The sequence below is a fragment of the Gymnodraco acuticeps genome, unplaced genomic scaffold (genome assembly GCF_902827175.1).
Source record: "Gymnodraco acuticeps unplaced genomic scaffold, fGymAcu1.1, whole genome shotgun sequence".
Taxonomy (NCBI): domain Eukaryota; kingdom Metazoa; phylum Chordata; class Actinopteri; order Perciformes; family Bathydraconidae; genus Gymnodraco; species Gymnodraco acuticeps.
The window spans coordinates 8,333,892-8,478,070 of NW_022992351.1; the positions used below are offsets into that span (position 1 = coordinate 8,333,892).

Genomic DNA, 144,179 nt, shown 5'->3' on the forward strand with positions numbered 1-144,179 from the left:
CAACGACCTTTTTTTCCATGACGAAAACGAGACGATGACGAGACGGCACCGACGGCAGTAAATAATAACTGCAACAAAATCATCATGCAATATCGTTGACGAAAAGTGACGAGACGAAAATGTAGTTTACTAAATAAAAACTATGCCAAAATCTCTCTTTACTTTCGTTGACGAAAAATGAGGAGACGAAATATTATCAAAGATAACGTTACATCTCTGATAGGCAGTTTTTCTCCCAGCAGTTCCATTTCCGGTGCTGCGGCTGGGCAGCAGCTGTGTGTCTGTGCTGCGGCTGGGCAGCAGCTGTGTGTCTGTGCTGAGCGCGGCGGTAGATTTGAATTGCAGCGGCACACTGTGAACTGTCAGGAAGACTCGGGTCTAACTCACGGTCTAACTAACCTTATTCAACAGAAAATGAAATGGCAACAACAGGGCTTGGGATCAGTGGTCGCACTTGCGTTAACCGAATACCCCCCCGTCAGCGCGAGTGATTGATAAATTGTGCACTCGACGGATAATAATGGATTATGACGGAAATGTTACGATCCTGTCCGTCAAAATGACTGACAACGAACAAGTCTAAAGCCACCACTGCTTGGGAGAAAGAAACAATGTGATATTTGGGCCCATTTTCGCTACAATGAGGCGGAGAAAAAAAGCGAATGCATTGTTTCATCAGAAGGGAAGCAATGTGGCCATAGCTGGTAAAAACACCACAAACCAGATACACTCTGCGAAGCTGCATTCTTAATCATTCAACCTGTGTTTTTCATCAAATAAGGACAAGATATAATCGTATTTATTTATATATACTAAAATGACAAATTATTGGTTTTGGCTAGACTAGTTTGACTGAAATGTTCTATATAATCTGATGACTAAAAAAGACTCAACAGTTTTCATTGACAAAAAGTAGACTAAAATAATTAGTTTTCTTTGACTAAAATAAGACTAAAATGCTCAGACTTTTAGTCGACTAAAGCTTGACTAAATTAAAACAGGATGAAGGTGACTAAATATGACTAAAACTAAAAAGAAAATTTAACAGAGGACTAAGACTAAAACAAAATTAAAAAATAGCTGACGAAATTAATACTATGCTGCAGTCATGGACTTCATAGAGGAGAAACATATACACCATATAGGCCTACGTCCTGATAAAGCTGAATGAGTGGTGGAGTGATGTAGAAACAGTCAGGGAATACTCACAGGAGTTCACTTATGAATTATTATTATTTTTGTGCCAGATGTGTTTTGTGATGTTTACACAGAATGCTTTCTGTATTTAGAAACATTTCAGTTTATGGAAAAGAGACTTTAAGATGTAGTTATTCATTTATCTGTTCTTCACGTCCAATATACAGAAGAATATAATGTATATTATGTTTTGAGTGGGGGGCACTCAGTTCACAGTGAGTGATGAATTCTTATCTTATTGCTACTGGTATCTTTTACTATGATGATTATTAATGGGGATGGGGTACTTTTATTAATGATAGCTTATTGCTTCATTGAACCTATATGTTTCTTATTGAATGTTTGCCACAGTGTTCACAATTGTTATTTGTTATCTGTTCTTCACGTCCAATATACAGTTTAAAGAACAATATAATGTATTATTTTATGAGTAGGGGGCACTAGATGACAGTTTAAGATGATATCAGTAATGAATTGTACATTATTGCAACTGGTAATCACTTTATTTTTTAACTATGATGATTTGATATTTGATGATATGGGGGTGGGTTACTTTTATTAATGATATTGCTTAATTGTACCTTAAGTTCCTTAATTAAATGTTTATCACAGTTCTCACAATTGTTATTTGTTGTACCAAATTGTTAAATAAAGTTGTTAAGCAAGGCATTGACTTGAGTGGTATACATTTTGGAATTGTATGTTGTAATGAGGCCAGTGTCACCACCGTCAGATTAGTGTCACCACCGTCAGTTCCAAAGTCACCACCGTCAGAGGGAGTTTTATTTGTTTTAAATGAATATGCTTGTAATCTGTTTCTTCAGTGCTGTTGAGTTATTAAAGTAATAGTCTCTTTTAATACAAAAATGTGTTTTTTAAGTAAAAAAACATTACTTTTTTAAGCTAAAAGTAAACATTGTATGATGTAAGATCTTTTAAAGGAGCACATGTGAAACAGTATAAAAAATGAGCAAAAGTGAATATTCAACATTTTACAGCATATATGTGTACTTAGAATGCCAGATAATGATTTAAAAGCTCTAAATACATATTAGACTAAATACAAATAAAAGATAAATAACTTTTTATTGTGTCTGACGGTGTTTACAAAAACAAAGTAATGACTGGAAAAACCTATTTTATGAAAAAAATACAAAATGAGGAGGTTGCACCGGTACATTGCTGAACAGCCAAGACCTTGGTCTATAATGATATAACTTCAGCCTACTTAAGTACAATTTTGAGCGATTTGTAGCCTACTTTTACCCCACTACAATTCAGAGGTAAATCTTGTACTTTTACTCCACTACATGTATTTAATACCTTTAGTTACTTTGTATATTTTGTTTAATAATGTGTGATATAATCAATCAATCATGATATAATTAATACTTAAATAAGACTTTAGGAGTAACATTCACATCATCAGTCATTAAAACTAGCTTCACCTTTACCAGCTTTGATAACACTTAACGCATCAATAATTAAAATCAAAACATAGCCTAATCATATATTATTCTGAAATGGACCAATCTGCATAATGAGTATACTTTTACTTTCGGTACTTTAAGTATATTTTTGTACTTTTCCTTGAATAACAGTTTTGATTGCATGGCTTTAAATGTAACAGTGTATTCCTACACTCTGGTACTTCTATTTTTTCTAAAGTACAATATCTGAGTACTTCTCCCAAGTGTGTCTTCAGGTAGCTTCCTAAACGTATCTTTCATTTCAGTTTTAGGAACTTCTACTTCGCCTTATTCTTAAGTTGCATATCCAGTAGCAGTATATGGTTGGATTTTATTTATTTTGTAAGGTTTGTAAACACTTACACGATCTCCACTTCACATTGAAGTGTTTATTGTGGGCCTAATAGTTCGAGTAAAACAGATGTACAATATTAGGAAAAAAAGATAAATAATACAAGGACAAACTTGGTGAACAAAAATGGACCAGGTTTGCATATGTGGTCCAAAGCTAGTCCGAATCACATACGCCAATTCAGCACCAAATCATTAGACTAATAGGTCGCAACATATGGAAGTCCAAAGGACAGACAGAGGGAATGACAGACACATTGTAAATAGTAGCAATACAGAATTGCTAATTTGCTTATTCTCAATGACATTTGTCCATGTAAGTATTTGTGTGTGTGTTTATCCCAATGGACCCCATCATGCCCTCCACCTAGATCATTGAGTCATCCTTTGGCCTGAGGAACTATTAATAACCCCAAGCTCTGCTGCTATTTTGGGCCTTGAGGGGCTGCAGGGTTGGGTTTGTACATGAGCATTTATTTGGGAGGGGGTTGGCGCAGGACAGCTATGGTGGGCTAAATCAGAACATACAGACAAACAAATTTAGTAGGAGGTGGGGGGGGGGTAGTCGGCAGTTGCTCAGTGACACACACACACATATTTACAAGAAGGCAAGAGCCGGAGTTTCCCTGTTGCTTTCCAACATCGAGGATTTGACTGGAAATGAATGTTGGGATATAATTTGAGTTCGGTTGGATTACTTCACTGCTGTGTGGCTCCTGGATAACCTTGGATATTTAATGTTTCTGCTCCTGTGGGGGGGTGCAGACACATGTTTTGGTAATCGGGTGTCAGAGTGTGAGGAGACCGTGTGAAAGAGAACAGCGGCAGACTGACAAGAACAAACAAGCAGACGCATATAAAACCCAACACTGCTCCTGTTGTAATAGACGGTAAGTGGGGACAGAAGAACAGTTCTCTTGTTTTATGGTTTGCTACACAGTGTCTGTAGTACAGTCAGGTAATGAGTTAGTTAGTTAATCATCCATTCATTCATTGAGTTAGTCATTACTCATTAGATTAGACTCTGTCATGTCATTTGGTCCTGGACTCAAATTCCAGCAATTTTGTTTATGGTTTTGACAATCAGCTCTATAAATAACTTTTCAAACCATTGATTTGTCTTACACACAGATACAACAGAATTCTCTTTTCATTGTATCCTTAGAATATATTGACTTTTTTCCCTCCTTTCTCTTCAAATTTTAGAACCAACCCGTCATATCCTCATTTTTTGTATTTACCGACATAATATTGTATATTTACATTAAATGAAACCAGATCCAAACATTTAATCCATTCCATGTTTTGGTCAGTCAAGAGTAGACTAGGGCACCTGCAGTATCCGAGGCAGTGTCTTCAGAGCTTCCCTCACACACCATCTTATTGGATGTTTTTTTCTTTTTTTAAGAAGTTGTCTCTTATGGCTTTGAAAGACAATACTGTGGGGAGCTGCAAAGCACGCCTTTAAGAATATTACATAGCTTACATAGCAGATATTCGGTGGAAAGAAGTTGTGACGAGTGAAGCGCCATCTGTCCATCCCTGAAGAGGTGAGATGTCGAGGCCCCCATCCTCCCAGACCACCCCTCAGTTCTACAGGGTCAGCGAAAGAGATCTCACCGAGATCGAGCTTCATTCGGTGGACTCCATCAACGATCTCCACCGAACACACCATGAGAACAGCAACAAAGGTACACACACACACACACTTTGAAAACAGCCCAAAAGGTACACACACACACACACACACACACTTTGAAAACAGCCCAAAAGGTGCACACACACAATAATAAAAGGTACACACACTTCAAATACAGCCAAAAAGGCACACACACATAAACACACAGACAAAAAAAGGTACACACACACACACAATCACACATACCATGTATACATCACTTCAGGGGACATTACATTGACTTACATACATTTCCTGGAGACTTATCCTAACCTTAACCATAACCAACACATGCCTAACCCTAACCCTTACCCTTAACCTTACCCTAACCCTAAATCTAACCAAGTCTTCACCCTAAAATTAATGATTCCCCTCATGGGGACCTCCATTTTGTCCCCATAAGGGAGGCGAGTCCCCACACGTGACTGTGTAAACAGATTTAGGTCCCCACAAGTATAGTAATGCTAGGCCACACACACACACACACACACACACACACACACACACACACACACACACACACACACACACACACACACCACACACACACACACACACACACACACACACACACACACTTACAACACAGGCACATAGGTAAACAAACACTTTGAACACAGCCGAAAAGAAACACACACACTTTGACTCGCTGTGTCTCATGATTTCAGGGGTGAGACCTCCTCGTCCTGCAAACTCCCCCTCCTCCAATGGGAATCTCTACACATGTGACATGACAGCTGTCAATCAAAGAGGCCGTCCAAACAGCAGCAAATGGCAGCGTCGTCTGCAGGATATGTTGACCCCCAGTTCATCGCGGGCCTACGCCATGGGCTGTGCTATCATCACGCTGCTGCTGCTCACCGTGCTACTCATCTTCTACTTTTTGGGTATAATAATTTTTATTTGTTTTTATAACTTTCTCCTAATAATTTGTGGATATTTTACATTTTTACTTTGTTCTGTTAGGTCTGTGCAGTTTTCATTTGTTTTCCAATTTCACACTTACATTTGAAACGTAAGCTATGCTATTTATTTGAACATGTCTGTAAATGTACCTCAGTTAAAGGTCACCTATTATGTAAAATCCACTTTTTCCTGTCTTTTATACATTAACATGTGTCCCCTCTGTGTAAAGGCATTCTGAACGTTTCAGGAAAAAAGATTCTCTCACTTTTTGTCCTGATCCATTTATATAAAAACCCATAGCCGTGGGAACATGTTTCAAATGGGGGGGGTGCTGTGGGGATGACACCAGGGCCGGTTCTGACCAATTTGCTGCCCTAGGCAAGATTTTTGCTGACAATGAAAAACCTCTACAAAAGACCAATACATTACAAAAAGAGAAACGTATTGACATGGTGGACAGCTTATATAAAAAGGCTTCACATTTATTTAGTATTGTATGAACATGTTTTAATTGGGGGGTGGACGTCACATCCTCTAGGGGGGTCCGGGGGTATGCCCCCTCGGGAAGATTTGTTTTAACATTTTAAAGTAAAATGCTTCAATCTGGTGCACTTTGAGCGCCCAAATACTAGAGACTGATCTAGGGGGTACAACTATAAACACCCTTTACCTCACTGAGCCTCTCAGTCTGACAGGACAGAACTCTCCCTCCACATTATTGTAGAAACAGCTTCTTATATCCGTTAGCGCAGCAGAAGCTAACAACAATCCCCGCCGGTACCGGTGGTAGGGGTGCTGAGGGTGCTGCAGCACCCCCTGTCCTCCACCAGGGGGTGGTTTGATCAGAACCATTAGCCAATCACTAACCAAGGTAACCCCCCCCCCCACCTTATCACCTGAATCTCCTCCTAGAGCACCATTGTGTTCTTTTTAACCAAATATCTCTCAGAGTGGCTCCTTATTTTATCTACAGTAACAGACAGAGAATCAGCACTTTTGAAACAGGGCTGAAACAGAGGGGATTATGGGATGCTACAATGCACGATCTGTTTAGTATTTGGAGCCAAACACTTCAGAGACATGTTTTGTATATATCTGAGAACTATAACATATTGATGAAAAAGAGTAGGGGACCTTTAAGCCAAACTAACAGTGGCCTTTGTTTCTCGTCTGCTTCCAGTCCAGCAGGGTGGAGCCATCCAGATGCTGACTGAGGCTGTGAGGGAGAAAGAGGCTGCAGCCACAGAGCTGTCTCTGCTGATCCAACAGCTGCATGCGCTGAGACACAACCTGACAGCTTTAGGAGGAGGGACATGATATGCACAGAACACTAAACCTGGATACACCCACTGGACATGAGACGCTTGAACATGCAGTACAACTGGGTTTTAGTTGATTTTCCCTAAGTGTTGTCTGTGTTTAGGATTACATGTTACTGATGTAATTGAGGAATAGGAGGTTTCTGGATGCCCTGGTAAATGTAACTTTCCAATTATCTCTTTTATTCTGTCATTGTGCATCATTAAAGCAGTATAACTTGGTTATAGAATGAGTGAATGGATTAATGTTGAATGAGTGTTGCCATTGTGTAATGTATAAAAGACACACTATCTTAATATAACAGTGTCTTCTGTTTGTGCTGTCATTCAGACATTGTGCCTCATTAAACATGTTAAATACAAAGACTGACTTAGATGTGAAACACAAATCATTAAATGCAACAAAAAAACAATACTAGTTTGCTTTTTTTAATTAAAACAATGTAACATTTATTAAAGGTCAATGACCTCAACCACCCCTTATAACATATTTCTCAGGGCAGCCATTACTGTGTTAGGTTTCCTGCTGCAACAACACTGCAGTGTAGGTTAAAAGCTTGACTTGGAAGGTGCTTCCAGTAACAAAAAGTTAAGAGGAAAAAAGTGACAAATCCTGAAAAATGTAATGAAGTGTCATCAAGTTAAACTCAAAAATGATTTGCACTTGGAGGGAAATCTAATTCAAATCCGTTGTTCATGCATACTTCGGGATTTTTTGTGTGAAATAAACACAATTCACTTATTTCATTTTAAATGACTGATGTCTGTTTGATAGAAACATTTCTGTTACTTCTATTCTCTCTGTTTTCGTTCTTCTTCTCTTGACACTCCTGCCCGGTCCAGCCCGGGTAGCACTGACACAGGAAGTGGTTATGAAATGCTCTGCCATGGGAGGAGTCAGAGAGGAAATGGATTTCATTGGGGTTAAAGGTCAAAGCTAGACCTGAGGAGATCATGTAACCAGAGCCGGGGCGTCGCCTGGCACAGCGTCCGTTGCCATGGCAAAGTTGAAGGCCGCACCGCTTAGTGTCCGACCTCAAGGATTGGACGAAGGGACCCAAGACAGTGTGCACGTAGTCCCTGAGAAGGATGCACTGATTCTGGAGAAAGGGGAGGGGTTACACACACACACATGCAAATACACACATTTCTGCCAAACATTACATACCTTAGATTGGGCAAACTTCAGCTCCCCCCACAGCACCACTCCAGCAGCACCCAGCGCCGCACTCTCCCCCAGCGTGTGCACCAGGTCCATCTGCACACACACACACACACACACACACACACACACACACACACACACACACACACACACACACACACACACACACACACACACACACACACACACACACACACACACACACACACACACACACACACACACACACACACACACACACACACACACACACACACACACACACACACACACACACACACACACACACACACACACACACACACACACACACACACACACACACACAGTTGGTTTGTGTTTGCATGAGAGTGTGTGATTTGATGAGTTGCAAGTAATCCCACCTTATTAAGAAAAGTGAGAGTGTGTGTGAATGCCAGCCTGGCGTAGGGAAGGACCGGTGTGGCTTGGTTAGTATCGTTGCCATGGCGCCAAACTGACGCCACCCTCAAAGCCTCCAGCAGTCTGTGTCTGAGAGCAGAGGAACGTCCTTCAGTTACTCCTTTAAAGGGTTCACCCAAAGACCATATATATTTCTCATCTTACCATATAGATACAACTAGATTGGGTTTGGTGTGAGTTGAATAGAGACGTTCCCTCCTCTCCATCACAATGGAACTAGACGGCACTCGTTGTGCTCAAAGTGGAAACAATAGCATTGAAAAACTAAAGAGCAATGTGTCATGACCAGGTTAGTATGTAAGAACTATTTTCTCTCTACCAAACCGCATAAATCAATAAGTGAATGCAAGTAGATGCAAGCTTCCTTCTGCGAGGTGATTTGGTGAATAATAGTTCCATAGGAAACCAGGTTATGGTTTCTGGAAAAAGACATGGGTGTTTAGATTCTTCTAAAGTCTTTTTTTCCGCCTTGAGCACCACAAGCCGAGTGCCATCTAGTTCCATTATATTAAACAGAAAGCAGTCGATTATATATATATATCCAAATAGCACAACAGGTAAGAGGAAACATATGGATTTTTGATTTTGTGGTGAACTGTCCTTGAACATCCTGTGTACAAAGCTTTTTGTATGATTGCATGTGAATAACAGTTGTTCATAGGTTGTTATGGCTGAAGCGGTGTGAACACTTCCTCATGTCTCTCCGCTCTGTACCTGACCATCAGAGCTGCGTCCGTGGACCCTTCCAGCCATGGAGGCAGGTAGATGCTGGGATACAGAGCGGAGGACTGACTCCAGAGCCAGGACAGACGGTCGTTCTGCTCTTCGGTTCCTGCATGGCAGCGTCCTGTGTAGCTTTGATCTAAACCCAAGTAAAACATACAGGCTCAGTCTTTATCATCACCATCATGAACTGCAACAATGTATTACAGTGTTTCTCAAACCTGTCTTTTGCTTGTGATTATTAAAGCAGGCAGGGAAACCATAAAACCCCCAGAGTCCCTCAGGGCGATGTGTGACCCCCATTCGAAGCGTCTCCCCCATGAACCTCCGAGCGCTCTCCTCAAACGTCTTCGTTGCCAACAATGTTGTTTCCCTTTCTGACAAATCTGGTTTCTCCTGTCTCACCAGCAGCTTAGACTGCCTCCGATACTCCATCTTGGTTCCAAAGTTTCTCTCCCACAATGGCCGCCAGTCTTCCCAGTCGATAACAGCTAACCCGTTGAAGTTTGGCTGCAGAGAGGAGGACATCTGCGACAGCGCCAGGGAGAGGTGAGCCGAGAGGTCGCTGAGCTGAGGGATCCCTCCGTTTACCTTCCCCCCGCCTCGGGAGAGGTAGGGGTATTTCCCCAGGCGGTCGCGGTAGAAGATAGTCATTTTCTAGAAAAGTAAACATTTGAAACTATTGTTTTGGTTTTATGTCACATTTAGCTACTTAGCCTTAGCATCCTCACCAACCCTTTGTTTACAGCAGCGGGCACATTTATTCAGCATTAACTGCCCTGATAAATTGGTTTAACTGCAAAAATACAACATCCTAGCCATCCAGATCATTTCCCTTTAGCATTCAGCCATAGTGGAGCTGAAAGAGGCAAGTGAACGGCTCAAAGCAAAGGCTATATCTTTTAGAGGCCAAATGGTACTGAGGGATAATACCCAGCCAGGAACACCCTGCTGCCGTCTGGCAAGAATTGAAATGTGTGTTTGCTCATTTAAAAACATATTTGTATATCACATGCAACCAATTTGTAATATTTAGTTCATTTAAAGATCGAACCAATGGGTGAAAAATATATTGCAATAGTCATTTTCAAAAGTACAATGACTGCAAAAGCAGTTATTGTAATAATTACAACCAGAATGTAACAGCAGATCAGACTGTTCCCATTAACCTTATTTATAGCAATGGCAGACACATGGAAATACTAAACACTTCAAATTGAATCACGGACTGGAGTCAGTAAAGTGGGGTCACTCTACTTCACCCTCTGGGGTCACCTGTCCCAGGAAGCGCTGCTCTCGGTTCTCCACGATGTCGAAGGCGCTCAGGTCCAGGTGGATGTTGAAGCGTGAGTGACACTGAGCTGTGGGCAGGTTCCACACCACAACGAAGGGCCGCTGCTGCAGGATCGAAGCTGCTGCTGCACCAGGCAGGGGGGTGTGGGGGTCTCCATGGGGGGAGGCCGGGGACAGAGGGGTGAGAGAGAAGAGGAAGAGGAAGAGGAAGAGGAGGAGGAAGGGGAGAGGGAGGTGAAGCAGCACCATGGCTGCTCACCCACTGACGGGTCCTCCTGACAGGAGAGAGGTTTCATATGAGGAACGGCTCTGCCCTGGGATCAAGAAGTCATACACACATACTGTTGATATTGGGCAGCCCATAATAGTTTATTTTTTGTTTTGCTAATTCTAACTCCTTGTAAGATTATATTTGATTAATAATAAACATTAGATGTAATAATATAGGCGAAGAAAGACAAATGTATACGTTTATAAATCCTCTTTATTACCAGAATTGTGATGAATTACACTCATCAACATGAAAAAGTGATTTTAAGAACGTTTCAGTTCTCTGGCAGTTCAACAAGGCACAATAATCCTCATGTTCAAGATTACAGTTCCACATGAAAACATCAAAAACAGTGAGTGGTTGGTTGGGATAAACCAAAATATGTTCTAAAATATGTTTTACTAAGCGTTCACTCGACCTTTGTCACAATCCATATCTTCCAAAAGATTCCCTCAAGAGAAAACAGTTACATTCAGTAGATATTTAAACTCATTAACGCATCCAGAATGTTCATACAGTATGGAAATCTTAAAAGTGTAATTGCTGGAAACCAGATGTCTCCTACTTCCCAAAGAATTAACTCTCACTTTATGTGACCTCAAGTCTCTGTAAGGTCGCCGTTTGGACACTGACTGGCCGGTAAACTAGTGTGATGCCATAACAGATATCCTAAAGACCCAGTGACAACTCAAATCTGAATGGTTTGATGAAGATTTTCATATTTCACAGTCTGAGGGTTGGTAGGCAGGCACTCATTTCTCTCTGAATTGCTCTACACCCTGTCTTCTTCCATTACTTTTTGTGTGTCTGAGAGACCATTAATAGTGAGTGAGCTTTTTGAATTTGTATATGTTTCTATTGATGTGTGCACATATACACAAACACGTGTGAATGCAGCGTGTTCGTCAAATGTCTTTGAGCATCCAGTAGATAGGAACTCCTTTAGCGTCTCTGTAGGGAGTTTCAGTCAGAGTCTGAACTACAAGCTGCCCTGCAGACTGAGGGGGAGGAGGTGGAGGGGGAGGTATGGATGAAGGTGGTGGTGGACAAGGTGGAGGAGGTATGGAAGGAGGTGGTGGAGGACAAGGAGGTATGGAAGGACGTGGTGGAGGACAAGGAGGTATGGAAGGAGGTGGTGGAGGACAAGGAGGTATGGAAGGAGGTGGTGGAGGACAAGGAGGTATGGAAGGAGGTGGAGGAGGACAAGGAGGTATGAAAGGAGGTGGTGGAGGACAAGGAGGTATGAAAGGAGGTGGTGGAGGACAAGGAGGTATGAAAGGAGGTGGTGGAGGACAAGGAGGTATGGAAGGAGGTGGAGGAGGACAAGGAGGTATGGAAGGAGGTGGTGGAGGACAAGGAGGTATGGAAGGAGGTGGAGGAGGACAAGGAGGTATGAAAGGAGGTGGTGGAGGACAAGGAGGTATGGAAGGAGGTGGTGACCCCACAACACAAGCACTGTGTGGTACACGAGCCTCCATCTTTGTCCGTGTTTGCTCTTGTGTCTTCGTCTCTTGACCCGGCATTCTGGAGAACCTCAAGAGCGTCTCCATGGGAACAAAGGCAGTCATGGCGCCTGCGTTCTGCACGGGCGTAGTCAGCACGTACCCCAGGTGGGCGTAGAAGTGCTGCTTATCGTGGGTGGTCAGGTACAGGCGCTTGAACCCTCTGCTGTTGGCGTAGCGCTCCGTTTCCTCCATCAGAGTGCGACCGTAGCCCCGCCCCCGCTCCGCCCTGGACACCACCACTGACTCCAGGAACAGGCTGCTGCTCCGACCCACTACCCGGGACAGCCGGGCGTGGCCCAGCAGCCGCTCGGCCCCTCTGTGGCCCCGCAGGAGAACCAGGCACACGGGGAACTCTGCGCAGGACTTCTGGAGGGAGTGGACCCGGGCCGCCTGGCTCCTCTGCCACTCGGAGTTCACCAGGTCAGCGCAGGACCTCAGCAGGTCCGGGCGCCGGTGGATCGGAACCGCCTGGATCTTCTCAGAGAGCTGCGTCTCTTTATCTTCTCCGTCCAGGGGGGAGATCTCACAGACTTTCCCAACAGAGTGTGTCGGACAGTCCGGTTCAGACCTATCAGGGTTGAACTAAAGTCAGTCTGTGTTCAGTGTCAAATGTTAGAAAATACAGATGTTAGCAAATGGTTGCAACATGCAGTTCTTCCATGGTGTGGTTGGTCTGATTACATCACAGTATGTTTTACACAACGGGAAGTTGAGTTGAGATTGTTGTCTTGTAAAATGGAACAGATGAACGAGACGTTTTGTGCAGGATAATCATCCAGTGTTCTGAACGTGCTGCTGTAAGTGGAGACACATGACCCAGCAGGATAAAACTAGAGTGTTGATCTCCCGCAGATCTCACCCAACGCTCCCTGTTTCCACTGCAACCTGTACTGCCCTTCAGTTTCTGTAATAGACTGCTACAGTAAGCCTTGCTCATGGACACTGAGGACAGGGTGAGTGTTCAGGAGAGAGACGTTGACTATGAAGAGCAATGAGAGCGATGTTCAGTCACAAAACTACGCAAAACAGCTCTAGAGTAGGGCTGTAAAAAACGATTCATGTCATTGTAGAATAATCTGACAATGAATTACTCAATTCATGTTGGTAAGTACAATTTCAAAACATAGTAACAAAATGACCCATCATTTTTGAAAAAGGTCATTTTGAAATTGCTTGTGCTGTCCAACCAACCGTTCAAACCCCGAAAGACGTTCAGTCTAATAATATAGCGACTAAAAAACACAAATAAGTATGGTTTCATTTAAGAAATACTTCAATAATTAATCAATTCAATCAAGTTAGTGTTTCTGCTCTATGCCTTTCTGAGGACTTGATTGAATATTTAGGTACATTTAATCTACTTTAAAAAGCACTGGGTTCATGAGAAATACACTTCTTGCATCTTGGCAACATGTGTCCTGCACAGTGAGTATCAGAGTTCCCTATGAGCTCACAAACAGCTGACGAGTAAAGCAGAGCCTGGTGTTACAATAAGTTGTAATACAAAATGCCATTGCCCTTTGAATGTTTTGACATGTTACATTGTCAGAGTTCTGTTATATCTCATGCAGATATGTTGTGTGTGTTTATTGGTTTAATGGAGTCATCATCCTGTCTCATCAGTCTGAATGAGGAAGTGACTTATATCTTACACATCTCACCACCGTTTCTTGAGCAGGCTGAAGACATCCATAAAAACTAGTTCCTGATGCATTTACTTATCTGAAAATGATTCAATCAAATATTATTTCTATGCCTATTTTCTTGTTTTTTTTGTACATAAAAAACGGCTGTGATGGATTCAAACTGAGCCTTCCTATATTGAAGTTATTAGACCACGATGTTAAAAGTATGCTTGAAGCACAAAGTGACACAACACAATGTAGGAGATATAGCTGTGTGTCGCCATTGGTGTCACTTTGTTAGAAAAAGTGGTGGGAACACTTTTTCAGGTAAAAAACCACCTCTGCATTAAGAGCCGCCCCCCCCCGCCTGCCAACAATACATACGTTTACAATACTTCATTTGACAACTAGTGCAGTAACAATGCTACGCTGCTGCATAGCGGGAGCAACAATTGCTTTACTATTCTCTATTCAACTATTACTAATATTAAACATGTCACAGGTCCAAACGGCACCACTTGGGTTAACAGAAAGACACCCCAAAAGGGAAGTGAACAGTCCTCCAGGTTGTACATGCTCTCGGTGGAAATAAACTAAGTGTACAATTCTTTGTGCACGCTGTTCTCAGAACATTTTAAAAAGAGTTATCCTAATGCAAAGTGATGTGGACATGTCCCCAGGTATTCATTATGCCTATGGTGGCAACAGTTAATATCGCTAAGGCCTAAATAACTTGGTTGACTAGTACAATTAATCAGTCATTCAGTAAGTTAAGAGTCTCCAACTAGGCCTTCAAATCATCTTAAAGCAGCAGATCACAGAGCTGAGTTCATCATGTTAAAGAGGTGAAGAAACACTGAAGAGTTTCTATATTTTCACAAGTGTTTAAATAAGAAACAATACCAAATCAAAAAAGGTTCATCAAAATGGTTAAAATAGTCTGTGTAGAGTTTTGGAAACACAGAATGAAAACCCACCAACAATAAAAACAAACAAACTCACCGAGAGAGACAAGATGAAGCCGAACACCTGACAGACAGCTTTGAAGCTGGTACTCAACGAAATGTCACATTCTCACAAAAAAAGGGATGTTGGAAAGATTGAACAGGAAACTGGTCACTGTCTGATAATCACAGCAGGTGATCTCGAGGTTTAAAAAAGAAAAGCACAGCTGTCACTTCTAACAGCAATGATGACTGTGTCTGGAGGTGTTGCTGTGAGCAGCTCTACTTAATTCAGCCATCACAACACGCGGGAGAAAAGACCGTTTGAGTTATTATGGGCTCTTGAGCAAGTTCCTCACATTCTTATCTTGTAAAGCCAAAACAAATCTACAATGGCAAATTTGATATTACTAAAGGTGATTTTTATTGAATTATCTTAGCTAATAAATAAATAAATGTTCTTCAATATGTTGGTATTAAATGTGGTTTCTGCTTGTCTTTCTTCTCCCTGAGCTTTGTTTTTCCAACATGTAGCTCCAAAGCAACTGGTATGTTATGAACATATCACAGGGGTTAGAATTCCACTGACGACGGTAAGAACCTATCATTTATTGTTCACAGTATCAGGAAGCCCCACATACGCAGGGCATCAAAAAATTAGTTGAAACTCTTATTGTTCCTCTCCACGGAAATCTTTAGTAAAAGGCGAAAGATTTATGCGCTCTGAAGAGAAACAAGAGTGTACTGAAGGAAAAGAGAGCGAGCAAGGTTCCTTATTCCCCGCCACAGCTCCCTCTGTCACGGTGTGTGTACACGTTTCAGAATACATACCGGGTTGTAGGGAATAACCATGGAATAACCCAGCATTGAAATAAAACATGGTGTTCTGAGTTTTACGTTATTGATCCACGTGTCGTTAACTGTAGGCTATGCATCAGAAACGTTAGAGTGCGTAAACATTGGACAGTTTACAGGCTGGGTAGAGACCTTTATATATACAGTCTATGGTAGAGACACACGCACTGGAAGTAGAACAGAGACTGTCTCTTTACGGTTTATGATTTTTTTTGACAATTCAGGAAGCCCCACATACGCAGGGCATCAAAAAATTAGTTGAAACTCTTATTGTTCCTCTCCACGGAAATCTTTAGTAAAAGGCGAAAGATTTATGCGCTCTGAAGAGAAACAAGAGTGTACTGAATAACCAGGGAGTGAGCACTGTATCCTGTTCCCCGCCACGGCTCCCTCTGTCACGGTGTGTTCACCATTTCAAAATACTCTCCTAGATGGTAGTGAATAATTTAGAGTTGTATTGAAACTAAATGTAATTTAATGTAGTACACACATTGTAAAAAGAGTAGCAACTGGGTGTTTCTATTGCTCCATAAATTACGTGTTGTGTGAGAGCTCATCGAACACATCACAGGGAGAAGGAACTAGAAACACTTTCCACGTGGAAGGAGAAATAATTTCGTTTCAAGCGTTTTTATTTGACAGTATCAGGAAGCCCCACATACGCAGGGCATCAAAAAATTAGTTGAAACTCTTATTGTTCCTCTCCACGGAAATCTTTAGTAAAAGGCGAAAGATTTATGCGCTCTGAAGAGAAACAAGAGTGTACTGAAGAACCAGCGAGTGAGCAAGGCTGCCTATTCCCCGCCACAGCTCCCTCTGTCGCGGTGTGTTCACCATTTCAAAATACATACCTAGATGTTAGTGAATCTTTTAGAGTTGTATTGAAACAAATGTAATTTAATCGAATGTAGTACACACATTTAAAAAGGGCAACAATGGAGTTTGTCTGCTTCGGTGGGGCATTGGTCCATCAAGTACGTTTTTTGTGAGAGCTCATTGAACGCATCACAGGGAGAATGACATCCAAAGACTTTCCGCGTGCGACAAGAAAACGTATAGTTTCAAATGTTATTATTTGACAGTATCAGGAAGCCCCACATATGCAGAGCAACAAAAAATTGTTTGAAACTCTTAGTGTTCCTCTCCACGGAAATCTTTAGTAAAAGGCGAAAGATTTATGCGCTCTGAAGAGAAACAAGAGTGTACTGAAGAACCAGAGAGCGAGCAAGGCTGCCTATTCCCCGCCACAGCTCCCTCTGTCACGGTGTGTGTACACGTTTCAGAATACATACCGGGTTGTAGGGAATAACCCAGCATTGAAATAAAACATGGGCACTCAAAAAACGTGTTCTGAGTTTTACGTTATTGATCCACGTGTTTGTCGTTAACTGTAGGCTATGCATCAGAAACGTTAGAGTGCGTAAACATTGGACAGTTCACAGGCTGGGTAGAGACCTTTATATATACAGTCTATGGTAGAGACACACGCACTGGAAGTAAAACAGAGACTGTCTCTTACGGTTTATGATTTTTTTTTTGACAATTCAGGAAGCCCCACATACGCAGGGCATCAAAAAATTAGTTGAAACTCTTATTGTTCCTCTCCACGGAAATCTTTAGTAAAAGGCGAAAGATTTATGCGCTCTGAAGAGAAACAAGAGTGTACTGAATAACCAGGGAGTGAGCACCGTAGGCTGTTCCCCGCCACGGCTCCCTCTGTCACGGTGTGTCAATAAATATTTCGAAGAAAATACCAACCGCATTGTATCAGAAGGGAAAGTAAAGTTTGTTTCGTCTAACTACAGCATTGCAACGTTTTGAAGGAAATACAAGTGTTTGTATGATGAACGTTTAAGATAGCAAGTGCACGCTATGCATTATGGGAACATGGCGCCCACGGTTACGCCCCTACCTTTTCAACATGTTTTACTTAACAAATGCCATTGCTTACCAATACAAAACATTATGATTGGGCTTTGTTTGAATGAAGCCAATATTTTATAACGCAAGAATAGCTCTCTTTTTTACACGTTTTCGATAAGAAACTGCTCGCCTGCATCAAACAATCCAAAGATTAAACGCATCAAGATAGTTGTTGCCTGCCGTTCCGTTTAAGCTAGTATGTTCATTTGAAACATGACATTATATTCCTTCTGAACACCGTCTGCTTTTCTTTTGACGCAGTGTCTGCATACTATGAGTAGACGTCACCCCAGACCCACTTCTAAATATGGGATAAGTAACATGTATCAATATTGCGCTTGATCTATCAGAGCTTTGTAACTTCCACTCAGAGTTGTCATACTGTAATCATCTTCCTTCTGAAATGTTTTGCAGTAACCAAACCCACTGTAAACTTGTGACAGTAAACTTAAACATGCGATTTATAAAAGTGAGTAAGACACACACATCTCATACTTATATAGAATATAAAACTATGAAATACAAAAATATAGTCGCCTCAACTAAGATGAGAATGTCCTATCTTTGCATGCCCTAGACTAAAATGAATGAAACATAATGTTTGAGGGAAGCCTATAAACATCTTTCATTTGAGATATGAAACCATTTGACCAGTTGGCTGTCGTAGGGGAGAAAACAACCTATATTTTGGACACATTTTTCCTCTTCGAACCCACTACCATGTACGGTAAGACTACAGCTACACACTCACAGGTGGAACTCTGTGCTACATGCTAGCTAGCTCATGAGCTCACTTTCAGCTTTTCACATGAAGTGACATTTGTTTAAAATTTGGAGTGACCACAACTTTACTGTTTGTTAACGAACAATATGCTACATTTGTGTTTGTTTCTCACTACGTTACCTACATCTTTATTCTCGCGGCTCGTCGCCGGGGCTCTCCCTCCCGTGCTCGTTTCAGTGACAGCTGATCTGGGGTCGGCGTTGATTCCAGCAACGCGGGAACACAGCAGCTAACAACCATCGATGTGAACTGTTCCACGGTCAGTTTCTAACCGTTAATCCTGCCTCTACTGTAACAGGAGGAAATGTGGCTGCTGCGGAATTGTCTGCCACCTAGTGGATAGGAGTGTTACTATATAAGAAAAAGCTACTGGTACTTCAGAGTAGGTACAACAGCCCAGCAGTATTTTAAATGTGTATTACCTCTCCTCATCTCTATCTGAACGATTCAGTTTAACTTATTGTGGGTTTCTGTAGCCTTTCGATGGATGATGGAGGACATCAAAGGCTTAGATGCCATTTGTTTGGTGACAATTTAAAGCAGTTTGTGATTGGCCCTGGTGCAATTGTTTATTATTATTATTATTTTATTTTATTGAATGGGCCCCTGGCCGGCTCTGGGCCCCGGTGCGTTGCACCGTCAATAGTTACGTCACTGCCTTGAAGCTTGACATCCTCCTGGATCTAAACAAATTAACAAACTCGTCTATAATGTAATTGTACCGCTTGTCTATTCTGTACACACAACATCTATCTGTCTGTCCTTGTATAATAATCCTTCCTTTGTGAGTTTCTCTTTAAATGTTTCTTCCATACCTTTTTCCCTATCCAAAGTGTGGGTTGAAAAGGACAGAATGTGTCATAGGCTGTATACGAGTCCCCGGAGGGACATTTCTGACTTTTACATTACATTTCATTTGCTGACCCTTTTATCCAAAGCGACTTACAGTATGTGCAATCATTCCTGAGGATACAAATGCAAAATGGCTAGAATCCTGCAAGCTCATTAGCGTTGAATTAGCCAAACCCTTTTATGCTAAAGTACATACAGAAATAAAAAAGTTGTTTACAGAGGTTATTGCCGTATACAAATATGGGTCTGTCTGCAACCGTGTATGCAACCCTCAGCAACACTGAAACACACTAAACAGAATATTGTCTTCATGGCACCACATACTGTTGCACTAACATAACAATGGAGTTCAGGCAACAAACAGTGATTATGTGCTTAACATTTGCAGCAAGGCTGTTGTAATGCAAGGTAATGTTTATTGAATCCATCATATGCGAGTGTAAATATACTGTACCTGAATCCTTCAAAAACACATTCTGAAGTGATTAGCTGAGTTTGAGTAGAAATTCAACAAAGAGTCCAGATTTTTAACAAAATGTTTGCTTTATTTTTTCATTTTTTTATCCAGGACAACTCATTCAAGGATAATCAAGGAGAAATAAGCACTAATGTTTTTATTAGAATTTTTTTCAGTTTTTACATTTTTTCAGAGATGGATGGTGAATTTATCATAATTGGTCAAAGTAAAACAAAAAAAATAATAAATGAATATATAATAACAATACATTAATAATTAATTCAATACAATGAAGTGTTGTGTCGATGATAGAATAACAATGGCCCAGAAAACGTAGGGTTTTATTGTTCACTGCTTCTTCTGTGGTACTGCAATAATCACCAGCACTAACTCAACTCAATCAACAACAGTAGAGGAAGAAATGGAGTGCGTTCACAAAGTTCTGCACCCCGGCCTCCCAAAGAGGAAACACTTTTTTTATTTAAATAATATTTTATCAAAGCTTCTGTTTTTTTATCATCATAAAACGTTTCTAAAACTTATCTGTCTTCTTTAAACTTTCTTTCTCTTTTTTTTTGCATTTTTGATACATTTTCCTTTTCAGAGATTTTAAAAGTTTTTCGTCTCCATTTTACCACAATGTGTCCATTTTTGCAAGTGTGGTTGCCTATGTGTATCTGTACCCCTGTGTGTGTGTGTGTGTGTGTTTGATGTGGCCTTTTCTGAGGCTTATTGGAACAACCTTGAGTTGTTTAAGTGCTCACATGAATGCGACACCTGCACGTATGAAGCATGATGATGTGTTTTTAAACGTGTGTTTGGAGAGTGTGTGTTTGTGTGTTTTATGTCCTTCCGCTGCTTTACCTGTATTAAGGTCACTGCAGCAGAGACGTTCATACTGAGAGGTTGAAGCTGGCTCAAGCAACAAGGTGTGTGTGCATGTATGTGTGAGTGTAAGTGTTTGTACGCCCTGTGTAAAGCTTATTAGGAGTCTGTATAGCCACTACATGATGTGTGTGTGTGTGTGTGTGTGTGTGTGTGTGTGTGTGTGTGTGTGTGTGTGTGTGTAATAGAAGGCACGGAGGGTGGTGTGGGGGGCTCAGTCTCTCAGGTCCATGCTGGAGCCGAACAGGGCCACCAGCTGCTCCTCATAGTGGGAGATGTTCCTCTTCATGATCTCCTTACAGGAACCCAGGAGGCGCTCAAACGCCTGGATGTCTATTACTGCAGAGAGAGAGGAGGGGGAGAGGGGGAGAGAGAGATGTTAGCTGTGTCTTAAGCAGATTGTTTTCATTTGTGCGATTCAGGTAGAAATACCCCCTGGTCCCATCTTAAATGTCCTCACTGGGCCTCAGAGGATCCTTAAAGTCCTGCTGATTTCATGTGTTCTTTATTAAACAAGGACAATGTGAAACTAAACCTTATTCGCAAACAAAAAAAGAGATGATTTATGCCTGATTGAACTATAAGCTTATATTCATCTACAGTTCCTGTGCAGGTACACAGATAACAATAAACAGACCGTACAAACGTAACATAATCCCCATCACACTAACAATTATAGAGACAGATCGTGCATCAACATTTGAATACCAGCACATTTAACAGTTAAACGATACTACATATATCACCATTTATTTCAATAAATAACTTATTTTGACAAGACATACTTTCTTATTATGAAGCCATTTTCTTAGAGTGATGTTTAGGCCTCTTTTGAAGCAAACTGTTGTGCTCATTTGCTCAAAGTGTTCCCCTAACGGCAGATGAATTGTATACAGTCCAAACATACAGGGAGAATGATACAAGGACAGCAGACAGTGTGTTGCTGCGGGAGGTGCTTCAAAGCCGAGCAGCTGTTGGAGACTAGTGTACTTACAGTACAACAAAGATACACAGGTAAGTGTGACAGTGTGTGTTTAATATTGAAGGGGGTAAAAATAGGGGAGTGCTACATCTACTGTTCAAAAATCCTGTTTGAATAAAAAAATAAAAGCGGTGCAATTAGCATTTAGCAGACTTCACACCAGAGGACAAAGAGGTGACAGAGAAACACGACAAGCTTTTAAAACTCCTGCGTTCATTTTCAAATGTTAAGTGCTGCTCATCCACTGTAGAGCCTGAATTACAGCAACCACTTAAAAAAAGGCTTAATCACGGCTGAACTGCCTTTAATCAACACGAATACAAGGTGACGAGCCGGACACAAATTGCTTGTAAGAGTGTTATTAGTGGGATATTATCACCACAGGCAGTGTTGTAAGGTTGAGTGGCTTAAATAATGCTTTTCATTTCACTATCACTATATACCAAGGATTTATTGAATCTTTTAAAATGGTAGCTTTTTAAATAATGAATGAAAACTGATTAAAACACAACACATCAAAATCGTATGTCATATATTAATTTGACATAACAAGGTGCTTCAGATGCAGATATCACATTGTTGGACATCTAACTTTGAAACAAAGCTACATCACATTAGCGTTGATTAGCATCGATGCGGACAGACGTGGTAAACGAGTGTGTCGGAGTGTACTTCTTCTCACCCACTAACTTGACGGGGCCCTCTGCGTAGACGGAGGCGGCCCGGGGCTTGTTGGTGACCAGGGCCAGCTCCCCGAAGTAGTGACCCCTGCTGCAGCGCGTCAGCTCCACCTCCACGTTGTCCGCATGGTCGGCCTTCGTCTGCGGGGGAGAGAGGAGACCGTTAAATGTGAACAACCACTGGGCATCTCGTTTTTCTCTCACCCCGAGCCAGAAGAGCTCAGCAGCTATTGTGATCCACGCAGTTGCTAAGCAAAACCAGGAAACACTTTGACACTCTGGTGGTCTTCACTAGGGAGAGTGGGTTGTTATGGTCAGGATGTGCTGCAAGGATAATGACTGCTAGGAAATATATGATCAGCTTTTGTGTCGGTGCTTATTCCTGCACATAAAAAAACAAATGTAGAATATTGATCAGCCTCTGAGAACGTTGTGATCGGGCCTGTTTGAACCATTCATTACAGCTGAACAGAAGCTGCTGGGGAAATGGGGAACAATAAATGCATGTTTCAGAAAGGATAAGCTTTAGTTCTTATAGATTTGGTTTTTTAAGTTCTTTTTCATTAGGTATAATGTCTACATATAGTTTCAGAATAAATAAATGAAAAATGTAATGTATTGTTATTATATATTCATTTATTATTTGTGTTTGTTTTACTTTGACCAATTATGATAAAATTCAACATCCATCTTTGACAAAATGTAAAAAATGAAAATAAACTCTAATTCATGCAGACCCCAGTCGGCTAACATGAGCTTATAGATTGCTTAAATTACATTTTATATTTTACAATATTTAAAACTTTTAAAGCAATATCATCTCCTGTAATGTCAAGTCTGATCAATTTCTGTGTTTTAGTGAAACGAGAATTTACATGAATTCAGTGTGTGACTTGGTAGTGATCTATTAAGATTAAAAAAAGGAAGCTGAAATGAATATGGCTCATTCTTACGTACCAGTTTTCAGTTAAAGACAACCTTTATCCGGTTTGCTCCGAGTGGCTCCTCACATACATTTGGGGAAATATGTTAAGAGGATAAAGTTAACTTTTGCATCTTGGAGGGGTCCCAACACTGGACGGGTTGTCTCGGGGAGGAGGTGCTGCCGTACTGACATTTATTGTTTAGTATTGACATTTTTCTTTTAGCCGACTGGTTTTCTATTTATTTATTTGTGTATTTTTTGTTTGTCTGTTTGTGTATGTCTGTTTGTCTTCTGTCTGTGTGGGATTGTTACTCTACCTAGCTTTCTATAAAGGGAAGATTTGTTTACCTACTTTTGATACATGCTCTGATAGAATAACTGTATGCTGTTGGAAAAACCCAATAAACAAAGTTTATAAAAAAAAGAAAAAGACAACATTTATCACAGGCCATTTTTGTTTAAATGTCAGTTTTAGAGGAGTGTCTTACTTTACTCTTCATCATGATCTTGACCTCTCCAGATTCTACAATATAGAAGCAGTCGGCTTTGTCTCCCTGTGGATACAAGAAACAGACACCTTGTAGATACATTTCAAAGTATATGTACTTGTATGTTAAAATCCTATACAATTCATATGTGGATGAAACGGCGCCAGGTGTGTCCACGTCTCACCTGTGTGATGATGCGCTCGCCGTCGGGGAACTGCTTGGATCCTAATACATCCACGATCTTCATCCTCTCATTTGCCTGGGACAGGGAGGAGAGACAAACATTGTTTTATTGACATCAGACATTCCTCAATCCATCACTTCATCTCCCAAAGTGTTCTTGTTTCAGACCATTCACCCCATGTGTAGGTTAAGTACATCTTAGCCTAAGTGGTAGGAAAAAAGGGTCAAGTTTTTGGAAGTGTTGGAGAAATAGCATTACATTACACTATATTATATGTAGCATGTATAATTGTCGAAACTTTACTTTTAGCTATTATCTGAACTAAATATTCATTTTGTAAGTGAGTGTAGAACTTTTTCCATCATCAACAGGCTGGTGGTTAGCTGTTAGCTGGATGGTTAGCCGTGGGGTGGGATCCTGAAAAGAAGACCCTGTGAAGGAGAAATCCAAGAACAACTAAACTCACCTCCAGTGATTTGAGTAAGGGCACAGACTCGATGAAGGTCTCGTACATCTTCCTCTTCTTGGCATTGTTCTTCAGAATGAGTCTACGAAATGTGGCGCGGTCCTAGGGAAAAAGAAAAAACAGTTAACACACACACGCACTTCCTGAAATAGACCCTCTCAGCCTGTGAGACCGTGCTCGGCCACAGGGAGGCGCTGCAGCTGCGTGAAGCACAGCTCCATTCATAGAGAACAGGACTCCATTCTTAAGAAGTCTGAGCAGCTCTGCTCAATGCACTGCCTCTAGTTACTGTACAACATGCTCACAATACTATCCTAAGTACACAAGTACAGGCACAACTGAGCTTTCATATTTACATTTTTTCTTATTAACTTACGGAGCAATTAAAAAAAGATGTGGTACTAGTTGAAATGAAAATTAAAACATCTCATAAGCACATTTTATAATCTACAAATATTGAAAACTACTCAATTAGACAATTCTTTGCTTCTACAAAAATGTGTATTCCCTCTGGGGCTTACAGCAATTTATAATCATAATCAGTTAGCGTGTCAAACAAATCCCTTAAAAGTATGTGTGTGTGTGTGTGTGTGTCTATTAGTGCACTCTCACCAGTCCCCATAGTGCCCCTTCATTGGTGGCGACGATAGTGGCGGCACGTGGCGTGTTGTACATGAGTGCCAACTCCCCGAAGCTGCCCTTATTGTTGTACTGACCCACCGTTGTTCCCATTACCACAATGTCAAACAGCCCCCTGAAGAAAGAGAGAGAGAGCGAGAGAGAGTTAGGACAACTGATAGAAAAAGAGACATCGGAAAGGGAACCCAGAAAAATGAGTTTGATTTATTTAATTGAGCCAGATGAAGTGAACATTGTTTTGTTTATTAACCCACTGACAGGTTTAAACAGGCATCTAATTGCAGCTTATCTGTAGCCTCGGGGCAGCACCCTGTGTTTGATTGGACAAGCAAATCATTGACTGTTTGTGAGGGTGCAGTAGTGTGTATACATTGTTTGTATATTTCATGCATTTGGAAGTTTTTACTACAGCTTGTAAAGGTATTAGCATTTTTGTAAACATAGTGGTCTACATGTGCAGCGTCAACACAATGTTTTCATGTTGGCATATAACTGTGATTGACAGTAACACGTCAGCAGAGCAGCCCCCCCCTCTGTATGAGGATTAAATGTGGGGAGGGTAATTTGCAGCGCTGTAGCGCAGCAGGATTAAACAGTCACTTTGTAACCTCGTCTGTCGTCCCATTGGCTGAGGAGTGGGGTTAAAGCCCTCGTGCCTGCTGTATTAGTATTGACTTAGTTTGACTGGATTACCATGACGATGGGGACGATGAGCACTTGTTGTCGTCATTGTGCCTGAATACAGTTAATCGAGTCAATGTGGACGTTATGTAATACTTTAAATACTGCGGTTAGATTCTTATTAAAGTACTTTTTCTACATTATTCACAATACATCAGCTTGAGCATAGGAGACATTAAGAAGAAAGATTGTTTTAATAAACTTGTTTACTTCCTGTTTCAGACAACTCAGTCTGATCAATCCATAGCCTGAGGAAGTTCATTAAATATATTTTGAAATGTAGCACGGTGGCCGGAGGACTAATGGAGAGGAACTGGATGATACACACCTTGTGTTGTTAATTTACAGCAGATGAAAACATATATAAAAACACTTTTCTACAGATTTTTATCTTTCACTGTCAATATGTATATATTTTACTTTTTAGTTCTGTATATTTTTCTATTTTGAGATGTTTCTATTTTATGTTTGTTTATTTTCTACTCTTTTTCCTTTTCACATTATGTCCAATGCCTTGTTAACATTGTGCTGTGTTGAAAACATTTGATGGGATCCATAAAGTCAATCTTATTTTTTCTTAGACCACATTAGCCTGTTTTACTTAGTGGGTGTTTCTCAATGTCGAGGACGCTTCCTTGGTAGGATATGTCTTCCGAGTCACTTGCTTCACAAGCGAGGCAAGAATCCTTCCTAGCCTCGGAAAATGAAGAATTATGGAACAGACTAACAGGTGTGCGTCATATGCGAGGCCCCGCCTTAAATGGAGCGCGATTTCTGCCAAAGATTTTGGAAATTGGTCCGTGCGCAAAGCATTGTGGGTATTTTAAGACCGCGGAGTCTACACATGTGCAGCCTCGAAATTTCTCGCTACGAAGTACGCCGGCCTCGGTAGAATTCCAAGGATCCTGGACATTGGAACAGTCCTTCGGCGGGACTCGATGACGTAGCATCCTTGAAATAGTGGCTCTGGAGCAGCCTTCCTCGACATTGAGAAACACCCAGTCAGTCTAAGGGTTTCTGAGAGACTTCTAGTTACTTCCTGTCTTCAAGGCTTCAGTGGGGGTCTGTTTGGGTTTGTTAAGGTTGGTTCAGACAGACAGGACAGGTAGATGCTTGGTGGATATTGGAGGGATTTAGCCTCAGAAAAACATATTTGTGTGTTCAGCTGATGACTGACATTATGTAACATCAACGCAGATGAGATGAATGCATATGGGGGAATTCCCTTATATTAAAACAAAGGGAAACATTTAAACAACGTGTTACTGCGTCCTGTTTTCTTTCCTGCTCTTCTTTTTGTTTATCCTTCCATCTCTGTGTGAGTCCGTGCTCACACCCCACCCACCCTGCTGGTGACATTAGCTGCCACCTACGCCTTTTACAGGCCAAGGAAAATCCTGGGATAGTACGAGGGCAGGCTGGCGCGCTGCTTATGAAAGGTCATCGCACATCTCCTGTACACGGAGCACGCTGTCAGAGAGTGTGTGTGCAGATTGAAGGATAGCTGGAACTAAACTGCTGTGTTGAACTGATATAGGCCGTCCCAAGAATGAATAGAGGCCAGGCTGTTCTGCTTTGGTGGCAGAGGATCAAAACAGCCATCTTAAGGCTTTTTCTAGGCTAGCTGAATTACTAGTAATAAAAAGTCATTTAAAAAAGGATTGTAGCTGGTTAGCTGGTTCTGTGCAGTGAAGGATCTTCGTGGAAACTTTAATAAATATAAATGAAAACGGACAGTATTTGTATTTCTTCTTACACAACAAGCATGTTTTTAATTGTGTAAAACAAGTTCCATTTGAACGTTCCTGGTACTTTACATTGTATTCCAGCTGGGCAACTAAACCTGTCCTGTAAGTCTTGTGTACACAGTAAGCGTTACATTAGCAATATGGCAGGGAAATGACACACAGCCTTCATATGTACTGTATACACGGGCAGACATACACAACATCATAAAAAGTGTAGCGTTAACCATAACCAACGTGTAAACACCAGTGAAATGGCCACACTGTTGTACATTTTGAATACATGTTGAAACATTTATTGTGGTCCACTACATCATTATGCTACTGTCATTTTTATGCAAATAAATATAAAAGTCTGTCAGATTCAACTGTATGGTATTTTACCGACTGTGTTTGGTGGTGCTATATTTGCTTCACATGTCTGTAGTATTTTTACTTGTCTCCACTTTAAATGGCTTTACATTATACAAGTGGTTCTACTCGTCTGGTCATTCAGTGTAATAGATACGTATCCAACAGCTCTCCTTTGTCTGTTTTTTGTGTACCCTTTCTGTCATCCATGCTTTGTAAACAAACAATATCTGAGTAATCAAATTGCCCTTGCTTTCAGGACCTGACATGAGTGTGTGCATCCTACCTCTCTATGACGTAGAAGTTGTCTCCGTCGTCTCCCTGGTCGATGACGTGGTCCGTGGGCTGAACCCGATGCTCAAACATGGCGTCCAGCACCTCCGAGAACTGCTCCTGTAGCGGCAGAGAGGGAGGACGTCAGGCACGGAGGATGTGGAGAAACAGTGCATTTATGACAGTGCTTCTCAAAGTGTGGTCCGCGGACCACTGGTGGTCCGTGAGCGCCCCCTAGTGGTCCGTGAGTATATTGGTAATATTTCACACTTGAAATAAATAAATAAATTTAAGTTTTTCGCACTCTCGCGGGAATATATCCGCAATGGAGCGAGCTTAAGTTTCACTTTCAATTGCATGATATAGCCCAGCGCAACACCTTCATCACACATGTTGCCACTTGCTTGTACCAAACGTGTGATGTGATTTTGGATATTTGTGGAGTTAGGTGGTCCGCAAGTGTTTTTTTATTGGTTAAGTGGTCCTTGGTATGAAAAGGTTTGAGAAACACTGATTTATGTGGAAATCATATCGTCACAAGCTATATGAATTAGCTCATGTGAGTTGCTCCTAAACAAGTTCATTAACACATGGATAAATGAAACATAACAGATATATGGGGTATGGAACAGCTTTCTGGGGAAAACTGGTTAAAAAAATCGTCTTATGCCTAAAGATAGGAGGGTTCATCAACATAATAACATCATAACATAGGCTTCTATGAATGTAGGCTTTCATGCAATAAGACAAGTAGATGAAGCCGAGAAGAGAATGCTTGGTTCATCATACAATGTAAATGAGCATTAGTTATGTTGTTTTTTGAAGATGATTTTTTCACCTTTATAAGACACATTGAAGGATAGAGGCACACAGGGCCGTCCCTGGCCAACATGAGGCACCACGCAAAGTTATATGATGAGGCCCTCTGTTTCGCGAGCGTCGACGGGGGAGTGCGCCGCATGAGCGCATAGTTGCGCCGCATTTTCGGCTCAGTTGAGGCTCCCTAAGCAAGATGAGGCCCCCTCCGCAAAGTAAGGCCCTACGCAGTCTGCCTGTAGGGAGGGACGGCCCTGCAGGCACACTACAAGCTGTATTATCTGCCAACACTCTTACGTCATTCAAAAAATCCCTCAAAACTCACCTTTTCACTCTTGCCTTACAAAATTGGACGCATTGGGTTCTCGCTGATAAATAATTTAAAAACCAACTTACAGTATGCCTAGATAAGCCGATACTGTGAAGTCTTTCCGCCAGGATGATATGATCAACTGTGTCAAACACCTTTGACAAATCAATAAATAGAGCTGCACAATAGTTTTTACAGTCCAATGCCTCAATTATGTTGTTCGCCACTTTAATAGCAGCAGTTGTTGTGCCGTGTTGTTTTCTAAAACCGGATTGGTGCTCTGACAAAATGTCATTTGTGTCCAAGAATAATTTAAGTTGTTCACTGAGAAGCTTTTCAAGGACCTTCGCTACAACACATAATTTTGAAATTGACCTATAATTATTAACAGATGAGGGATCCCCTCCTTTCAGTAAAGGAAGAACATATGCAGATTTCCATATGTTAGGAATCTCATTGTTGCCTTCAACTCCTAATCCACTACCCCTTGCCCACCTAGCTTAGCACTTTTTACTTTTGTTGTTATTTTCTTTCTTTACTTGCTTGTAAAGCGCTTTGAGCACCAGGAAAAGCGCTATATAAATAACATGTATTATTATTATTATTATTATTATGTATTAGAGAGAGAGGGGTATGAAATGCAGCAGAAGTCCAGAGGTCGAGTCAGACCCAGGACGCTGCGGTTGTTTGGCGTGCGCTGTAACCATACGGCTACCAAGGCTCTCCATGTCCTCTTATGTTAACTTATTTTATATTATTTATATTAAGTACTTATTTGTCCCTTTTCTCTGCAGGCCATGTCGTGAACTCTATTTCTATCTTTTTCAGAAATGTTTTTGTACATATTTATCCTCTGATCTGCCCCAGGAGATGTGTGAAGTAAAGGGATGTTATACACCGAGCGACCAGGAGAGAAACCCCTGTACTTTGTGGGTGAATCCATAGCAACATTTATGCTGTCAATCCTTCTTATTGTTTGCTGCTGCAGCTGTACTGGATTACATTTGGAAATGTTGCTCCAACATATATACATGACTTGCCAAATACCCCTCAGACATGTGGTTTATTGTGGTGGAGGGTGGGGAAATGAACTGAAAGCAACATTTCTCTCTAGTGCAGTGGTTCCCAACCTGGGAACCAAAGATCGCAGGGGGGGCGCCAGGCCTCAGATGATTTGAGGCCAAATATCATATTTAGACTTTTTATTTTATTTATTTTTTTACATATAATTGTAACGCAATACATGATTGTCACTAAAAGCCTTGTCTCTTACAATAAAATATAAAAAATAATTGACTAATTTTAATAAAAATTCAAGTATTAAAGGCACACAAAGACAGAAATGTATAATTATTTCTTTAATAGAAATGTTTCTGCCCGTAAAGTGTCCAAACCAGGCTTGTCTGGATAAGCGCATTTTTAAAACATAGTCATTGTCCATGCCGGTTTCAGTTGTATTATTTGTCACAGTTTCTCTGATCAGATCGGTCTCCTCCATTTTGTAGATTATTTACGACTTTTGAATCCACATAAACACATCGGCAAAATCCGGTTTACTTTGAGCATGTGTTTAAAACAGTTTAATCCCTTTGTGAATTGTTTCCACTTGCGCCGTCCTTTAATTTCTTCATAGAGCGGGAATCCAAATAAATTAATCCTGAGTCCAATAACCATCAAAGACACTCCAATAGTGCTCCTTAATTACGCTTTCATCCTCCTTTAACAAAATACTTCACATTCATCCAGTTTGTGACAGTAGTTGTAGCATGTAGAGACTTTTAAACTTTAATTACCGCTGTTGCGCGTTCCTGTTGGAAGTTGCGCCCCCCCCCCCCCCACACACACACACACACAAGGGGGGGGGGCGCAACTTCCAACAGGAGTCATTTGGGGGGGCTCTTGGGAAAAAAGGTTGGGAACCACTGCTCTAGTGGACGAGAGCATTCCTTCATATGAGGTTGCAACCTCCCCCATAATGAACCTCAAAGTGCAAGCACAAAATCTAGATAAGAACAAAGTCAGCCATTGTATCGCTTTATTTCACATGTCAGGTCGAACTAGCTGTCAGATGAAGCTCATATTTTTACTCCATACCTTAAAATAATGCTTCAGTCATTATTTGTAAAGGTTGCAAGAGATGTACAATGTTTCACTCTTATTCTCCTAAATTAAGCAAATATATACCTAAAAAGTGTTTATTGTTACGTTGATAACTTAAAGTTATGATCTTTGGTTTAATGGTTGTGCACATTATTAATAATAAATCCAGCATGAGAATCTTTAATATGTTAATAAATGTTATCGCGTTAGATGTTGCTGATTTGAGGGACATTTAACCCAATTGTAGGGTTACTACTCCATTGTGCAACATTATGAAAGTCGTTCCATTTCTGTGGTCACTGAGTAAAAGGTTCATAAGTGTCGGTGTGACGTCTATACGTGTGGCTCTACATGCAGTGGCTAATTCAAAGCGGAGATCCTGAAGAAATGAGTGGAGAAACAGAACGAATGCAGAGTGTTTCTTATAGGGCGACTGAAGCAGTAAGCTAGTCACAAGTCCCCGTGTGTACGTGTCTCTTCCTGTGTGGCTCAGTTGTACCTGGTCTAGTGTTTTGAACAGCAGGATGTCCCGGCAGGACTCCTGCAGTCTGCAGCGCTGCTCGTCTGTTTTGGGGTGCACCACCCTGGGCTCCGTGTCCTCCTCTTCCTCGTCTGGGTTGAACGCCTCCGCACACACTGCAGGGAAGACGTGTAAACACACTTCACTCTCTGTAATAATATGTCCCGAGAGATTAAACAATCCATGTGAATACATTCTTCATGGCTTAGGTCAGAGTATCAACTAGATGAAATGAGTTTCCAACAAACAAAACTCAACATAGTATTGAGAACAACAAGCTAACGGGTTGCTGGCAGGTAGTGACCACTGTGTCAGAATACACTACCTCTACGCACGTGGAAAGGGAACAAGTAGCACAATCTGTTCAGTTTCTTACGGGACAGGCTGACATTTCTTCTGTGATATCATATCATAACATTTATGCAGTAACTGAGCTTTGGCAGGGTTGTCTCTGCAGACACAGCTGTGGGTTCCGAGCAGCGAGGACTCTGGACTCAACATTACGGACCTGTTTACAATAGATTTCTGTGATTATACTCACTTTTGTGTAAATCATCAAATAACTTTTAACATATTTAGACTTCCAACTGCAAATGCTGAGTGTGTTAGCACATGTGCATTGTAATGTATTCACATTACAGATGTTTATTCTAATTTAACAAAGTCTGCAGATTCTACACAACAGATATCCATCATGGTGACAAAATATCTTTTGTTTGGCATGCATGCAAAGTCATGATTTATTCCGATCATATTTCTTTAGTATATTCAATGAGCAAACACCAGGAAAGGACACTACACTAACATTTATTTACTTATGCAAGTTTACGTTCTCTTTCAGAAATAAGGAGATATTTCTATCTGACGATAAATGCTGTTGTTACGAGCAGAAAAACACATTTCATTTACTTACAAAGTGACCTTTTTTAATGACCTGTGGACATTTATTTCATTTGTATTATACCGTATGTATTTGGTATATTTCTTTAAATAAATGCATTGCAAATGGACAATGCAGACAATGTTAATCACTGCTTGATAAGCGTTAATTTAAGCGATTTCCTCTCAGTTTTTATCATTTAAATGATTGTATTTTATCAAATGCAACAAAACAAACAACGCCCTGCTCTCTAGATGTCTTTTCGAAAACCCAAATTGGTTGGCTAGTACTTTATAGGTCACAGTTTATCAAGTTCAATACATGTTGAGGGAAGAATGAGTTTCAGTGTTTTCAAATCACAAGCATACGAACAAAAAAACCCACAAAGTTTCCAACACAGACTTATTTCAGTTACTGGCCAAACCCATAGACACACACAGTACAGTAGAGGCAAAGGTTAGATGTTACACAAGCACACACACGAAGATATTGTATAACAGAAAATGAGGCCTGGCCTGCAGGAGAGGGGACGGGAGGACATCATTACTGCGGGACACAGGAGGGGCTCAGAAGTGAGGAAACCACACACACAGTGACATGTTTCCCCACACCGGGTGACAAACACTGACAAGGTCATTTCAAATTGTCACTGTGTCTGTGTTTTCTCCAAACTCTGTCGAGACACACTCTGCTCCTCACATGACATTTACCACAGAACACATGGCGGTCTGTGGGAGTGCGTGTGTGCAATCATGAGTGGAACATCTTATCTCTCGGCATTCATACCAGTCATGTTTGGAGCAGTGTGACCTCTGATGTTAACTCCTTTAGTTCAGCTAGATTGGCCAGGTAAATACAATGGACCAAATACAACAAAACACCTTCAAATGAGAGCCTCGGTGCTTCTCAAGACAGAATGTAGTGCAGTTCATTAGAACATGATCAGGACCCAAGACGAGATATGACCCCAGAACACAAGATGTTATGTACAAATAATTATGATTAAATAATTATCCAAATTGTCAAATTGCAATATCAGTCATAATAATTGCAAGTAGTTATTTTTCCTAAATTGTGAAGCCCTAATAAACACATAGATGTTAGTGTGAACATCCGTTTTGCATTTTCGTCACACATTGCCATTAGCAATAAGATTTGACGTCTACCATGCTAACTTCAAATGTGTTTTATTCCTCTATGCTGACAAAGCCTTGGACACTAACAGGAGTGATTTGTTATTCAATCAAATGCAAATATGTAATCATGTCATCATTGTTTTCAGGCCAAAGAAAATGAAATGTAGATGTGATTGTGGGCTGATATTTCTCATGTGTGAAAACCCTGATGGAGAAAATGTTGCTGCCGTCTCCTTCCTGAATGTAGCGTGGGTTGTTTCAGATGAGGATTGTATCAAATCACATTTTTCTTCTACAATGGTAAGGATGAATTAGTCCTGTGCTACCTTCTCTAGCTGCAGTTAGCTAAACACATTCAAATAACTCTTAAAAGATAGAAGACCTAGAAATATATAAACTACTACCCAGTGTAACTTTGACAACACTTCCAGACGCTGCGATTTCAAGAACGGTTCAGAATCTAAACTAGGCCACTGGGTCACAACACTTCAAAAAAGCAGCAATGCTCAGATCTTCTTTTTGGGATCAACCTCTTTCCTTTAACCTTGCTCATCTACCAATTCAGTAAATGCTTTTCCACATTTCTTAGAATGCTTAGAGCCGCACATATTTGTCCAGAGGGAAATTATTATGTGCTTAAAAATGCTCTTCTCTGACTGACTGGCAACGTAGCAGGTCTCCCTTGAAAAAGAGATCAACGGGATTTATCTGTCTAAATAAAGGTTTGAAATGAAATGAAATGAAGTAGACAAGAAAAGGCAAAATATTGAATACATTTGCTATAACTGTAAAATAAATAACTATTCCGTCTTGAATCTGCATTTCTGTACATTTATAGACCAGGAAAACAGAAACACCTGAACTATGTAATTCAATCCAAACCAATAGCCCTGCATTAACTAACACTCGCAATAAAAGAAAACTACCCTTTTACGCTCTGGTGGCTTCCTGTTAGGTAGGTGTGTGTGTGTGTGTGTGTGTGTGTGTGTGTGTGTGTGTGTGTGTGTGTGTGTGTGTGTGTATAATAACAGATGTATTGTCTGTAATTCATCTCTTTTATTATATAATAATACACCCTTGAGCTGTAAGCGTATAACACCTGTACCGTGGGTGTCTCCAGTATGTTCCCAAACAAATCAAGAGCCAAAAAAAAAAAACAGACAAATATTACGCAGCATTATTTTTAGGCCATTTATCTCAGTTTATTTAAGCCTTCTTGTCTCTTTTTTCTTCCCTTCAGTCAAAAATGCTAGCATAAAGCTCTACTGCTGAGCGTCAATGTAGCAATGCATTGACCAATCAGCTTCCAGCTTCTTATCACCAAGGTCTTTGGTTACAGGTGCAACAAAGCACAGTGGTGATAACAGCGGACCACACCCAGCGTGGAGCTGGCCACTCAGAGGGGAAACCGCTTTGATACTTTCAGAGAGGGCAGTGACACATTACTTCTCAGAGTCACTCCTCAAAAGCTCCATTTGTGTTCAGAATACTGCTTTAAATCTGTGATCCAATTATTTTTTGAAGCAACACTTTTAAAAAAGGTGTTTATCATATTTGACCACCTTATTTAAATGGATCGGCAAAATGTGTATTAACACCTGAGTATATATTGCCTTCCACTGAAGTTCCATGACAAAAGTATTGAATAAATATCTTTCTGACAGTGCGAGCAAAAATAAAAGTCCCGTAAAAAAGAATCCACATCTTGCATTGCATCATAATGTACGAGGGCCTGTATGTTTCTGTGTAAGGTGTGACATCTTGTCCTGGACATTATACAATTATTGGTGGAACACAAAAACACACCAACGACATTGGTTCAGGAAAGCGTGAGCACATAGCCTTTTTTTCGAATTTATTAAAAACATTAATAATTCTATTTGGCTTCTTCTTCCCTCGGGAGAAGTTCAAATGCGTCTCCCCGAGGAAACGCCAACTTAAAACACCTGCAACAAAACTATTTCGTAGAACTTGCTAACACCTCGGGAAACATGCAACACAGTTACGCTCCATTTCTGTTGTTGTGTTACCACAATTTATCTTCGGGGCTCAAAAAAGAATCAGAATGTTTTCACCATAACCACTACAGTACATGTCTACAGACAACTTTTTTATCAACAGAAAAACTTTGTTGACCACATGATAAAAAAAACAAGGAGCTCTGTACAACTGGATGTTCCGAGTTGCCAAGTTGCACAAATGAACAAGCCTTTATGATGCTGTGGTACAGACAGCAGGTCAACAGAGACAGGAGGACAGCAGTAAAGATAAACATCAGCTGCAGAGCATATTTAAAGTGCAGCGCTCCGTGACAGCTGACGACATTACTTATGTGTAAACACTAGACGGGTAGTCTAAGCGTGAGAAAACAGGAGCGTGGTACACAGAAGACCACAGAAACAGAGAGGACCCAAAACACACCCCAGGGATGTCTCTCAACACTGTGTTTTAAACCTGGGACACAAGCAGATACGCACATTATCAAAAACACCAACAACATACAAATCAGTACGTCTACAGCAGTGGTTCTCAAAGTGGGGGGCGCAGAGGCATGCCAGGGGGGGCTCGAGAGACCAGGAGGAAAAATTGTTATAAAAAAAAAAAAAAAGATAAAAAATAAATAAATAAATAAATCATAATTTTAAAAATTATTGATTCGAAAATAATATGACGCAGTACTATTACGTCTGGGTCTCTGTGTTTCATTAAAGCTCGGCTCTGTGTGTGTGTGTGGAACGAGCCATTTTGTGTGTGCGAGAGAGAGCGCACCGGTACCGGAGATCGTTGTTGTTAGCTTCTGGTGCTAGCGAGCTATGCTAACGGATATAAGGAGTCTTTTCAACAACAAAGTGGAGGAGAGTCCTCTCCTGTCAGACTGAGAGACTCAGTGAGCTAAAGGACTCTCTCAGTGGATCTCAAACGTTTTGGTCACCATTAATGTAAACAATTATTTCCGAGGCACACGTTTATATGATCATTATTGTTTAAAAAAAATAAGAGAATAAATGAAAAACAGGTATGAAATACTATATGACACTAAAACAACAATAAAGTTTCAAAGGGGAGTGATTTGTAAAATATCCATAAAGAAAAAGTAAATCTGTTCACAGTTCTGTTTCATCTGGGTGTTGAGAGATGTATCCATAGATCTCTTCATGTTGCTCTCAAAGTGCACCAGATTGATGCTTTTAACTTCAAGATTTAAAAAATATCTTCCCGGGGGAGCTTGCCCCCGGACCCCCCTATGTGAGGTCCACACACCACCTATAAAAATAGCACTTTACCCCTGCTTACACCTATATGCCGTGAGCTGATTATCGTGCCTTCATGGTAACAGTCGCGGGTACACTGTGTATATGCGTGGGGAGTGTTGCAGTAGAACATTCAACTGTAGCGCCCGGTACATTAATGGGAAACCCTAAATGTTTGAGCACCCTCTATGAAACGTCAAGCTCCCCCACAGAACCCCCAAAATAAATCTCTGGCGCAGCCACTGAGCCTGACTATTTGTGTTGGGGGGGCCCGACTTTTTTTTTTCTCCAAAGGGGGGGCCTGACAGAAAAAGTTTGAGAACCACTGGTCTACAGCATGGCCTCAACGTGCATGACACGCAGTATAACGCAGACTCTGAGACAGCCGGGCAGGGGTGTCTCCGGTGTGGATTACAGCTAAAGGACACACACACACGTCTTACCTGACACTCTCCTGTTGAATCTGCTGGGTGGTGGAGCTGTAGAGAGAAAGAGAAAAAGCGAGAGGTGAATTTAACATAATTGTTTTTACATAATGACATTTAATACGATTTTGAGATTGCTTTTAAAATCCTCATTATCTTCTCTGAACTGACGGTGTTCAACACAATAATTGAGGCGAAATACGAGGTGGAGGCGAGGAACAAAAAGGCAGACAGTGAGTCAGCGTGACGGGCAGCAGTCAGTCAAGGCAACAAGAGGTGAAGAGATTTTCAAAAGTGGGACAGGCTTCAAGATGTAGGCCGATGTGAAGGAAGACAGAGAGAAACAGAGCGTAACCAGGAAAGAAAGCCTGAGCTAAGAATTGAGAGTTTATATTTTCTCTACACATGGGTGCTGCTGTGTGCAGTGGCTACTTGCATTAACACATAAACACACACACTTTCCCACTAACAACTGTCAGCATTATTGTTCATGGCTGAACATTTAAAACCAATAAAACAAAACTTGATCAAACTCTGCAGCTGCCTGAAGCCAGACAGATATGAGAGGATTAACAAATGACTTAATAAGAGCCCTCATAGCTACGTGTTTAGCAGTTAAATATTCATAAGGAGTAATGTGAAAGGGTAATGGTAGTTATGTTGACGTCAAATCTGTTATATCACAGCTCCTAATACATATAATCAATTAATTCTTTCCCCAAATATTGAGCGGCCCTATCTTTAGCTTACAGTGTCAACAAATACGTAAGTCTGTGTTCATTAAAAATGGACGGAGATGTTAGCGGTTTGTTTACGCTTTTTGACTTGACAAACAGTCTCATCTGTGCGAGTGTAGCCAGCCTCAAGCTGTCGAGATGCAGCGTTTGGATGCACAGATGCTGCTGGGTTGTTGTTAACGTTCCTGAGCCACCAGAATGCACTTCAGATGTCTTTCTGCTTTAAAGATGCAGCGTTCAAGGACTCATAACAGCAGGCAACTACCCAACTAAACTGTTTCCTTCAGCAAAACATGAAACCAGGAGCACTATTGAGCAGCTGACCCCCATCTCCGACCCCCCCCCCACCCCACCCACTGCTAATATATTTGCCCTGCTGCATACAGTTGCAAATCTAGGTCAGCCCTTGCAATTGAAAATGAAATGTCTTTCCTGACAAAAGACCTTAGCTAATCTGGCTGTTTAGCTTGTTCAGAATGCAAACATTGTGTATGTTTATGCTCACAGTAGTACTGGGCTGTGTTAGCCCATGGGCCTTTTGCATTAGGCCAGAGTAATATCACTGATTATGTGATATTTAAGCATGACACAGGAAAGCATAGCATGTAGCCTAAAGCTATCATCCTGTTATGAGAGTCATGGCTGTAGAAATATGCAGAAAGCATTTCATGTCTAGTGGGATTAGGGTGATTAACATTCTCAGCCTAATCTACCCCTGACCATAACCGTAATCATCACAAGTGTTGAGGTAAACCAGCACCTAATGCAAACTCATTTTCTTTCTATTTGCATTTCTTTTAATTTAGTGGGTAACCAGTACTATTCTGTTAAAAGTCTTCCATCCATTTATTTTCAAGCTTTTCAAGGCTAATATCTTACAATTCACAAAAACTGCAACTACTAATTCACTTATTTGATAGATTCCCTATAGATATATTTCTTTCTACTCTGCATGTGTATTAGGGATGGGAATTTGAAAGCAAATGTATATTCGACCCCCAAACAAACGGTTAACCGATTAACCGAAATTACATTAACTATATAACAACATTTTTATTGCAAAAATAAATAAATACATGTTCAAATAAGTATAGAAACCAAGTCGAATTTGTCAAATGTATTGAACTGGTGATCACAGTTTGAACAGTTGACAGCTATAGGCCTACAGCTTTCATGCTTAAAACATAACTTGGTTTTTAAATGAAAGAGGGATCATACACGAACAACATAACGGGTTAGGGTAACGTAACCCAATTACAACAGAGATCAACAACCTATAACAGGGCCTATGCACAGAATGCAGCTATTCAATACTCATTCTTCTTTAAGAATATGAGCATGTCTACTCAGGGGAGAGCCGGGTGCGGAGGCGATTCACAATCAGGCTTTGAGTCTGTGTGATCGTAGGGAGGGGCAGCAGCCATATCATTAGCTAGAACTAGCTAGATCTGATGGATTTGGACATAAACGCGAGTGAAGTATAACCGGACGCGAGAGCGAGAGAGAGATCAGCTGCTGCAGCTCTGCCCGCTGTGAGGGACCGGTGAGCGGAGCAAAACACACCTTTAGACCTAACACATTTAGCTATAGCACTGTCGTATACATTGAATTATTCCATTTGATAATATGTAATCAACTTAGGCATCCCTCCCAAAAAATAAAAAATAAATATTACAATAAAAATATTCATAACTCATATTCTCATATTTGAATACCTGAATAATTTAGAATATTTGAATATTCGATTAATCGTTCCCATCCCTAATGTGTATATATTTATATGTTTGTATTCATGCGCAATGACTTAAAAACGTGTTGCTGGTGTAAAAAAAAAAATCAGTGTATTTAATGTGGACTCTTACTTTGTGCTTCATTTGGCCAGATGATGATGATACAGAACCAATGTTTGGAAAAAAACATCCTGCAGCAGAGGATGCTTCCTGGAAATGTCTAACCAGCAGCTGTAATGGAGTTTAATTACTGGTCATGATTTCGACCCAGTGCACTTGACACTAGGTAGTACTCATCAGAGAGGAGGCAGCCTTGAGGACCCTGCTGGATATGAATATGCATCAGGAATAATAAAGTGGAAAGAGGAGAGCTGTGTGCAAGAGGGAGAACCAAAGGAGTGTGTGTGTGTGTACAGTATATGTGTGTCTGCATTAGTATTCTGGCCATGGGTGTCTGTAGACCCTAAACCTTGTGAATGTGTGTAACAGCGTGTTAATGTAAAGAGGTCAGGGTCTTAAACACCTGTTTTATAACGCTGGGCTGTTACTAGTCAGCATGGATCTAGCCCGCTGCTGCTACACACACACACTGCGAGTCCATTGCTACCTTATTACCATCCTGTCAGAGCCCATTAGATCTAGACTGTGAAGACTGGAGCCTCAGGGAAAATCCCACATACACACCACTTTCCCCCCGGTCACCTGGGGAGATGGACAGAGTTTAACACTCCACTCTCCACAGAGACGCCTATTTAGTATCACTCAACACACATCAAGTAACAAGATCGGATCTGATACTGACAATTGCAACGTCTACCAAAAGGTTTCACTCTGGTTTTAAGGAATTATCCAAAACATAGTAGTAAGTAGATGTGCGTTACTAGTACCTCCATAGATAAAATGACTATGTATGCATGTGTTAACTATCACATACCTACCATACATTCAGACTTGTTAGGCGTCTGCTCTATCTGAACTCTCCTTTTGCCTGCCCACACATAAGCCTTGTTCAAACACAGGAAATATGCTAAACGGCAGCTAAACCTGTCTTTGGCAGATAATGATTTCCCTACAGGCCACAGTATGTTCTGACCATAAACCAATCAAAATGAAGCAAACCAACCATCTGTGGCTCTGTTAAACAAGCTCCTTAAAGGCAGCCTGTTAGACTGGCTCCACAAAGCAGTGGCATGTGATCTGTCTGTTTATCAGAAGACAGCATGGTTATTGTTGGTAATGCAATCAGTTGAAACAGAAAGAGGGTCAGTGTGTGTTGTAAGCAATGAATTATACTTGGTTTGGGATTGATACATTACTAATAGGATAAAGAAAAGTGAAGACAGTAAAGACACTTTTGCTTGATGTTTGTATCTGTAGCTGCCATTTAACAGTGCTGGAGGGCACCAAAAACTTGATAGTCTATTGAGGAAATAAAGCTGTTTTCCCTCTAATGTGTAACTTGGAGCATTTCCACTACAGGGCCTCGCTCGGTATGGCTAGGTCTCGTTAAGCCTTGTTAGGACTGGCTCACTTTATGCTGCGTTTCCATTACAGTTTAGTAGCTGGGGCAGTAACTATAGTGACGCAGTGTAGGCGGAGCCGTGACGTCATCTTCAATGAGAACCACAGAAAAACAACATCAGCCGTTAGCTGTTAGCACTCAGAGCTCACAGCTCCTCATATCTGTTCAGAAACTAGACAACAGTTAAACAAGTACAAACCACAGACTGTCTGTGTCATGGCGAAAACACTGGCTGGTTTATTTATGTCTGTATAGGCCGTTATTGTGAGTGTGGATGATCGGAGCAGATACTGCGTTAGCTTAGCCGATCTCCATTTAGAAAACACGCATTTTAAAAGGTTTTTCGCCTGCCGTCTGTCTGCAGACCGGTATCAGTATGTTGTTACTTCGGCATCATTTTTGAAACGTGTATTACAATTAAATCACGGTCAAATATGTTCATCTTGTTGTAGTTGTAACTTGTAGCCCCCTTGCCTTCTCCCTCTAGTTTAGCATACTCAGCCCGACTCAGCCTGGTTGTTGGCCCGGAAAGAACCTCGATTTTATGGGGCCATAAAAACTGTGAAATAGTACCCGCTAGCCGGTACTACGCTAAGTGGAAACGCAACCAAAAACGGGCCGGGCACGGCACGCTTAAAGCGAGCTCCGCGCTGTAGTGGAAATGCGCCATAAGCGATTGAGCAAATGTAAAACCTCCACGCATCAAAACTTGAGGCACCAAATCGACACAGGTTAAATAGTTTCTCTAGTCTCCACTGAGAAAAGTTCTTCCTTCTTATTTCTTATACTCTCCCTTTTAACAACTCAATTGACTTTAAAGAATAGAAAGGACTCTCCTAACCTTTTTGGTTGCCTGCCAACACGACTCGCAGACAAACCTACCAGCCACAGCCAAAATAGAGACAACAATTTGAAGCAACTGATTCAATTATTTGACCTATGAGTCTGGTCTCTCTTTATCTCTTGCTTTTTAGTTCTGAATACGTGCAGGTTATAGCCCACATTGTGACAGTGCAACCAGATATCCCTCTGGCTATTACGATCCCAATCCAGCTGTTCTAAAAAAAAAAAAGAATACTGTGAAGCAAAGACATTCAAACATATAGCTCCATCTTCTTCTGCTTATAGAGGACTTCCCCCTCTTTATACCAAGGATTCCAGTTAAACTATTAGTAATACACTCCAGAGTACAACACTATTCTTAGTTTCTCTAGCATCTCCCCTCCCTCTGTCATTTATTGTATACCTCGCCCCCTCATCAGTCTCAAAGGAACAGACCTTCCTCCCCCGTGAGGCTCCCAAAGCTTCAGAACTCCTCTCCCTCCGTCTTCTGCATCCGAGTCTGGTTTCTTACTTCATCTCTTTAACCTGAGGAGGACGGAGATTAGTGTTTTTGAAGGACGTTTTTAAGAATTCTAAGAAGACAAAACGGTTACGCAATTGATTTTCTATGTTGTAACAGACATTAGCCTCAGGTGATCCACTTGTGCACACAATGCCAAAAACACTTGAGGATAACTAGCATTACGTTTACACAGCAAGCGTCATGTTGGATTAACTCGTATGACTGCTTTTGATTTAGTTACATAAGGATATGAGCAAAAGGTAAGACTAGAGCAATAATTACACAGAAGCAAGCAAATCAGCTCTACTTTGACAGCTTTCCTCCCATGTGTCATCTTGTAAGCTGCGCTCATGCCAAGAAATCCAAACTGTGTGGTTCCAACAATGTTAAATACCACACTATTGTGTCTGGTAAATGACAATATATTTACATGCTCTCATAGCAAGACAACATGAGAATCAGCCACAGCGTCTTCTGCCAGATTACAGCTCTCAACCTCACCCTGACCTGTGTAGCGTACGCACAGAGAAAAAGAATAGAAGAAAAAAGGGGCAGGCTAGCTTTAACCACACTCACATACAACCGTGTTCTCAGTTTGATTTCATTAGACTTCAGATACAAAAATAAAACGGCAGAGAAATATGGGTATGGCTAAAACTTCCATGGGAAAATGAATCAGTCATATGTAAGATAAAAGACTACAGGCTTTAACATCACTAAACCCATTAATCATTAGTTATCTATTTCCCATGACTCCTATTCAAACCTAAACCTCTCTTTCACTGCTGAAACATACATTCTTTCACATGAACAAACCATACCATCAATTGTAAAACTGACTGGGGAAGCCATAAGCATAGCTGGATCCACTTTTTAAAGACTTTAGTTAGGTTAAGGTGCCAACCAACTTTAATGTCCGCAGTTTGCATCTGGACAGGGACCTTTGTTGTGTGTCATTACCTATCTTGCTATTCCCTCGTGAATTGTCGTCTCTCAAAAGAAAATGGGGTTGTGAAGATTAGCAGAAAATAGATTTTTCACACATCAATGATATTAGCGATGGCTGCTTCATAGAATACACACAATGTGTAATTAGGGGTCATTATCAACCTTTCCATAGGTGTTGTTAGCATTACAACTGCGAATCATTTCAGCGACCTCATTTTTACCATTTCCCGATTGAACTTTTTTCGTTTTCTACAATGCAATCCCCTTGCCCTTCCAAACTCGAACTAACCACCTACCAGGAGGACGCATTCCAAACAGCTTAAAATGATTTGTTTTGATCCAAGTCAGACGCATGAACCGGGTCAAATCGCTGCAGGTACCGCAGCACAAAGACCAACACAAATGTTACACGCACAATTGAAGGTCTGCCCATGGAAGCAAACCAAGCACTGAATTGTTTTGGTGTGGGGAGAGGTGGAAAATGAACTGTCCGACCAATTGCTGCTAAACTTGGTTCAAGTCAGTATTTCTATCTTCATATACTGTGTTAAGTGGTTGTTTCGCTCTTGTTTCATACTCTTCTCCATTACAGTGAAGTATCCAGTGGTTTGGGGTTACTCTTGCTGTTAAAACTCTACCAAAGCACATACAATACAACTATTGAATCATCTTGTTTGTTAGGTAATGAATACAAGCAAAAGAATAACAGGATTTATAATAACGCATTAACAAAATGGCGTGAGTTCAGTCCCGGTCAATTAAAAATGCATCATGTATTGTCACCATGGGTCCCATCAAATGCAGTTTTATCAGTCAAGAGTAGGTGGACTTAATACAAATGTGTGTGTGTCTATGTGTGTATGTGCACATGCTTTTTGTGTGTTCCAATGTGTGGGTGTATAAGTCTGAGTGTGCAATGTGTGAAGAGCCCTCCCTACAGTCATGTGGCTAGGGTGGGGGTGGGGGGGGGATGCTGGTTATGGTGCATGCTGTATCAAGTGTACGCCTGAAGTTGCCTTGGAAACCTAATACAAAGAAGATCTCATCACTATAACAACGCTTCCCCTCCCTTCCTCCCCCTACTCGGCCACCATCCAGCCCCTTCTCCTCTACCCAGCTTGTAACAAGTGGCAGATCATCCCCCCCCCCCCGCCCCCATCCTCACGTTCTCTTCCTATCTGCACACCCACTCGCTGCCATTAAAGTATTAACAGATGGAGTAAAAAGGAGAGAGATAGAGGGGGAGAGGAAAGGAAAGAGAGGAGGATTGAGGGAGAAAAAGGGGGGAGAAACAAAAAGACGGACAGAAGGGGTAGGATCAATAGTGACGTCAAAAAAGAACCGGAGATAGAGAGGAGGGAGTACAAATAAATATATAGCAAATGCCAATATGATGGAGAAGGATTAAAAAAAGAGAAAGGGAGACAGACAGATGGAGAGAAAGAAACAAGAGATGTGTTATGTGTATATATACAAAAAAAGGCAGATGAACACAGGATATATGAGGATGACTACAGCATGTGATGAGGGGCGATTCAGAGAAAACAAACATGAACCGGAGAAAGAGAGAAAATCATTGAGGCAGGGAGAAGAAGAGAGACCCCTGAGTGAATAAGTGAATTAGGGGGGAAAGGGAACAATTCATCCGCCCCTGCCTGGTGTTTCCCATTGATTTCTCTTGCAGCCAATTGTGTGAGTGTCTGCCAATAAATCAGCCTGTTAGCTGGAGGGGAGACCAAATCATGAATCTCACCATCTACCCTCGGACCCCTCCGATTTCAATACCTTACATATCACCTCTTCGGATCCTGCGACACAGTCAGTGGCTGTTCAGGGAACCTAACCTAAACTGCAGAAGTAACGTCTAGCTCTCAAGTGGGCGAGTTCAAGACAAACAGACTACATTTGGACAGCTCTGTCACTTGTCCGCCCACCTGTAGCGCTCACACCTCCTGGTTCCCCTCCGACCACTCTACATGTGGCTAGGGTGGGGGGGGGGATGCTGCTCTGCTTCCTTGAATAGAAACGGTACAACTCAGGAAATATTTGGCTGCTCATTACATGAGCCACTTTGGCAAGGAGTCAACCAACATTTGAAGGATTTCATCGATTCAAAGGAATGAAATTGGCAGAATGAAATAGTGACGGGGGCTGGATCATGCTTGGGGATGGGTCCATGAATGAAAGTAGTCATGTAGACTATGAATGTGTCACGACTATTCATTTGTTGATTTGATTGTAGATGATAAATCCTCACAACTCATGGATTCTCTGTGTGAGAATTAATTCATTTGAGAGCGTACATATGATAAAGAGGCCAGTGAGGAGGCAGCCGCTGACCCAGAGACACCTCTTTCACCTAAACGGCCAATGTGTGTCCATTTCATGAATCAGACGACAGATGACCACTTCGGATTTATTGTTCTTTCATTAATAATAGATCAAATAAATATACAATTCATATTTTAAAAATACTTTTAGTTTGTCTGAGTTGAATGAATTTATGTTTTGTTGAATAAAAAAAAGGCATTGCCCTTTGTATCGGATTGATCAACAATCTATTCAAATTAATTATTTTTATGATTTATTATCAAACAAATCATGTAAAATAAAGGTTTCTCGTTACAGTTTTACTGGCTTTTTCCCCCCATTAAAAATTCCTACACTCAACTTGTATTTAGTGTGTCAAAATACTTGTTTGTGTGTTATTGTAACTTTAACTTAATACAATCTCATCCAATCACACTTATTGCTATCCCTTCCTTCATCTTTTCCACTGTCTCTCCCCATTCCTCTTCCTAAAAAAACAGCCCCTGCCATCTGTTCCTCCTCTTCTATCCTCCCACTCTGTCGCTCCATCTCTTATCCTCTCTCCTTTTCTCCCTCCTCCCCCATCTCCTCTCAAGGCCTGATTGATAACAGCAGGGTCAGATGTGGAGCAAGGAGCTCCCCTCACGTGTTGCCTCTCCTCTAGAGCAGGCAGCCTCAGACGTCACTGACAGCCTCTGCTGGCACGCACTCAAACATAAGCACACAAACACGCTCGCAGCGGCTTAAACTTGCACTTTGGCACATAGTAAAGCAAGCGGACGAGAACACACACAGAACAAGATATACATGCGCAACATCATAAAACCACGCAGGCAGACACGGGCGTTGGAAGGCACACAACAATGGGAGAGTTTAACAGCAGACTCAGAGCAGCTCCTGTCTCTGCTGCACACCCACATGCAGTCTAACTGCCGGCTTATAGAGCCCTATCTGATATACATAGAAAGCCCTCCCTTATCATGCCATAAAAGCATTATGTAGGGCTGCAGGATTTAAAAAATATGTATTTGTGATAATATGGACTAATATTGCAATTGCGATATAATTCTCAATATTAGAGGGAATTAAAAAGTATTCATATTATCATTAAATGATAGTGGTTTCTTTGGAGGATGTGCACCAAAAGAGGTAGGCTTATTCTGAATTATATTTTCACATTGTGCAGCCCTAAGCACATGTGCAACTCGTTCATACAGAGGGGAGAGGATTTTGGAAAAGTGTTTGATCTACTATATTAAAAAGTGTCTGACAAGGAAATGAAAACGATAAAACTAAAACATGGACAATTCAGCCAGCAATGGATCCACTGTTTATCATCATAATCTGTTATCAATACATCTTTCCAAGTCTGTCTCCTCATGTTGTCCTTCTGACCCGTTCCATCTCTTGTGGAGAGCCATGCAGGCAGGAGCGAGCAGAAATCCAGCCCTGTGTGTCCTCCTCCCCGGAGAAGATCTATGTAATCTGGCTCTATATGTCAGTGTGTGCTGAAATGCTGACCTCAGCAGCACTAACTCTGGGCTCCACAGCTTTCACTGAATATCAGGATAATGTGGAAATCTAATCACATGATGTCCGCACAACACAAGTTCATACATTTGCACACAATCGCTTTCATCACGCGGCCCTCAACTTGCAGTATATGTAAAGAGAAGCGTCATAAAAGCAGAATGACAGACCGCCGGAGGTACACAGACACACAACAACACACAATACCACCATTATCTATTATTGCTTTCTTTGCTTGTCCTAAAACTGATTTTACATGAACTTCTGTATTGGCGTGGGCAATATATATTTAATTTTCAATGCATTATAGCACATTTTAATTGATAGTGACAAACACATCTTTTCATAATTCATATTATATAGTGGAATCGCACCATAGATGAATGAAATGAGCAGAATCTTTAAGAGGACCTCTAAAAGCAGTGGTTCACCATTTTCCACTCAGATTTGATTTACCTATAGGAAATAATAAGCTCTGGTATCTTACAGATGTTTTTCCATTATGCAAAACCTATCCAATACCTTGAAAATAAATAAGGATTCATTGTCTAAGCTCACAATAAATTAGGGATGCACGATATTGGTTTTTTGAAACCGATACCTTCCTGCTTCTCAAGACCGATACCGATAATAATAATATATATTAAATGTACCTGTAGTTTTTGCACACCTGGTGGTAAAAAAAAGACTAGTAGTGAGCAAATGACATGAGCATTACTACTATGAACAAAACTAACCCTGAGGTCGTCTCTGGCAAACTTCTTGCCTTTTTCAAAAGCCTCGTCGATAGGTAAAAGCCCTGGTGCCTTTGCAGCTGGCTTTGGATTTGCCGCTAGTTTAGCAGCGCAGGCGTCTTCGTAAATTGTCCCATACCACCGACGACATGTTTGTTTACTGTCCTAGCTTCACGGCCGCACACCATTTACATCACAGCCAGGCATGAGTTAGGGAGCGCTGGATTTGTGAAAAACTCCCCTCTTCCTAAACCACAATACCACAGTACTGGCAAAACGGGAGGAGCCGAGAGAAAAACAAGCGCCCCTCATCCCAATCCACCCACACCGCAGTATTTTTTTCTTTTTTTTACCCAAAAAATATATTGTATATTATCGGGGCTATTCATACTTTTATCGGGTTTATCGGGATGACGTCATAATTCCTAATATTATCGGTCCGATAATTATCGTGCACCACTACAATAAATGCATCACATTGCAAAGAAAGACACCCTGACCACTTTCTGCAGCAGACAGTAGATAATGAGCCTTGTTGTGAATCCTTTTGTGTCATTCTAGGTCAAATATGCAGGTACAGATACGCTGACGTATCATGACGGGTACTTTGTAGGTTTATATGTACGTAATCTGCGCGACTTGTGCGTCCACATCTCCATGTGCAGTGCTGCATTAACATGGCTGAGTCAGTGATAACTTTCGAGGGGTGGAGGTATGCCCATTACTTTGAGTTCGTCCGAAGAATAGACAGGAATGTGACGGTGAGGTGCAAACTGTGTCCAGGCCAGAAGCTGTTATCCACTGCTTTAAACACCACGTCAAACCTCAACACACACCTGCAAAGAACACATGCTAAGGTGAAGCTACCGCACATGCTATTTGTTGTTTGTTTATATCACGTAGTCTGTTCTTCTTCTCTGTCTTCCAGTTGTTGCCTGTTTTGAATGACAAATACACACTACCGCCGCCTGCTGGTAAGGAAAGTTATTGCCACTCACGCATGTGCAGTTCGTACGTGCTCGGCGAGTAAAGTAATGAGTAAAATAACGAGTTACTTTATGTAGATAGTAACGAAGTAGTGTAATATATTACTTTTTTTAAAGTAATATTACATTTTTTTAGTAACGACCCCATCTCTGGAGTTGGCGTTCTCTACTCTGATTTACATGAAGAACAACAGGAGGTCACGGCTCTCTGTTGAACAGGACTTGCGAGTGGCCCTCTCCTCAGTGCCACCAAGGATTAAAAAAATCTGCGCGCCCCGACAGGCACATGTATCTCACTAATTTGTAAGTCGGCAAAATATTTACAATAGCACATGTTTCAATGCTGATTGCTGAAATGTTACATTTATAATTTGTAGTTCAGGACCATGGACAATGCAGCTTCCTTGCATTGACAGTTCTCTGTGCTGAATTTCTGCTGAGTTTCCTTTGCCTCATTTTTTATTTTGTGACCTATCTGGTTTAAATGAGTGTGTTGCTGCTTTGATGAAGCCTAATTTGATAACGTTTCAAATTAATTTCTGAAATATTTCGTTAATAAATATTTCACGAGTAATATAGTTGTCTTTGTCACATTTTATTGGCATTAGTAAATAATTATGCACATTTACAGATATTTTACATGATATGAGTGATAACACGTGTTATAAGGGCTATTTTGCACAATAGGTGTGCCTTGAGATTTTTACTTGTCCTTTGGTGTGCCTTGGGCACAAAAAGTTTGGGAACCACTGCCTTAGTCCACCGAACTGCAGACCCCCTCCCCCATGACTACGCCTCGAAATCCGATCCATGTATATTACAAACAGGATTGGTGACAAAGTGCAGCCCTGGCGGAGGCCAACCCTCACCGGAAATGGGTCCGACTTACTGCCGAGGACCCGGACACAGCTCTCGCTTTGGGAGTACAGAGATTGGATGGCCCTGAGTAGAGACCCCCTCACCCCATACTCCCGCAGCACCTCCCACAGTAACTCCCTGGGAACTCGGTCATACGCCTTCTCCAAGTCTACAAAACACATGTAGACCGGATAAGCGTACTCCCAGGCCCCCTCCAGGATCCTTGCGAGAGTAAAAAGCTGATCCGTCGTTCCACAACCAGGACGGAATCCGCATTGTTCCTCCTCAATCTGAGGTTCGACAATCGGCCTGACCCTCCTTTCGAGTACCTTAGAGTAAACTTTCCCGGGGAGGCTGAGTAGTGTGATGCCTCTGTAATTGGCACACACCCTCTGATCCCCCTTTTTAAAAAGGGGAACCACCACCCCGGTCTGCCACTCCTTCGGTACTGTTTCCGACTTCCACGCAACGTTGATGAGACGTGTCAACCATGACAGTCCCTCAACACCCAGAGCCTTCAGCATTTCCGGGCGGATCTCATCCACCCCCGGGGGCTTTGCCACTGTGGAGTTGTTTGACGACCTCAGTGACCTCCCCCCGGGAGATTGGTGTTGATCCCCCGTCATACTCCAGCTCTGCCTCTAACATAGAGGGCGGAGTTGTCGGGTTCAGGAGTTCCTCAAAGTGTTCCTTCCAACGCCCTAACACTCCATCAGTTGAGGTCAACAACGTCCCATCCTTACTGTACACAGCTTGGATGGTTCCCTGCTTCCCCCTCCTGAGGTGTCGGACAGTTTTCCAGAACAACTTTGGTGCCGCCCGAAAGTCCTTTTCCATGTCTTCTCCGAACTTCTCCCACACGCGCTGCTTTGCCTCGGCCACGGATGAGGCTGCTGCCCTTCGGGCCTGTCGGTACCTTGCAACTGCCTCGGGAGTCCCCCCGGATAACAAATCCCTGAAGGCTTCCTTCTTCAGTCGGACGGCTTCCCTGACCACCGGTGTCCACCAGGAGGTTCGAGGGTTACCGCCCCTTGAGGCACCAAGGACCTTGAGACCACAGCTCTCCGCCGCGACTTCGGCAATAGAGGCTTTGAACACCGACCACTCTGGTTCAATGTCCCCAACCTCCACAGGAATGCCCGAAAAGCTCCGCCAGAGGTGTGAGTTGAAGGCCTCCTGAACTTGAGCCTCCTCCAGACGTTCCCAGTTCACCCGAACTACACGTTTGGGCTTACCAGGTCTATCCAGAGGCTTCCCCCGCCACTCGACCCAACTCACCACCAGATGGTGATCAGTTGACAACTCCGCCCCTCTCTTTACCAGAGTGTCCAAAACATACGGCCTCGGGTCCGATGATACGATAACGAAATCGATCATGGACCTTCTGCCTAGGGTGCTCTGGTACCACGTACACTTATGAGCATCCTTATGTTCGAACATGGTGTTTGTTATGGCCAATCCATGACTAGCACAGAAGTCCAGTAACAAACCATCACTCCGGTTCAGGTCAGGGGGGCCGTTCCTCCCAATCACGCCCCTCCAAGTGTCTCCATCATTGCCCACAAGTACGTTGAAGTCTCCCAGCAAGATTAAAGAGTCCCCTTCAGGAGCCCCATACAGGACTCTTTCCAGGGTCTCCAAGAAGGCCGTATACTCTGAACTGCTGTTGGGTGCATAAGCACACACAACAGTCAGAGTTTTCCCCCCCATAACCCGCAGGCGTAGGGAGGCGACCCTCTCGTCCACTTGGGTAAACTCCAACAACGAAGCACCTAACCGCCCGACGCCTCACACCTTGAGCAACTCCGGAGAAGAATAGAGTCCAACCCCTATCCAGAAGTAAGGTTCCAGAGCCGACGCTGTGCGTAGAGGTGAGCCCAACCAGATCCAACTGGTAACGCTCCACCTCCCGCACAAGCTCCGGCTCCTTCCCCCCCAGAGAGGTGACGTTCCACGTCCCCAAAGCCAGCTTCTGTTGCCCGGGTCTGGTCCGTCGAGACCCTCCGCTTTCACTGCCACCCTTCTGGCAGCGCACCCGACCCCATCGCTGTTTCCCGTAGGTGGTGGGCCCGCGAGACGGAGAAGCGGAGGTGTTGCCCACGTTGCCTTTTCGGGCTGGGCCCGGCCGGGCTCCGTGGCAAGCCCGGCCACCAGACGCTCGCCGACGAGTCCTCCTTCTGGGCCTGGCTCCAGAAGGGGACCCCGGGCTTCCTCCGGGCCGGGTATCCTCACTTCTTGTGTCGTCTTTCATGAGGTCTTTTGAACCAATCTTAGTCTGGCCCCTTGCTTGAGACCAATTTACCATGGGAGACCCTACCAGGAACACAAGGTTCCAGACAACACAGCCCCCAGGTTCATCAGGGCACACAAACCTCTCTACCACGGTAAGGTGCTGGTTCTTCACCATATTGTTTTTTTAATTTTTTATTATTTTATTGAACAATCATTTGTTTCATTGAAGAACAAAAACATGAATGTTGAGTTAAATATTACTTCTAGAAATCATCTGTGCATGTGATGAAGGAATGCACAGTGCCTGTAGGGGGTGTGGTCTCAATAGCCATGCAGTAAGCAGTGTGCTATGTGCATGTGATTGAGGAATGGCATGGATATTGAAGTGTACTTGAATGGCATCTGTTTGTTTTAGTCAAGATTATGCTAAAATATACTTTCCCCAACTATATTTAAGTTCCCTATGAAGAGCCAGCCTTCAATTTAGAAAATTCCCAGTTTATTCCCGTTTATTCCCATAAATTCCCCGTTTATTCCCGTTTATTCCATAAATTCCCAGTTTATTCCCATAAATTCCCGTTTATTCCATACATTCCCGTTTATTCCCATAAATTCCCGTTTATTCCCATAAATTCCCGTTTATTCCATAAATTCCCGTTTATTCCATAAATTCCTGTTTATTCCCTTCAATTCCCGTTTATTCCCATGGAAAGTTTCCATCTTTGAAAATTCCCGGAAATTTGCAACCCATGTCATACCAGAGTCAAACTTAACACTAACGGCCCGTCCACACAGCGGCGTGCGTTGAAGCTTGCCGGCGGGCGTGTCTGAAACTCGACCAACAACCAATCACATGAATCTTCCGCCCTTGACACACAAGCAGCGGTTTCATTGGCTAGAGCTTGTACTGGCATATGATTCGATTGGCTGACGCTTCTGCCGAGGCTTCAAAAGTTGAACATTGCTCAACTTTTGCAGCGAGCCACGCCAGCAAGGCTCCGCGTCGCTTCCCGCAATGCAGTTCGGTGAAAAGTGACGTCACCCCATTCAAAGTGAATGGTGAAGCTTTCAACGCACGCCGCTGTGTGGACGGGCCGTAAGTGTCAAACATGTAAATTATTGCCTCCAGCTAATTGGAGCCTTACCAAATGGGTTGAGCGTGCACTCCAAATACTGAATAATAAAACTGTACTTTTGTTTAACACCAGTAGGATCATGTTTTGTGGTGGAATTCAAGGATTTAATGTGTGACATTAGTATTGGCCAGGGGCAGTTTGTGTCATATGATAGTCAGCTGGGAAAATGCATTGATAAGAAAGTACATGGATAAAGGGAAAAGAGGAACAGATGATATTTATTTGATTCAGTGTTTTTTGTCTACTGGAGTTCTGCATGAGAAGAAGACCTGGATAAATCAATAATTAGGGCTACTCTAAAATGTTGAGAAGGTTTTGGGAGCAGAGAGGCAAAGATAAGGAACAATAACAGTTCAAAACATGTATCAATGACCGGTGTAGTACTGAAAGGTAAAGGTAGGGAAGGAATGTACTATGCATACTTTATTTATGAATTAACTACGTTTTTAATAAGCGTCTCTGCAACTACAAACTTGTATCTGCTTATACACCTTTGACAGTAAGTACAGTATGTCTCCCAAAGTGAGAGCCAGTTCTGTTTTAAAGACAGCCAACAGGATGGACTGGTAGTGTCAAGCAGCAGAACACATTTATACGTTATTCACTTATACCGTACACTCCCCGTCATTTAAATGAATAAGAGCGGAGATCTCTCACTCCCTCACTGGAAGACACAGGTGGCTGAACCTGTAAGCAAATGCCAAGCATGATATATGGAGAATAAACATGAGGAGAACAGACATGGGCCCGATCACATGGAGCTTTTTTCAGCAGCCTATAGGCAGCTTTTATTTTTCTCTTTTAATCGTTGAGTAGAGATAAGTGTTTTGCGTCACTGAGTGCTTCGCATTGTTCCGCTTCAATGTCTCATGCTTTCTCAGGAGCCCCCTTGAGTTGAAAAACCTTCAAATACTTTTATCTATAAAAGGTACCATACAGTTGATGACTAGCAAAATACATGCTTTCAAGTGTTTGGTTGTCATGGTAAAAAAATAAAATGCGCTGCGCCTCATTTTCAATCTACAAAATGCGCTGTGTGATCGGGGCTATAAGAGTTTAAATAGCAAACTCACTCAATCTCTCAGCTCTGTGATCTATGGTTGTGAGAACTTGTGTGAATCTTGGATTTATTACACAGAGGTTGTAAACAAAAAGAGATAAGAGAGACACTGGACATATCTGCATTTCATATACTCAAAATATATAAATACACAGGCACACACACTCAGGGTTCGCTCTGTTACAGATGGGCAGCTAGGGTTCATTAGCTTACACGACTTATAGCTTGTCTCTTTAGATCAGGGGTGGGGAACCTTTTTCCTCTCAAGGGCCATTTCAATGTTTTCAACATCCTCCGAGGGCCGTACAAATGATTGACCTCTGCTTAAAAATACTAAAATCACAGCCCATTCATTTGGCCTTTCTTTCATGCTGTGCAAAGAAAAAGCAACCTTTTAATCCAGATATCTTACCATGACTCGCACATGCACGGTTGTGGCATGACCACCCAAACAGAAAGATATGGACACAAGATGTGTGCAAATGTATTCCTATTCATGTGGACATGAAGATTTTTGCACTTTGAGAGCACCATTAAGAGATCTATGGATATATTTCTCAACACCCATATGAAACAGAACTGGAAGCAGATTTCTTTTTCTTTATGGATATTTTACAAATCACTCCCCTTTCAAACTGTATTCTTGTTTATTAATAACAACTTTTTTTTACCATCATATAGTATTTTATACCTGTTTACTTTATTCTCTTATTTTTGTATAACTATAATGATCATATAAAGATGTGCCTTTACCTCACTGGTTGTAGAAAAAGCTTCTTATATTTGTTAGCATAGCTAGCTAACCAGATGCTAATAACAACAACGTTATTGACTGTATGATCAGTATGACAGATGAACAGATCGCCACTGGGCTTTCAACTAAAGACACAGCCACGCAAAAACTGCAGCATGTGTACGGCTCCTTATCGGTACTGCAATTTTTGGAAGTGCAGGGGCGACGTTCTGGTGCTCTCCGTCAGAACTGCACCCCTGTCAGACGCATGGTCAGACGAGACATATACCACGTGATGACACGTTAGGCTTGTGTTGTGTTCAAGGATCCCGACCTTGACCAGGAAAAACAGGCACTCGCTTGTTTAATTTTTTTCACGCAATTTTTTTTTGCGTGTGTTTATAAATTACCTCGAGGGCCGTACCAAATTGACTCGCGGGCCGTATGCGGCCCGGGGGCCGCAGGTTCCCCACCCCTGCTTTAGATTAACACTTTTTTGTCATTTTATATTAACCCAGTATGATCAAGCTTTTCCATGATGCTGCATTTCCCCATCAAACAATGCTGTTCCTACACAAAAGCAATAATGTTCTCGTACCACTACGAAAGAAAGTAGTTGCTCTAGTATTCTCTTGCAGACTATAACTTCCTCTTCCTATCACATGGAGCTTGGAACAGTATTCTCACGCCCTGTACCGTTTCAGTCCCTGTTTCCCACCATGCAACTCTGTTCTAACTCTCTTTACCTTTCCCATTATCTTACTCTCTCCATTTCCCTCCCACAAAAATTCTCTCTTGTTCTCTCGCTCTCCCTCCCCATACCCCATATATCCCTTTCCCAGTGTCTCACCCTCTCTTTCCTCTCCCTTTCTATGGCACTTTCCAGAAGCCCTTAAAAGGAAGCAGCACTGTCCTGCTTATAGCTGCGTTGGTGCTGTTAACCCTTTGCCAGTATCATCAGGTTTGCTGATGCTACTTAACCCCTGTAAGCCTGATTTAGCCTGATACCCTCTCCTATATTTGTCACGGTCTATGATCAACATGTCACAAGCAAAGCCCGACATCAACTTCAGTCATTAGCCAATTGTCAATTACTACTATTAATTAAATGAATACTACAAATATTCCAAACTATTGTGATACATAGTTAGCCACACAACAGCTTGGGATGTTTGTATGATAGCCAAACGGACTTGTCCGAAGCAGACATTTTAGCAAGGACCGAGATGATTATTTGAGGATAATTCTTCGTGAAATCGGCAGTGCTTGCAACCCTTGTAAAAAACAGTTTATTTCTTATGGTATAACTATTACTTTAATAAACATTTATATAGAGAATGGTAAAGAGACTAAGAGGACTTGTTAACAGTAGGAGAAGGAAAATCTGGTGGTTATAATCAACTGAACGAATGATACAAAGCCTTATGTTTGCTCGTGTCCATACTGACATACCTTTATTTACACACCACTTAGTGTATGGTTAACTGGATGATAAAACACACACACACACACACACACACATCTGACTAAAGAACACATCCAGTGAGTAAGTCAAAAGATAAGTAACTCACTAAAGCACTAGCTTCACTAAATAAACCAGGCCTACTTTGCGAATTACATTATCTGATGATGTTGTTTACATTAGAAATCTGAATGATTGCAGTTTTTCAAACTGAAATTGGACAGGATGTGTTGCCCACACTATAACAGTCCAGCAGCTACTGTTGTATGCTTTGGTGATGGCAGTGCACATTTTCTTATGCAAATTAGAGGTATTTTCAATGAATCATAAAGCGTAATTGATAACGTGCTTTGTAAGTATCTTCAGAAATCCCAAACAAGTGAAACAGGCCACAAGTTGATGCAGTAAAGAACCAGAAGAGACTCTTCTAGAAAGAACCAAAGGGGGTCTTTTTTTAACAACTTAACAATATCAAACAAATGAGACGGGACACAAACACAAGCTGTGCTCCAAGGAAGCGAGACTAACCAGCTTTCCATGTCAACTTAATTCAAGGGCGGGTACTTACCTTGTTGATTCCCAACCTGCCCTTTCCACTTTACTACAGAACAATCTGCGCTGAGAGTAAGCCAAGTAAGGTCACAGGTCATTCATAGTCGATTGTACCGTCCTGTCATCATCTGATGAAACCCATCAAATGACAAAGAAATTCAGGAATCTAGATTTGTATAGGAACCACTAATGTAAATAACTCACTGTAGATGTTTATGGGTTGTTTTCACAGACTTGTTTTCCCACCGGGGAAGAGGAAACAGTTTCTTTCTCTCATTGACATGTTGCCCAAGCCCCCACCATCAAAACTAATTCTTGGAAGCAACACATTTGTGTGAGAGAGAACAAGCAGGCACTGGTCATAACTCATTATCACTTGTGCTATCATCAAAGCTATTGCAGTGTCATGTGAACTTGCACCACTGCTAAAGGACACGTAGAATTACACTTCTAAATATACTGACAATGCCTTCAATCGGTGGAGCCATTTAGTCTAGTATGTGTAGCATTCACCCTTGATGACGTTTATCAAGACTATGTTCACAGAGTGCACCTTTTATTATTGACAGCCTGTATGATTATAAACCTGCAGGACCTGATCAATGTCGTGCGTCACTTGAATGAAGTGACATTGCAGAATGTGGATGACTGGAATTCTTTTTCTGACCTTATCTATGATAGAGTTTATGATCCTAGCAGCAGCAACATTTTAAATCTCATACACAACTAAAAGTTTATAGTCTCCAACCCCGGGAGCGAGTTTCATTAAAACCTATTGCCCTAAGGAAAACCCACAAGCGCTTGGCCTTTAATTATTTTGGGGTTGTGACACCGTCGCATAGATGAAACCCTGGGGACATTTCATGGACCAGTGTTATCTCAGTAGCCTGGGATGTGGCTAATCCTGTGTGTGGCAGAGGCAAGCTGAAAGACATTAATATTTGAATGCCCCAACATCTGGTCTTAAGTGTCAAATCTCCACATGACAAGCACAGTAATATATTTTCATATCTACAGGATGATGCTCAATTTGCTTCCCAGGGTGAAAGCATTCAAATCTGCACAAGCCACAACCTTTAAGACATTAAAACACAAGCATGGGACACTATCTGCCCCCCACCCAGAAGTCCTATGTGATGGTAAAACATCTAACTGACGGAAAACCTTAGTGGCCAGCCTGCGGGTAGGAGAGTTCAACATGTCCTCATCAAACCACTGGGGTGTAACGTAAACAGGCCCAATCTGGTCTGTCGTTACGTGACCATTTAGAGTCACAAAATAACTCAAACCTCCACATTCTCAAGCCTGTGTTTAGAGATGGGTCATTAAATGAGATACCATTTCACTGGGAGCCAATGGGTACTGCTTGCTGAGCCATTTAAACTAAGAATGCATTCTTCGTTCAATCGGACTATATATGCCATATATATGCCACCATGTTAATTAGGGCTGTGCATCTTCACTGGTCTCACGATTCGATTACAATTATCCTGTCAACGATTCGATTCAATTCGATATCCCGATGCATCACGATTCATACCAATACGTTGTATCCTCAATTTTCTATATTACTGCACATGGCTTATTTTTCATCAATGCATACATGCAGTAAATACATATGAACTCTCTTTTTATTATTTAGAAAGTGCTTCAGAAATCAATAACATAAATGTATTGACATTAATTTATACACCAAAATAAATGAATTGTATAGGTCTAGCCTCCCTATATCTGTGTGTGAAGTTGTTCCATCCTCAAAAACTAAAAAAATAATGCTTCTGCAGTCTAGCTGCAGCTTCTAGCAACGGCCTTCTGTTAAAAAAAGGACACTGAATGTCCTGAATGTGGCATCACACACAGGACTTGAGTCTGAACACAGCAGACAACAGGAGTATTTACAACAGCATATAACAACTAAAATACTGCATGTGGGTGCACACTTACATTCTCTGTCTTACTGTTACATAAATCCCATGAATGTATGAGATTAAGTTAGCTTAATTATATCTCAGTGATTAAGTGAATAATAAAGTTTCTATCGGGTCACTGTCAGCCTGTTACTCATTATTTTCAGGGAGGGGGCGGGGCTTAGAGGAACAGAGGAGACGGTGATCGCGGAAGCTTTTTTCCTCCTGCCTTCACAAACTTTACACACGTATCGTCTGAAAATTGCTAGAGGGCATTCATACTTGCAATCCAAGACTTAATTAAATCCACCAAAAACCTGACATGATTGTAACGCGATTATTTTTGAAAAACATAAATCCCTGTGCCGCAGCGACACGGAGTGATTCAGAGCGGGTCCTTCTGCTGTTGGTTCTGGACTGGTGTTCTTGTGTTGGTGGATAAAGCAGACTGCTCCGTGTTTGGTGTTGCTGTGCCGCTGTGCCGTTGTCACGTCTGTTCCCTGATCTCTGCGTCACCGACCGATTTGATATTAAAGTGACAGGAAAAAAAAAACGTTATAGTAAAGCCGCGGCCGGAAAATCAGGAAGCAACGTTACTACGCTATAACCGATTATCTTCCGTCACTGCATCGAGACCGAATCGTCCACGTCCGCATCGCATCGTAGAAACGATTATTTTCAACACCCCTAATGTTAACCTGTTAAGCGCCGAGCCTGTTTTCCAGGTCTCAGGCTCGAAAATGACATTCCCAGAACAAATGACCATAACTTCACTTCTAAAAAAGGGGTAAATTAATAATCTTTGTTCTCAAAGCAATGACAAATCTGTGAGTTGGATATAGAAAAGTCAGAATCAATATAGATTTTTTTCATTTTAAAGTAAATTCAGATTGAACATAGTAAAAAAAATGTAAATGATTGTGTCCGTCCAAAAGAAAAACATTACTTATAGTGAAAATCACCATTGAATGATGGGATAGTAGACTAAAAGCTTTAGGAATCCAAACTATAAACATATAATAAGTACCCTGTATCAAGATTGATGCAAAACAAGTGACATTTGACCTTTTTAGAGAAGTTTAGAGAAAAAAAACCCACTGCTGGGGTCATTTGGGTGCATTTTCCATATCTCTGGCCCCCCTTGGTCGATGTTGATGATTGACATCTCTTTTTAACCGTCAGAGCCAATGGAATCGAGGGGAAGTTCCACATACACACACGTTACCAAATAAGGAGTGAGAGTGACGAGTAGCCAGAATACCCAAAACAGGAAGCTGTCATTAGCAGCTAATATGAAAACTCAGTTTTTGACATAAAAATTGAATTATCAATCATGTTTTCAAAGTGACAGACACATTGGATTAACCTATGGATTAACCTTCAGCCGCGTTTCTCGTTTTAATGCCATTGAACACAACTTTTGATCAGAATAACAGCAAAAGGTGAGCATATCTCAGTTTTTTGCTACACCTAAAGCTACGTGGTGTGTTGTCTGTATTTGCTTCCCCTGTCGCGAGTTCTGATCGCTCAGTGATGATACTTATATTTCTAGAATCTGTGGAATCTCAGCTTGTTTGTGCAGATCCGATAAGTATATCGATCGATTTATACCTAGAGTTATGTGCTAAGTGCGTTAGAATTGTTTCGCTCAGACCTCATTTAGAAGCTTCTTGTGAGAACTGCTCTGTAGTGGCTGATCGCTGTTTCTACACGGACCACTATTGCGGTAAGCATGTTGTAACTTCCGGTTGTTGTTGTCATCTCCGGGTATCCCGTGTGCCTGTTCTGTTGCCGATAGCTTATTATCTTAACTTAATCGATCGTTTTAAAACTCTTGATCACGGCAACTGCCTGACGTTGTAATCACACGTTACTACAGCATAAGCACTCACAACTCTCCTTCTCTTAGCGACTGTAACTCCACAGTTGCCTACACTCTTTTCGGGTTTGCTAACGGTAAATACTTTAGCTTGATAGCTAGCCATGGCTCTTTCCCCACCCTCGGGTGCTATTTCCTGCTCTAACTGTCTCATGTTTGGTTACTTCCCTACCTCCTTTACTGGTACCGATACATGTGTTAAATGTAGTATAGTTGTTAGGTTGGAGGCGGGAATCATAGCCATAGAAGCCCGGCTCCGCATCTTAGAAAGTAACTCAGCTACAGTAAAGCTCATGTTAGCCGGTGCGGACCGGCAAAAGGTAGCTCCTCTTAGCCGTCCCCCGGCAACTCCCGAGCAGCAGGGAGACCGGGGTTGCATTCCAATAGTCCATTTAGCTTAGGAACCTTCCTAACGGAGTGAAATGACCCGGAAGTACGTCACTGGCAGCCATGATAAGTGCCGTTCCAATTCTCCAAATGAAAAGAAAGGAGGTTTCAAACTTCCTTTATAACCTCATTTAGCTTAGGAACCACTGGACCTCCCTAACCGAAAGGAGAGGAGAAAATGCTGCCCCACAATGCATTGCAGCCGCAGCATTTGCCATCACAATAGTCGGCCGTTCACGGAAACAACCGATTATGACCGAGAAATGATATCATGAAAGTTACGGTGCTTATTAAGCATTTTAAAACGTATGTGGTAAGTTGCCAAAGTGCTTTTTTCTGAACGTTCATCAGTATTATAATCAAAAAGAGAAATATGAACGTTAGTTTTTACTGAAATGATCAAATAAAGTCAACATCTCACAGTCTTTACTGAGCTGTGTGGAGTTTGTTCAACTTTTAAAAGATGTTTGAATGGTGATATACACAGTGATAGATGTTAAGGACTAACGTTTATAATAAATACATTTGTATTGATTTTAAGATCTTTTCATACAATCATACACTTTGGGATCATTTGTATTAATGTGGACCGGAGGGAGAGGGTGACGAGCATAAGTTTCACTTTCCTTTTTTATTTCAATTCCAACTTTGGTCATGAAGAATATGTTTCTCTGTTGTCCACGTTCATAAAGCATAAAACAACAGCATCAGAGCACGGTGCAGAGTCTCTAGATGAGTTTACAGTAGTCCCTCGTTCTTATTAAACATCCATGTTGTAGTCCGCTGTATAGAAAACTGTAGTTTCCATAGTTTCCCCACAGCAGCAGACACACATTCATGACGTCCGCTGGCGCATCATAAACACGTCGGATAGTGAAAGTGCATTCGGATTCTCTAAAGTACCGCGGTCTCTTCTCCTAAGTCCTTTTGAATTCTCCTATCCACTATCCCTTAACCCTGTGACGTTTCACTCAGAGGTCAAGGAATAGGAGATAGGGTTAGAATTTAGGAGCTGATTTTTGGATTATCGGAACGCAACCCGGGTGACTGTTCAGAAGGGGCATAACGCGAAACCCGCAGGTCCCCACCAACCCGTTCACGTATCTAACAGATATTCCCCACTCAGCAAGACACCCGCTGAGAAGCCAACTCTGGTTATTGGTAGCTCTATTATGAGACACGTGAATTTAGAGACCGAAGCCTCCACAGTCACATGCATTCCGGGGGCCAGAGCGGGCGACGTTGAGGCGCATCTTAAACTGCTGGCTAAGAATAAACGAAAATACAGTAGGATTGTTATTCACGTCGGTGGTAATGATGTTCGTTTACGCCAATCAGAATGCACCAAACTTAATGTGGAGTCGGTGTGTAGTTATGCTAAAAAAATGTTGGACACCGTAATCTTCTCTGGTTCCCTCCCCAATCTGATCAATGATGACATGTATAGCCGCATGTCATCATTTCAGCGCTGGTTGTCTTGGTGGTGCCCAGCAAACAATGTGGGCTTCGTAAATAATTGGACAGCCTTCTGGGGAAAACCTGGTCTGATTAAGAGAGACGGCATTCATCCTACTTTGGAAGGTGCAAATCTAATTTCGGCAAACATTTCAGGGCTTTGTGGACTTAATCCATGACAAACTGGAGTTGAGACCAGGAGGCGGAGTCACAGTCTTACACGCTTCTCTGCGCTCTCTCCTATGCCCCTTTCACACCAGCGCTTTTTCAGCTCCGGCTCGGAGCTGGAGCCTGAAAAGCGCCGGTTTTTCCTGTTCACACCGCAGCGGCGCCGGCTCTTAGCTCCGGAATCCGGTTCACTTCCAGCTCCAAAAAATTGTCGGTCTAGACTCGAGAGGCAAGAGCTTCGGAGCTAAGAGGGGGCGTCGCTTACGTCTCTCTTACGTCGAGGCGTGCAGGAAACTAAACCCACCTCCCCTGAACATGGGTCGACTGTCATGCCTGCCTACAAGCAGTAGTGCTTATAAACACACTTTATAAAGTCAGGCAACACTAACCAGGCTTTGTGTGATTCTGTTTATTTGTACCTTACTTTGACCATCCGTTCACTGTTATTGATCATTGTGGAGAGAGGCAGACGTGTTGTTTTGTATTATAGCAGCTATCGGATGGAATCAATACATGGGCTGCACAGGTTGTCGTGTCCGACTATCACAAGTAGAATCATAATAAAAATACGCCGGTAAAATGTGCCTGTAGAAAACGGTTTATGCCACAATAGGATAGCAATAGCAAGTAGTCAGTTTAGCTTCGGTTGCTATGCTAACATCACCCATTTTATACCAGAGAAACTTTCATAACAGCGTTGTGATGCCAAACAGCGTCAATTCAGACTGACACACATTCAGGAGAACTGGGGATATGTATCAGCTGCTTGTGTGAGTTGGACAGTGAATACTTTAGAGCGGCCGCTGCAGTGTGAGCTAACCGGGAGCTAACGGGAGAATAAACTCCCGTGGAAGAGCAGCCAACACTGCAACGGTCGGTAAATGCCGCAGAAACACATTAATAAACAATGAAACACGGCACTCTGGAGAAAAGCATAAGGTTGGAGAAGTCGTTATTTTATTTAATCTGGCTTCGTGTGATTAAAAGCAACACGATCATCGACCCGACGCAGTTGTTGTTGTTGTTGTTGTGAGCGCCGTAACGCCGTTGGGGAGCAAATCAGCGATGTAAACGGTGACGTCATGACGCAGCAGCGGCAGCACCCAGTCGGGCTCTGGGCGGTGTGAACAGAGCGGGAGCAGAAAAGGGAAACCGGAGCTGAACCGGAAAAGCTCCCGCTCGGAGCTAGAAAGGGAAAAGCGCTGGTGTGAAAGCCGCACTAGGCAGTCATCCATAGGAATCCCGAACCCAATAAAATACTCAATATTAACGGTGTGTGTGTCTGCCCAATTTAAGGTAAAACCTAATAGAGGTGTCATACATAATAACCTAATAAAAGTAAATGTAACAACTACTACAGTGCAACAAAACAGGAAGATTAAATGTGGTCTCTTAAACATAAGATCCCTAGCATCTAAAGCAATATTGGTAAATGATTTAATATCAGATTATAATATTGATATATGCTGTCTCACTGAAACTTGGTTGAGACATGAAGAATATGTCAGCATAAATGAGGCCACTCCACCCAGCCATATCAATACTCATATTGCCCGAGGCACGGGCCGAGGAGGTGGAGTTGCAGCAATTTTTGACTCAAGTTTACTCATCAATACTAAACCAAAATTAAATGATACCTCCTTTGAAAGCCTCGTTTTTAGTCTTACGCATCCGACCTGGAAAACTTTGCAGCCAATCTTATTTGTTACAGTGTACCGTGCACCAGGTCCTTATTCAGAATTCTTATCAGAATTCTCTGAGTTTTTATCAACCTTGGTACTTAAAACAGATAAAGTAATTATCGTAGGTGACTTTAATATTCATGTTGACGATGATAAAAATAGCCTTACTGTTGCATTTAACTCTATATTAGATTCTGTTGGTTTTTGTCAGAGTGTAAATAAACCAACCCACTGCTATAATCACACTCTCGACCTTGTTCTGACTTATGGTATTGAAATTGAGCAACTATTAGTCGACCCGCATAATCCTGCTTTATCCGACCATTTCTTAGTAACTTTTGAAGTACTGTTACGAGACTACAAAGCATTAGTCAAAAGCTCCTGCAGCAGAAACCTATCTGTTAGTGCTATAGCCAAATTTAAGGAAGAGATTCCACCCATACTTAACTCGATAGCATGTCTGCATGTAAGGGAGGAAACTTATACAAAATGTACACCACCCCAAATTGATCATGTTGTTGATAGTGCTACGGATGCACTGCAAATAAAATTAGACTCTGTTGCTCCTTTGAAAAAGAACAAAATAAAACATAGATTAGCTCCATGGCATAATGCCGAAACCCGCAAAAATAAAGCAAAAGTCGAGACAACTTGAAAGGATATGGCGTTCCACTAAACTTGAAGAATCTCGTTTAATTTGGCATATTACTCTCAATGAATATAAGAAAGCACTGCGTAAAGCGAGAGCAGCCTACTACTCTTCATTAATAGATGAGAATAAGAATAATGCAAGATTTCTTTTCAGCACTGTAGCCAGGCTGACAGAGAGCCACAGCTCGATTGAGCCTTCTATTCCCATAGCACTCAGTAGTAATGATTTTATGTGATTTTTTAACGATAAAATTGTTACTCTTAGAAACAAAATTAATGACCTCTTGCCTTTGACCAGTATAGTGTTATCAACAGCTCCCGGAAACATAAGTTCTAATATTAAACTAGATAGTAAACTAGAATGCTTTTCAGCCATAAACCTTGAACAATTAAATTCAATGATTCTCTCTTCTAAACCATCAACGTGCATGTTAGACCCAATTCCAACTAAGCTGTTGAAGGACGTTTTTCCATTAATTAGCACTTTTTTATTAAATATTATGAATATGTCTTTATTATCAGGCTATGTTCCACAATCATTCAAAGTAGCAGTGATAAAACCGCTTCTTAAAAAGCACAACCTCGATCCAGAGGTTTTAGCCAACTATAGACCTATTTCTAATCTTCCGTTCCTCTCAAAAATTCTTGAGAAAGCGGTCGCAAAACAGCTGTGTGATTACTTAAAAAACAATGATTTATTTGAAGATTTTCAGTCTCTCTCTGGTTAAAGTCACAAATAACATTCCAATAGCCTCAGACAAGGGACTTGTCTCTATTCTTGTCTTGCTCGATCTCAGTGCTGCATTTGATACTATCGACCATGATATCTTATTGCAAAGACTAGAGTACTTAGTTGGCATACAGGGAACTGCTTTAGGCTGGTTTAGGTCCTATAATGATGAATCTTCCACGCAAAACAAAGTTAGCCATGGAGTGCCACAGGGCTCAGTGCTCGGACCTATTTTGTTCACATTATATATGCTTCCGTTAGGCAATATTATAAGGAATCATTCTGTAAACTTTCATTGTAATGCGGATGATACTCAATTATATTTATCAATCAAGCCTGATAAAATTAATCATCGAAATAAAATTCAAGACTGCCTTAAGGACTTAAAAACGTGGATGACCTTACATTTTTTGATGTTAAACACGGTCAAAACTGAAGTTATTGTACTCGGCCCGAAGAATCTACGAAACAAATGATCTAAAGATATACTAACTATGGATGGCATTAATTTGGCCTCCAGTGAGACTGTAAGGAATCTTGGTGTTATATTTGATCAGGATTTATCCTTTAACGCCCACATAAAATCAATTTCAAGGACCGCCTACTTCCATCTACATAACATTGCAAAAATCAGGCATATCTTGCCTCAAAACGATGCAGAGAAACTAGTCCATGCATTTGTTACTTCAAGGCTGGATTATTGTAACTCCTTATTATCAGGGTGTACCAAGAAGTCAGTCAAGTTGCTTCAGCTGATTCAAAATGCTGCAGCTCGTGTACTAACCAGAGTTAGGAAAAGGGACCACATTACTCCTGTTCTGGCTGCCTTATGGCGCGTTTCCACTGCAGCGGGTAGCCCCGTTTAAGCGTCCTTAACCGTCCTCAAGCGGCCAGGCCGGTTTTTGGTGGCGTTTCCATATAGCCTAGTACCGGCCAGCGGGTACTTTTTCCCTCTTTTTCCGGCCTCATAAAATCGTGGTTCCCTCAGACCAGGGCCAGGGCTGAACTAGTGACGTCAACACTCTCGACTGCTGATTGGTCAAAGAGAATCGTTACAAGATTGTGCGCGAGTTCATCCCTAGCGTCGCATATATATCTAGAAGCAAGCTTGCAGCATTTTTATACATAGCATTTTGTAAACGGAGGAGCTACAAAAATGGCTACTTCTAAGAAAAGCACACCGTGGTCGACCGAGGAGGTGACGACGTTCCTACATCTCATTGGGGATGATCAAATCCAGCGGGAGCTCGACGGAACAACTCGAAATGTGAACAAAAACAAAGCAGATCGCCCCGCCTACACTGCGTTGCTACCCCAGGTCCTAAACTGTAATGGAAATGCGCCACGGCCTGGGCCGGCCAGCGAGGCAGCCCGAGGCCAGAGCGAGGACGCTTAGGGACGCTTAAACGGGAATACCCCGCTGCAGTGGAAACGCGCCATTACACTGGCTCCCTATAGAACACAAGATAGAATTTAAAATGCTTCTTCTCGCCTACAAAGCCCTTAATGGGCAGGCGCCATCTTACCTTAAAGAACTCATTATACCCTACTGTCCTATTAGGGCATTGCGTTCCAAGAATGCAGGGTTGTTGTTTGTTCCTAGAGTCTCTAAAAGTACAATGGGAGCCAGAGCCTTTTCTTATCAAGCTCCACATTTGTGGAATCAGCTTCCAGTTTGTGTTCGGGCGGCAGACACCCTATCCGTTTTTAAGAGTGCGCTTAATACCTTCCTTTTTGATAAAGCTTATAGTTAGGGCTGATTAGATTCAGCCCCTAGTTTTGCTGATATTGGCTTAGTTTGTCGAGGGACATCTTGCTTCTTCCTTCTCTCTGTCTATACCTGTGTAATCTCATGTTCCGATTAACCCAGCTTTCCCAAATTTCTTTCTTTTTGGTGTCTATATACGCCGGGATCCGGAGTCATGGATGATCCTGCGGTCCTGTGTCCTGCATCGCGAGCCCTGGATCTTGAGTCGTGGCTGTGGTCCTGGATCATAGGTCCTGGATGGATATCCTCGTGGATTCATCTTCCTATTATACACACATGCATTTCCAAACATTTGGACTACCCATGTTGTATTATCTTTTCAATTTACACACGGCATCTATTGCACGTCTGTCCGTCCTGGGAGAGGGATCCCTCCTCTGTTGCTCTCCCTGAGGTTTCTCCCATTTTTCCCTTTAAACTGTGGGTTTTCTCCGGAAGTTTTTCCTTGTACGATGTGAGGGTCTAAGGACAGAGGGTGTCGTATTGTCATACTGATATTCTGTACAACTGTGAAGTCCACTGAGACAAATGTAACATTTGTGATATTGGGCTATATAAATAAACATTGATTGATTGATTGATTGATTGATTGTGAGACTTGTGTTTTGTTTCGGTAAAAATTGTTCATATGGTTAGTTAGCTTAGTTTCTTTCCGTTAAGTGAGTATGACACATTCATAGTTTATTACATTTTAAGAAGCCCTGAGACACAGTTTCGTGAAAAAAGCCCGTTAAGCTTAACAGGTTAATAATGGTTTAAGTAAAGCATGCTAGGAAGTAAGGTGTTTATTCAATATACAACTATAAATAGATAATGTGTGTCATATGAAGGCTATACAAATATACTGATAATGATACTTGTTTAAGAGAGGAAGAGAGGGGGGCTGTGTACTAATACTGACCTCCGACTTTCTTTATCTGAATATCTGAATGATTATACGAGGCCGCTGCCAGTCATTTACAGCAGTGAGGGCAGTTTCAAGGCCAGTGGTTTCTATGGTGACCATGACTGTGGCTGTTTAGGACACTGTTGAAACCCACTATTGAGTACGCAGTATGAAAAAGCCCCAACAGTAATGGTTACTGGAGTTACTGATCTTTCATATGACTAACTGTGTGGTTTTAGGTAGGTGTTGTGATATGGAAAGGCAACCAAGACATAACAGCTACAGTGCAGAATGTATAAAAGATACCCCATTTCACATAATCGCTGGACTGTTGAGTTGACAGTCAGAATGATGTCTGGGGCAGGGTGTGATGCAACCACATGCTGGTCTTTGTCTGTTCAGCTGGCTGCTCTAACAGATCGTTTGGCAGAAAACCAATCATCATGCTTTTTCTAGGACTTGTTTGGTATTTACCTGTGACCACATGTGTTTAGAGAACAACAGTTAATTTCTCTGCTAGGTCTCAAGCCACTGACTAACCCCCTGATCCCACTGGAAGCGTCTGCGCTGCGTCTGCGCCGCGCTGCGACCTCCTCCTGCGTCCTAACCCACCAGGCGCGTTTCAAAACGTTGCAGAAGCGGAGCGTCGTGTGTGCAGCCTCGCAGTTTTTGGATGAACATTCCACTTCCTGCCTGCGCCGCGCTGCGCCACGTCAAAAATAGGATTCATCCTATATTTTAGAAATTCCTTGCGGCGAGGAGCTTCTGGGACGCTTCGAGCCGCGGCGCAGCGTGTCTGGTGGAATAGCACCCATTGACTAGAGTGGCCGCGATTGCTAAAAACGCCGCAGCCGCAACGCAGCGCAGATGCTCCTGGTGGGATTAGGGGGTAAGTGAGGACAGTGCGTAATGCACAGTGACATACTTTACATGTTGAACCTTATTTTTAAAGAATCTAAATTAGCCTACATCTTCAAAAATGTAGAAGACACATTTTCCCTCCACTGGCTTCCTGTCTCATTCAGGATCGAATACAAAGATCGCACTACTGACCCATCAATGCATCCACGGGAACGCTCCTTCATACCTCAAAGAACTACTCCCATCACAAACCTCCACACGCAACCTCCGCTCCACAACAAACCATCTGCTTCGCCCCCCCGAGGACCAAACTCCGCACAATGGGGGATCGGGCTTTCTGTGCAGCTGCTCCTCACCTGTGGAATTCCCTCCCAGACCACCTGAGGACTCCACAGACCAATGACGCCTTCAAGAAAGGCCTAAAAACCTTTCTTTTAAAAAAAGCCTTTGATTAAACTTTTGTTTCTTTTGTTTGTTCTAGTATGCCTCCTGTAGCACCTTGGGATTGCTTTACAAATCAAATGTATTATTATTTCCAGGCCATTGTTACTGTCATGCAAGCCATTGCTCCATCCTGACTCATACTCTGAAAAATCACAAGTTAATGTTGTATCTAAAAAAGAAGAAGCTAAACCCATGTGCTGATTTGGAATAGATAAAAAACATATTTTCTTCATCACAGAAATCCAATGCAAGGTCATGTTGTGCTGCTGAGGGTCCAGGATAACCCGACCGTCTGTTTATTTTCTCTGTGCCTGCTGATTTGACCAATTCCAACCAACCTCTCAAAGTAAAGGCATGTCTGTCAGAATGACTCTTTGAAGTAAAGAGTTGGGATACAATAATTCCAATTATCAACAGCCCACAGTTTACAAGAACACTATATAATATGGTATACCTTTGAACAATGTCCACAGTATGTCTGCAAAAGTATATGAAAGGGTAGACGAACCCATCAGCCAGTCCAACATTAACTGCATTTGGCTGGCATTTCATGTTGGCTCTAACCTAATGGTTTCTATCTAATTCAAACTCTTCCCATTCATGTTTTCTCAACACTTTATCCCTCTTGTTCATTCACTCTTTCTTACCATGCCAAAGACAGTTCTGCTAAACTGCCCTTATACCTCCCTTTCTCTCTAAGCGATCATGTCTAATGAGATTGGGCCTGTACCTTGAGAATAACACATGCAGAGCGAGGGAGACAGGGGGGTAGAGAAAACGAAAAAGTAGGCTCAGAGGAAACAGGAGAGAGTAATGGGTGATACGTGAGGACAGATGGACTGCATTTATAAAGCGCTTTTCTACTCAGCATTCACCCGTTCACACATTCATACAGAGGCAGACGCAACAATTCACACTGCCACATACTCATCATGAGTGATTAACACTCACACACACACACACACACACACACACACACACACACACTGTTGGCCATGCCATCGGGAGAAATGTTGGGTTCAGTGTCATGCCCAAGGACACTTCGACATGTTGACTAAAAGGGCGGAACCACCGACCCTCGAGTGGCGAACAACGGCTATACCCCAAGCTACATCCGCCCAAAACTATAGATTCATTCTAGTGATTTAAATGTGCATGCCAGAGAACAATATGGGGATAAAATCATGATGTGTGCTTTGTTGTTCAGTCACTCTGACCATGGTTAAGGCCCATGCAGCAAACCCAATAGTGGAGGACAAATTGAGCATGTAACTGTGACCTGCTCTCACTGGCGTTTCATGTGCACGTGTAGGGTAGAACATGATAAAAGAGGGATGCTAGGTAACCAACCAGAGCCAAAACCCTCGGACAATTCACCCTTATCTCACATCACTAGGGTTGGGACACGCTGTCAAACAAGAACTGCGGCTGGTAAGTTGATCTACTCTCGCCACTATTTAAAGTAACCAACCATTGTTTTGTTTAATAAAATATCCTGTGGCCTGATAAAGCAGGGTACAGGGCAGATGATTGTTTGAATCAAACCACTGAATACATTTACATTGCCTGGGATGACTGCAGTGATGTTGGTGGAGAATCAAATGGAGACAAAGAGTGCTTTATGACAAAACACTGGAAGATATGTAGAGTGATTGGTTTTGGCAAGGGAACATTTTGCATGACAGTTATATTGCTGAATGTGTGACAAAACGCTGTGAAAGCTCCAACACAAAAATCACAGTTCAGGTAATGATTCTTAATATTTTCTTACTTTGGCTAAAGCATTGTCCTAATTGTGCTAAAGCTGGAATATTGGCGTAACTTGTGGACTTAAATATAACTTTATTATCTGTATTACAAAAGATGGCATTTGTCAAACAGCTTAAAGGGAAAAGCATCTGTTTGAGTCTCAGGAAGGACTAAGGATCCCAAACTCTCTTCTGAATCCCGTTTACAGTCAGTCACACAACATTGATCGCCGGTGGACTGATTCCCACATCCTCATCCTGTTATTTGTCCACTCTCTGCCCAGCTCATCCCCCTCCTCAGTCTGTTAGATCCTATCCCATGCCCTTTTCTCTACTTTCCCTGTGCACTCCCACTTCTGTCCCAAGGGAAACATTCATACACGGGCATACTTACAGTATCCGTATCATTACATCAGCAGCGGGTTCGTTTTCAAGCTTATAATATAACAGGCATGTTTGTAACAATAATCTCCTTAAAGTAGCTCACTTATTCACGAGTTGTAATAATCATGAGTTTTAAAACACTTGTTTACATCTTCCACTGGGATCCTTCATGCCATCTTCTATTTACCACATCCCCCACCCAGAAATGTCCCCCCTGTGTTTTTCTCTTCCTCCCCTCTCAGTAAAGAGAGGGACAGGGGTCAGTGTGGGGCCACGGCCATGCAATGTTCCTCATTAAACATCACCACAAGGCTTTGCTGGAAAACTCTTGCTGCCTCTTGTTTAAACTCAAAGTTGCAATTCCCATCAGTAATGTTTTATCTGTAAAGGAAATCAATGAAAGAATACAAAGGAGATGTGATCCTCTCCATAAAAAAGGGACATGTGGCTTTAATCCCATGTCCATGTTGTTCCCATCAAGTAGTCCAAGGTGAGAGGTGATTTTGTCATGGTTTGTAAAATCACAATAACAGCATGAATTAGGGGGGGGGGGGGGGGAGTGTAACACATCCTCTCTAATGGAGATGATTCGGAGTAAGAGGTTAACACATTTACATAAATGTTTGGAGGCAGTGATCAGACAACATGGTGACCCAGAAAGCCGGGTTGCGTTCCAATAGTCCATTTAGCTTAGGAACCTTCCTAACGGAGTGAAATGACCCGGAAGTACGTCAGTGGCAGCCATGATAAGTGCCGTTCCAATTCTCTAAATGACAGGACAGGAAGTTTCAAACTTCCTTTATAAATTATAACCTCCTTTAGCTTAGGAACCACTGGACCTCCCTTGACGTAAGGAGAGGAGAAAATACTGCCCCACAATGAATTGGAGCCGCAGCATTTGCCGTCACTCAACGGTTATGACGGAGAAATGATATCATGAAAGTTACGGTGCTTATTAAGCATTTTAAAACTTATGTGGTAAGTTACCAAAGTGCTTTGTTCGGAACGTTCATCAGTATTATAATCAAAAAGAGAAATATGAACGTTAGTTTTTACTGAAATGATCAAATAAAGTCAACATCTCACAGTCTTTACTGAGCTGTGTGGTTTGTTCAACTTTTAAAAGATGTTTGAATGGTGATATACACAGTGATAGATGTTAAGGACTAACGTTTATAATAAATACATTTGTATTGATTTTAAGATATTTTCATACAATCATACGTATTGGGATCATTTGTATTAATGTGGACCGGAGGGAGAGGGTGACGAGCATAAGTTTCACTTTCCTTTTTTGTTTCAATTCCAACTTTGGTCATGAAGAATATGTTTCTCTGTTGTCCACGTTCATAAAGCATAAAACAACAGCATCAGAGCACGGTGCAGAGTCTCTAGATGAGTTTACAGTAGTCCCTCGTTCTTATTGAACATCCATGTTGTAGTCCGCTGTATAGAAAACTGTAGTTTCCATAGTTTCCCCACAGCAGCAGACGCACATTCATGACGTCCGCTGGCGCATCATAAACACGTCGGATAGTGAAAGTGCAGTCGGATTCTCTAAAGTACCGCAGTCTCTTCTCCTAAGTCCTTTTGAATTCTCCTATCCACTATCCCTTAACCCTGTGACGTTTCACTCAGAGGTCAAGGAATAGGAGATAGGGTTAGAATTTAGGAGCTAATTTTTGGATTATCGGAACGCAACCCAGGTGTGTGTTGGAGCTCCAAACAGGAGCAGCGGAGGAGGATGTACCGTCACTGGCAAACGGCCTCTGCCAACCTGCCAACCTGCCCCCCCCCCATTTCCTCATTTTTCTACAGTGCCACTAAAGATAGCTTGAAGGCAGAGAATGAGGAAGTACCACAGTTCAAATAATGGCAATGCTTAAATGAAGATTGTACCACAGCCTGCTCTGCCAGTGTCTTGTCTGTCTTTTCTTCTCTCACATGATTGCCATGTTATTGTTCCTTTTCCAATGAGTTCCTTCATTGTTTTGTCTCTGTTCTTTGCAAAGGAAGACTAGCTTTCCACTATGGCATTCTAACAGGATCCCTAATGCCAAACAAACAAATACGCTGCTCTGTTTATTTCCTTTCAACCACGCGAATGTCCAAGTGATGCACACACACGTCGCCTTACATGGAGATTAGATAAAGACGGCTAGAGGATGACAGACTTTGAATGGTTAATTTTCACATGATATGAAAGTGTGTCTTTGTGCCTTGAACTGTGGCCTATGAAATTATAAAATCATTTATACTGCAATGTCGCACCGTTTATTTTCTTTTGCACAATACACAGTGGGTGTTTCTCAATCTCGAGTAAAGCTGCTCCAGAGCCACTATTTCAAGCATACTACGTCATCGAGTGCCGCCGAAGTACTGTTCCAATGTCCAGCATACTTGGAATTCTACCGAGCCCGGCGTACTTAGTTTGGAGACATTTCGAGGCTGCACATGAGTAGACTCTGCAGTCTTAAAATCCCCACAATGCTTTGCGCACGTACGTACCAATTTCCCCAAATCTGTGGCGGAAAATGTAAGGCGGGGCCTCTCATATGACGCACACCTGCACACTTGCTAGCCTGTTCCACTCTTTGTTTTCCGAATGCCAGGAAGTATTCTTGCCTCCTTCTGAAGCAAGACGCTCGGAAGACATGTGCTACCAAGCAAGCGTACTCGACATTGAGAAACACCCAGTGTCTCTCTCATCATCACGGTTCATGTTTTCAAATGGGGTTTTATCTATTCACCGATATAGATAGGGATATAGAAAGGGACACAAAGAAAATTGAAGTAGATGTCGAAAGCTCTGAGAGAAAAATATAGAAAAGAAAAATAGATGGGTGAAGAAAAAGGTACAAAGCAGTGTGGAGAGATCTGGCTACAGAGACATTCAAAGATAGCGACTTCAAAACATAAGAAAGGCAAAGACGAAGACAGCAGACGGGCTTTATAAAAAAGGAATGATTGACAGAAAAACATCAAGAAAATAATAAATGTAGAGAAGATGATCAACAGGTAGAGAAAAAATACATTCATGGCAATCAGAGAAAGGGATCAATGTAAGAAGAGCACGCAAGACAGAGAGCAGGTTCAGGTAAGAGACGTAACGGTTGAACTGAAAAGACAAACCAGGCAGACAGACAGGTGTGTAATAAAAAACAGTCAGACATGATCCGTCTGAGGGCTTTTCCACTGAGCGCCGTCAGTCAGGTCTCTGTAGGGATGCTAGGCTGCATTAGATTTGTCCGCAGGCTAAAAGCACACTGCTGACACACACACATTGCACTAATTACCAGTGCCTATTGTAACTCAGTATAATGTCAATTTATTTAAAGTAGTAGAGAGAAAAGCCTAGGGCCTACCCTGTCCTTTCTCCTGTATGTAACAGTCAGCCTAATCGTTATTGGTGAAAGGGGCGGAAATCAGCAAGAGAAAGGCAGAACATTGGGAGGGGTGGGGGGGGGGGGGAATTGAGGGACAGAGAAAGGAAGTCAAATGAACACACAGAGAGAACAGCAAAGAGGAGGAGACAGAAACTGGTGAAAGACAAAACTTAAAAGAAGTGACGTATGATCATGCCCCCAGCTAAAGTACCACCCTTAACAACGACAACCAAAACTGCACGAAACATCTTCGTCTGTGTGGTCTTCACACACACACACTTTTAGACTGAGTGTACAGGTTGGAAAGAGCAAGGTATCTTTTAAAATCACCAGAAATACACAATGTATCATAGCAAGACACTAATAAAGAATGTTCTAATATTTCACTTATCATGAATGGACCACATGTGACAAACTACCCAGGAAATGGAACCAGACTTACTTTATTCTATATTTCTCAATACAAATGGCACTGAAAATAAACCCTTTTGCACTAACCTGATCCAGTTACAACCATTAAATCCTGCGGTCTTTGGGAGTTATGATAAACTTGGCTGAGACATGAGTTGCATTACACATTATTGTCAACTCATTTCAACTCCTGCTGTTTCAATAGAGGTGCAGGACACAAACACGGCAGTGGAAAGCGAGGCCAAAGTGGGTCGCATGTGACAGAAACAAAAAACACTGAAACAGATTGTGGTTCAGGGGGTAACGTGTCACACTTCAATTTGTTAGTTATTTTTGTAGTTTTCCGCTGAAAAATAAAATAATGGAAAAAACGCCTGGCACACGAAATCTGTCTAAACCACCTGCATTTAAGGGGTTAAACACACTTTGTTATGCATTTCAGATTATGTAAGGCCTTCAGCCTAGTAAACAACACTTACTTTAAAAAACCTTTCCAGACACCCAGCTTAAAAAAAAGGCATCTATGTGCCACTTTGAAGGTTTTAGGTATAGGCTTTAGTTGTATTCAGCAAGCAACAGGCCTTGCGTCATAATTGTAGACAGAGTTCAAAAAGGAAAACCAACTATCTGGGAAAATGCACACTTACTGGTGCAACAGTGCTGCTGCCCTGAAAGGAAAACCATCTTCAGCTTCTGTTGATGTTACGAGTGCTCTCTGCTTTCAAAATACTAGTGCTCACATAATCAACACAACACACCTAGGCAGGATTTAGAAAATAGTGACTCGTGCTTTTCCTGAAGAAGTAAACACTCCCCCCTTATAGGTTACAGCATTTTAAACACAACGTTCAAGATTCTTTATAGTGAAAGTTTTCCCATTGACATTTGGTAAAAAGAAGCAGAATAGACGGAGCATTAATAAGAGCTACGCTTTATGAATCCAGGTGATTTGTCATTTATATTCTTTTGAGAGTGGATTTTTCTCCTTCTTAAAGGCTCTCCATCATTTTTTGTAATATAGCATCTGCTTTATCCCAGCTGTCTTTCTTTTAAAAACACATTTAATCATGTCTATTATGATAACTGGGACTCATCTGTCCCTCCATCCATCTTTTAATAAAAAGCCCCACTTATTTCAGTGACAGAGCATCCATTCATCCCCCTTCTGTTTCATTTAGTTAGCACGCACTGCCAGAAGGACACTAGACAGGCCAGCTCCAAGGAAAAAGAAAACATGCACATATTAGGAAGACCTCTTTTCTATTGCTCCTTTATCTACCACTGAATGAATACCGAGTAAGACACCATTTAACAGGTAAGTGTCTTTCAAAAAACAACAGGTGATCCTTTCCTGGAGTATTCTTTTTAAGTGAAACTACATCTTAAACTAAACTTTTCAGCAACATATAGCAGCTACCTACCATTTCTCCACACAGAAAGGGTATCTTAAAAGTCTGTGCCCCAACATCACAAGATATAATGAAGGCACAACAGTTAGTGTGTATCCAAACAATATCTCCTTTTGTTAAGCAGCTTAGGCCTGTGTAGTGATCCTGCTGTGGATTAAGGAAAAAATAAAGCATGTCGAATAGGACGTCGTGTTTTAGGAGTATACTGCCCTGTCCATGGGAATTGTATTAGCAGCTACCTAACTCATTTACATTTGAGGCATTTAGCCGACACACTCATGCACAGCCATTTCCTGCAGTGCTAATGAAAGGTTAAGAGCACACGGGTGATTCATCGTATATGCAAGTAGCCTAATAAAAAAAGACCAAAAGACATTTTTTACAACAGATCATGTCCACATAACACAACCTGTCATATCATTGTGAATCTCTCAAGACTTTTCAAATAAAGTCTTGCATCTTAATCCCAGGTCCAAAGACTTCTGCCATACACAGAGCTCTTCTATGTCAAGCTCAATACAATGTTTCACTGTGGTCAGATGTCTCTTCATCAACGGGACAAAATGAGCCTTTGGTCTAACTTTAGTAGGTCATCGCCTGAGGAATGCAGCATTTTGTAAAACAAACCAGTGCTTGAAAATGAGACACTTACATATTTGTAAATCTTTCAAAGGGTTTCTATATTCTATATTGACACTCAAATTCTGACAACGTTTTATTTGAAACATAATATTAAGTATAACCGGACCAGGTAACCCACCGTGTTTTAGTCACATAGTAATAAGCCTTGAAGTACTAGGTCACCTCATTAAACTGAATGACATCACTATAACTTGCCTTTAGAGGTTCATCCTTTGTATTTTAGCTTAACTGGTCCTGAAATGTATTTTTGTCTGTAGATTGGTTAGTAGCAAGGTTTGAAATTAGGACACACACGTTATTCTTCTCTTCTTCAAAAGGGCCGTACTGTTTTGGAGCATGTGCTGTTGAACTACTAGAGGCACTATAGTACTCTTTATACCTATGGGCTACAACAGCAGTCAGGCAGGAGCACATGATGCCTTCCATCGTACAGGCCTGTGTTGTTCCCATCAGAAATGGAAGACCCTCGGGGAAGTGTACACAAGCCTCGCCTGATAATCTACTGTCATGGATGTCATATGTGTGACCCACAGCATTGAGGCAGAAGACTCAACAATGTCAGCCCACTGTCCTTTATTGCCTTCTTGGATGATGTGTAGAAAATGCTGAACAAGTGATCGCTAATCAAAATACACTGAGGAGAATTGCTGTTTTGCGTCATAGGGCTGGAATTTGAACGGGCGTGAAACCAAGTCATAACACATCTGTTTGCCTTTACACACGCACACACGTACACATACACTCTCAGACATAACAGGTGCACACACACACAGTGCTCCCTCAGCTGCGGTCACAGCTGTTTCACAGCAGCCAAACCCCACTTGTGTGAGCATTGAAACAGAATCTGTAATCCCCCTTTTTACCCTTAGCCAGCATGTACCAAACTCCAAACTTGACCAATATTGCTTTAGCAGAGATGAACACTGTGCATATGGGGCATGATAAATATGATTAACCTCTAAATGCAAGATAGTAAAACTAGAACTAAAGATTCAACCAATCTGCCCAAGTCGCTGTAAACAAATCTGATGAATTCAACTTGTTTTTAACCCAGCAACTAGATGTTACACTTCACCAGTGTTTCAGTATCTGCCAATGATTCTAGCAGAAGAGAAACTGTGCAAGCCATATTCTTTCTTCAAGCATTTAGACTTCCAAACACATAAAGCATTGTTGAATTCTGTCATTAGATTAGAAATGTTACTTGCAGATCATTGAACTTAAGAAGGTAAGATAAGTTCCCTGATCATCACAATGGAGGAACTCATTGAGGAAACAGAGGAAACAGAACCCCCATTCACGAGGTAACAGCCCCCGGCTCCGCAGCACACTGATGCGATGTAGGCCACGCTACTCTCAGCAGCACACAGGAGAACAGAGCTGTGGAGCAACTTGCATCTTCTGCCAGTGAGAAACACAGGGGAGTGATGCAAAAGGAGGCATGGCATGACTTCTGCTGAAGGCATCGCCCAGTGTGACTTTGATAAAGTTGTGATGTGGGCCTATTTCTGTTTTCTGGCAGTTTGGATCTAACTTTCAGAGCATGTTCTGGTAAAAGGACCGTTCAAGTATCAACATACCACTTAAGCTGACAATGTGGTAAAACATTTTGGCGGCAATTGTCGAATTCTAATTTCATAAAAATGTCTTGTAACTAAGTCAAGTGAAATTAGTGGAAAGCTTTTATCAAGGTCTGTAGTCACGGCACAATTTGCTCTTTTTAAACCTTTTTTATTGAACAGTTTATTAAATGATTTGACCTGAAAAGCTATTTATAGTCAAATTAGACCATTTAAGGTCTTCATGGTTCAAATCACAAAGATATAAAGTACTATTTTGGATCATGACAGTCGGACAGACAAGGAGAATGGAAACCTAGATTATGTGAGTAGAAGATAAGGGCTCCGGCTGATTGGAATGGGATTTTCTAGGTGCAAGTATGGCAGGCCTCACACACTTGGATGCATCTGTCTCTCAGGCGGAGATGAAATTGATTCCAACTACATCAGTGACAGCACTTCTAGCTTCACCTTTTCTTCCACTGACACAAAACACACTTACGCTGCCTTTCATTCTGTCCCTCATGCAGACACTATCAACGTAAGAGGTGACAATCATAACAACAAGATGTAAACTTACGCTCAAAGTCAGAATCCTCATCATCGTCGTCATCATCCCCGTTGGACTCTGTTTGCATGGGCTCTCCATCAAACATCACTCCTTTCCCCATCTTGCCACCAGCTCCGGCCCCATCCTGGCTTCTGGTTTCCCGCAAACGGGTGAAGTACTGTACTGCAAAATCCACCAAGTCTGAGGGTCTTTGTCGCAGCACCTCCACAGTGTACCCCTGCAGCAGTTCTGTCAACCCCACTGGTATCTCAATACTCATGGCTGTGTGTGGCTCAGTGGTGGCGTATGCTATCTATCTGCAGAAGGAAAGAAAATTAGTCAAAATGTGTTTTGGTACAGAGTCATACTTGTATCACAGGCTTGCTTAATAGTTGCTTTGACCAGCTGACTTTTACTATGGCGGTACAAAGTGTGCCCTGTGAATGTTAAGTGGCTGATGACTGCTCTACAGGGGAACTGAAAAGAATTGAAGCAACCTGGATAACTGAAATTATGTCCATCAAGTGTGACAGCTGAACAGATACTGCACTAGCATGTATGAAGGTAGTGTAATGACGTACATGAAGTGTTGCTGTGACATTGTCACTGAGCGGCCACTTATCTAGGGTTGAGCCAAGAACACACAGTTCCCACAGCTGCACCAGCAGATATGAAACCAACATTTACAAGAAGGGGAAGAGATAAACAGCTACATTCGCTGGGCTTCAGCGATATTACTACTCGGCATTGACAGAAACTGAGCTGTCAACTTGGGTGGTTTGCCGGCTCGAACTAGCTAGCAAAGCAGCTAATGTGGCTAATGTTCATGACAACTGGTTTACTGCCCTGTTCGATCTACATATAACTATACTTACATATATAACCTAGATAACAAACAAGTAATACAGCAAAGGTAAATGGGCTGTGTTTCAAGCGTTGTCTTACGTTAAAGGCATTGAGCATTAGCTTTCTTGCCACCTTCAATGAAGCCTTTACCGTTAGCTAAGCTCACGCTATAATATGGCGCACTGGCTGCAGGGAGCTAAGCCACAGATAAGTGGCCGGCTGGATAAACGTTACCATGCAAGCACAGCATGATGTCAAGCAACGTTAAGCTATAAACTAACCTAACGTTACTGTGAGACACTTACGTGAGAATCTGTCTCCCCGGCTAAACTAGCCAGTCCCCTCCTTCTTGGTGTCTTCCTTGTTCTCTCTTATTTCGTCTCTTCTTTTTAGCCAGTCTCTTTGCCAGTGTATCAACCGTATACCTCCACCGAAAAACCCGGTCCAACGTTAAAGCCAATAAATGTTACGAGTGTATCGCCGAGCTAGCGTTTTGAGGCTAGTTTAGCTCCCCAGCCAGCTGTACAGCGATGCTGGCTAAGTTGAGAGGAAAAAGCAGTCGACTTCACCGCTGCAGCCTCTTACGACGTCCACGCACTTGGGGAGGGTGGGACTTGCTGTGGCAGTATGGAGAGCTGGCTAGCGGCAGGCTAACTCGCAGAGCTGCTAACTACTTGTTAGCATCTGCCTGTTTGTCCTTTGATGTCAGCCTAGCGACTCCTCTCCTGGCGACACTGATAAGTCAGCTGCTGCAGCCAGGTGAAAACTCCTTAAATCAGCGTTTTGCCACACCACTTTTAAGTACAACCCCAAGTACCGACAAAAACCCTTTTTTAATTTTATTCCAGCAGTGTCGCGGCTAATTACATCAAGAGAAGCCTGCAGAAATTAACTGAACACACGTTTCTTCCCTCCCGGCGAAACACTCCGCACTACACTCAGGAATGAATTGCTGCCTGTAGCCAGCGTAAGGAGGCGTGGCTACTGAGTGAGCAGAGAGCGTTTGACATTGATTGACAGAAAGCAGGACCAATCCGAAAATAAGTTCTGCATACCCTAGCCAATTGGATATTGGCATGTAAATGAAGGCGGGATCAAAGGCAGAACCATATTCGTACTCTCAGAATAGGACCACACCCACTGAAGTGGCCTTCACAATTTGGCAGAGATCTCTAGAAATAGTAAAAAATAAAAATATATATACAACTAATTCAGGGAAACATGCCTGGATTTGTAAAGACTAAAGAGAAAAAGTGTTTGCTCTATTCTATAGTCTTTTCTAAGATGTATTCTTGAATGAGGGTGTGCTGCAAATAGTGTGATGAATTCTTGAAATAATACTTATGATGTGATATGTAAATAAAAACAATCCTATATAACTGACTTCTGAACTTTGCTGCTCTTTGACCTGCAACAACCCATCATTCCACACAAGTTTGTTTTATTAACTTTGCTGTGGTATGTATGACTGAATAAAATACATTACACATCGGTACAGCTGAAAGTCTGCAGCAGAATGCCTTTCTTGAAAACCCTATATCCTCGCTGTTATTTAAGTACGAAGATTACAATTCTCAATGTCTGGCCCTGATCCCTCATTCCCTTGTCTAACCCATCTTAGTGTAACCCTCTAAATTGCATCATAGTTCCACCAGTCCCTGCACATTTATTTCTATTTTTGTACGTGCAGCTTCAGTGCATTGGTGATTCTTGTGTCCTCTCACCATCTTCCCACTCTTGTTTACATTGTTTGTCTAGAGTCAGTTTTCCCCTGCTGAAATGAGCCTGTCTACGTGGAGCAGGATCACTGAGGGACGATCTACAGGTATCTATTCTGAGAGGTTTGCGAAGCACCACCACCGTCCATGTAGCATCTCCTCTCTTCCATTTCCGTTCCTCAGCTGTCACAGAGGTAAAGCCGTTGCCATGGCCACAGCGAGCTCCGATTTAATTCCTCTTACCTGATTCTGATTGGTTTAGGACTTTGTTTTCAACAAACACAGATGAGAAACAGAAGTCTAGGCTCCCTCTGCTGGGAGAATACACTCTGGTTATAACACATTATTTGAAAGGTTCCTGTCATGTTAAAGATAAAGATGTTAACCCAGAGTGTGTAACTGATTCCAAGCTGCTTCTTTAAACAACAGAACAAACTCCTCAAAATTAACCACATAATTAGGACAATTCTCAGTCTCGCAGGGTAGATAATGGTGGTTGATTATAATCAACCACCATTATCTACCCTGTGAGACTGAGAATTGCCCCGCTGATATATATTAGCTTGTGAACCTTCCCTTAGTCTTTGCTGTATTTGCTGTATGTGAATTAGCCCACAATAAGACTCATGGTAGCGTATCCCTCAAGGGAGTGCATTTTTCTGTGTAACCATTTCCCACAGGAACATAAACAAGTAGCAGTACAACCTATAGAGAAAGTGACAGATGAGTTTTCACATGTACAGCCGGGACTGGGGTCTTGGCTTTCCTAGAAGTGCCATCCTTTGGGAGTTTCTGCGAATGTGGTTCCAGTCAACTCTAAAAGTGTCTCAAGGAAAGCTAGCCTACATTTTCAGAGAGAGGGGGGAGGATAGAGAACATGGGTGAAGGAAGACACTTAGTGTACACTGTAGGCTATGTGGAGGTGTGCATAGACTGTGTGCGTTTTAGTATCTGTCATCTCCAAACATCTCCATCTGGGACCACTGACACACAGCCAGTTTTCCATTTAGGCGTTATCAGGTGTTAACATAAGGATGGACAAGGGTGAGGAGGATGAGAGAAAACAGACTGTGCTTGCAGTGTCTCAATGTATATAGGGAATAAAACAAAAGGAAAAAAGAGCCAGGAAATAATCTTAAATGACACTGATGGTGGTTTTATAACTGGAAGTTGTTATCAGGGGAAGTATTGCTCAGATTAAGTAGTAATGGAGGACCACCACTGAAGATATATGGCGTGCATCATGTGATTGATGAAAGGTTTTTGCTTTGGAAACTACGTCTATGGGTTGGGGGTAAGTACAATTAGACTTTATTACACCACAACAATTTCTTGCAATGCGATTTAAGGGCTCTGAAAACAAATAAAATATAGAAATAGAAATCTGTATTTGTTATCTTCAGCCACCCTCAAAACCAAATTGGTTCATTCATGTCTTGCCTTTTTGTACACACTGACACTACATTCAAACAACCGAGGCTGTCTCAAATTAATGTTGTGATACAACACCACCACCTACTGGCTGATGTGCGCCTGTTCAGACTCAAATCTCAATAGTTCTCAAATCTCAAAATGTTTTCCCGCATTGTTCTTAAATAATTTCACACGTAAAACATCACAGAAACCACAACAGCAATATTGTCCTGTCGCACCCAAATTCACCAGATCACTGGTCTGCAACGCATCATGAAAAATGTTTAGGATTCTGACAATATCTAACATAAAAAAATAACATTCAAGGAAGTTGAAGACTGTTATGAGGTGTTGTGCTGTCTCTAAAACAGACCCCAATTCACTTGATACCTTATTTAAATCACATTATCATTTATTATATATGTATTTCCTATAATATAATTATATGAGAAGGCTTTTCTCTATCACACTATATTGTATGAAAATTGTTTTTCATAACAGATCTGTGTTTTAAGCAAGATCTTTACCAGTAAGTAATTATGGACAGAAATATTATTTTTGTGCGCAATGATGAGGCATTTTCTTATTTGTTCTTAGTTCACAAACTGCAAATATTTGAGTCCTTCATTAGTGTTTGCTTGGATTAAATCTAAATAAAGTTTAAACCTTGAAACTAAAAAAGTGCAAATACAGCCTTTTGCATTTTGAAGGAGGTTCATAAATAGTAATCTCTCGTATTCACTTGTTTTTTTTAACAAAATCTCAACATGTACAAATGGAGAAAAGGCTGAATAACATTACCAAATAGGGCAGTCTAGAATAGACCCCATAAACACGTCTGGTTCTTTTGTATTACAAATCATTTTGTTGATATCATGTGATCAACAGAACTTCATGTTTTTGCTGGAAACTAATGGAAAAAAATGGTTAATTCACAAATGTGACAGTCATTACATTAACCAGATGAGGACCTCATCTGTAATGTGAAAAACGGTGTGTGCAGGCACACTTAAAATAAACAGGTGTTTAGTTATGAACTATATATCAGCATACACTCAGAAACTGATTGGACAGAAATTGACAGAGACAGATAAACTATAAATAGAAAGAGACTGACAGGAGAAAGACAAGCAGACAGACACAATTACTGAGACAGAAACTGATTTGACAACCAGGAAATGGAAAGTAAAGGAGAAACGGATCTGCTTAATGCAGCTCTGTACAGCTGATTTATATCAAAACACACTCTAATCGACTCACACACACAAAAACGCCTAGATAAATGTTCGAGATTGTAATAGGGCATAAACAACACTAGGCCACAATCCAAAAATAAAGGACAATTCATATTCCCATACAAATCTTTTATTTGGGTGGAATGCTTATTTTGCTGTTTAAGTCAAAACCTGATACCAGCAGTTTAGTCCTCAAAGATATTTGACAACATTGTCTTTGATTTAAAATGTAACAGAATGTTTAATGAAAGCAGGTCCAGGTCATTTTGTAAGTGGAGATACCTCAAGATTCATGCGAAAGTTCCTGAAAAGTAAATGGGAAAGAAGTAGAAGATTTCCCCAAACCTGTAGCAATAACACCCTGTTGATAAGATCTTGTTATAAAACTGTTTTTAATATCAGATGGTTTAAACATTTATAGTTCTCTGACAAACTGCACAAAGACGCACAACGCCGACTTAAACCCACAGTAGTAAAATACTCTCTATGCATAATCATATCAGAATTATTGTCATACATTTTTGCGATTGCGGACTGTACATACTTACAACCTTGAACAGTTTCCATCGAAAAAAAGTATTGTGGACTTTCATGTAGCATAAAAAGTAAAAATGACAAAATATGACTATGGTTTATGGTATAAAAAGTGCCTTGTCATGATGTGTAATCAATATATAGTAGCCTATACATAAAAGGAATACCTATAAATACTATAGAAGATAGAAGATTTGTAAAATACATCGCATTCTTCATTTTTGTATTTCCATCAAGGGTTGTTAGCAATGCTATGCTTTTATACACTGTTTTACAATTAGGTTAAGTAATCAAGCAGTCTGGCCACTGTACATCAACATTGTTTTATGTTATTAAAAGTAGCAAGATTTGAATGTTTTTGCTCCAAAGTGCAATGTCAACCATTACAAAATGGCATCATAAACTACACGTATAGATTAGATTTAAATGGGAGGATGTGTGAATTAATTACATTACATGATGAATTCAAGGTAGAACCTTTTTTCATGCATTCACAGCATTTTGGAGAAGTCCTCTTCAATTCTTGCTGTCTGTTTGAGCACTGCCACTAGATTTAATTCATGCAAAGTGCACTGAATCATTCCAGCGCACTCTAATCTCATAACATTACAGAAAGACTGGCCTGTGCCCATTAGTCCTCCATCATATATAACAAGCTCTTTTCTTAGAATTCTTTCCTTTGTATTTTCTCTACTTACTTAACATAGAACTTCACTCATAACATAAAAGAGGTATTAACAGTGAAGTGAATTATTACATATTAACAGAGCAATGCATCTGTACATGGCTATCTCTCAGTATGACAACATCCACCACTTTCAAATCAAAACAAGGGATAGATGGGGGCAAAAACATAGAAACTCCCTACAATTCGAAATAAATCATTACAAAATTGTAATGTTGTGTTGTCAGTAACAGCAGAGAAGCCTGATTTAAATTCAGAGTGTCTTATTATTCAATGCGGCCTGCGACGCTAATTGTTTGCTCTCTCATCTCCGCGCTCGCACCAAAGGGAATCCTCACAGCAGCGAACTGAACAACCAGCTCTGAAAGCGCTTTTCATCCTGCACCGTTAACAAATACACATCTTTCACTGGCTGAAAAATCCAAACAAAAACTGTGCTGCCATGGTTACAGTCAGCTACTCTCTCTTTTTCTCTCACTCCATCTCCATCTGTCTTCGCCCCCATAGCAGTAATATGCACTCTTGTAGTCTGACAGGTAGATTTGATTTTGTTGACGTTCTGTCACACAGCATCCTACGAGTCTGAATCCATTGTGCAGCAGGGGTGCTATTACCAGTTTGAATACACCTGGGACTGTGCAGCCTTTGTGTGTGTGCTGTGCCGGCTGCCGCCCAATCAGGAGCAGATTGTGTTTGAAGTGCTTGTGATAAGACGCTGGGGTTAAGGGTCTGACTCCCACTGGGACCCGTGAATACATTACATCTCAATCTGTGTCTGCACGCCTGGCAATGTAACCTGATATCTTCGCCTGAGGCCTGAGAAAAGCAGGGAAGAGGATGCGTTTACACCCTGAAAAAGGATAGAGTGAAAAGCATTCTTTGTATCATTAATGTCTCATTGCATCTCCATGGTTTTATCACTACATCAAAGACAAAAAGGATAAAAATAGCCAAACACCTCAGAGCTGTCTGCAGGGCATTTGTGGGTCACACTAGCGCACGCACACTCATTAATATCAAGTGTTTGCATCCCTGAAGTTATTTAGTAGCTTAGGGTTAGCTGAGTCGGTGGAGACTTAAGCAATGTGTCCTCTGTTAAACAGTTCTCTGTCCAAAGAGCCTGAAAAGAAGAACATAAGCTGTTGCTGTTCTGATAATTGAGCACTGGGGGCAGTGTGGGTGGCTGACAGTACGAGATGTTGGAATTAACAGCAGAACAAGGGGCTCTGTGATGGACAGAACAAAGAGCGCTGGTCACCACAGCAACACAAAAAGGTGGAGAGAGAGGGTGACACGGGGTGAGGCAGGAGGAGACAGGGTGAGGGAAAAAGAGACGGAGCAGGCCTGAAGCCAGAAATCCATCTCATTCTATAGGTCTTGTAGGGATCACCGTGGTTACTATACATGTAAAATGGAATAAAAAAATTCTACGTTGCCGCCGACCTGCTGCCGTGGTTACACATGAGTAACGGTCACCGTGGATACCACACTGTGCTTCCCCTACTCTCTCTGCGTGAGGCCTTTTGAACTCTGTGTGATAGAGAAAAGAGCAAGAGGGGAATGAGATGTGTTTTCTACAGAAATGCACGATGTCTGAAGTCAGACACTGATATGAAAGCCACACAATGTTTGCTCCCTTCCCATCTTTGATGATTATGGTGGAAAAAATGCCTCCTGACTCCTCCTCATGCTAAATGAATAGGTGGAGGAATCTCAGGACGCTTAGCAATACCTGCTAATTACAGCCTACCTGAAATATCCAATAATGACCTCAGTGTGTTTCTGTCTAGCTTATAATTACCGGCTACCAAGAATAAAGGCTACTGTGACATTATTGCTATGGTTTCATCAGCCACTGCTGACTTTGAGTACTCCACACTGCTGAGAACATTTTGAAAGTTGACAGATTCAAACATTGGATACATATAACAAGTGAGATGTTAGCTTGACCACTGCTGAAGCTACTTTTATTGTAGATGCGATCAGATGAAGCCCAAGCTATTTCCATGGCTAGCATAAAGTCCATCTTTTTCATTATTTGTATTATTTCCATTCTAAAATCAAATCAAGTTCATTTTCCATGTCTTTTGAATCCAATTTGATGAACTAAAAGCTGCTTCAAACCCTTTCACACTTCCAGGAATAATATCCTGATGGAGAATGGTCTTCAACTACTAAAATGTATCTATAAAGTTACCGTCATGTGCGGATACAGTAGTTCTATTTCCCAAAGCTGCTAAAATGTATTTTAAGATCAATGAATTATATTAGATTGTTGCAGTGTTTAGGTTCAGAAGTTAAAATCTCAGTAACATCCCTTTCTGTCCCTTCGCCTCTGGAATTCATTCTGGACCACATCCTGTTTTCCCAGCAAAATGATAATTGCAGCATTGTTCTGAGGGGTTGGGATCCCACTGTGGCCTCCCATGCAAGAAACGGACACATCCACATGAACAGATCTGGATGAAGTGTCCTCCAGATGCCAGATGCTGTGATGAGAAGAGATCTCTTCTTTTGTTCTCAGTAACAGAGACGGGGCTCCCTTTCATTTTCCATCTGGTCTGAGCTTAATGAAGTTTCAGCTTCAGAGATTGAGCCTAACAATGTCACCAACTGGGACCGGAAAGGTCAAAGGTCACATAGAGAGGGGACCTTTTGAACTTTGCTCTCTTTCTGTAATTCCCACCTGCAGAGAGAGATTGAATATATTATAACTTATAATGTAAATGAAGGTGTTGGGGAAGTAATCCTAAGGCTGTTATAAGAACATATCTTAAACAAGGAATAGAAGACTCGTTTGCTAGGATCCATCGAAGAATTCACTTAATTTGTAAAACAACATGCCGGATGATTATTACTGGATTTAAAACTAGACCTCAGCCTTCACGATTCAGATAAATGGATTACGACATATGTAAAGTTTAAGAGCTAAGCATCTGTCTCCAGGCCAAAGAAAAAAGGGACATGCGGAAAAGTGAGGGGAAGAGAGGATGTGTTATGTATACACTGTACTTAAAGTACAGTTTCTGAGCCACTATAAAAGTGTCAAAAGTGGTGTTTTAGGTCATTTGTAAAACACTGCGCTCACAGAGGAGAGTTTTAAGAGAGCTTGCAAATGCTTGCTGAACTGTCTCACTGAAAATCTGTTTTATATCCACTGATCTTACACACACGGACAGAGACAGACATGTCTGCTGAGGAGCCATGAGCAAAAAGTAAATGTGCCTGTGCCGATTCATAATGTCTCACATTACGTTGGTCATCAGTTTTTAAAAAGCTCTGGCTTGTTTGTATAATTGAGGGAAAAGCTTGAATATTGCACTTTAAACCCCAGCATGATTCACTTTAGCTGCATCTCACTGAGGTCTAATGGAGATAACCACATTTTTATCCAAATCTGCCCATGACTGAAAAACAAGGGAAACATCCCAGCTGCTGAGTATCTTAAACAGGAAGTAGTTTCTGACCCCATTATCCAATTTAAATCTCTATAACCTGGGTTGATTGATAGGTACACAGGAGAGGTGGATATACTCTTGTTTGTTAAGTTCTTGCCCGGAGGATATTGTCAGTACACTTTTTATACTGAGAAAATAATGTCAGTCTATCGGCCCGAGTGTGTTTCCCACACCAGAGTGCAGTAGTGTTGTTATGCCTCTTGGGACGAGGTTGGCAGTTTCCCTGGAGCTCCTACAGGTTGTTTCTAGGAGCCTTGTGGTTACGGCGATGTCACAGCTGGGATGCGATCTGTGATCCAGCCGGTCACCTCCTTCAGGGTGGACTCAGACACCTCCGGGAGGTCGTGGTGAAGGGCGTGGTAGGCCCCCTCGAAGACCTGAACAGACAGCAGCAATGAGAGAGAGTCACAGAAATGGGATGTTCGCATCGAGGAAGATGTTAATCAAATCAAATCAAGTTTTATTTATATAGCACATTTATAAACGATTTTTGGTCGAGCCAAAGTGCTGTACATAAAATAAAAATAGCCTACAGTAGAGACACTTTACAGCAAATACAACAGCACAGATTGTTCAGAATATCAGTATGACAATACGACACCCTCTGTCCTTAGACCCTCACATCGTACAAGGAAACACTTCCAGAGAAAACCCACAGTTTAAAGGGAAAAATGGGAGAAACCTCAGGGAGAGCAACAGAGGAGGGATCCCTCTCCCAGGACGGACAGACTGCAATAGATGCCGTGTGTAAATCGAAGAGATAATACATTTTACAGCATATAGACCGAATGTTAGGAAATGCATGTGTCTGTAATAAGAAGATGAATCCACGAGGATGTCAGCTACAAAAAACTGTTAAAAACTGGGTCATTTGAGATAAGTGCTTTGAGTGTCATATTTCAGGAGGAAACCTGTTTTCTCTTCTGCTATGATGTTCTGTGTGAACAGCGTCTTTTAAATGAACTGCAGTCCAATTTCAGGCAGATTCAGCATGCTAGCTAAACCTGCAGGGAAATACTCAAAACCAAAATAAACAGACACTTTTCTGTGATGAACTAAGTGATGAACTGACGCCTGATAACATTCGGTTCAATATTTGGTTCACCAATTGTATCTCTCTGATAAGACATGTGCTAAAGCAGTCCATGTACGTCATGAGCACCACCTGATGCTATAGAAAAGAGAAACAACACGTAAGATAAGAAGTGGTTAGGAAAACATCTTTTTACTTGCCCTAATTACAGTTTTCATCCCTCTTGGTTTGACCATGTGGTTTAAAAAGAGCGTGTGAACTTCCTTCTTCACAAACACACATCCTCCCGCGAATAGGAAGAATCTATCTATATGTATCTGTAGCCTTCAGTGTGTCTGTCAGTGAACCATGCAGGACTACAGAATGTGTGTGAGGAGGCTGAACATATATTTGACAGACAACATAGTTTAGTTAAGGCATGGACCTTCTGCCCACTGGGTTTTCAAAGGTGAATGTGTTCTGTATGCATTTTACACTGCTTGAAGTTGCACTTTATGTAACGGTCAGATCCAAAAGCAAAACTATTATGCCTTCAACCCTTCAACACGATTGGTCTCAAGGTTTGTCTGAATGTGACGATTTCTTCTGTTTAACCTAGCTTTCCAGGCAGTCCTACTAGTGATGGGAATTATGGCTCTTTGAAGGGAGCTGGATCTTATGGCTCCGTTCCTTTGCGAGAACGGTTCAAAAGAGACGTTTTTTTTTTAAGGGGGCGGGGTTAATAGGTTTATCTGTGAAATATACCTTTTATAATTCAATCAAATGTAGCCCTGTTTGGACTAATGATTCATATGTGTACACATTAGGGGTGTAACGGTTCACAGAAGTCACGGTTCGGTTCGTACCTCGGTTTGGGGGTCACGGTTCGGTACGGTTCGGTACAACAAGAAAAAGCAAAAAAAAGTCCCAAATGCATAATTCCAGGTTTGTTGTTATTTATGATTGAACAGTAGTGCAAGTTTCAATTTAAAAATAAAGAACTCTTTTTTGAATAATGAACTGTATTAAACAGTTAAAAACAAACCATACACTGTACACTCAGATGGCCATATTATCTATAATGGCTGATGTCAAACAAAAAGGTTTCATCAAGCTGTAAAACTAAAAAGAATGTCTTGAAAATATGACATCATAAATAATAAGAAAGTGTTTCAAGAGCGCAAAGTCGTTGAAAAACATATGCCAAAAGCTTCCGTTATTTATTTTGGTCTCACGGCTTTCATGTCTATTGGTTTATAAAAACAGCGGGGATCAGCTGTTGAACTGCTGCTGTCTTTTGCCGCGCTCCAGTGATTGGCAAATCTGGGTGATGCCTTCTGGTTCTAGCTTCGAACCGTGACGGTACGGGACGAATACGGATACCGTTACACCCCTAGTACACATATATCACTTAAATGATTCAATACATCCTTTGTACTGAACTATTCAAAAGTAAAAATTACATTTTTAATATAAATGATTTGCTGTGCACCATCGACTCCAAATGGGTGTCACGCGACATGAAGCAGGTGAGAGGCACCTGTTGTGTGTTTTTGTAAAAGAGCTGTTTTGTTATCTTTGATTGAAATATCAGGCACGGGTGTTGCAGAGAATCTAATTTACAAAGTCTCACAGAGGAAAGGGTGTGTGGTTTATGTGTGTGTGTGTAATCATGCAAACACTTCAGTTACAGTCCCAGGAAGTGCACCCAGCCTTTCCTTTTGTGTGTGTGATTATGATACTTTGTGTTGATTGTATTGTGTTATTTTTAATGATCAAAACAGGTGCATGTACTTTGTCACCTAAAGAAACACATTCCTTCGTGTGAACTGCGTGTATTTTCAATGCACCGTAGAAGAGATAAACACACTTGCAGGCCCCCGCCCTGTATTTGCCTGTGTGTGGGCAGAATTGTCCAATTTCAGGCAGATTCAGCATGCTAGCTAAACCTGCAGGGAAATACTCAAAACCAAAATAAACAGACACTTTTCTGTGATGAACTAAGTGATGAACTGACACCTGATAACATTCGGTTCAATATTTGGTTCACCAATTGTATCTCTCTGATAAGACATGTGCTAAAGCAGTCCATGTACGTCATGAGCACCACCTGATGCTATAGAAAAGAGGAACAACACGTAAGATAAGAAGTGGTTAGGAAAACATCTTTTTACTTGCCCTAATTACAGTTTTCATCCCTCTTGGTTTGACCATGTGGTTTAAAAAGAGCGTGTGAACTTCCTTCTTCACAAACACACATCCTCCCGCGAATAGGAAGAATCTATCTATATATATCTGTAGCCTTCAGTGTGTCTGTCAGTGAACCATGCGGGACTACAGAATGTGTGTGAGGAGGCTGAACATATATTTGACCTTAGGCATGGACCTTCTGCCCACTGGGTTTTCAAAGGTGAATGTGTTCTGTATGCATTTTACACTGCTTGAAGTTGCACTTTATGTAACGGTCAGATCCAAAAGCAAAACTATTGTGCCTTCAACCCTTCAACACGATTGGTCTCAAGGTTTGTCTGAATGTGACGATTTCTTCTGTTTAACCTAGCTTTCCAGGCAGTCCTACTGCCTTAAAAAGGATTTCAAATAAAGGCATTTTTCAAAGCAATTCACATAAAGTTTTCACTGAACAGCCCTTCCTCACCTTGAATTTCTTGTCGGAGCTCGCAGCGTTTTCGTGCATCAGCTTGGAGCCTCTGATGTCGCAGAGCTTGTCGGTGTCGCCATGCAGGAGCAGGAAGGGCCAGCTGATGGAGGGGATCTCCCTCTCGATGCGCGCCGCCGCCCCCATCAGCTGCATGGCGAACGACACCCTCATGCCCCCGTGGAAGTTCAGCTCATCGGCATCATACGCCTCCACCTGGCAGGAAAAATAAATATAAGAGTTATTGAGCAAAGTTTATCACATATCTCGCTGGTTCTGATTTGTTATTTATTCCATCTTTATTTAGCCACAACAATAAACCTTGTAGATGAATTCAAATATGGAACAAAGTCCAAGAAAATAAGGGCCTCCATGGGAGAATAGAGGACCTTGAATAGGGAAAACTATGAAAGTTGGCAAATTGGAGTTTGGTTCATAAATAAATGGTTAGGAAGCTCTAACGGTAATACAAATAAATGAGGACCCACAGTTCCCTTACATTAAATATGAATGATTTCAAGTTCCACATGTGCTCTCACATCATCACACACATGCCCATTTCTATTCATTTTATTATGTAAACACAGCTGATGGCCACTCTTGGGCAACATGAACTACTGCTTTAAATAATGAATGACTGTAAGCTGATCATAAAGTGCCTTGCTGAGCATCCCAGGGGCTTGGTTAGATGTTGTTGCACATTATATCCTCATGTATTCACATTGAAGCTTCATTTACATTGCTACCTCAAAATACAACTAAATGTTCAGTTTTCCCGCACCAACGGAAAAACCACATGGCGACCGCAAGAACTTTCATTGGTCAGCTCCGGCTGAATATGCTCACATAATTCACATGAAAAAGCTTCTTCGTCGTAATCCTTCTGTCTCTGCTATTATGGTAAAAGATAAAACTAGAGCCTGGTTTGAAAAACACAGGAATTATCACGTTGGAAATAACAGTTTCACATGATGTTGCTATTTTAAAATGTATTGATCTCTTATTCATGCAGGGGAATTATTATTTAGGATTACCTACAACTAAATACAAATAATAATACGATATAATGTGACATAAAACAACATTGTCCCATGATTAAAGTCTTATTTTCAGTAAAGGAACAAGGTGAATCTTTTCCCAAAGCATATGAAAGATTGTGAGGAAAACTATTATTGCATGACACTGCCTAATCATGCACAATATGTCCCTCTAGTCTTAAGGGTTAAAGCAATGGCTCCAAAACTGACACCTTACACATTGTCTCCAGTATACCTTGCTATACAATAGCCAGATCCTGTCAAAAACGTTTGTCACATGCCATAGTCATCTGCTGTTTAGGGTTTTGGGAGAAACATTGAGTTGAATTGATTGAAATAAATTACTTGTTCTGGAGCAAATGTCCACTCTCCTCGTGGGGGAGTTGTCTTCTGGAGTGTGGCTTAGGAGTTGGGCTAGGTACAAAAGGTGCACTAGATAGCTATATTACCTAATTTGTGGACTAACACACATTAAAATGATTGAATGCAGTTCCCTATATCGCTATTTTTCAAGCTACAGTAGCTGTAAAGCCAAAAACCCTTAATGAAAAAATATATAGCAGCCGCCCATTTATTTCCCCCTCCATGTCCCTTTCTTGGATTTGTAGCTGTTAACCATCTCATGAGAAAATTAAGTACTTTTTAAAAATCTTTTAATGAATCATATATGTAGGTTTACTTCCTCCAACACACTGAAGGAAGCGTCAGCAGCAGGATGTGGGATTCTATTGTGATTACAGAGTTTTCTGAAAGGCCGGCTTTGTTGTGCAATAACTTAAAGACATATCAAGTATGTACACACACAACACCAACTGTAGAACCACCACAAAACGGACATATACTGTGTTCCCTGCCCACACACAGGCAAATACAGGGCGGGGGCCTGCAAGTGTGTTTATCTCTTCTACGGTGCATTGTAAATACACGCAGTTCACACGAAGGAATGTGTTTCTTTAGGTGACAAAGTACATGCACCTGTTTTGATCATTAAAAATAACACAATACAATCAACACAAAGTATCACACACACAAAAGGAAAGGCTGGGTGCACTTCCTGGGACTGTAACTGAAGTGTTTGCATGATTACACACACACACACACATAAACCACACACCCTTTCCTCTGTGAGACTTTGTAAATTAGATTCTCTGCAACACCCGTGCCTGATATTTCAATCAAAGATAACAAAACAGCTCTTTTACAAAAACACACCACAGGCGCCTCTCACCTGCTTCATGTCGCGTGACACCCATTTGGAGTCGATGGCGCCCAGAGTGAGGCTGGGCAGCATGTGGTTGAGGACCTTTGCCATAAAAACCTGCAAAAGAAAAGACAAAAAGAGCATTTCAGTTTATTTTCATACACCTGATAAATATTCCTATCCCTCTGTATTTTATTTCTCGCCATATTATTGTACAGTAATGAATAATTGGAATATTGTATTATTCCCCTGATTCTTGCCCGTGAAAGGCACTTCATACACGTCAGTATTAGAGTCATCACACACAGCTGGGCTAAGTGGAGTAAGGAGAATGACCCTTGGGTTAACTGACTGAACAGTGTGACTGACTTAAAGTGGAGAGGAAAAGAAGAGAGCCAAAGTGGAGAGCGGTGGAGAGAATGAGTGGTTTACCTTGAACGGTGTGGCGGAGTCTGGGTTCATCTGGACCATCGGAGCGATCAGAACCACTCCAGAGAATTCGCTGGGCCTCTCACAGGCCATCAGGATGGAGATGGCACCACCCTGAGTGGGAAAAAGCAGAGAATATTTAATCAGAATTGCATGTTTTAATCTCTTGATTTTGGAATCATCTTTAGTACTCTCTTTCTATAACTCTTTATCCCTGACCTCAGCTACAAAGCAACCAACATTACTGCAGGGTATACAAAAGTGAATCTTATTCAACAGATAAACACAAAAAAGTATGAGTTGAACCACCAATCTAAAAATACCAGCATTGACATTTTACTTCAGTGGATCCACATCACATGCGGTTTGCTATTCATTGTGATGTCAGGTGACCATAAGGAGTATCAGCTTGTATAACTGACATCTCATTGGTTGCTTTGTGAAACAGTCTTGCAGCAGGTAGGCCTTTCAGTTCATTTGAATACTCTTACATTTATTGATTTTGTTAATATATAATATGATGGGAATTGATCTGACACCTGCGCAGAGAGCTTGAAATGAAGGTCATGGTAGAAGTTGTTTGATTTTTGTAGATTATTAACTGTAAAACCCGCCACTGGTGAACGTTTCCAGATGGACAATATCCAATCAAAGAAGTTTTAAAACAGAAAGAGCAACAGGCAAAGGCGTAGAGTTTCAAATCAAAGCAGTTACAAAAGTTTAAAACTGAAGAAAAAACGTGTCTCGGTGTCGGGAATATGATATAAGCTCATTTTTCGACCTGTAACAAAAGACTGGGAGTGTCTTAGCAAAGTAGGTGAGAGGTTGTGATGCGAGGAGCGGAGGGAAAACTCCTCAGAGGTCAAGACGAACATAAAACAATCCATCTTTTGTTGAGACAAGCGTGAATTTCCACCCCGCTCTTTTGTGGCAGCGGCTCCACAGACTGGGAGAGAGATGTGAACCCAGGGCCCCAGGGCACAGCGTGCACCGTGTGGCTGCAGCGAACAGCAGCGCAGGGCCACACCTTGGCACCAACGCTGACATTAGGGATTGTGATTTAAATCCTGTGATGTTAAGGCCATGATAATTATCAGCTCTGTGGCGGCCAGGAATCAAATCGATTTTCTACGGTTCACTTTGTCATGGTTTCTCTTCTCAGATGGAGCAAGTGCAAGTGTGGGTGGGCACAGACACACATGCGCATGACTCTGCATAGGGAAATCTGCTCCCACTCTCTCTCTTCTTCTAGAGACTAATTGGCTTCAACTTTGTTTATGTGAGCGTTCTTTGTCACTTGTTTGAATATTCATCAGGCTGGGGCCAATGACAGGAAAAGAGGCTCTGAGAGATAAAACATTTCCCACCAGAAACTCTCACTTTCTAAAGCACTCACTGCATATGCCCACACAAAAACACACAGTTAGGAAAAGAGGCCTGTTTCTCCCTTGCACACACATTCCAACACATACTAAAAAAACACATGAGCTCACACTGAAACATCCACGTGTAAACACCAGGACTCGATCAAATGGGGACATTTCTGCTAGATGATTTGGTTAACACATCACATCTGATTCTGGTTAAGCATGACTCAATGTTACTTGGTACAAAAGATCATTCTAGGTCATGCAGACACAACCGTGTACTGTACATCGGGCTCCTATGATATAGAGAGATAAGTGTGAATAGGGGAGAGAAAGAAAGGGACAGAGAAGTCCTTTAAGAAGCTGATTAAAGGCCTCCCTACACTTTCTCTCTCTGAACATTGGTTAAAGATGATGAATACTTGCATTGTAGTCTGTCAGCTGATAGTGGGTGGACTCAAACTCAACAATTCCCTTAGGAGCCAACATGCTGACAAAATATAGATAGACTATACAGCTAAACAGCTGGCTTACTGACATTGCAAGATCTAATTTAGCTTGATATTAAATAAACTTAACAGACTTGGAGAGAGATCGATGGTTGACGGCTGATCCAAATATATCAAGGCCCTAAATAGTGATGAAACATTATATAAAACTCTGGCAGGGAAGAAGTAGGACAAATGAGTCTCGGCCAGAAATATTTATGTTAGAAGCACAGATATGAGGAAGAGTGAGAGTGAGAAGGAGCCACATGAAGGCATTTGTCAGCATTCCCATGAGCTGATACAACACCAACTAACTGCTCCAATTATTTAATCACGGCTTAAACAAATACGATGCAGAGAAAACTGTGAAATAGTGTTGTTTATGAGACACATAAGCAACACATTTTCTAACTCTTACTTATTTTGTAAGTATTTATCATTTCACGTTTTAACTCCCTAGCCCAGGGGTTTGGTGAGAACTGTGCAGGGGCGGACTGGCCATCGGGACGTTCGGGACGAATCCCGATGGGCCGGTACTGAAGTGGGCCGGTCGGACGATGTGGGCCGGCCGGTAACCGGCAGGGCTCGACATGAAATGGCCCGCTGGCCCGGAAGCACTATTTAGACAGCATAACGTACTTTCCACTTGCCTGCTCGGGCCACTAAAAATATTGCTTTCAAAAAATTGTCCTGTGGTATTTTGACTAGCAATTTAGTTAAATTGTTTCGTTTATCAACGCTACAACATAGCGTTCCGTGAGTCGGTTGTCGTTGTTGGGTGAAAAGCAAACAGCTGTTTGCTGCGGAGCGCGCTCCTTCACTACAGACTATCGCGCCACCTAACCATTCGCCAAATGTTTTTAATACCAGCGGTAACCGGCCAAGTGCCGGGCAAAAAACAATCTTCAAATAAAAGAAAGTCACCGGAGGAGTTAAAGGAGAGTGACAGGGATTATGAGAAGAAGAGGGAGAGAAAGTTTCAGCCAGCTTGATCGATGGAGTTGGCTGCAGTGACGCGTCCTAAAACCCTTTTATAATCTATCGATTAGATTTATGATTCGAAAATTATAAAAGTAGGGTAGACATGTGGAGATTATCCGGCTGAACAAAACGTGCATTTATCAAACAGGTTTGTTTTCCACAGACCTTATTTCCAGCTATTTTCCAAAACCCTTGTCGAGGGAACCAGCAGCTTACTTCCTGGTTTTAGGACGCGTCACTGCACCTCTCAATATGATGCCAATATAAACAAGGTCTTCTGTCGGCTCTGTACATCAATGCCGACCTATGCTGACAAGTAAGTGAAAAGTAGACAATATAAAGGTATTGGCGAAATGTCCCAGCAGTTTAGGATAATGAAGGATCTAATCGAATCAATTACATAGCCATTACATGTCTAACTCCTAATGACAGGAAGGCAGAAAGTGCATTATACAAATAATAATAGGCTACTCATAATAATAGCAGACATTTTTTAACAATGACCACAATATCATTATTTTAATAAACCAAATATGAACAATTGAGGAAAATGAGGAAGAACTGATGATTACAATGTTGTAGTACAAGTAGTAATGTAGTTAGTGCATAAATTACTATTGCAACAAATGTGTTAATTTTCTTCATTATTAGTCGATTTTCTTTTGGAGGTAGACATTATTTACCCTTAATGTCTACCGCTAGTAAATTGTCTACCCCCCCCCCCCCCCCCCCCCCCCTCGACAATTTACTAGCGGTATTTACTTGCGGTACCGCGGTGGGCCGGCGGTACCGAAGTGGGCCGGTCGAGAGTCCCGGGCTGATTTGTAGTCCCAGTCCGCCCCTGGAACTGTGGGTATTTTCTAACTAATTCCTCACGTTCTTCAGCAGTATTTTCAGATTCATAAACTCCAATTATCACTTGTTTTAGATATAAAATGATTTCATAAGAGTTAACAGTCGTGCTGTGAATGTCAATGCTACAAGCTAAATCAGGGCTGCCAACACTCACACATTGAGCGTGAGAGTCACGCAATTAACCCATATCTCACGCACTCACGCCACACTTGCCTTTCCTCACGCTAAGTTTTCGTCCAAAATAAATATAAATATATAAATATAAAAATAAAATGAAGGAACAGCAAACCAAGCGGCCTACGAAATGAGACGATCAACTGGCTTTAGTTCAGTAAAGTTAGAACACTATTGGGAGATTCGTATTTCACGGATCAATAACTCATGAACAAAACGTTATTCAGACAAATGACATCTCCTAAGTACGTGGTAAGGTTGACAACGAACTACAATCACATTTTGATAAAAAAAAAAGCCAATACGTGCCATCCTCCGAGCTGGACAAATTCAATAAATATGGCATCATCTTAAATAACTTTACTATTATACAGTATATTTCTACCAAACTCACTATTTGCATTGTTGTTGTTAGCATCTGGTTAGCTTAACGGATATTAGAAGCTGTTTCTAAAACAAGGAAAGGGAGAGCTCTCTCCTGTCAGACTGAGAGAGATAACTACAGCTCAGTGAGGTAAGGGACTCTCTGTTTAGTCTAGTTATCTCAGTGGGTCTCAAACGGTTTGGTCACCATTTATGAGAATAAATGAAAAACAGTTATGAAATACTATATGACAGTAAAACAAGAATACAGTTTAAAAGGTGAGTGATTTGTAAAATATTCATAAAGAAAAAGAAAATCTATTTACCATAAATTCATTTTGCTCTCAAAGTGCACCAGGTTGATGCATTTAACTTCAATATTTAAAACAAAAATCTTCCCGGGGGAGCATGCCCCCGGACCCTCCCAGAGGAGGTGAGGACCCCCCCACTTATAAAATAGCACTTTACCTCTGCTTACACCTATATGCCATTTTATATGCTGTGAGCTGATTATCGAGCCTTCATTGTAAGAGTCGCGGGTACACTGTGTATGTGCGTATTCCACTGTAGCGCCCGGTACATTAATGGGAAACCCTAGTTTGTACATGTTCAATACATTTGTAACACTGTACACATGAACGTTTCTTTTTTCGGTTCACCAAAAAAAAATCTCACTCCAAGCTGAACTCAAATGTTGGCAGCCCTGGCTAAATGCTAACATCTGATTGCCAACATGCTAACAATATGGATGCTATAATGCTGATGTATAGGCTGTGTCTGAAATCACTTCCTCTTTACTATGTAGTCCACATTTGTACTCCTTTAAAAAAGTTAATACAAAATATATAAAGTATACATAGTCCTCAAATGTAACAAATAAAGCAGTGTCAATGACACTACTTTTTGCTAACAATATCACAATGCACTTGCTAGTCATTAGTAGCATCAGTTAGAGTACAATTCAACTGTTGAAGGCCACTAGATAAGAAGTCAAAGGATAGCCAAAGTATTAGGATTCATCCTCTGGCCATGGTATATGTCTTTGCATAATTTTTTGCCAATCGAGCAAGTAGATATTAAGATATTTCTGTTGGGACCAAAGCAGTTAGCCCGAAAGAAAGACTGACATTAGCAATGCCAAAAGGCTAAGCTTAAAAAGCCAATTTAAATGTACACAAATATTCCTTACTATGAAAGTACATTTATTTTCTTCAATGTTATCAGGAGAACTGCTTACACTTTAACCTGAGTGCCAAATGTTTAAACCTTTTTGATTAAAACAACAACTGGCTTAATTATACAATTATATTGCCGTACACCACCAAAAAACGTTTTTTGAGGGTTTCGTATAGGGAGGAGTTTATGTTCGAAAAATTTGTCAAACAAACAAATAAAAGTTACGTTGACTTGCTTTAACTAACATATATTACTAAAGTCACATTAGAAATGTACTTATTTGAATTAAAACCATATTTCCTTTATCCAAAACTAACCAAGTTGTAATGTGCTTTTGTTTTGTTTACATTATCAATGTTTACCACATGTTTTATACTTCATACACTTGATTTATAGCAGACAGGGTTGATGATGTGTGAGTTTAGGACATCTATGTCCGGGCCGCTAACTGCAGTCTCCGCAGGATGTTATCGTTGGAGCAGCGTCCCTGCAAATACTCTAGAATACACAGGGTGTATCCACATGTTCTTCTAGTTGTTGCGTCATCTTCGCCTCTTTAAACAAAGACTCATACAAGCGGAGAACACATAACAGAAACAGGATGAGGAGCCACAAAACTGGAAAGCTGGGAAATTACACAATATTTAATCTGGGTTGGGTTTCCCAAACTTTCATGTCTGTGTTTCATTTGTTTCCAAGAAAAGATAAGTAGAGGAGATAAAGAACAATAAAGGCCATGAAAAAGGAAATTAGAAAATCAAACCAAAGCAAAAGAATGACAGGAAGTACTAGGGAAAAGAAGACAGGAAGTGAAAGTAGGAGACGGTAAGACAGGTGGACTTTGACGTAGACTGGGGATCAACAGAAGGAAGGAAAGACCTAAGAGGGGATGGAAAAAGATGAGCAGAGAAGGAGGAAATGCGGGAAGTGCTGCTGTTGCTTCGGTCAGCTCTGCCTTAATATGTATACACTTTAACAACAGACATCTGGGATCCCACAGTTTCATTTACCCAACTCTGTTTGTCCTCAGATTGTTTTGAACGCAGCATCAGTCTTTATATAAATACAGTGCTGCTGGAAAGCTAGGGCCATAAAAGGATGCAAAAACAGACTCCCAAATGAAATGGATCAGTGTTTAAAAGTAAAAGCTGAACTGAAGGCGTAAATGTAGAAGCCTGTTAAATGTAAAACACACAAGGCTCAATAGCAGGAAGAGGGAAAGCAATGCTTTACATGTGACTGGAGCATTGGATAATAAAAAAGACAAAGCTACATTGTGCTTAAGGACTGCATACAGTACACAAGGAATAATAAATACACTCAAAGTATAAACCTATATAAATTGTGCCTATAGGCCAAGGTTGCTCACCCAAAGGGTTGCCTTGAAGTGAAACGCTTCGAACATACAGAGATACTTTATATATTTTTTCCATAATGTAGATACATTTCTTTCAAAGCTTGTCATATCTTCTGTGAAAGACATGTTCTTGCTGAATCAAAGGAGCCCACTGAATCACTGCTGCGCTGCGAGATAACAAGGCTCCTTGCGTCTCGCCGCAGATCAGTTCTGTAATGAATTTGCTTTTATCCTCTGTGTTCTGAAAATACACTTCCAGCTAAAACGCTGTGTATTTGTGTTTGTACTGAAACATGTCTGACTAACGCAGGTGCATACTGTTTCCTGCAGCACATCATGCTACTTGTTCTGTGTCAGTGAAGTTCCTTTATACAACATGAGATATTAAACAAAAACATGTTTGCGTTCTGAATGAATGCAGAGTCTAAGCGGCTTGTTATTCTTACATAAGTGAGTTCATGGGAGTACAAATGGATTGGACCTACAAACACTGACAGTAACCCCTCATTATATAACTCATCAATACTGTTTGTGTTCTGCTGGCTGTACTGAGAGTACTAACAGTGAGAGGTTGTGATGTTCATTGCAGCGCTGTGAAAAATTGAATAAACTCATCTGTTCAAAAACATTCCCTGGTCAGCCTTGATGGTGATTGGTAACATGTGTAATTCATTTCTTTCTCAGTGAGAGTTCTGGATCAACACTGTCTGTAGCTCTCACGAAGAAACATACTTAACACTTATAACACAATTTGCTACTGAAATGGAGCTCAAATGGGAAATAAATAATGTATTAAACTTAGCTTAGCATAAAGACTGAAAACAAAGGAAACAGTTAGCCTGGCTCTCCCTAAAATTCAAAATCCAAATAAAGACTGAGATTGTAAGAAAATGTGTGTTTCTTAACAACAGTAACTTAATGTGTTTCTTCCATTTTAATAATGAATTAATTGTTAAACTTGACTCTCATATATTTAGATTTATTTAATTTGTCTGTTTATATCTTACATGTCTTTGACTTTTGGACTATTGCGTCGGTAAAAACAAGTTATTACTTGGGCTGAAGCAGAAGTTAGAACAAAATATGTACTGCTTTTTGCCCTAGTTTAAATGAAGGAGATTGATATCACTCTCATGTTTGTACATAACATCTAAAGCTTCTGACAGTAGCCTGTTAGATTAGTTTAGCAATGAGACTGAAAAAAGTGGGAAACGACAGAAGGGATTTTGTTACAATTAGACAGGGCCAGGTCGCATTTTTCCGCATATCTATGCTACTGAGCTGCTGGCTGTTACTTCATATTTTACTCATAGATATGAAAGTGTTATTGATGATCTGCCAGAGAGAAAAAAGGTGTATCAATGTCAAACTATTTATTAAAATAATAAATAGATTCAGAGAAAAGTAATTGACAGAATAATGAAAAAATGCCCATATTCCTTAAATAAAAACAGAAAAAGATTGCAATGTGTTAAGACAACTACTGTTGTATAGTATAGTATACATATTCCACTACATATGGAAGCCTTTAATTTAGGGTAAAGGTGAACCCAGACAGGGTCAGGTGAGCGTAATGACATTGTCAGACCGGGTAGTGAGCACACTGTCTCCTGTCCTTCAACAAATACACACACTCTACCCTTGTGCCGGTCACTGAACCTGCTTCTGTGTTGTTGGAGGTTTCCAGCGACCAGCGGTACAATCTGTGTCACTGTGTGAAAGGTAAGCTCACTGTGAAGCACCACGAGGCAAACCTAACCTGAACTCTTTCCTGCAGACGAAACATGGAGTTTTTAATAATACAGAAATGATGGGTCTGTTGGCTTTACAGTTATTTCTTAAACAATTACTGTGATATTAAACCACCCTGATTGTATTGTTATTATGCAGTCATGTTTTGGTGAACACCAAGGACTTGTTTTTCATGGCTGACTCATTTAGGACATAAAACCACTTCCTATTTCAAGAAGAGCGTGTGCCATTTCTTTCATCTAAATGTCACGTGTCGCAGAAAACCTCTCATCTATTTTTTTCATGTATTGTATTTTCCAAAAGCACTCGCCCTTCAATTTCATGCAGCTGTTTCTAGTGTGTGTGTGTCAAGCACACTGCACCAGCAGCTCTAAAACAATATCACGTTATTTCATACCGAACAAAGCTGATACATAAAACTCAACAAAAGCATCAGAGCTATTTACAAAAAAATACAATAATGTGATTAGAATAAAACACAACCCAATGACTGACCCACAGTAAAAATCTGCCATTAACAGCTTAAAGGTCACCTATTATGCAAAATGCACTTTTTGATGTCTTTTATATATAAATACGTGTCCACGGTGCGTAAGGAGACTCACAAAGTGTCAGAAAATACAACCTTCTCTTTTCCTCCTTACCCACATCTCTAAAAACGGGGGTACAACGGAGCTGATCCAGATTTGCTGCGGTCATGACTAAGTTACTAATATGTGGGCTGGCTTTACATTGATCTCCTGGCAACGGTCTGCCCACGGCCCTATCGTCCCCTATCAGAAATGTCGCTGTATCAGAAACAATGCGCAAGGTGTTTTGGAAGAAATATGGTCTGTGTTTAGATTAGCAACATTTAGCGCTTATAAACAGCACTTTAGTAACAGGGCTGAAATAGAGGGGTATGAGCAGGGTCGGCTCTAGAACAAATCAAATGGGGGGGGCAATCATTTACCAAGGGGGGGCACACACTGCCGTCAACAACCAACACACAAACACCAACGCAACTTCAATTTAAAAAAACATGCTGTAAAGTCTATTGTCTTTCACACACATTGCAGGGGTGTAGTGCTATTGTATAGCGCACCTATGACCTGTGCATACATGCACGGTTGTGGCACGACCACCAAAACAGAAACATATGGACATAGGCCACCATATGAAAAGTGTGCAAATGTATTTAGTATCCTATCCATGTGAACATGTTTTAGGTGGGGGGTGGACCTAACGTCCTCTAGGAGGGTCTGGGGGCATGCTCCCCCGGGAAGATTATTTTTAAAATATTGAAGTTAAAAGCATCAATCTGGTGCACTTTGAGAGCAACATTAGGAGATCTATGGATACATCTCTCAACATCCATATGAAACAGAACTGTAAACAGATTTACTTTTTCTTTATGGATATTTTACTAATCACTCCCCTTTTAAATGGTATTCTTGTGTTATTGTCCTATAGTATTTCATACCCGTTTTTCATTTATTCTCTTATTCTTTAATAACTATAATGATCATATAAAGGTAGCCTATTCCTCGCAAATACTTGTTTACATAAATGGTGACCCACTGAGATAACCTACACTAAAGTGAACTATCTAAACACTGAGAGTCCTTACCTCACTGAGCTGACGTTATAAGATCCTCTCAGTCTGACAGGAGAGGACTCTCCTCCACCTTGGTGTAGAAACAGCTCTTTATATCCGTTAGCATAGCTAGCTAACCAGATGCTAACAACAATATTCCACGTTACCGCTCGCGCACTGACAAAATGCGCTCGTGCCACACACAGAGAGCCGAGCTTGAATGAAACACAGAGACCCATGTACTTGTACTGTACTGTATATCATATTATTTTCGATGGCTTTACTGTATAATCAGTATAACAGATGGACAGATCGCCACTGGGCTTTCATCTAAACACACAGCCACGTAATGATAACAAAACAAAAGTCGGGGTCATTGGTCAAGCAACACACCAATCAGAGAGCAGCAGTGAGCACACCTCAGGCTGTGTTTCATATAAAGAATAAATAAAGAATACAAATGTGTATTCTTTATTTCTGATGTATTTCACACAAAAAACTTTTGGTGGAAACGTTTTAAATGATTTTTTTTTTTAAACGGCAAATTGGCAATAAGGCTCGTTGGGGGGGCACAGTGACTCATTTGGGGGGGCATGGCCCGCGAATGACCCCCCATGACGCCGACCCTGGGTATGAGGCAGGGCTAGAATGGGTGATCTGTTTGGCAATTTGAGCAAAACCCTTCAGAGACATGTTTTGTATAGATATGGCCCTATAATATATTCTTAAAATATAGCATAATAGGTGAGCTTTAATGCTTCATGGAAAGTGTCCTACCATGGAGTGACCGACGATGAAGACGGGCAGGCCCGGGTGGCGGGATTTCATCAGGTCAACGTGCTGCAGCGAGTCTCTGATGTATACCTGGAAGTCTTTGACATTCATCCTCTCTCCTTCACTCTGACCATGGCCAACTGTGTGGGGAAGAAGGGAAGAAGAAGAGACTGGTGTGAGGAAAGTTGTACATCTGGAGTATATATTAAGAGGTTTTTGAAAAAGGTAAAGGAGGAAAAAAAGACGGGTAATTCCTTGCTTATCTATCATAGCTTCAACACAATTTGTCATACGGAAGAGATACAAATACAATTAACTTTTTTCCAGTAGTTGGCTGTATTACATAAACACTGATATGCCCTAATCTATCAGTGGGGAGAAGGATGTGCACGACAAATAAGAAGGCAAAGAGGGATCATGTGACTAATAAAGTGAGACACTTTATGCACATTAATGAATTAATTATAAAGTCAGAAAAGCGTTTTTCAAATCAAACAATATTTGCATCTTCATTTGATAATATTATGTTTTTTTATTATTATATTGTGTCATTTATGCATAGGCGGCGCGTGAGGCTCAGGTTTGGGAAGGCTAAATAACTTTTTTTACCTGACGCTGCCTGCCTCCGGCGTCTATAGAAAAGAGATCAACTCAGTGTGCGGAGTTTAAATCTCTCAAGTCATATTACAGGATAAAGGAAATACAGTTTAAACTGCCGTATGCAGAGAAGACGCCGACGTGTCGCACTTATCATTCATATCACATCATCAATCAGATCATCGATCATATAATATCATAATATATCATATATTATGTCCTTATCTGAGTCAGCTTCTCCAGCCGTATCTGGCTGTGCAACACTCACAGTGTCACATACTGTATGCAGAAGTATTATTTTAAGCAACACATTAAGTTGACGAAACACTCGAGTCAAATGTAATTAAAGTCAGATCCACTCGTGTCTTAGACGGGGCAGTGATATCATAAAACTATACGCTTTCAAACACTCGGTAGGCCTAGTTATTTTGTAACCAGTTGTTCTGTATTCACCTTGCAGCAACTCTGTGGCTTGTATCCTGGATTATATGTTTAAGTCATGGATGTTTGTCAAGTTCATATTTGTCTAATATTAGTTTACTTTTCATAATGAAGTATGACGCTGCGCTGTCAGTACACTTGTCCCTGTTTGTGATTGGTCAAATGTAGCTAACCCCGCCTCTTTCACATGAACGCGCTCTCAGCTGGTGAGAGAAACCCTGGCTTGATTTACCGAGTTGATAACCAGCGCCGTAGGACCGCTTAGCGAGATCTCGTTTGTTAGTTTGTTGTTGTTAGTTAGTTTGTTACTCAAACATATCCAGGGTCTGTTGAACTGGCTTCGTAGCACAGGGCACAGGTGGCTAGCAGCGCTAATGTCAAAGACACAGACATTATACATTATATTTGTATTTTACCAGGATGCAGTGACACAAATATTTGGGAAGGCTTACCCCCAGTTTCCACTGGGTCCGTCTGCGCCGCGGTTTTGGTCCGACCTCCTCTAGTGCCATAACTCACCGGACGCGTCCCAGAAGCGTTTCAGAAGCGTAGCGTCGTGCGTGCAGGCTCGCAGTTTTGTTATTGATTCGGGCATCCTGGACATTTGTACTTCTACAAGAAAGTAAGTAGGCTACGTAGTTAAATGTTTTTTTTTTGTGTCTGTTTAAATTGTGTATATTGTGATATTGGCTCTGTACTGTACCTACAAGTATTAATTAACTTTAAAACATTAATATGTAGTTGTTACGTTCCACTCCACAAACTGCAGCGACTAAAAACCAGGCCTTGTCCTTTCTGATGTTGTCCTTGTAGTAAGCATTGGTTACATCATATAAAATAGTGTGTTTTTCCACTTCCATGATGAAAACCTTGTCGTCCATTGTGCATATCGTAGTGGAGGTGTTGTGATGAAGGAGGGGGGTCTGCTAAATTAGTATATGTGGGGGATGGGCCTGGCCCGGATGCTCACCTTTCCACTTCCTGCGAGGGGGGGCTGCCTGCCCGACCTTACGTTACGGCTGCGCCGCGGCAAAAATAGGATTCATCCTAATTTTAGAGAAGCGCTGCGCCGAGCCGCTTCTGGGATGCTTCTGAGCCGTAACGCGGCGCGTGTGGTGGAATAGCACCCATTGACTAGAGTGGCCGCGATCCTTACGACCGCCGCGGCGCAGCCGTAACACGGCGCAGACGGACCCGGTGGAAACTGGGGGTTAGCCTTCCCTAGCCTACAGCACCCGCCGCCCCTGCATTTATGGTTATCCTTTTTCTTGTAGTGTGTTATTTTTTGTGCATGTAAATGGTCTGCAAAGGCTAAAACATCAGGGCTGATATGATGTTTTTTAGATTTTCTTGGTAATGAGTTAATTGGATTTCACATATGATTAAATAACAAAGGTGACTCATTTTATCTGCGGCATGAATTAGATCAATTTTGCACGCTTATTACATTAGAAGGTGGCTGCAGCTTAAGAAAAAGGCACAATTGATTTGTATGGAGAGAAATAGATAATTAAAATATCTCTTGGAAGCATTTGATGGAGACTATAGGGGCCCACATTTCATGTGAACACTTACTGTATGCTAAAATGTGTTCAGCAGATTATGATTATTTTCATTTTTGTTTAATTTATTGATGATTTGTTGTTTAACTGAAACAATATTTAATCTCTAAAATGCAACAAAAGTTATCTTTTTAGCTCATCTTAAAGAGAATCTATAAAACCAAAATATGTTAAGCCATTATTTGCATCATGTAAACATAGAATAACTGGTTCTATAATGTACTACAGTATCTACATGTAGCTGTAAGAAAGTGTCAATACATTTATATTTTTAACTATTACTCTGTGGGAACATATGACCAGAGGCTGATGTATAAACAGACTATACAATATTCTTAATAATGCTATTTGATGCTGACACACTTTTTATTAATGTGATTTTCATGGCGTACTGATTGCTTGGTGTCTGAAATAAACTCAATCAAACACTAAATAAACTACTCTTTTGTCCCAGTAATGGTCTCTAAGCAAGACACTTTAATCCAATAAAAAAAAGTTTTTTGCACAAACTAATTAACTCACACATTTCCAAGCCCTAATCTTATTAACTGTTTATAAGTTTTTTATAATGTAATGAGAGGGAACATTCCCAGACATCATCAGGCAGGTCCTCTCATTGTTAACTCTGCCTCTGCATAAATATCCACTTTGATTATTTCACCACTTCTTGATCATAAATTGTTGTAGTCTGCGTGATATGTCCACATTTCTGTATCCACAAGGCCAAAATGTTCACTGTATGCCAGCTAAATACAAAGTTTGCTCGTCTGCAGTTGGATTTGGAGTTAATTAAGCAGCCACCATGCTCTTTCTGGAGGTTGTTCTCTGGTAAATAGCTGCGGTGTGGGACAGATGGAACAAACCTCCAGTATGTGCAGGCTGTGAATAAATAAGAGCTCTATAATTAGAAATAAATACATTTGAGACGGAAGAAAGTGTGACAGAAGAACAGGAAGGGAAATGTGTGCTGAACTCTATGAAGGGCTCCCTGAGGCAGTGTGTGTGTGTGTGTGTGTGTGTGTGTGTGTGTGTGTGTGTGTGTGTGTGTGTGTGTGTGTGTGTGTGTGTGTGTGTGTGTGTGTGTGTGTGTGTGTGTGTGTGTGTGTGTGTGTGTGTGTGTGTGTGTGTGTGTGTGTGTGTGTGTGTTACTGAGCTATAGATAGATGAAAAACTAGTGTATCTGCCACTGGGACTTCCAGTTCAGTATTTTTAATTTAACAGTGTGACATTTTACTGCGAGTCACAGAACAAACTGCTCCTGTGTGAGCAGGCTCAGTCATCCTCATCACTCACTCTCTGTTATCTCACCTCTGCCTGCTTTGTATTGAGATGACTACCTCTGTAAATATTTCCACATTTACAGCTGAGACTTTATTTCTTTGTCTTGTCACACTCTGTCTCTCTCTGCTGTTTGCCTGTGGATGACTCCATTCTTCACATGATGTTCTTTTCGCAGACTGATGAGTTCACACATTTCTGCGGTAACTAGGACCTGTTAACACCTCACGTGCACACAGAGACGAAAACGAAAACCAACCGAATTCGATATCAAAAAAGTCTTCCGTCCACACGGAATCGGCACAAGAAACGTGTCCCTTCACACGAGACCGCTCGACCAGCTGGAGACGCTGTAGTACATATGCCGGGCCTGTAAGTGGCGCTGTACTTCCGCCACAAAATACACCTCGGGCTCCGAATCCACAATCCACATTGCCTCGCGTGGACAAACCGTCTATACCAGGGGTCGGCAACCTTTTTGATATGAAGTGCCATTAAAAAAGAAATTGTGATCAGTGTGCCGACGATCGTGAGTTGTCAATAATAATGACGGCCGTCCGTTCTGTGATTCTCCAGAACACACAGATGGCCAGTCCGCCCCTGTGTAGCATATTGTTTTCGATGAGAGACGAGCAGATTGCCACTGAGCTTTCAACTAAAGACACAGCCACGCAAAAACTGTGGTATTTGTACAGCTCCTTATGGGTACTGCAATTTGTGAAGTGCCGGCGCGGCAGCAGTGCTTTCCTCTGTGGTGAAACGATCAGCACTGCACCACGGAGGGAAGCGGCAGAAAGTAGCCTGGAGTTAAAGAGAGCCGGGCTGCGTTGCGTGCATGGCTTCCTTCTGCAAGTAACGGGGAGACGCACTCTGGCGGCGGGCTCGTTCAGGATCCGAAAATAAAATGTTTGTGTAAAAAAATATTTTGCACACTTATTCCTAGTGTGCCACTGGTTACGGTGCCGCGTGCCAATGGTGGCCGACCCCTGGTCTATATGATAGAGAACGTTAGCGGACTCAACTGATATCGTCTCCGTGTGGACGGGGCTTTAAAGCCCCTTGGTGGAGTTATAGATCAGTAAAAAGATTGACATTATCTAATTAAAGAAACTCTTACAATGAGGTGACATAATCAGGGGTGTAAAGTGGGATGGCCAACAACTGTCCCATTTGTTCCCCTTCCTGAGACCAAGCCCATCTTCAAACTCAACCTTCATTTTGAACACATCTGTAAAGTTCTGTGGTGGAATTTTGCACAGTTGTGATACTATTGCAGTGACAGAATATGTTGACATATTTAAATGAAACTTTGGAGCAAGGGCTCAAAACACAAGGAGAACACTCAGACACTAAAGACTTATTGGAAGTTACGGTAGGAGAATTGACGAAGACATTTGCTGTAGCAGCGAAGTGACACAGTTCCTGCCCCACCAATTCTCAAGACCTCTCACCCAATCCCAAATATTTATCAAGTTCTAGACAAATACTATTCTTAAAGAGAGAAAGTGGCACCCCGAGGTCGCATGCCCGAACGCTGACTACGTGAGAAGCGGTGAATACGGTCGCTAACCCAAAAACCAACCTGGCCACAACCAACATGCAAGACTCAAGGCAAATTGGAAAATAAATGTGTGACTTTGTAGCGGTGAGGTGAGCTTCCTAAATACAGTTCAACACTAAAAGCTGTTTAATTTATACTCTAATCCACACTGACATTTGTGGTGTTTTCTCCACCTACACACACACATTGCGGCAGAACAATAGAACAATATACCACAGGGCCTAATTCGTTTACAGGCTTTGTTCCCCCAACAATTAACCAGGACCGTAATCAGGGCTTCCTTTGAGGCTAAGCTATTGTCTGTTTGAACTGCGGTGAGTGCAGGTGTGTGTATTAATGTATTGTAATGTGTTTTTGGGACTCACCGTGGTCGTGCGCAAACGCCAGCATGGACAGTTCCTTCAGTCTTTGTGCGATCTCATCATACGGCCCACAATGCTCCCCGGCTCCATGGGCAATATACACCAGAGCCCTGAGAGGAGGAGAGGGAAGAGTTAATTGAAGTGTTACCAAAAGCAGGCTTCCTTAAACCTATTTTGTGTGCTATCTTGCACAGATACAAACAAACAGCAGAAGTTTTCATTTATCTACAAGGAAGCGACACCTTTCCTTGACTTATCAAAGGGTTCCAGTGGAGAAAGCTTGAAGACATATCTCCTTCAGTACAATATGAGGAGCAGAATTGTACCATAAAGGACAAAAAGGGAGAAAAAAATGATGCAAAGTTTTGTGTGTGAGCTTCTTTCCTGGAAACATGTAAATACATCTCTGTACGTCATTGTTTTGACTACTTGTGTTTGGGTGTGTGTTTGAGAGAGATAGAGAGTCAGAGATGACAGAAAAAGAAGGGAATGTTAGTAGAGATAGCAGCTATCATCCATCTGTCTCTCTATCTGCCTCAACACACCCTTCCTTTCTAGCTCAAAGTAAACACTGAGGGAATCCAGTAAACAAGTTGTGACACACTAATTCACAGAAATCAACTTTGACTGTTTTCGTGTAAACTTAAGTTCTGTTTTCGGAGAGTATTCATTAAAACATTCAGCAAAATGGAGCCTTTATCCGAATGTTTCTTCAGAACAGCTGATTCAGTGAGTCATTTTCCAACCAAAGGCATAAAAAAAGTTTTAAAATATCAAATATGCGTAGTTTTCCTGTTGCTTGGTGCAACAGAAACTATTTTGTAGTTGAGAAAATGATTCAGTTAATTGCACAGGAATTTCCTTTCTCACATAAGTGACTATAAACCACTTCTTGGGTTGGGTTTATGGTCAGCAGCTCAATTGTGTTTACCCACACACTGCTCATGGGGACATACTATATTTCTGTATCTTCTATCTCGGCAGCTGTTTCAATTCAAATTAAATTAACACGTTTTTTTTCAATCTCCTCCAGGCCCACTTGAGTCCAAACATAACTAAGCTGGCTTTAAAGAGATTTTGGGAGGTTGTTGAAACAGATGTGGTTAATTGAGGTGGATATATATTTATATATATATATATACTATATATATATATATATATATATATTGCTATCCTGGCTCCAAGATGGTGGAATGAGCTCCCCATTGAAATCAGGACAGCAGAACGCTTGCACATCTTCTGGCGCAAACTGAAAACTCATCTCTTTCGACTCCATTTCGAGCGTTAGAACTATTAACAAAGCACTTAAACACTAATAAAGGACTGGCTTATCTAAAGCCAGTTGAGTAGCACTTGAAATGTTTGGCTCTATGAAACCTGATGTACTTATATGATTCTGTTTTCTTCAAGGTTGTGTCTTCCTGGTCGAATGTACTTATTGTAAGTCGCTTTGGATAAAAGTGTCAGCTAAATGCAATGTAATGTAATAATGTAATATAAAAATGATGTATCAAATTCCAATATGAAAACAGTGTGAAATGTGTCACTGCTGGGGAAAAACCTACAGATGACAGAGCTCTTTGCGAGTTTCAACCAATTGTTTTAATGAGTCTCACTGTTCGCACCAAACAGCAGATTTAGGAACTAGCCGGCAAACAGACTGTTGGTCTTTAGCAGAGCCACAGATTTCCCTCAGGAGTTGGAAAAAAACGGAGCTTGAAAATAAGGAAATTATTAGAAGAAATGCAAGGAAGTAGTGTGCTTACTGCTTGTGTTGTTCCTTATACTAAATAGGTTAAGGGGTTATACTATTGCCTACAGGTAATTGTGTGATATGTAAGCCAGGATAATTGGTCAATAAAGTCTTTGTCTACCTTTTCTTTGAGGTACCTCAGTCTCATTACACAATGCACCAAGCAATCTGTCAAACATGCCCCAAAGGTAAACTCCAGCGATCACCGAATGTCAAAGAAAATGCTCTTTACACATAATACGGCTTATACGGATTATTTAAAAGCTACCAGGAGAATCCATTGTTAATTTCACCTATTAAATCCATTTCAGCCAGGAAAGAGAGAAGAGATATCATGTAAAGTATACTCTTTCAAATAAATGGTGGTTTAACTTAATGTTCTCTCGGAAAGAAGAGACCTTTTTGCTAATTAATGCCAAGGCTGTGCAAACAGGTCTGTAAAGTTGTACTTCCTCTATCAGTGCATATTAAGCAGGGAGCTGAACTGAAACCCTGCAGTGTTCCTCCTCTAAGTCGCAGTGCTGAGAAGCTTCAATCAGCAGCAGACAATTAGCCCAAATGTATTCAGCGACAGAGAAAAAGGGAAGGGAGTGAAACAGGGAGAGAGTGTGTGAGAGTGTGAGGCGGGTAGAATAAGAGTAGCTGTTCATCAGGCTTCATTATTAATTCTCCCGCTGCTCTTTCCCTCCTTTTAGAAAAGCCATCGCCTCGGGGTAAGACTTCCTCTACACTTGTTGTTTGTGAACATGTGAGTGTGTGTGAATGAGTGTCTTTGTATAGGCACAATGTTCTGAGACACATGCAGAGGGGCAGCAGTGGGTGGGGATAATCTGGCTTCATTGTAAAGATAAGTGTACAGTGAACCACACACTACAGTTTAATGTGACGTTTTTAGAGTCCTTTCTTTTTGAAGGCGTTATCCATCCATCATTCTCTCAGTACTTCTTTGTGCTTTCTGCTTCATAACCTCACATTTTTCTCCATCTTTGGTTTCTCTTGTCAATTTCAAGCAGAGCTGTCATGGACTAAAGAAGTCATTTAAATATCTCTAACTCACAGTTTAGCAACAACATCATTTGTAGATTTAATCGACAGATCAGTAAAACGGGTTTCCCCACAGAATATCCTGTAAAAGCACAACTTTGAATCTTGTTTTTACCAGAGATGTGCTTATAAGTTACTTCGAAATAATTTATTCAGTATGACATTTTTTTAAGAATGATTAAATAACTAAATAAATCTCAGTCGACTTAGAGCAAAATCAGGGCAGGCCTAATAATGAGTACCCTTGATTTGCCAGATAGATGACACATAAAATGATGACGGCAACATGCCTGGTGAGTGGTGACAGCCAACAGCAGGAGATGTCGAATCTTTTTCTGAAGGATTTAATTAGCCACAAATCTGATCTTGACAGCAGTCTGCATTCATTCAGATACAGGCTTCTGCAGTGACAATATTCAGGCTTCTGCAGTATGTTGGCTCAGAACTGAAAGGTTTCCACTTTGCTAAAAATTCTTCTGGCGAGGCTCAAGAGGCATCTGTCTGGAACAAGTGTTACTTCAATAGGCTGTGACATTTTAGCATTCTACTGCTTTACTGAGAGATCTACAGTACCAGACCCCTTTCTTCACCTGGGTGAACACATGCACTACATGCACTGTGGGCTCTTTAGGGTGTTTGTACAGAAAAGACCAGGCATGACAGACCTCTTAACATGGCAGCTGTGAAAATGTGAAGTGCCTTTTAACGCAGCAAAACATTTCTAAAAACGTTCATTTGAAGGCAAAGCAGAATTGACAAATCACGATTATGTCAAGTATCTTTTTGCTGTTAATTGAACAGGAATGTTTTATTTGGAGGGCAGCATCTATTTATTGATTTGAGTATTGATACAAATGTCCATTACTTTTTTAATTGAATGGTTTTAAAAGGCCATAAAAATGTGAAATCGTAAAATGGCCTATCCTATCATCATGGCTGTTTCTTAATTTGTCAAAAACTGATAAATGAAAATAAATAACTTGTTGATCAGTTGTCAAAATAGGCTGATTTAATTTATGTTTATCAGTTAGTAGATTTATTGAAAAATGGTTTCAGCCCAGGATACAGCTCACACAATAATGTTCTTTAGCGGATGTTTTTGCCTTTAAAATGGGATCATCTTCACACGAACACTACAGTAATCTTTAGGAATACATGTGCGTTTCCACCTGCATGGTTATTCTCCCACCAAATGTGTTGGTTCCTTATCTGTGCAGCTGCAGGACTTTTATCTCTCAGAAACAAGAAAAGAGGCTTTTTTGTTCTAACTCATTATCTCTCTTCAGTCTCTCCCTGTCCTTGTCTTCTCCCATCTCTCATGGGAACTGGAGACTCACTTGTCTCCCACACTGGTTTCAGTTGCTGGAACAACATGGCTTATAACCAGCCTTATTAAAACTCTCACAGAGTGAGACAGAGTCTGGTCCTCCCCCTGCTCTCCTCAGAGCTACTCCAAACAACCGCAGACGCAAAACAAAGCCAAGACCCTAATCCCCTTAATGCAATGCTGACTGGCTGCTCCAAGATTATTGAGGAACTCACAGACCTCCCAACTGTGCTCGAGTGCCACATTCTGCACCTTCCACTGTGAATGTTTCACAAAAAGCTGAATATTTCAGGCATTTTAGGCAAGAGGCTGATGCTCAGAGAGTCTCACACTCATAATGAGGAGAGACCAAATCCTTGTAGGATTCCTCTCGCCTTGATGTGAAATTCTGTGACTTTTCCATTATTTTCCAAAACATAATCCATTTCATTTACATGTTTTTTTAGTAAGAAGCAACAGCCTGGCTATTTACCTCAGTTGCACTCACTGCTGAGACCTCATAACCACCATCAAGAGCAATACACCTACATAAACCGGTCTTTATTTGCCAGACACACGGCACAGAACACACAGAGGTGAACACAGAACACACATGCAGAGGCGAACACAAGACAACATTAGCACGACCAGTAATCCTACAAGCTGTCATCACTGTTCTCCTGACTGTTCTCCTCACTGTCTTCCTCTCTGTCCGACATGGTAGCTGATGATGTAGGCCTACTTCTTTCTCTCTGGTTGAGTCTGCGATTAGCTGCTTGCATCCACAAGTCAACAGCTGGTTTTGGGTTGAAAGTCCAGTTTTAAAAGGATATGTTGGGTTACTGTCCTATAGTATACATTGGAATGATTTCAAACCTGTTTATCCCAATAATTATAAAGGAGTGCCTTGAAAATATGTGTTTACATACATTGTGACCAAACCGTTTGAACTTAGACAAAAGTGAACTATCTAAACACTCAGAGTCCTTACCTCACTGAGCTGTAGTTATCAGTCTCTCGGTCTGACTGGAGAGGACTCTCCCTCCACATCATTGTAGAAACATCTTCTTCTTATATCCGCAGCTAGCACCAGATTCTAATAACAACAGCGCCGGTACCGGTGCACCCTCCCTCTCTCCCTCGCTCACTCGCATTTTGGCTGTGAGCTGCGGGCGCCTGATAAGCCAACATCCCCCATTTCCATCACTTACAGCGCCCATCGTACAGGGCAAATGAAATGTGTAACCGGGGTGAAAAGGGTGTTACATTTACTTAATTATGAATGTTGTTACATCAAGGCCGAAAATTAGGATGAGCCCCAACGGTCAAAAATATTTGTTTCCCTCCCAGAACTACCAGCGCAGCGCCTCCACAGATCTGGCGCCCTAGGCGAAAATCAACGCCAGTGCGACGTGCCGGCCCTGAGTTCATATGCAACTCGCAAATATCTTTCTCTCTCTCTTCTCTCTCCTCTCTTCTCTCTTTTCTCTTCTCCCTTCTCTCTCCCTCTCTCTCAATGTTGGTACGCAAATGCGCCTTTTTTCAAATGACCCGGTGCTCTTTTTTTGGCCGAGGTGCGCATGCGCACCTGCGCACCAGTTATGTGCAGCCCTGGTTATAGTCCCCTTATTACGCGTGTATACTCCAATTTAACAGATTTGATGGTATTTAGGAAGCTCATAGCTCAACAGTTGAGAAATATTAATTAAATTATGTTTACATTTCATTACTTTGGAACAATGAGGCAAAGTTTGGTAAGGAGAGAGTAATATATATCTGCAGTCATGTACATTATGTGCCTAAATTCTTTATTTAACCTAGTTCATTTTGCTTTATGTTTTCTTTTCTATCTAACATCTATACAGGCCTCTGAAACATGTTGATTATTGAGAAAATGCACAAGAGCTTTGGTGCTAACTTTGACAGAGCTAAAGTGCCGCAAATAGAACAAATCCGGTAATCTGCATCATGGATCGTTTCATGGAAAAGTTTAATAAAAATGTACTAGCAGATCGAAGTGTGCGATACTGTCAGTGTTTACAAGCAGAACAACATCCCTTTTTCACCAAAGATATTTGAAATGTGACGGCAGCCAAAGCACAGGTGTGACTGATCAAATGAATGATGGCTTAATTCCAAGCAGCTGATGAAGTTTGCTCTCTTTCAAACGGTGATGGCTTACTTGAGTTAAATGGAGACATTATTTGACTAATAGGACAGGTCAATGGCTGCTGCAAAAGGCTAATACCACCCTGCCTTTGTTGCACCTGATTGGGCAGGACAATATTTAATCAGGCTGAACAACTTCAAAGACATTATATTTGATATTTGAATATATTGATTTGGACAGGTCGCTGGGGGGATTGTTCAACACCATGTGATAGGTGTTACTGATGTGCCTTTGTTTTTCTTAAACATACCAAGGAGGTTCATTCTTGGCACTGAAGGGATTTCGCTCCATGCTTCCAGACTGGACAGGAGCCAGAAGACGAGACAGAGCGACTGAAGACTGGCATTTTAATACGATTAATAGACTTAGACTGCTCAGAACTAAATGGTGCATGTGTGTGTCCCTTTACTCTAATCTTGTGTCTAACACAGTGTGAGTGTAGGAAAAAGAACCACAAATTGCTGAGCAAAGAGTCGCCCAAAGTATGTATTTGTGTGTATGTATGTATGTATGTGGGTGGGTGACCACATCTGGGCTGTTAAGTGCAGACTCAGTGAATGTACAGTAATAGGGGTAGTATAGTAAGGGGTGTGTATGGATATATAAAGGCAACAATTAAAGGAAAGGAGAAAGAAGAGAGGACCGAAGATAGAAAGAGAAGATATAAGACAGAGGAAACAGGACATTAGCAGCCTTTGAAAGCCAAACTTAGAAACGTTTGAGCAGTGGCGGCCGGCCCATAGGGGCGCTAGGGGCAACGCCCCACCTCTTCCCACATACAAAAACAAATATTTTAAAAAATATTAAATTTTAAATATATATATTTTATATTTTTATTTTTAATGAACAAGGTAAATATCATACAATTGGTATCAGTAAAATGTATAATCTACAATAAAATCTCGTTTAAAATTGTGTTACGATGTCTAAAGTTACTGATAAGTCACATGTTTCCTGCCTGGCCTTGCCCATGGCATTAGTTTATCATCACCGGGCGCCGTGCAAGGAGCCCCCGAGCCAAACAGCAGCAACCAGCACGTTGCAAAAGTCTCAATAGTAAACTGTGCCGCCAAAACATAATTTCAGCCAATCAGCGCCGTCAAATATTTTGGTCACGAGGGCGCTCACGTTGGCGCCCACGTTGCTTACGTGCGTTGACGTGAGTTGTTTTTTAGACTCGTGAGTGACCAAGGTGACGCAGTAGTTGGATGAGAATGGCTTCATGTGCAGGTGGAGTCGCCGGACCTCGGTCCGCACCCAATTCCGTGCAAGAGCTACTCTCCAATCCTTTCGAAAGGAGAAGTTTGGGAGATAAACTGTTGCTTAAAGACCTTGGACCGGACCAACCCGATTTGTATATATCGCAGCAAGCTCGTGAAAAAGACAAAACGTATCAACGAGGCTTCTCACGTAGCTGGTACACCAGAAAGGCATGGCTAGATGGATGCAAACAGGTAAATGCTGTCTTTTGTTTCCCATGCTTGCTCTTCAAACAGCCGGGGACAGATACGATCTGTTCAGAAACTAGATAGAAGTTAAACAAGTACAAACCACAGACTGTCTGTGTCATGGAGAATACAGTCGCTGGTTTATTTATGTCTGTATAGGCCGTTGTTGTGAGTGTGGACGGTCGGAGCATATATAACGTTAGTTTAGCCAAGCTCCATTTAGAAAACATGCATTTTAAAAGGGTTTTTCGCCTGCCGTCTGTCTGCAGACTTGTCAAAGCATTAACTCATGGTTTTTACTAACCGGTATCAGTATGTTGTTAATTCGGCATCATTTTGAAACGTGTATTACAATTAAATCACGGTAAAATATGTTCATCTTGTTGTAGTTGTAGCCCCCTTGCCAGCGATTCTCTCTCTAGTTTAGCATGCTCAGCCCGACTCAGCCTGGTTGTTCCTGGCCCTAGAACCACGATTTTATGGAGCCAGAAAAACTGTGAATTAGGACCCGCTAGCCGGTACTAGGCCAAGTGGAAACGCAACCAAAAACGGGCCCCGCACGGCTCGGCACTGTCTGTGTCATGGCGAATACAGTCGCTGGTTTATTTATGTCTGTAGGCCATTGTTATGAGTGTGGAGTGAGCATATACAACGTTAGCTAATGCCCCGGCCACACGAGGACGAAAACGGCTAAACGCATAGGATTAACGCAAACGCAATCGCAAAAAAGCTTCCGTCCACACGCAATAGTCATCCGGATAGTGTCTGTCCACACGAGACAGCTCCGTTTAGCTCCAACCGCTGGAGAAGCTGCAGTACATATGCAGGAGCCTGTACGTGGCGCTGTAACTTCCTCCACAAAAGCAGCGAAGAAGCATGGTTGTCATGGTTGCCCTTCTGTTTATTCTCCGCGGTGGGGGCCGAGGGAACCGGGCAGAGTTTTTCGCCAGTCAACGTGTATTAAAGTTTAAATCTTCCGACAAAATTATAAAAGTGCCGGTCAAAGGTCTTCTTTGTTATTTATTGAGCTTTAAAACAAATGAATAACGAATCTATATATTATAATAATAAAATACACGGAGCCTCTCTTTTTCCTCCCTCTCTTCGGACAGCGCCAGTGTCTGTTTCATGCAGCAGCTGATCCAGTAATGAGTGACCCGGCCGACAGTAAAAATAAACATATTTATATCTAGTTTAGGTAGTTTGAGAGGTAATTAAAATAGCTAAGGGTGATGATCGGACTTGAAGTGTGTGTTTTACTCCGTTCACCGCCGCATCACAGCGGGAGGAGCTGCAGGTGAGCAGAGCTGCGTGTCTCCGTCCTGTCAGATTAGACTTCACTCGCGTGTATGTCCATATCGAAAGAAATATAAATAATCTGAATTCAGTGTGCAGTTTACTTTGACGCGGGGGTGAGCAGCAGAGGTGGGGAGAGGCGGGGCTATTGCCTCATCATTATCAGAAAATTATCGTATAGGGCGTACACACGGAGCCGTTGGACCCCCCCAGAGCGTTGCGTATGCCGTTCTATCCACCTTGGGACGCGTTATCGTTTACGCAGTCGTTTAGTGCCGTATTCGGTCGTCCTCGTGTGGCCGAACGGTCTATATGACACTAAACAGTAACGCAAACGACCGTTTTCGTCCTCGTGTGGCCGGGGCATTAGCCTGGTCGACCCAATCTCCATTCAGAAAACAAGCATTCTAAAAGGGTTTTTCGCCTGCCATCTGTCTGCAGACTTGTCAAAGCATTAATTCATGGTTTTTACTAACCGGTATCAGTATGTTGTTACGTCGGCATAATTTACAAACGTGTATTACAATTTAATCACGGTAAAATATGTTCATTTTGTTGTAGTTGTAGAGCCAGCGTGTCTTGTTTGAATGATGCGAGTAAACACAGCTGGCAGCCGCGGTGAAACTCGAGCGACTAGAGCGATGCGATAGGAGCGTTTAGAGCGAAGCGAATATTCGCATCGCGTCCGGTCTGAACGCAGCATTAAAGCGAGCTCCGCGCTGCACTGGAAACGCGCCATTACATCACTAGAAGTCCTAATTTAAGGGGTCATTTCTCCCAAAAAAATAGTTTTACTCACTATATCAACAGCCCCACCAAAAATATTTTACACCAGCCGCCACTGCGTTTGAGGATTATAAAACCAAAATTAAGAGACCACATGAGCAGCCTGCCAAAATGAATATAAGTTGTTTAGTTTCAAATAGATTATATTTAAGCATAGACCAAACAGTATTTAAAGTCAACAGATGTTAGAAACTGAATACAAAAATCTAGCTACACTATTTACAGTTATCTTGTCAGCTACAGTATCACACTGCCAGAGCAGCTGCAGTGTATTGTGGTCAATTCAAGGCATTTCAGAAGGTGTTAAAGACCCCTTCAGGCTTTGTAAGAACCCGTAAAGTCCCAGGTGACGGTGAGATATTAAACACTTGGAGCAAAAGCAAAATGGATATGACAGACTAAGTGACAGGTGGGAAATGAGATGGAGTCGGAGAGAAGGATGAAGTGTGACAAACTGGTACAGAAAATAAAGTGTGTGTGTGCTGCACAGAAAACACAACAGACAGAGACAGATGATGTTGCTGTGCGATGGAGAGAAGTGGAGTCAGACAAACAGCAGACGGCCACAGAAGGGGAGTTTACACCAGTCATACTGAAAGGAAAACCAAAGAGAATACTGGAAATGTTCCGCTGCATAATGAAAAAGGAGGAACATTTTTCATGACGCAACAAGCAAACTGCACACTGTTATCTGCATAGATAGAAAATCACACACAACCTATCTGCATGATAAGGTGGTGATAGGGTTTGACATTATACAATGGCATGATGTTCTCAGCCACGATAGAAAATGGCATAAGTGATAGTGTGTGAGTTTAAGAGCGTTAATTATTAATAAACCTTTACTCACCGGTGGGTCACCAGACCCTCCTTCCACCAACACACTTACCTCCTTTTCCCCTCTCTCTCCAAGTGAGGTTCTTACCCTCATTACCTCTGCCCGCCCTACCACCTGTCCTCTGGACCCTATCCCTTCAAACCTCCTTCAGACTATCGCTCCTGATATTCTACCGTTTCTCACCCATTTCATCAACACTTCTCTAACTTCTGGTCACTTTCCAAACAGTCTCATGGAGGCAAGAGTAAACCCTCTCCTAAAGAAACCCACTCTCAACCCGTCTGATGTTATAAACTACAGGCCTGTCTCTCTCCTCCCGTTCCTGTCTAAATCACTTGAACGCGCTGTCTTTAAACAACTCTCCTGTTATCTCAATCAGAACAACCTTCTGGATCCGCACCAGTCTGGTTTCAAGGCAGGTCACTCCACAGAAACTGCTCTCATTGCTGTCACGGAGGAACTGCACACTGCCAAAACTGCATCCCTCTCCTCTGTCATCATCCTATTGGACCTGTCTGCTGCATTCGACACGGTGAATCATCAGATCCTCCTTCGCACTCTCCAAAAACTTGGAGTTTCAGGCTCTGCACTTTCCCTCCTCACCTCATACCTGAAAGACCGTACCTACAGGGTGACTTGGAGAGGGTCTGAGTCCGACCCTTGTCAATTAACTACGGGGGTCCCTCAGGGCTCTGTTCTTGGTCCCCTCCTCTTCTCCCTGTACACAAACTCGCTCGGATCAGTCATTAGCCCGCATGGTTTTTCTTACCACTGCTACGCTGATGACACCCAATTAATTCTGTCCTTTCCCCGCTCAGAGACCCAGGTCGTTGCACGCATCTCTGCTTGTCTAGCTGACATCTCTCAGTGGATGTCTGCTCACCACCTCAAGCTCAACCTTGACAAGACTGAGCTGCTCTTCCTCCCGGGAAAAGATTGTCCCACTCTTGACCTAACAATCAACATCGGCACCTCAGTTGTTTCCCCGACTCAGACTGCAAGGAATCTGGGTGTGACCCTAGATAACAACCTGTCCTTCACTGCAAACATCGCTGCTACAACCCGTTGCTGCAGATACACGCTTTACAACATCAGGAAGATACGTCCCCAGCTGACTCAGAAAGCGACTCAGGTTCTGGTCCAGGCTCTCGTCATCTCACGCCTAGACTACTGCAACTCCCTCCTGGCTGGTCTACCTGCATGTGCCATCCGACCTCTGCAGCTCATCCAGAATGCAGCGGCTCGTCTGGTCTTCAACCTTCCTAAATTCTCCCACACCACTCCGCTCCTCCGCTCCCTCCACTGGCTTCCGGTAACTGCTAGAATCCACTTCAAGACACTGGTACTTGCTTACCATGCTGCGAATGGATCTGGCCCTTCCTACATCCAGGACATGGTTAAACCGTACACCCCAGCGCGTGCACTACGCTCTGCATCAGCCAAACGACTCGCTGCACCCTCGCTGCGAGGGGGACCCAAGTTCCCATCGGCGAAAACACGTGGGTTTGCTGTCCTGGCTCCAAGATGGTGGAATGAGCTCCCCATTGACATCAGGACGGCAGATAGCTTGCACATCTTCCGGCGCAAACTGAAAACTCATCTCTTTCGACTCCACTTCGAGCGTTAGAACTATTAACGAAGCACTTTTATACTAATAAAGGACTGGCTTACCTAAAGCCAGTTGAGTAGCACTTGAAATGTTTGGCTCTATGAAACCTGATGTACTTATATGATTCTGTTTTCTTCAAGGTTGTGTCTTCCTGGTCCAATGTACTTATTGTAAGTCGCTTTGGATAAAAGCGTCAGCTAAATGCAATGTAATGTAATGTAATAAACAAGACTAGGGATGGGTATCGTTAGGATTTTATCGATACCGATACTGCTTAACGAACCGTGATGGTTCGGGACGAATATGGATACCGTTACACTCCTAATTATCAGTAATCATTTTAAAGTTACACAGAGACATTGGATTAACCGTCTTTATGCCCTTGAACACAACTTTTGATCACAAAACAGCAAAGGTAAGACATAATTACTATCATGGCTACGTAAAGTCAAGTTGTTTTCTTGCTCTTTCCTGGCTGCTAGTTCAGTGAGTCTTGGTCGTACAGTGATGAGACTAATACCAATGGAATCTGTGGAATCTTTCATGTGATATGTCGTTTGTGCAGATAAAATGACGTAGAAAAGATAGCTTTTGCCAGTTATGTGCTAAAGTAGCCGTTAGCCCCGTTAGCCTGTTTCGCTAAGTGTTGATTTAGACTCTTGGTGTTGGACTTCTGTTCCGTGTAGGTAAAATGGTTAATATCGTCTGTTAGCTGAGATTCTTCCCGTTAAGTGGGTACCCAGCTAGCGGGGAACTTTCTCACAACTTTGGCTAACATTACCTACAGGTTCTAATAAGTTTTTAAAGAAACGTTTTAATCTGATGTTCAAAGAAGAGTTTTTAGGATGTTTATTTTTTCAAATAATGTTCCTATAAGGTTTAAGGTTAACTAAGACATAACAATTTAACTGCAACATTCAGAGGATGTTTTGAGGATGTTATTGAGGCCTGAGATGACAGAAAGTTTATTTATAAAACGTTCCTTTAATGTAATATGTTAACAAAGGTGGAACGCTTTGCCTCCAACATTCTAAGGATGTGTTTTGGACGTTGTTGGGTAACACATTAAAGATGTTCTTTATAAAACATTCCCTCAATGTTACATGATAACCAAAGAAGAACATTTTGAAAGCAACATTTGGATAATGTTTTCAGGAGGTTATTCTTTTTTTATAAAACGTTCCTGTGATGCGAAATATTAACACGGTCATGGTCAACGTCAGATTTATTTGTAGTGCGCTTTAAAAAAACAAACTTGTTGCATTTGTTTGAAAAGGATGTTTAAAAAAAATCTGATGTCACCACATTTTCCTTTTTACAAAAAAAACAAGCACGTAATTCATGATATTGCATGTTTCGTAGGCATGTCTGAGTTCCCAGCTAGACAGTGTTGGTTCTAAAAACATTCTGAGAATGTTACCATTCATTGTTCTAGGAATGGTTTCATCGAGAAGTTTTATTTTGGTTCCTAGAATGTACTTCTGAAAGGTAGGATAATAATAATAATAATTCCTTACATTTATTATAGCCCTTTTCCAGATGCTCAAAGCGCTTTACAAATACACATTACACATATCATACATGCAATGGTCACCAGGATAACGTTGTTTAAAAACATTCTTGAAATGTTTGGTGATAACATTGTTCGAACATTATACCCCAAGTGTTTTTGTTGGTTATGCACATATCTCTGTGGTCATATGGATCGAATAACACAATAACCAAAGACAGACATATAGAAGAACGGACCGACTATCACTGCCGACGGGCAGTGATAGTCGGTCCGTTCTTCTATATGTCTGTTAGTATATGTCTAACCCCTGTTAGTGTTTGTATGTGTTTGTTTCTACTGTGTGTCTCTATCTCCTCTCACCTGCCTGCTGGTCTGCTCTACACGGCTGGGAGCAATCTCCAATCAACCACACCTGCAACCTGCTCATCAGCCACACTATGAAAGCCTGCAGCCTGCTCTCATTCCCTGCCAGATTGTTGCCGTGAACGGTTTGTTGTGTGCCACTCTAGCTTTTTGCCAGCATATTCTTTGACAACTTTGCCTGCTTTTGCCTCACACTCATTTTTGTGTCTCTCCCAGGAGGAATCCAAGGCCTTCCACACTCCCAAGACCAGCCAGGCCTCTCCACCCACCCTGGAACAACTGTTTCCCACTGCTGACATTTGCATAATGCTTTAAACATAAAGCATGTTATCCTTCTCTAAAATAATAACATTCTGGCAACATAAACAAATCTAACTTGCAGCTGAAAACATTTTAAGAACAGTAGGGCATAATGTTCAAACAATGTTATCACCAAACATTGTAAGAATGTTATTAGAGAACGTTATCCTACCTTTCAGAAGAACGTTCTGGGAACCAAAAGAAAACTTCCCGCTGAAAACATTCCTAGAACAATGAATGTAACATTCTCAGAATGTTTTTAGAACCAAACATTTCTAGCTGGGCAGCCCTCTCCTCTACTCATTTCATTTCATTTCAAACCTTTATTTATACAGATAAATCCCATTGAGATCATTGATCTCTTTTTCAAGGGAGACCTGCTACTCCCTGTTCACTCACGACTGCGTGGCCATACACAGCTCCAACACCATCGTGAAGTTTGCTGACGACACGACCGTCATCGGCCAGATCACAGACGGCGACGAGACGGCGTACAGAGAGGTCGAAAATCTGACATCTTGGTGCCAGGATAACAACCTCCATCTCAACGTCAGCAAAACAAAGGAGCTGATTGTGGATTACAGGAAGCAGCAGAGAGAGGGTCACACCCCCATCACCATCAATGGGACTACGGTGGAGAGAGTCAGCCGCTTCAGGTTCCTCGCTGTCACATCACTGAGGACCTGACATGGACTCTTCACACCACCACCATCACCAAAAAAGCTCGACAACGGCTCTTCTTCCTCCGTAGGCTGAGGAGGTTCAACATGGACTCCAGGATACTCTGCAACTTCTACAGGTGCACCATAGAGAGTATCCTGACTGGCTGCATCACGGCCTGGTACGGCAGCTGCACCGCCCTCAATCGTAAGGCTTTACAGAGGGTGGTGAAAACTGCACAGAACACCACCAGGACGGAGCTGCCATCCATGGAGGACCTTTACTCCCAGCGGCTCAGGAAGAAATCCCTCCGGATTATAAAAGACCCCCATCACCCCAGCCACAAACTGTTCAGTCTGCTGCCGTCTGGCAAGCGTTACCGCAGCATCCTGACAAAAACCACCAGATTCAGAGACAGTTTCATCCCACAGGCAATAAGACTGTTAAACACCTGAACTGTTGCACCAACATCCACAACATTCATCTGATATTTAGTAATTATTTCTCTTTGTATTTATCTAATATATCATTCCAATAGCTTGCATATAGACTCTTATTTCACTACTTCACTTTTTTTAAACTATTTTTCTTTTTGTATTTACTTTTTAATATTTACTTGCACTATATTTTTCTGTTTTTCTTTATTATTGTGTTGCACTGTTGGAGAAGCCTGTGACCTAAGATTTTCATCGACACAACTACTCTGTAGCTATGTTCGTATGACAAATAAAGAACCTTGAACCTTGAACCTTGAACCTTGAACCTTGATAGCAGCACCGTTTGTCCAGCGGCTTAACGGTAAACCGATAACGTCCAATCGGCTACCGGTACTGACAAGATACCCATCCCTAGTCAAGACACTATTTTAAAGGGGCCCTATTATGCTTTTCAGTTTTTTCTTTTCCTGTAGTGTGTTAGAGTATGTAATGTATAGGTCTTTGTACCAGAGTTCCCGTTAGCCGGTAATTACCGGACTACGACCGGTAAAATATGCTGAAGACCGGCAAATCTAAATCTCTCCGGTCAAAGTGTCCGTTCAAAATAATTTCCGCTTAGCGCAATACCGCTTCAGTTGCGCAACTTGCACCATTTATGTGACAGACAAAAGAGTATGTGACAGACAAGAATAGTCAATTCTAATGTCTAACACTCTGGCTGCTTCTCAGGTCGATTAAATGAAATCCTTGCTTCCCTCACTTGCGTCGTTTCCCTGCGTTTAGTCCCTCCCACCAGGGAAGCATGGAGGGACGCAAGGAAACCACGAGAAGCAGGGAAATGAGTTTTAAGAGCAATGGGACGTCCTTTCCTCCGGAGCGTCACGTGAAGCGACGTCCGTTTGTGATGACGCTGCACAGCTGATCGTCTGACAGCAGCTCTGTCCCCGTTATTTCCACACACCCCCCCGCCTCTGTTAGTACACATTTACTGACACAAACATTTGTATCATCTGTTGTAGACCCCAATAAATAAAATAAAAATAAGAACTAATTCTCAAAAAAGATAAACGCCATTCTTAAATTGATAAACGAACAATAGTTTGATTAATATTGATTAGAGTGCACAATAGAAATAAAATAATTGAGAGAAGAAAAAGAGATATGTTATCTATCAAAACCCAGTTAGATTAAGATTCATTGGATTGCACACTTTGTTTGTTTGTTTGGATTTGTAGTAAATTAACATTTCAATAGCACTTAATGACTGACTGAATGGAAATGACAATGAATGAAAATGTAAAACGAAAAAAGCGATCATGAAAATGTTTCCAAAAAATGAATTAAATGATTTTTGACCACTTTGTTGTTCAGATATATCACATATTTGTAACTAAATGATACATGAATTGAAACAAAACACGGTATAAACTGAGGAGTGACTCCCGTGAGGTTCATGTGTTTTCTTCACTCTGCTCTCATGTCAAGAAGCATCAGATCAGTGCATGCACTGCCTCGTCCAATCAGTGAGCGATACACAGTAAGGGGGCGGGGTGAGTATCTGAGGATTTCATCGGAGGATGGTCTGGTGGTTCCTCGGTTATCGCTCCTCCATGATCGCTCCTCGCTCCTCGATCCTCAGTCCTCCGGCAGAAATAAGAGCCATGGGACGGTACTCAAGATGGCGCAGGTAAATCAACTTCCGGTGAGACCGAGGACCGAGGAGCGAGGAAATGAAAATAGTCGACCTGAGAAGCAGCCTTAATGTGGAGAAAGAGATGTCCTGTATGGGTTGATTGTGCGTTGATCTGTTGGTAATGCCTCGGGGTTCCGGTGGGCATGTAAACAAATGCATAATGCTGCGCTATACTTTGTGGCCTCACCCGGTTGCATAGCGACACTTATTGTTTAGGTGTCTTTTAATAAGCAGGTAGTCCTATTATTAGCTAGAACTAGCTGGATCTGATCGATATGGACATAAACGCGAGTGAAGTCTAATCTGACAGGAGAGAGAGATCAGCTGCTGCTGATGAGTCGACACGCAGCTCTGCATGATCAGCGGTGAGCGAACAAAACACACACTTCAGGTTAGAATATCACACGTAGCTATTTTAATGACCTCTCAAACTACCGTAACTAGTTATAGATATGTTTAGTTTCACTGTCGGGTCACTCATTACTGATCCGCGAGCTGCATGATACTGACGGGCTGTCAGGAGAGGGAGAGAGCGCTCCGTTTATTATTCCCGTGTTATTGTAAGTTACTGTTCACTTTTGAATAATGTAGTTAATCTACTATAATTAGTTTAATATTGAATCATATCAATTTGTTTTAAAGCTCAATAAATAACAAAGAAGACCTTTGACCGGCACTTTTCTCATTTTGTCCGGAAGATTTAAACTTTAACGGACATGTTGACCGGCAAAAAAATATTCTAACGGGAACTCTGCTTTGTACATGTAAATAGTCTGCAAAGGCTCAAATCCAAAAGTGTACGCTAGATGGAATTTTTCTCCCACATTCCCCCGCTGCCTGAATTGCCTCCATTGGACTCCTTTGTTTAGTTGCGCAACTAAGTGACATCACTATGTAACACTTGGACATCTATTGGCTTGCGCTTCAACACATTGTGCATGATATGCTAAGCAGTTGACCAATCATTGAAGAGCCATCGAGCTAACCAATCAGAGCAGACTGGGCTCTGGTTTCAGACAGAGGGTGAAAAGAGGTTCTGCAGCACAGGCAGTATGAGAAGAATAAAGAGCTTTTTGAACATTAAAGCATGGAGACATGTCACAGTAGAGACACTAAATACAATTGTGAAACCTTGAAACAAGTATAAAAGGGCCCCTTTAAACACTTACAAATGAAGTTTATCTTTCATTTAGAGATTCAGTTAACATGCTTTAATGCTGCTAAAATGAAAAATAACATGCCTTTCTTTATTACATGTTTTATGTTAATGTTAATGTCTTAAACATTTAAATAATATACTACCTTTGATCCCATGCTGTCGCCTCTATATTTTAAAGCTTTGGATGTTTGCATAACCCATTTCCTGTTTTCTTCTGTAAATGTATTTTGCTTTTTCGGCATCTTATCACTACTTGCTGCTGCAAAATGTTCCTTTCCCCACGGGCTACTTTAAATTACATTTAATGCTGTATAATATTTTGATTTAGGAAATCCTAAAAAGTTATATAGAGTACTGATTATTTACAACAATCCATGTCTCGTTTTATTTGACAGTTAAGCTGTTCATTGTACTGTCATTTCAAAGATGCAGTTCTAGCTTACTGTTAAATCCTTTTAAAATCGTTAAGTCATTGTAAAAATGAGGAACAGTGGGATGAGAAGCTAAAATTAACTTATCTGTTTCCTCTCTTCTTTTCTTATATTCGTTAATTGTGAAAGATCACAGCTGGCTCTGGGATCACCTACTAAATTAGTTTTATGGTCATACAATTGGTCCTAATATTTAATAAAGTGCATTACTCAGCCAAAATGTGCCCCCAAGTGCAAATATGAAGAGAGCCATTATAGAGCTTTATCTTTGTAAAGTAGCCTCCACTGACATGTGTAACAGTGATAGAAGGAAGCAGGGAAACCAAATGGCCTGACACCAGGAACCCAAACAGGGAAGGAACATCATCGAGACACCAGCAGCAGAAATGGCAGCGTGACATTTACACAAAGTGTACGTGACAGTTAGTCGTGTGAGTGTGGTTTTCATGGTGGAGATGTGCTCTGTGCAAAGAATGTATGGCTCATGTATAAAAATAAGTGGACATACACCTGAAACATCACCCATTGGTTTGTGGAACACCATTTTAAAGCCTTAAGTTTGGCTCTTTGGTCGTTCCCACCCAGAGGTATACAGTATTTGGATGAGAGGCTGGAACCAGGCAGGGATATGAAATGTTGCGTGGTTGCAAGCTGTCAATCAACAGTTTGCTAAAACCTGAAACCCAGCTTCATTGTCTACTTTATTCTAAATGGGACCATAATTTATAAAATGGAAATCATGCATTATAAAGAAGACTTCATGACTGAAGTCTTCTGACTGGGACATAACTTATGTTTACCATGTTTACTGATAAATCAAGTGAAAAGTAGAGCTCATTTTCTCATAGAGTTCTACACAATCAGTCCTTTTTAAGCCACCAGTGTATTTGCCCTGCTGACCATTACAAAGAATGCATAAACTATATACTATACTATATGTACAGTATACTACTTTAATGCAGACTCTAGTATGGCTGGTATGCTGATCTCCATGGGTTTAAAGCCCCTGTTGGGCCATCTATCAATCATTGCTGTGGCCCTCCCCTCCACCTTTCACCTACTTCCTGGTTTTAAAAGGACTTTTCAGGAGTTAATGAACTTTGAACCATCTGTTTCTCATACAAACAAGAAACTAATTTCAAATTAATTTCTGCATTACTTTCTAAGTTGTATTTTGTCTGTTTGTCATGATGGTCATAGAAAAAGGAATTATAAATAGTTTACTTCAGTGCCAACCTAATCATTAAAGGCTTCATTTTGTAAGACAATATGTTTGGCATTAAGTAAATGTGTATCCAGCTACAACCAAAAATAAAACAGCAACAAATTATTACTAGGAACAATTCTCAGGTTAAACAGCGATCTAACCAAAAGCACTTTGGAAAGAAGACACATTGAAGACCAGGGGCCTCATTTATAACGCCATGCGTAGGATTCACGTGGGAAGGTTGCTTACGTAGTAGAAATCCAAAAAATAGGTACAGAAATGTTCCGACATTTTCCGATTCACCAAACATTGCGCACCGGCGAGGAAAGTGCGTACAGCACTTCCTACGCCGGTTTCCCTTTATAAATCACAATCGACTCGAAATGCGGAGCAGCTTTTGCGGGCTTCACGTAACGCCCATATTTGCCTATAAATAGTCAAAGAAACGCCCATTCATTCATTTTGACTGACTTTATGAAGAAGATCGCAGGAAATGACGACAAAACAGCTAAAAAAGACATCTCACACCGTGTCAGATTCTGGTTATTTTGGGGAGGTCGAGATAAATCATATTGTTTGGTGGATGCAGTTTGAACCAGAGTAGCAGCATGGAGGTCGGACCGTCACCAAAATAAATAAATAAGTGGTCCGAAAAAGGTTAATGACAAAAACAATACACATAGCCTTCCTCAGGCAGTGTGTTTGTACCGGGGACAGGAGACACCCCCTTGATGAGAGACTGTAAGAAATGATCGGGGAATCCCTCCGGAGTGGAGTCATGACGACTGGATCTGAATTATGTTTTTGTATTTGGTGGTTTGTGTCCTAGCTGTCGATCAGCTGTGCGCAACGTCTCCACTGCAGCCTGTGCATCTCATCTCAATATCCGTATTTATTTATTTCTCCAAGTTATGTGTTTGTGTGCACTGAGGAGTCTCAAACAGGCGTTTGTTTAATCATTTTAAGATTGGCTTTAATCAATGTTTGAAAATGAATTCTTCATATATGATAAATGAGAGGTAACATTTTATTTATGGTATTATTTCCACATATTTCTCTCCATTCTTCCTTCTGCCAACGCGGTGTTGCAGTTTCTCGTCTCTCCCGTTGTTGTGCTTAGTGCGTACGCATGGGTTAGAGTTTGCGTGGAGGACCGCACGTTTTCCCGTCAAGTTAGTATTTTATAAATCGCAAACATTGCGTAGAAACTGGCGTACGCCATTTTTTGAGCGTATATCCCTTTATAAATGAGGCCCCTGATCTGTAAAATTAATGAAACAATATAATTATCGTTCAACATTTTTTGCGCCAAGAGTAAAGTAACAATCAACCAAGGTTATCAAACCACTTCAAGGCATCTTCACCACCCTGCTGTTTAACAAAAGGAACACAAATTGAATAGATCCTTCCCATTAGTTTAGATTGAGAATAAGGATCAAACAGTAAACAGCTTGGCTTTCACCTTCTAGACAAACAACACTCCCAATGTGATAAACTGTCAGCTGACAGTTTGGTGAATCAATGAATAAATGCCTGTCAACATTGATGCAGCACATCCCATTATGAATTAATATTGTTGACAATGACGGGGTATCAATGAAATAATGTTAAAGCCAATTTATAAGTTCTAGAATATCAACTGTAAGGATAGGGAGCTTTTTTTTAATCTTATGTAATAGTTAACTTTATAACATACATTTTGTTTTTGCATACAATGTCATGACATCATTTTTTATTTTAGGAATTGTTTTTCCACTATTTCTGGTATTTAATGGATGAACTGGTTGACTGATAAAATCATCAGGTTATCATAATCGCAAGATACAAGTTGCTGTCTTGTATGGTTTTTAACTCTTTTACCAAATGATGTACTGACAATATTTGGTCATTTGGCGGCAGTTTGAATTTCAAATGGAAATCTCTAAATCTCTAAATCTCTAACTTCAAAGCGTATCACTGCACCAGCTGCTCCTGTTATTGATATGATACCACTCTTATCATAAAAGTGAGAAGAAAAAAGGTTTTGACGTTTTCAGAAATGTATCCATCCTTCCATAAAGTATAGCATTTTCAACATTGGTGAAACTTGTATTTTAAAAGCATCCACAGTGTATACTAAGAATGTATAATTACCATTCATGCCAACGGCAACAACCAAGTCTTATACCTATAATGCAATAAGCTTCTGGATAAGCTACATCTACTGTAGAAGAGTTCATGAATTGTGTTCTGATACGCTTAGTCACGTTGTGTTAAATTACTGATCTGACTGCTGCAGTGAGTGGGTTGCTGTGAGTCTGCATCTACTGAGACCAAATGGAACTTAATGTGACACACCAGTGCAGGGGCAGTTTGTGTTACAACAGTATAGTGTATCAGAGTTAGTATTTATTTCATGGTCAAGTGTAGGCTGTACGATAGACAACAGGATGGAGTGTCTTGCTTAGCAGTTTTTACTCTTACATAATATTGTGTGTATAGCTGGGATTTAGCATTAAGAGGTTTCGAGGTAAATATGTTCCCATGAGAACTACTAACGATTATATTCTGATTAACACTCATTGCATTCAACTGCATATTGAGACCAATACATCAGTTTGGGGTAATGATGAGGGTGTACTTTGACTGAATAGCTTCTGTTTTGTCAGCTAGTAAAACGTGCAGTAAACCTACCACACACAGCTTTTAGGAGCTGCTAGCTCAGCTTAAATATGTTTAATTAGTCTGGGCTTCAGTGAATAATTGAACTGTTAAAGTGTAACTGTTAAAGTGTAACGGTTAAAGTGTAACTGGAGCTTGGAGCGCTTTCTGTTGCAGTATCCAAACCAATCTTTGCAGAATGCTCACATTCTGTGGCAACAGAGAGGTTGAATTTAAGCACAATGTACAGAACGGCTAGAAAGCGTATGTGATTATGAGCTTCTAATCATACATAACAGTACAAAACAATTTGTGGAGTTTTGCATGCCTCTCAGTACCATGACTTCATGCATTTTCAAAACAGCTGGCCTCCAGTGATATCACCTCTTATATAAGCTGACCAAAGCCTTGGCTCTGAAACAGTTACAACAAAGAAGGATCTGCAGCTATTTTAAGCCTGCAGTGATTCAGCTTTTAACTTCCAAAAAAGAAGAAGTAAAATATACCTGCCATGGTGTGCCAATTGGCAGGAGGAGTAGGAAACTTTTTTAGAATCAGTTATACATTTCCAAGTATGCTTGAAATATATGAGCAGATAGTAGATTTATGTTCATGGGAGAATGAGGGCTTGGGTCTGGAAAAAGGGCTTCTGTGTGACCACAGCTAAGCCTCACTCATCAGAGCTATTATGGGCAAGTATGTGGTCAAATGTTCGTCACACTGCCCATGCAGAATCATGTATACATCATGTTCTCAAGAGCTGGCAGAGTGCATCAGACAGAGAAACCCAATCCAACCACAAAAACAAACTCTCATGGTTTGCTACCCACATACACATATCTGCAGGTATACAAGCATGCAAATAAAGAATAAATGACTCATCACTGTGGGGGAAACTTCTGAAGCAAGTGGAGTCAGGACTCAAAGAGAGACACGATGGAGAGCTGGAGCTTTGATGGCAAACACTGACGGTTATTTGGAGCTTCGGCCGGAGAATTCACAAGACATATCACAGGCCACGATCTGACCACACGGTAGAGATGCCAAATCAATTCTGAAGAACCCTTCTGTAGTTGACGTTTTAACTAGTTCACAGTGTAACAATCTACATTCTTCAATAGATAGACTAAACAGCTGAGGGACACTGAATCACATTTGTTGTCGCTTATGGCTCGGGGACATCTACACCCCGAGAAGGATGTGTTCCAGGTGTCCCACAACAATAACTATCTCTGACCGAGAGTTGCCCGGTCATAAACTGGTAACAACAACAAAATGCTAGGGCAGCCCCTCCTTAAGGGAGATAGCATGCTGCCCAAGGCTGGGCATCTTCGTCAGAGGGCGAAAGAGGAAATGCAGGGCAAATTATTCCCAGACAATCACTGCCGAATAATGAGCAGCGGTTTGTTGAGCAAAAATGCAGCAGAAGCACTGAAACATGTTTTGTGGGCCATTCTGACACATCCCTTCACGTCTTTGCTTCACACCACATGCAACTATGTGGTCTGTAAGCGAGGTTAAGCGTGACATCTGTCTTCGGTTTCATGCACTTCCACAGCGGAGTGCATAGCAAAGGGGCCTCAAAAACAGAGAATGATCCACTAGCAAAAGCATGTTGGTTTTTTAAACTGAACCCATTATTCATCTGGTTGTATTGCTTGATGTAATTTGGGATAAGCAACAATCACTTTATTATAGCAATATTGACAAGTGAGTTATGTAATAAATCCGTTTTTTCAGCTGTTACCTGTAACTTCCTGCATGTTGTTGTGCTCTAAGCCAGTGTTTCTCAAACTTTTTCATGCCAAGGACCACTTAACCAATAAAAAAACACTCGCGGACCACCTAACTCCACAAATATCCAAAAACACATTGTTTTTTACAAATCGCCTGAAAATGGTACAAACAAGTGGCCACATGTATGATGAAGGTGTTTATCTGGGCTATATCATGCAATTGAAAGTGAAACTTAAGCTCGCTCCATTGCGGAGATATTCCCGCGAGAGTGCGGAAAACTTACATTTATTTATTTATTTCAAATGTGAAATTGTACCAATATACTCACGGACCACCAGTGGTCCGCGGACCACACTTTGAGAAGCAGCTCAAGAGAATATCCAACCACAGTAAAGTAGGTGTACTGTTTGATGTGTTGACAAAATGTTTAAGCTTGTTTAGTGGGTTGAACTAGAAACAGTTTTCAATCTTTTTCTTAAAACGGGGTCATGACCCAGTATGAGTCCCTGGTGCATATGGTGGTCACGAGGAGATTTACATAATTAAAATGTTTCTACCAAGCTTGGGTCTCAGGATAAGACCATGCAGATGTATTACATATCCATTTTACAATAGGTAATTGTATGCTTCTAATGTCCTTTTGTTGTCTAATTTGACATAGCGTTGTGTTTGAGTTGCATCAAGTTAAGAAGTTTATATAATGTCATATGACTTAAAATAAAGAAGATGGATGATGTATTGTTAGCATGGAGCGGGGCCAAATGTCTGCATGGGTATTTATTACAGAGTTACTGAGGGACAGCCCAACAAAGTAGGCTGTTTTTCAGTCAGTGTTACTTCTCGTGATGAAACCATAGACTGTATATATAAAGGATGAAACCCATATGAAGATTACAATAAGCACATTTGGTGGTGTTCCTATGGAAGATGAGGAGAGTTGACGGTTAAATTGTTGGACCAGTCAGGTATGACTCCTGGGCGTACGTTTAACAAACTAATTATTCATAAGTTAATTAATTTTGATGTGTGAGGGACGAAATACCAAACTGTGCCCTTTGTAAACTGGACACACACACTTCGGGGGAAAAAAGTTTAACTCCATGTGACTTACTCCAGGACTGAAAGCAACCACGTGAACAGTGTCACATCCCTCACCAACACATGATAATGGGGTCATTACAGTTTAACCAACACTTAAAATGACACCAGTAGCCTAATTCACACACATAGCCCGTACACCAGTCAAACAGCTTATCCACTGACCTTGGCGGGCCGGCGGGCTCCCAGTAGCGGCAGAACAGGTGCAGTCCGTCGGCGTTGACGAGGTGCTGCAGGTCGCTGTAGGGGACTCCCTGCGGGCTCCGCCGCGGAGCAGCTCCCGGCTCGGGCATGGAGGAGTCTGCGGAGAAAACACGGAGCAGCGACATCAACACATCGCTGCCGTAGAGGTAGTAGCTGACGCCGGCGACGAGCAGGCAGCTGGCGGTGGTCGCGGCGTTCATTGTTTATTTATTAGCTGGTTTTGGTGCGCGTGTTAGGCATGCATCGCTAAAGACACGGCATGTCCGTTAGGATATGATGGATGGAATCCTGAGCTGCATGCACACACATACGGACACGCGCACTATAGGCAATGTTATCAGACCTTCCGCAACAACCGCCGTTACGTCACGAGACAATATGCTCTGTTTTACAAAAGCTCCCCCTCTCTCTTCTTCTTCTTCTTTTTCTCTCTCTATTTATTTTCTTCCCTATGTCTATCGGAATCCATACCAATATTATTATATTGTAATAACTATACATTAAAAGCAGTGTTGCTACTGTCAACGTGCACAACTCCATACAGTAAAGGGAAGAAAACAAATAATAACTACAGAATAAAATAATATGATTAAACATTCACAATGAGTGGACAACTGAATGGATGTTAAATGGGTACAATAACATATGTTGTCTGTCTATCTTTATGCATGTATACAAAATGAAAAATATATTTCACACACGCGGACATGTGATGGTGCTTCCTCGGCATAAAGGCTTAAAAACATCACAACAGAAATCAGTTATATCAAAATATTTCTCCAGCATACTTCTGCAGAACCGCACACACACACACACACAAATCATTTTTCAGTATTCATCTTTTTCTCTGAAGCACACACCCCCTTCCCTTCCCCTCCCCATCGCATTACACACGAGGCTTTCCACAGCATCATCAGGTGCAGCTAAGGGACATCTACATCATGTTAAAGGCATGTGCAGCATTACAATGAGGACCGTGTGCACGCGGAGCAAACGCTGGAGGTAAAAATAGCCATTGTGTGTGGAGCTATTTCCTGAGGGGATCGGGTTTCGAAATTCAGTTTTACTGACAACCTAAATTGTAGGCTACTTCAGTATTTAGTAGGTGGTCGCAAGTGACAAATATAAAACATAAGTAAACTATGTGGTTTACTGTTGGTGAGCTTTATAGAAAAACAGATCAATCCGCGCGTCTGTCAGTGTTGTTATCCTCACTAAGAGGCAACATTTCTGCTTTGCAGCCAATCCTGTGCGGGGAAATATGGCTCATTAATTTAAGCTGCATATGGCAGGATCATAACAGAAGACATGAATAACAGAGAGAAATGTGCAGTCCACATGTAGAAATAATCCCACTGTAGGATGTGTGAGTATTATTGCTGGGAACTGCCATTTGTTTTCATCTCTGCTGAAACCATCAGTGCACATTCATGCACATGTTCATAATCTAAATAATGGGTCAGCAGTGCGATTAGTGCCTGCATGCATCCTGGAAGAAGGCAAACGTTTGCAATAAGAGTGTTTTAAGTAAAGCTCATACAAATAATCGATTCAACTGGACTGTGCTGATATCGATGTCACTGCACCTGTAGTAAACACGCGCTTGGCCATCAATGTTGTTGTCTGCGGGTTTAATGCGAAAAGTCTAATCTTGGAGAAGCTGAGACATGTGAAAACATCTCAGCAAATTACAAGTTACATGGTTCAAACCAAAGTATGGAAAATATGCTGATGTTTAAGATAAAATACACTGGAGTCTTTTGTTATTGTAAGTCCATAATCAGGTATACAAATATATTATAGAAATAGGACCAACCTGTGCTGGAGCGTCTGCAGTGAAGTTTCGACTTCTTCTCGGACTCTTTCTCTCCCTCTGTGTATGTCCCTCTCTCCGACACTCCTCTCTTGCCACCCGCTAAGGGAAGAATGCAGTCAGCGCCGTTTGGGTTGTAACTAAATAAGTATGCATACACACACCCTCTCTCTCTCTCTGTCACACACACACTCACATTGCAAATGTTCCCCAGAGGCGGAGGTACAGCTCTCCTCTCTCACCCCTTCCGTTAGCCTCATTTATGTAAAAAAGGTCGAGTCCACATGGTTCACATTTTGTAAATACCAGACCCTCTGATGTTCCTGAGTAAATAGCGTCATATGAGGATGAGCCCGTGTTTTTAATATTTGCAGTGCTCCACCTGATAACAGAACATATTTCTCTTCACTAAAATTACAAGACATTTTGTTTGTAAAATCCTATAGGTCATAAGAACATTGTTTGGCATGACAAAGAAAACATTCACAATTATTAATGCACAATGTTGGGATCCAACACCTCTATTCATTTTTGGTTAGGATAAGGTGAGCAAAATACTAGGTCAAAGCAGCATTCATAGTTTGTTTTTGGTCACTAGGGGGCAGCAGAAGCTGTTAACATGATATTACATTATCTAACTACTGATATATAGTGGAGATGTTAGATGTTATTATGTAATTAGAATGTCATTTCCTACACACAGGTGTCACAATGTGTTATGGTTGGGGGTTTGTTGGAGCTATTGTTTGTTCTCAAGCTAACACCACTGGGGCGCCTTTATGTTCAGACAAACTTGTTAGCCAACAGTTGCGTATTTACAGAAAAACAGAGCAATATAAGCATTCATTGGAAATCCTGTTTCTGGCCACCTGACAAGTGTTGGTCCAATATTCATTCTTTCAGCTCGGGTTTATCTGATCTTCTGTGCTCCAGAGGTGAGAAGAACTGCAGAGTTGGTGATAAATCTTACTAAGAACCCCTTTCATGTAACATATCCTTATTTGATCCATTAAGATTATAAACGTTTCGATTAGTGCAGTTTCAAGGTTTGGAAAGATCTATCCTGGGTCCAGACCTCTAGACAACTGCCTTTCTTTCTATTGATTGTTAAGGGCAGAAGGACAACAACGCTTCAAACTGAAAAGTGATTTCGATGTCAGATTGAACAATTAAGTGAAAGGAAAAGGAAGTTCACATATAACGAGACAGAAAAAAGGTAATGGTTGGAAAGCAACTCAAGTATCTTTTAGACATTGTTTGTATAACTCTGTAGATGACTCCATGGAGAAAAACATGTCAGTCCTTGCGCCCAAGACAATAAAATGCATGTTAAATGAAAGCCAATACTGTAAAATAGTGTTTTTTTATTACAACTAAGTATGATTCAGTGTTACAATTCCAATAAACAATTACTCATTGTTACTGGTTTCAGTTACCAGAGGACTGCTGTTGTTGCTGTTGGTGGACTTGACTCTCTATCCACCTCTCTAACTGTTTACAGACATTTCTTATTCTTCCAAAAATAAAACAGCGAACATGAAAGTGATACATTTCTGAATCATATTTGCGTTTCCATATGTGGCTTTACATTTTCTAATCAACACACAGAATGTTCTTAAGAGACTCACGGTCACAACAGGTTAACAATATTATCTATCGTTTGGTACACTATGGGAACATCTGGGGTGGTTGTGGGTTTGATTTCCTCTGTGATCGTTCCTACTGCTACATTCTCCCTGCTTGAGTTACTATAATGAGCGTCATCAACAACTCCTTATACAGTATAAACAAGTTCCCTGAACACAATTGGAAATAAACAACGTGCGGACGGGAGCCTGGTTGTGATTGAAGCTGCTGGTCGCAGTGAGACAGGAAGGGAGAACACCCTGCTTCCATATGGGAGGCATCAGTTTTACCAGTCCAGAGGTATTTGGATATTTCCTGTTGTTGCGTCACCAAGATGACACGTCTTCACAGGAAATTAAAAACAAAACTGTTTTTTGGAGAGGTTCATAACAATCCTTTTCAATTAAAGGCTTGTGATTCAGTACATGAACATTGGCAGATTTGTTCATACATAAACCCTCCAAGCAAGTATGCTTTGTTACTGAATAAAGTCAAACTAATTGAATGTTTTTTAATGTTTGTGTGCTTAAGCTATTATTCGATTTTTGACTGCATGTTTGTACTAAGTTGTCATTTTCTTTGCTACAATATGTGTACGACTGCAAGTTGGAGTGTAAGTGACTCCCAGAATTGTGGAGCTCACTGGATAAAATGCTCATACTGACAGTTTCTGTCACTTCTTCAAATTAACCTCCATCGTTCCTCTCACAGCTCACAAGTGTGTCGATGGGATCTCCTGTGGAACAGAAGAAAGGAGAAATCAAAACACAGAAGAACAAGACAGGAACAAAGTAAGAGGATGAAGAGGATAGGAGATTGTCCAAATGCCTTCCAGATTGTTCTTGTTCTCTGCAGCTGCATGAACGTCTCACTGGAGGTTAATGAGGAGGAACAGAGCAGGATTGTGAACATTTTGCTTTAAACTGTCTCTAAGCAGGCCGCTCTCTTAAAAATAATTGTTCAAACTATTTCAAATCTTTATTTGTTACTTTGCCCTCTGGTTTAATGCATTCACTGCGTTACGTTCAATGTTACATATTGAATTTGTGGTGTGCCTCGGGGGTGCTGAAATGCTTCTATGAAATGGAATGAAGTGGAGATACACTATAGGCCAGATGGGTTTCCAAACCCACCTATTGCTTCTCTCATGTACAGTGTATTCATACACGATGGGCAGCACATATGAATCTGTATGCATGAATGTATTTAGACAGTTGCATATACCTGTATGCATGGTAAAGTGTGTGTGTGTGTGTGTGTGTGTGTGTGTGTGTGTTAATTATTTCCCTTGACCAGCATCATGCTTCTTTTACCATCCCCTCACTTACAGGCTTTGTATTTTTATTTTCCTGTGTGTGTGTGTGTGTGTGTGTGTGTGTGTGTGTGTGTGTGTGTGTGTGTGTGTGTGTGTGTGAGTGTGTGTGAGAGTCTGTGTGAGCTCCGTATCTCCCCAATGAAAAAGCCTTTGCTCCTGTAAACTGTTTTCATGGATCAGTGCCTCGTCTTTTTGTTCTCTGTTAGATCTCTCTTATGGGAGCAGAAACAAACTCACGCATCAAACTAAACAGTAAAACTAAAACAAAAGCACACACTGAATAATATACAGTCGTCCCTGCAAGCACAGGTGTATACATTAGATTAACATAAACACAATACCATATGTCACAGCGGATTGATGATGATGATCCGTACAATAAAGTATTTGTGTATGAAAAACAAAAAGCTATTTGCATCTAAATACATTTAATATATATATATATATATATATATATATATATATAAAATACAGTTTTTCACTGTAAATCCCATTTCCTTTTCAATCAGCAGTCCAGGCCACGCTGCAGATTGAGGATCAATGAACCAAACCAGAAACGTTTTAATCA

At 41.4% G+C, this 144,179-nt stretch overlaps 6 protein-coding genes and 5 non-coding genes across 16 annotated transcripts in view; 1 reads left to right on the plus strand and 10 right to left on the minus strand.

Moving 5' to 3' along the window:
* The first annotated feature begins 3,578 nt into the window (after window positions 1-3,578).
* si:dkey-20d21.12 (uncharacterized protein LOC556245 homolog) lies at window positions 3,579-7,219 on the plus strand. 3 transcript variants are annotated; one of them, XM_034209540.1, is made up of 4 exons: window positions 3,579-3,907; window positions 4,224-4,708; window positions 5,364-5,582; window positions 6,782-7,219. In XM_034209540.1, the coding sequence occupies exons 2-4, from the start codon at window positions 4,573-4,575 to the stop codon at window positions 6,916-6,918; spliced, it is 492 nt and encodes a 163-aa protein (XP_034065431.1). In that variant the 5' UTR covers window positions 3,579-3,907; window positions 4,224-4,572; the 3' UTR covers window positions 6,919-7,219. The 3 variants fall into 3 exon arrangements, with proteins under 3 accessions (XP_034065431.1, XP_034065429.1, XP_034065430.1); XM_034209538.1 differs by having other exon boundaries at window positions 4,426-4,708; window positions 6,782-6,961; XM_034209539.1 differs by having other exon boundaries at window positions 4,566-4,708; window positions 6,782-6,961.
* A 116-nt stretch (window positions 7,220-7,335) lies between these two features.
* hyal3 (hyaluronidase 3) lies at window positions 7,336-15,153 on the minus strand. The gene is made up of 7 exons (XM_034209537.1): window positions 14,946-15,153; window positions 10,525-10,817; window positions 9,471-9,906; window positions 9,241-9,388; window positions 8,469-8,595; window positions 8,089-8,178; window positions 7,336-8,020 (listed from the first exon to the last, which is right to left on the minus strand). Exons 2-7 carry the CDS (start codon window positions 10,789-10,791, stop codon window positions 7,670-7,672), a joined length of 1,419 nt encoding a protein of 472 aa, XP_034065428.1. The 5' UTR covers window positions 10,792-10,817; window positions 14,946-15,153; the 3' UTR covers window positions 7,336-7,669.
* LOC117542065 (N-alpha-acetyltransferase 80) lies at window positions 10,996-18,760 on the minus strand. The gene is made up of 3 exons (XM_034209541.1): window positions 18,574-18,760; window positions 12,168-12,886; window positions 10,996-11,831 (listed from the first exon to the last, which is right to left on the minus strand). The coding sequence occupies exons 1-3, from the start codon at window positions 18,687-18,689 to the stop codon at window positions 11,719-11,721; spliced, it is 948 nt and encodes a 315-aa protein (XP_034065432.1). The 5' UTR covers window positions 18,690-18,760; the 3' UTR covers window positions 10,996-11,718.
* LOC117542124 lies at window positions 15,517-15,630 on the minus strand. Its single transcript, XR_004568382.1, has one exon. It is a non-coding gene; the product is annotated as a U5 spliceosomal RNA (small nuclear RNA).
* On the minus strand, window positions 15,969-16,082 carry LOC117542125. Its single transcript, XR_004568383.1, has one exon. It is a non-coding gene; the product is annotated as a U5 spliceosomal RNA (small nuclear RNA).
* LOC117542126 lies at window positions 16,393-16,506 on the minus strand. Its single transcript, XR_004568384.1, has one exon. It is a non-coding gene; the product is annotated as a U5 spliceosomal RNA (small nuclear RNA).
* On the minus strand, window positions 16,833-16,946 carry LOC117542120. The gene has a single exon (XR_004568379.1). It is a non-coding gene; the product is annotated as a U5 spliceosomal RNA (small nuclear RNA).
* Window positions 17,293-17,406, minus strand: LOC117542119. The gene has a single exon (XR_004568378.1). It is a non-coding gene; the product is annotated as a U5 spliceosomal RNA (small nuclear RNA).
* A 1,065-nt stretch (window positions 18,761-19,825) lies between the features above and the next one.
* Window positions 19,826-82,074, minus strand: prkar2aa (protein kinase, cAMP-dependent, regulatory, type II, alpha A). 2 transcript variants are annotated; one of them, XM_034209412.1, is made up of 11 exons: window positions 81,429-82,074; window positions 80,308-80,590; window positions 37,514-37,549; window positions 31,783-31,919; window positions 28,071-28,177; window positions 24,981-25,122; window positions 24,369-24,470; window positions 23,903-23,977; window positions 23,719-23,784; window positions 22,308-22,446; window positions 19,826-20,982 (listed from the first exon to the last, which is right to left on the minus strand). In XM_034209412.1, the coding sequence occupies exons 2-11, from the start codon at window positions 80,555-80,557 to the stop codon at window positions 20,858-20,860; spliced, it is 1,179 nt and encodes a 392-aa protein (XP_034065303.1). In that variant the 5' UTR covers window positions 80,558-80,590; window positions 81,429-82,074; the 3' UTR covers window positions 19,826-20,857. The 2 variants fall into 2 exon arrangements, with proteins under 2 accessions (XP_034065303.1, XP_034065302.1); XM_034209411.1 differs by having other exon boundaries at window positions 80,308-80,594.
* Window positions 82,075-85,603: 3,529 nt separating this feature from the next.
* Window positions 85,604-140,830, minus strand: mgll (monoglyceride lipase). 2 transcript variants are annotated; one of them, XM_034209415.1, is made up of 8 exons: window positions 140,674-140,830; window positions 138,819-138,954; window positions 113,169-113,275; window positions 107,368-107,504; window positions 96,505-96,615; window positions 96,100-96,189; window positions 93,835-94,050; window positions 85,604-90,543 (listed from the first exon to the last, which is right to left on the minus strand). In XM_034209415.1, the coding sequence occupies exons 2-8, from the start codon at window positions 138,944-138,946 to the stop codon at window positions 90,427-90,429; spliced, it is 906 nt and encodes a 301-aa protein (XP_034065306.1). In that variant the 5' UTR covers window positions 138,947-138,954; window positions 140,674-140,830; the 3' UTR covers window positions 85,604-90,426. The 2 variants fall into 2 exon arrangements, with proteins under 2 accessions (XP_034065306.1, XP_034065305.1); XM_034209414.1 differs by lacking the exon at window positions 140,674-140,830 and having other exon boundaries at window positions 138,819-139,159.
* Window positions 140,831-142,019: 1,189 nt separating this feature from the next.
* LOC117541872 (solute carrier family 26 member 6-like) overlaps window positions 142,020-144,179 on the minus strand; it is a 30,552-nt gene continuing 28,392 nt past the window's right edge. For both annotated transcript variants that reach the window (XM_034209140.1, XM_034209139.1), the window contains one exon: window positions 142,020-143,032. In XM_034209140.1, coding sequence (XP_034065031.1) covers window positions 143,009-143,032 — 24 coding nt within the window. In that variant the 3' untranslated portion in view covers window positions 142,020-143,008. The remainder of the gene's footprint in view (window positions 143,033-144,179) is intronic.

Coding starts and splice junctions, on each gene's coding strand:
- si:dkey-20d21.12 (XM_034209540.1), top strand. CDS start 4,573: ATGTCGAGGCCCCCATCCTCCCAGACCACCCCTCAGTTCTACAGGGTC. Junction 4,709..5,363: donor CCATGAGAACAGCAACAAAG/GTACACACACAC, acceptor TCATGATTTCAG/GGGTGAGACCTCCTCGTCCT. Junction 5,583..6,781: donor ACTCATCTTCTACTTTTTGG/GTATAATAATTT, acceptor GTCTGCTTCCAG/TCCAGCAGGGTGGAGCCATC.
- hyal3 (XM_034209537.1), bottom strand. CDS start 10,791: ATGGTGCTGCTTCACCTCCCTCTCCCCTTCCTCCTCCTCTTCCTCTTC. Junction 8,596..9,240: donor GACGCAGCTCTGATGGTCAG/GTACAGAGCGGA, acceptor CTCTGCTCTCAG/ACACAGACTGCTGGAGGCTT. Junction 8,179..8,468: donor CTCTCACTTTTCTTAATAAG/GTGGGATTACTT, acceptor GTGTGTGTGCAG/ATGGACCTGGTGCACACGCT.
- LOC117542065 (XM_034209541.1), bottom strand. CDS start 18,689: ATGGTTGTTAGCTGCTGTGTTCCCGCGTTGCTGGAATCAACGCCGACC. Junction 12,887..18,573: donor CGAGCCGCGAGAATAAAGAT/GTAGGTAACGTA, acceptor CAACCCTGATAG/GTCTGAACCGGACTGTCCGA. Junction 11,832..12,167: donor ACCTCCTTCCATACCTCCTT/GTCCTCCACCAC, acceptor CCATACCTCCCC/CTCCACCTCCTCCCCCTCAG.
- prkar2aa (XM_034209412.1), bottom strand. CDS start 80,557: ATGAGTATTGAGATACCAGTGGGGTTGACAGAACTGCTGCAGGGGTAC. Junction 31,920..37,513: donor ATTCAACAGGAGAGTGTCAG/GTAAGACGTGTG, acceptor TCTTCCCTGCAG/TGTGTGCGGAGGCGTTCAAC. Junction 23,785..23,902: donor GCGAGCGCATCATCACACAG/GTGAGACGTGGA, acceptor TTGTATCCACAG/GGAGACAAAGCCGACTGCTT.
- mgll (XM_034209414.1), bottom strand. CDS start 139,057: ATGAACGCCGCGACCACCGCCAGCTGCCTGCTCGTCGCCGGCGTCAGC. Junction 113,276..138,818: donor GAGCCCGCCGGCCCGCCAAG/GTCAGTGGATAA, acceptor TCCTCCTCTCAG/GGCTCTGGTGTATATTGCCC. Junction 107,505..113,168: donor GGCGTTTGCGCACGACCACG/GTGAGTCCCAAA, acceptor TTCCCCACACAG/TTGGCCATGGTCAGAGTGAA.